Genomic DNA, 136,945 nt, shown 5'->3' with positions numbered 1-136,945 from the left:
AAAAAAAAAAAAAAAAAAAAAAAAAAAAAAAAAAAAAAAAAGCGGGACCCGCTCCTCGCCGGCGGCAGCGGCAGCGGCGGTGGCTGCGGGGCTGGGCCCCTCTCGGAGGCGGGCGCCGCGGGCTTCCCCTCCGCGCCTCCCCCCGGCCAGTCACAAGACCCGGGTCACGTGGCGCAGCTCCCGGCGGGGGGTGCGACGCGGGGCGGGGCCGACGCGGCGTCTTAAAGGGGCCGCGCCCGCCCCGGGCCACCCGCTAGGCCGCCTGCAGCCTTGACCCAGCGCTCTGCCCTGCGCCGCTTCCGCGGCCCCCAGACCTCCCACCGCGAGGAGACTGCCTCCCGCACAGGGGGCTGGGGGGAGGTGCCGCACTTGGGTCGCGACTTTTATGGCCCGCGGACCCCGCCCCTTCCAGAGCCGGGGTCGGCCCCACCCATCTCCTAGCGGAGACCCCCGTGGTAGGCGGGAGATCCGATGGCCCGAGCCCACTCACCACGGGGAAGGGCAGGGACCCGGGGCGGCCTGGAGGAGGGTCCAGGATGGGCGAGTCCCCCGGCTGTTATCTATCCTGGGCAAAGGAGCGGGGGGGAGGGGCTCCGCGTTCCGAGTGACCCCGGATCTCAATCAGGGCCGCTGCCGGGGTCAATGGAAGCTCAAACCCCTGCGGGAAGAAGCAGGGCGCGCATCTCAACGTTGGCTGCTCGCGCTCGGCTGATGCTCATTCCCTCGATTTTCGTCTTGACAAATTAGATCATTTCTAGGAGTTGCAGCCACTGATTACAAATAACTCCCCATTTGGGGACAAAACCCTAGCTATTGAGCACCTCCTACGTGACAAGCACTGTTCCGGTTGTTCCTCGGTTTCACTCATCGGCACAGCAACCCGAGAGGTACTTATTAGCCCTGGTTTACGGGCCCGGGCCGGGGACAGAGGCTCAGACAAGGGGAGTGGCCTAAACTCGGCGCAAAGACCAACCACTCGATTGGGTTCCCTCAAAGAAGCATTTTCCCCGTCACCTGCTAATGCTTAATGGGTTTGTAAAAAACTTTAAAAATAAAGATCTGAATTTGTAGCTCCTCTAGGCCTTTCCAGGGCCTTCTGTAGCATTTGGTGTTTCCCAGCCTCTTTTACGTGGCCTGCAGTTTGATCCAGCGCGAGGACAAAGGACTGCTGAGACCCCAGCCTATTTTGAATTTCTCCGAAGAGACCATCTTCTCTGTCACAAGTGTGACTCCTCAAAGCCCATCCCCACCTTTTATCTCCTGAACCGGTCACCATCATCCCAGCATCCTGTGGGGCGGAACGAGGGATGGGTCTGGCTAGCATCCGGGGAGGGCCAGGTCAAGAAAAGAGACTGCAGAGGGGCCAGGGCTCTGGGGCCAGCAGAGGTCCTGGCCTGTGGGAGAAATGGCTCCACAGGACAAGAGCCCCCACCAGGGAAAAACAGGGGTGCATCCCCAACCTCATCGACCAGTGAAAGTGGGCTTAGGTCAAGCCTGCTAACACTCTGTCAGCTGTGCACACCCATATGGGGTCCCCCGTCCTTCCCCAACACCCAACGGTGCCAATGTAGTAGCAGGTAGCTGGTGAGGTCATTTCTCATTGGACTGCAAGTAAATCGGCAGATGTCCCTGGCAGATGTCCCTTCAATTTCCCCGGTTAATTCTCCCTTCCTCACGTGCCTTTGTTTGCTAATCAAACTCCACAAAATCCTTAGCCTCTGGCTCCCTTTTCCTCCAATAATTGATTCCTCCTCCCCCCCCACCCCCAGCTTGGAAATCCATATTCGTGAATGAGAGGATGTGGCTTGGGATTTCCCAACATTACTCTGGTAAACATTGCTCACAGACACAAAACAGGTCCTGCTCCTTAATTCTTGAGCAAGTTGAGTGTGACCTGTTATCCCACAGGCCACAAAAGGCCTGGGGGTGGGGGGAGGGGCAAAGATGACAGGCCAGGGACACACAGAAGGAGCAGTCTGGCAGGGAGCCAGCCAGTAAACTCACAATGGCAGTGCAGTGAGAGGGTTAGAGGGGCCCAAGAGCCCTGGGTGCCCCAAGAGTACGAGGGCAGAAGTCCCGTCTAGAATGCCAGCGCTGACTTGGCCCTAGGGACCAGGAAAGGTGTGAGAGAGGTCAAGAGCCCATTGAGCTTTGGTCACCTCCTGGATGGTTGTGGAACACTCGTGATGCTCAGGTTTCTGGCTCAGGCGACAGTATCGCCCGAACACGGATGTGAATCAGACAAAGCCGTCTGCAGGCTCGCACAGGCTGACTTGTGCACGCAAATCCCAAAGAAACACCAAACCAAAGAAAGGCGAGGCAGGAAAGTAACTATAAAGCATTAGCCTTGTGATAAAGATCTGAGACGAACGTAGTGGCTGACGGCCGATCACCCACTCCTCAAGTATTCATGGAGCACACACCCTGCCCAGGATGCCACAAAACTGGCAGCATCCTGCCTTGTGGGCTACACTCCAATGGGGTGGGGGCAGTGTTAGAAAATGGGGAGTGCCATGGGGGGGAAATGAGCAGGGTCAAGGCCACGGGGGTGAGATGCGCAAGGTGGCCCAGCGGTGTTTGGAGTGGGCACGTCCGGGAGGTGAGCAGAGCCCGGACGGGGGTCAGAGTTAGCTGTGGGACCAGAAGGACCAGCTTGGTGTGTTTGCTTGTGTTCTGGGCGGAAGGAAAGTAACAGCATGTGTATAAAGTAGGAAGAGGGAGGATGTGGGAGAAAGAGGGGGGGCGGCGGAAGGAGCTGGGGTCCAGTGCCCGGTAGATGGCGGCGCAGCCCCTGCTGGGATCCCAGAGTCACCCACAGGAACGGGAGAAGGTAGAGCGCGTGGGTGCCCGTGCAGGTGGACGAAGGCGGGTGCTGTCTTCTGCCTGCTTCTGTTTTCCGTATGACACAGGAAGGAAGGGCAGCAGTGAGACCGAGGATAGGGGAGGGGTGTTGGGGTTCCAGGAGAGAAGAGAAAGTAGGGAAGTCACTGAGGAGAACGGGTGTGCGGCCAGGCTACGGAATCAGGGTCTGACCGCAAGGCAGCGGAAGAGCTGACCGAGGTCAGAGATGCTGACTTCAAAGGGAGACCAGGAATAAACTATGTGACAAAAACCAGGTAAAAAGGCCCCAAACGGAGTCACTTGTGCTCAGCCCCATGTCAGCAAACCAAGACTTAACTACCTAGCCAAACTGCAGTTTCAACCCTTGGCAGGAGTGCAGTTTTAAACCAGTCAATCTGGAACATCCTGGTCGGCAGTAGTGAGGTGATCCACGTGGCAGAATCCTTTTATCCCCCAAAGGGGAGGTAACCCACTCCCTCCCTGCCTTTCCCCCTCTGCCTGTAAAAGTCTCCCATTTTGTGCAGGTTCTCCCGAGCTCCTTTTTTATTTTTTAATGTTTTTTAAAAATTGTAATGTTTAGCACGAGCAAGGGACGGGCAGAGAGAGAGGGAGACACAGAACCCGAAGCAGGCTCTGGGCTCCGAGCTGTCAGCACAGAGCCCGATGTGGGGCTCGAACCCACAAGCCATGAGATCATGACCTGAGCTGAAGTCGGACACTTAATCGACTGAGCCACCCGGGGGCCCTATTTCTTTAATGCTTTATTTTATTTTTGAGGGGGCAAAGAGGGGCAGAGAGAAAGGGGGACAGAGGATCTGAAGTGGGCTCTGTGCCAACAGCAGTGAGCTGGATGCGGGGCTCAAACTCACGAACTGTGAGATCATGACCTGAGCCGAGGTTGGTCGCTTAACCAACTGAGCCACGTGGGTGCCCCTCCCGAGCTCCCTTCTATGTGCCGGATGGGATGCTGCCCGACTCACAAGTCACAAAATAAAGTCAAATTGATCTTTACATATACTCAGGTTTTTGTTTTTTTTTTTTTCCTGAGAGAGAGAGAGAGAGAGAGAGAGAGAGAGAGAGTGTGTGTAAGCACATGGGGGAGGGGCAGAGAAAGAGAGAGAGGGAGGGAGGGAGAATCCCTAGCAGGCTCCACGTCCACGGCACAGCCCAATGTGGGGCTTGATCCCACCACCGTGAGATCATGACCTGAGCCGAAATCAAGAGTCGGATGCTTAACCGACCGAGCCACCCAGGAGCCCCACTTGGTTGAATTTTTAAACACCTACAATACAGTTGATATCTCAGTTCATCCTCGGGGCCATCCCATGAAGTAGACTTGGACAGCCCCCAACTGCTTGATGAGAAAACCAAGGCACAGAGAGGTCCCGTAACTTTTCCAAGGTCGCCAAGCCCACATCAGCACTCAGGCCACTAACAATCACTGTGCACAGCTCTCGTGCAAAGTGCACAAGAAAAGCCAGCAGCCGCTGATGTTAACACGAATACGTTCCTGTGCAAGAAGACTTGGAACGTCACTTCCTCTGTGCCCATCTTACAGATGGCTGAAATCCGGCACGTCCATGTGTGTACGTCAAAAAAACTTCTTTAGTATTGCCATTTCCATAAAAGTAACTGCTCACTTAACTGCTATGTGTACACGTCTTAACCAGGAGCGCTCTGCAGGGGACCCGGTCGGGCCGGGGAGGTGCCGCCGTCCTCCAGACCTTGACAGTCACCGAGGACTCTCCCCAGCTGTACCCAGAGGAAACCAAAACAAGGATCATGCCCTTTTTCGCAGACTTTGAAAAGTGCTGATAACCCATCACGTGAGTGTCTTGCACATTCAGGAAACTAGCATCTCACATGGCTGGGATTGTGGTATAAAAAAAAAAAAAGCAGCAAATATCATTTCAAAACCCAAGGCTGTAACCAATTACAAGTGCCTGGCTCAGAGAAGGCTCTCACCAAATATTTGCTAAATGTTTATCTTAGATAAACACTGAGTTTTAAGTTTTCTGGTAAGCCTGTGATAAGCCTTACAATTCTGGTAGGCAAATATTTCTAAATATTTTATAAATTAAGCACGTGTTTCTATGCAACACGGATGACAATTTCTTGCTGGGTCACACAGTAAATCTCATCATAAGTGACATGTATCCATAGATTTAAATCCATACTACACCCTTCCTTCTCTAAGAGGTGGCCCTCGCTCCATAGGCGGACCTGAGAGAACACATTCATACACTGAAACAGGAAATGTCTTTGGGTCAACATTTTCTAGCAATTCTCATAAGAACAAAGAGCAAATTCTGGAGAGCAGGTCTCTAGCTAAATAAATTTCCAAGTAGCTGTTCTCAATACCCCTGAAAAGCAGTTCAGTATTAATGGCTATAACTGATGGGCTAGACCAGTAACAGGAGAAAACTCAGAAGTCAGACCCATCTGTGGTGACCACATGCAAAACTGATTTAACGCCTTTTATCACCACCATGTTCAGAGTGCTTTTACAAACGGGTTTTTTTTTTAATGTTTATTTATTTTTGAGAGAGAGACAGAGACAGAGCATAAGTGGGGGAGAGGCAGAGAGAGAGGGAGACACAGAATCGGAAGCAGGCTCCAGGCTCCGAGCTGTCAGCACAGAGCCTGATGCGGGGCTCGAACCCACAAACCACAAGATCATGACCTCAGGTGAAGTCGGATGGTTAACTGACTAAGCCCCGCCCAGGTCTTCTTGGTTGGGGGTAGGGGAAAGTCCCAAGAAAACGGCAGCCAAGTTTGGATGTTGAGGGCGGCACACGAGGAAGTGGGCTGAGGCTGGAACAGCTAGTGCCCACCCAGATTTCCACACAGAGAACAGCTCTCAAGCCTAAACTGGTCACTTAGCCTTCGTAAGCCAGGCTTTCTTAGACTAAGACTTCAAGCATTCTTCCAGAACTATTACAATGGCTCCTCAGTGGGGGCCACGTTTACCTCATCACCTTCCACAATGATAGAATCCCCATTTCTCAACAGGACTCACAGGGAGAAACCCAACCTTTGTCACGTTGTTCTGTGCCGGGTGCTAGGTTGTGATTCATGTTACCCACATCAGGGCCACGATCCTCAGATTTTATTATCTCAGTTTACATATAAGGAAAGAGCCAATCTCTCCACTAAGTTGGGCCCACAGAAGGGGGGGGCGCCCCCCCGTGCGCCGGGATAGTGTCTTATCCCTGTATCTCCAGTGCCTGGAACAGTAGGTGCTCCATTAACTGTTGACCTTAAGGTCACTTGTCAAGATCATGTGCCCAGTAATGATTCAAACCAGATCCCCCCGCCTCCGGATCTGCACTCTGGCCCATAGGCCATGAAGTGCGTCCCCCTTCAGGCTAGGAATGGGTCTGGATCATTCCAGAAAGACATTCCTGGTTTTAAAAAGTCAAGAGTGCCCAGAACACAGGGAAGACGTCCATGAAGAAGATTCATGCCTTTTGGGATCTCACGCAGTGTGATTACAGGGCATCATTCAGGGAAAACAGTGTACCTCCCAGACTCTTCTACCCTCTCCCAGAGGTCAATCACAATTATTCAGATTTACAGAAGGGATTTCCCTTGGACATCTGTCACTGTTTAATTTGCGACAGTAAAGAGAAACCAAGGTAAGCTTGTTACCATTTACCAGAGCACTGAATTTATGACAACTGGGTATCTTCTTTGGCTGGGGGGAAGCAAATGGCCATTTCCAAGTGGAGATGACAGGCCACCTTGTTAGGTCGGGGGGACCTCCATAAGCTGCCCCAGCCGGTGAGTTTTACAGCCCCCTGCAGGGCCTCCGAGGGTTCTGGCCTCCCTTCTCTGTCCTTATTCTGTTTTGCCAGTGACACCCAGAGCTTGCTTCTCCTGCAGGTCACAGAGGAAAGCAGAAGGGACCAAGGCTTTGACATTGTGTCGGTAAGGAGCTCTGTGAAACCAGGAGGCCTGGGAGGGCTGAGTGGGCAGGGGTCCCCAAGGAGAGGGGCCACCTCTGCTGCAAAGACCCGCCCATCCTCATCCCCTCTCCTCCTCCAGCCCCTCCACCCTCTCCTCTGGCCAGCCCGCCCTGTCCAGTGGCCCCTACCTGCCGCTTGCACCGTGGTCATGGCTAGCTTCGGCGAGCTGCCCCTGGGCGTGGGGAGGGAACCTGAGGACGGAGCCGGAGACAGCCCCCTTGTGCTCCAGCAGAAGACAGGCAGTGGCTGACATGAAGCAGTCATGGAGAAGGCCACGGGGGAGGAGCCATCGTGGGGCAGGGAAGCCCGGGAGGAACCGCGTGGGGGACAGAATGCAGTCTCACAATCCTGCCCTGTTCCAAGATTCTCAGGTTCTGAGAATGGAGTCCCGCCATTAGGGAGAGGCTGGAGGTGCCACCCACCAGATTTTGCCTCTGGGAGGTAGGACGAAGCCCATCTAATACCACTGCCAAGGGCATCTTTGATCAAATCCGTGACTTAGGAGAGGTAGGAACTGTAGGGCTGGCCAGGTAAGGACCAAATGTGACAGACGCCAAAGACAAACGGCCAGGGTCCGGTTTTGTCCTGTGTCCTGCAAAGTGTCAGTAGGGACAGGTGGAGCAAGGATTGTAGCCATATCCATCTGGCAAGAGTGGCCCCCTTTAAATTCCAGGAACTGAGCGCCCTTCACATGAGACCGTCATTGCTTCCTTCCTGTGGGTTATTTTCCTGACTTTCCTTGGTCAAATTTCTTCTGGGGATCCAGTGTAGACCTAAGAGAAAGGGGGTGCCCGGGGGCTGTGCAAAAGCCGGTGTCGGGATCCAGAAAAGCAAGGGCTGGTGGGAGGAGCAGACAGGGTCCACTCCGCCCAGGGCACGTCCCGCCCATGCTATCAGCACTTCAGCTGGCCACTGCGGGTCAGAGGTCATAATGGGCGTGTGACATGCGGACCAGCTCCTCGCTGCTGGCCACATACCACATCGCCTAAAGAATCCTTTTTCCAATCTGAGCTCTAATCTGAAGTTCACATCACTAGAGTGAGCAAAACTGGATATTGTAGAATAATTTTTGGCCTTTGGCACTTTCTATAATGCAACCTTTGGTCTTCTCTGGTGTCAGAGAAGCCGCCTGCGGAACAGACACGTCCCCTTCCTGTACGCCTATGTATACGAACAAGGACCTACAGCCTGTCCTTTTTATAAAAACAAAAACCCCCAGCCTGAGATGTAATTGTGAGGTCTTTCTTTTAAAGGCTACATAACCTGGGGCATCTGGGTGGCCTGGTCGGTTAAGCATCCGATTCTTGATTTTGGCTCAGGTCATGATATCACGGTTGGTGAGCTCGAGCCCCACATCAGGCTCTGCACAGACAGAGTGCAGTGTGGAGCCTGCATGGATTCTCTCTCTCCCTCTCTCTTTCCTTCTCTCTCTGCCCCTCCCCTGCTCACTCTCTGTCTACACACACACACAAAGGCTACACAACCTTCTTGTCCAGCTCATGGTTACTGGTCCTGGCCTCTGTCACCTGGAAGCCTCCCTAGGGTGTCCCGGCCTCTACTGCCTCTGCACCCCTCATACCAAGCACAGAAGAATCACCCTTGGGAGCCACTGTGCTCAGCAGCATGTAATAGCTCCCCTTGCTTAAAACCTTCAATGGCTCCCCACCACCTGCAGCATAAAACCCCAGCTCTTCGGTGTATCGTCCGAGACCTCATGGCCCTGTGGGAAGCACTCCCCACATGGGGTCTTTCCTCCCTCCTCCGAGCCCCCACTTCACCCATTTGGCATGTTTTCCTGGGAACCTGAGCTGACTGGTATTGTTTCCTATGGGTCGTCCCATAGGATCAGGGAGGCAGGGCGCTCTCCTGCGGTTTTCTGATTGAGCACACAGGCTCCGGGCGGTCAAGCGGTCCGGATTCTAGGCCTCCATTTCCTTGACCTACTAACTAGGAGCCCACCTATGACTCAGCTTCCTCACCTGTAAAATGGGGTAATAATGACTTCATCAGGTTTTTGTGAGAGGTGACTGAGGCGGCGTGCGGCACCGGGGGAGCGTCCAGCAGCAGAATGTGGCCACTGGCCCTGAGCACCAGGTGCTACCCGGGACCCTGCATGGGCATCTGCACATCAAGCACTGACATCAGGTGAAGAAAAGGACAGTCCCTCTGCCCCCACAGGCATCACATGGAGGGCTTAGGGCGAATCTCATCATCCCTTCCCTTCCCACTAGTTACACGCATATGTGATTCACTAGGGTTGACTTTTCCCTCTCGTGGACACTCAATGTTTTGTTGTGCAATTTGCTTTTTTCACTTGGAGATCTTTGCATCTCCACGGAGATGCCCGTGATTGATCTCCATCCTCTTACTACAAGAGAATAAACGTCCCTGTGTGTTGGAAGGCCAGGCTCCACACTCAGATTCCGGAACCTAGATCCCTTCCCTTGTTGACGAGGTTCCTGTCCCAGAGCGCCTGGCACGAGACGACACCCACACCCCCTGTACTTTTAATGCTCAAATTTAAGCTCTTATGAATGAAATTTTACAAATCTTTCTCTTTTTTTCTATATCTAAAAAGCAATTACAAGGGTGCCTGGATGGCTCGGTTGGTTAAGCGTCTCTTATCTCCACTCAGGTCATGATCTCATGGTTCAGGAGTTCGAGCCCCACATCGGGCTCTAGGCTGGCAGCGTAGAGCCTGCTTGGGATTCTCTCTCTCTCTCTCTCTCTCTCTCTCTCTCTGCCCCTCCCCTACTTGCACGCGCGTGCTCTCTTTCAAAATAAATAAAAAATAAACCTTTAAAAAATCAATAAATAATAAATTTCAAATTTATATTTGAATTTCAATTTCAAAACAAATAAAAAATCAATATCATCTTCATGATTTCCTTTATTTTAAAAAAAATATATCATTCTAGGGTTACAGCTATATTTATTTTGATATCTTACCAGGGTTAAAGGCCCCAGAGAAAAACAATTCCATCTCAAACCAGCTGAGTTAAGGCATTTTGGTTACAGATGGATTCTTGTCGAGGGCTGGAACTAGGCCATCAGCTAAAGTTGCTTTACAGAAATGTCATTTGTTGTGTTGGCCAGATTCAGATAACCCACACCCTTCACATGGGTTTTAGTCCTTTGTAACCTTATGCCTCCCCTAAAACAATGCATTTTTATTTTATTTTTAATTATTATTTTTTTAGAGAGAATCTTATGCTCAGAGCAAAGCCCAATGCGAGGCTTGATCCCATGACCCTTGGGATCATGACCTGAGCCAAAATCAAAAATTAAGAGTCAGATGCTCAACTGACTAAGCCACCCAGGGCCCCCCCCCCACTTTTTTTAAATTTTATTTTTAGAGAGAGTGTGAGTAGGAGAGGGAGAGGGAGAGGGAGAGGGAGAGGGAGAGGGAGAGGGAGAGAATCCCAAGCAGGTTATCAGCAGCCAGCACAGAGCCCGATGTGGGGCTCGAACCAATGAACTGCGAGATCATGACCTGAGCCAAAATCAAGAGTCAGACACTCAACTGACTGAGCCGCCCACACGCCCCAAAACAATGCATTCTTAAAGTCTTGCTGGGTGGTATCCCAAAACCCACCTTTGGCTTTTTATGATTCATTAAGCTAATCCTGTCACTACAAAATAGTGACTTCATCTGTTAGCATTATTAACAATTTACGTTTGCCTTATTTGCATCGTATTAAAATTAGCAAGGCCCCTAGAAATTTTACTGTCCAGAAATGAAGGATCAAATCCTCACGTGATGTCTTCAGGGCACTCGGGTGATGGATTACCTCCCCAGGAGCACTCTGCGAAGCCTGCTCACTGCCAGCTTTTGTGAGCGAGCTCTGGGGCACGCACCTGCCCTTTCTTGCGAATAGTCACCAGCACCAATGTTTCCTGCTTTTTCTGGGGCTTTGTTCCTCGGTCCCCAGCATTTACCTGTTTCTACTTACACTGACAGAAACGAGTACCAAGGGTTGCTTTATAATCAGGGGGAAAACAACACACATATATATGTAATGTTAAGAATCTCCTACTGTACTCGTGTGCTATGCTACACGACAAAGCACCACAGATTTAGCCGCTTAAAACAACACACATTTATCATCTCACGGTGTCCTGGTCAGGAGCTCGGGACGGGCTCAGCCAGGTCTTCTGCTCAGGGTCTCACAAGCCCACAACCAAGGTGTCACCAGGCTGTATCCTCCCCTCAAAGTTGAGGGGAAGAATTCATTGCCCGGCCCACTCAAACTGTTAGCTAGATTCATTTCCTTGCAGATGGTGACTGAGGACCCCAACTTCTTCTTTATTTTTTAATGTTCATTTACTTTTGGGCGAGAGAGACAAGACACAAGAAGGGGAGGGGCAGAGACACACAGAATCCAAAGCAGGCTCCAGGCTCTGAACTGTCAGCACAGAGCCCAACCCGGGACTTGAACTCACGAACCCTGAGATCATACCTGAGCTGGAGTCGGATGCTTAACCTGCTGAGCCACCCAGGCGCCCCTGAGAGACCCGGCTTCTTGCTGGCTGTTGGCCGCCCTCAGACCCTAAAGGCTGCCTGAGGTCCGCTGGCACGCGGCCCTCCCCAGAGGTCATTCACAACATGGCTGTTTGCATCTGCAAGGGCAGCAGGAGAGAGTTTCTAGCCTCAGAAAAGACCAAGTCCCTCTTAAAAAGGCTTTTATCTAATTAACCCAAGCTCACTCAGGATAATCTCCTTTCCAATTCACTCAAAATCAACTGACTCGGGACTTTAATCCCATCTGCCAATCCCCACATCTACAAGGTATCCTACTAGCCAGAAGAGTCACAGGCCAGCCCACATTCAAGGTGGTGGGGGGGGGGGAACGGGGGACTCTAGAGGGGGCAGAGGTCAGACGGCCACTCTGGGGTCTGTCTGCCACACCTACTTAATGAAAGCAGTGGACGTGAGACAGAATCGATCACCGGTCTGCTGCACTTACAACCCTCGCCTCATGGTAACCTTCCAGAGGTGTTTCATCGCAGGCGCCTGGCCGCTCCGTAACCCCAAAGGCCCTCTCCTCCTAGGCTCCCCCAGCTCACTGTTACTCAGCCTCACGTCTCCCTGGGCTCCGGCCACCCTGCCTCCCTGCTGGTCCTGAGTTGTTGCACTTGACGTTCCCACCGTGCGATGGACTCACGTCCTCACTCCTTTCCTCAGGACTCTAAGATGCCTCCCCAGGAGAGAAGTCCGAAAACTGCTGAGAGGCAGTAGAGAGCAGGGATGAAGAACACAGGCCCTGGGGCCAAGTGCCTGAGGGGTGAATCCCCACTGGCTCTGGGCAGTGTGACCTCCCCAGGCCTCAGGGTCATGCTTGGTCACGGAAAGACAGAGCTCTGGGCCCTTACAGCGGCCTGTCTCAGGCACACAACTGTCCACCTCACTCCTTTCCACCCGGGCTGAGACGTCACGCACGGTTTCAGGGCCAGCTTGCCTTCCTTTTTGGCTGTCCAGAGGCCCTGGTCCGGGATCCTGCCCTGCTCCGGTCTCTTCCCTGGTCCTTTGTGGTTTCTGGAGAAATCTCCCTTTATAAAATTGTTCTTGATTTCATTTCAGGAGACATACTAGGTGCCTTATGGAGGCCCCTCCATACCTAAATCAAATTCATTCTCGTTCTCTCTCATTTCTCCAAATCACTTCCACTACCTGCCCCACCCCCAACCACTCTCCAGCATGTACTGAGCACTTACAATGCCTGAAGAACTATGCCAGGCAGCGAAGGAGCTTGTCAAACAACCCAAAGTTCACACTCTAAAGCTTCGTTTAACTGACGATCTTCATCTTTTAGGAATAAAGAGTGACAATAACTGCAAAATATAAACTGGGAAGAGATCATAGATCACTTCACCCTTAAAACATATACTTGAAAATACAATAGGGGACCAGAGAGAGGAATTCAGGAATTCTGTATTAAGGATCTTACATTAAAGGCAGCAGTAACATACAGCTGATGTTTTACAAGATTAGACTACAGGTTCTTTAGAGCAGGAGCCTAGAGTATTTCTTTTTTAAAAAAAGTTTTAAATGTTTATTTATTTCTTAGAGAGAGAGCATGAGCAGGGGAGGGGCAGAGAGAGACGGAGACACAGAATCTGAAGCAGGCTCCAGGCTCCGAGCTGTCAGCACAGAGCCCGATGTGGGGCTCAAACCCACGAAGTGTGAGATCATGACCTGAGCCAAAGTCGGATGCTTAACTGAATGAGACACCCAGACGCCCCTGGAGTGTTTCTTTTTGTACCTGTACCCACATTGTCCAAGCCGGTAAACAGGCTTGAAAGTCACTGAAGATGCTGTTGGAACTGACTCGTGTGGGTGACCTCGGCAGGTTCCCACCTGCAGCCCCCACTCCAGCACAGCCGGGAGAGCCTTCTGTTCACCTGGGATCCGATGCCAGCAGCTGCACAAGGGGGTGAGGACACTGCTGCTGGTGAGTGGTGTTTTCCACCTGTCTCAACCCCTGGGTCCAAAGCAACACAGAAGGGACAGTGGAAATTCATGTAGTCCTGGGCACCAGGCTGAGCCCTGCTACTGATTGCCTCTAAAAGTGACAATTTTTGACTGCGTGAATTCCCCTCTGTTGCCTGGAAGATCTGGAAATCAATAGGGACACTAAAAGGTGTGATCCTTGCTCCCTCAAAAGCCAACTCCCTAAGACACAAAGGACTTTTTGGTGCTGGCTAACTGAATGCTTGAGCCTGGGACTTTGGGTCTGTGTGAGTGACAAAAAGGACAGACGGACTGGAATGCATTCCACCTGTGGCGGCAGCGGCACCAGCATCCAGGATCCAGAGCTCAATGGAGGCGGGCGGCGCTGGGGCAACGGCCAACAGAATCGACGCCCCCACCCTTGTCAGGCTGTCGCTGCGGCAAGACGTGCACGGTGATCTGGGCTCTCAGGGGCCTTGTTCCTGCTGTTCGCTGAACCTGTCTTCCCAGCCTGCTGGTGCACAGGATACCCACTGCAGCAGACTCCCTTCCACTTTTTCTCTGCAGCCCAAGAATGCTGAGAATTAGCTGCGTGAACGCTGGCAAATTACTTGATCTCCATGCCTTCACGCTCTGTCCGATGGGGCCGGTAACAGCTACCGGGACTGTCCCAACACAGACTGTGCTCTCCTTTCCCCCAGGGAAGCTCCCACAAAAGGCGCAGCTGGGGGCGCCTGGATGGCTCAGTCGCTTAAGTGTCGGACTCTTGATCTTGACTCGGGGCATGGTCTCACGGTTCGTGGAATCAAGCCCTGGGTTGGGCTGTGCACTGACAGTGCAGAGCCTGCTTGGGATTCTCTCTCTCCCTGTTTCTCTCTGCTCCTCCCCCCTTCTAAATAAATAAATAAATAAACAAACTATTAAAAAAAAAAGATGTGGCTGACTTGGGCTCAACTTTTTGAGAAGAAAAATGAAATGGATGTCAATTTACAACATTTATTAAGCTGTTTTTCTTTTTTTTTTTTTTTTTTTTTTTTGTCTATATTTACTTTGAGACCAAGAGCACAAGCCAGGGAGGGGCAGAGAGAGAGGACAAGAGAGAATCCCAGCATGGAGCCTGACTTGGGGCTTGATCCCACAGTGAGATCATACCTGAGCTGAAATCAAGAGTTGGACGCTTAACAGACTGAGCCACCCAGGCACCCCTTAACTTGATTTTATGTACACGTTTCAAATCCCAGATGCACGTAAGAAATATTTTTTAAAATGTTTTTTACTCTTACTTTTCTGGAGGTGACTCAAACTTCTTTTCATGCTGCTATCACCACAGTGTCACCATCATGCCAGGGCTCACTCTGAGCTCTCGGACAGATTTCCAGGGCACATCATCTTGTCTTTTTTTCTGGACCGTTCAAACTATGACATTTAAAAACATCCTGCGTGATGCTGTCACTGGTAAGTTATCTCATTCATATAAAGCTAGCACAGTTGCTTTTACCATACGTCCTTTTAAAAAAACCTCTTTATATTGTAAAATATAACAGAGAAGACTGAGGCATATGTGTTGTGCATTATCATAAAGCAAAACTTGTGTAACCACGGCCCAGAACTGAAACACTGGCAGGATTCCGAAAGCCTCAGCAGGTCCCTGTGGTGCTCCAAAGGCATCCACATCCTGGTTTTTATGGTAACGTTATGGTAACCGCTTATCTTTGTATTTTTACCATGAACATATATCCTCAAACATTATAATTAAATTCTTGCCAATTTCTGAACTTCACATATAAAAAAGATCGTATGTACTCCTCTGGGTCTGAGTCTGGCTTTTTTTTATTCACCATATGTTCAAGACTCATCCACGCTGTTGCATCTGGCTGTACTTCATTCATTCTTTGTTACTAGTGATATTCCACTGTAGGACTATGTCACATTCATTTATCTGTCCTACTGCTGATGGATACCGCGGGCCGTGAGAAACGGTGCTGCTGAGAACGTTCTCGTATGTGCTGCTGGTGTGGGTATTAGCAAAGGCACTACTGACCACAGGGCATGCCTATCTTCAGGTTTGCTAGACAATGTCAGACCGACCTCCCCAGTGACGGCACCAACCTATACTTCCACCTGGCCTATGTGGTAGGCGTCTCCTTGTGGGTTCAATTTGTATTCCCCTGCTCAGTACTTTTTCCTAAGCTTATTAGCCGTTTGTATTTCCTCTTTTAAGTGCCTTTTCAGGTCCCTTACCTTTTCCCAATTTAGACGTTTGTCTTTTTCTTGCTGGTTGGCAGGAGTTCTTTCTATATTCTGGATCCTAGCCCTCTGTTGGTTACACATTTGCAAATACCTTCTGCTCTGGGACATGCTTTTTGACCCCTTTAATGGTGTCTTGATAAAGGGAAGTTCTTGACTTGAGAGTAGTTGAATGTATCAATATTTTCCTTTACAGTTGGTGCTTTTTATATCTTTTTTGTAGAAATCCTTCCTTAGATCAAGATCATTAATATTTTCTTGTATGATCTTCAATAAGTTCTGTTTTTCACAATAGATCTGTAATTAGAGTGGCCGTATGTCTAGGTTTATGACTCCTGTCCTAGCATCTCCTCCAGTGAGCATCCCCCTTACTCTCAAAAAATGTCTGGGGGCACCTGGGTAGCACAGTCAATTAAGCATCTGAGTTCGGCTCAGGTCATGATCTCACCATTCATGGGTTTGAGCCCCATGTTGGGCTCTGTGCTGACAGTTCGGAGCATGGAACCTGCTTTGGATTCTGTGTCTCCTTCTCTCTCAGAAAATAAATAAACATTTAAAAAAAATTTTTTTTAAGTGTCTGAAAATTTTCTTAAGCTTTTCTTCTCGGAGTCAGTTAGCAACAGATAATTCTACTTCTAGCCAGTAGGGACTACTGGCCCTTGGAGAGGTACAGAGAAGCACATGAGAATGCCTCAGAAGAGCAGATCTGGGTCTGGCTTTCACACCTGGTGGCTGGGTGGCCCCCAACCTTGGGGACTGCCCTCCTGGGAAAGCTGGGCGGAGCTGAGGCCGGGAGGTGCGTCGTCAGTCCCCACCCAGAGCAGATCCCACCTGTGGCAGCAGTCAGCAGAGCTCCACTTCTGTGCTGGAAAGAGAGCTGATGGGTTTGAGACAGGAAACATCACTCCAGGGAAGGTTAATAATAAACCCCATTTGTGTAGATGATTGTAAAACACAATGAAAGGCATTTTAGGCACAAGTGGCTTATTTGACACATATTTCTGGACTCAAAAATACAGTAGGTTTCTTTTATGTACAAGTGTAACACAGATTATGGTTTGGTTTTGAACATTCTGTGTGAGTTTACTGCCATCAGAAGTTCCTGGGGCACCCAGCTGGCTCAGATGGTGCAGCACGCAGCTCGAGACCTTGGGGTTGTGAGTTTGAGCCCCAAGTTGGGTGTAGAGATTACTTAAAAATAAAAATTAAAAAAAAAAAAAAAGTTCTTCAAACAACTGTCAACCAGTAGCCATCACATGGTCCAGCGCAGAATGATGCATAAAGGAAGTACAAAGTAAGTCCTACGTGAGAAGCTTCTGGCCCACGAGATAAAACAGAGACCTGTATGCCTATTGGTCTTAAAGGTGTGAGCCCAAGCCTTATTTTGCTTCCTGGAGCATAGTTAATCTTAAGCAAATGAACCCGAGTTTTCTTTGTCTACTCCTGACCCTTGTACTTTACCACTGACCTTATCTTTAATTAACTGCCTTTATATACACAATTCAAATACACCCCTATGGCTTATAGTCCTTCCTGCCTTCTAACGTAGTTCCCTCTCCCCCAGTGGACCTTTTCAGCTCTGGGGGAAAAGGTTTCTTGGCGAATTTGGATCCCCAAGAGTGCTGGCACTAACTTAACACATAGTAAGCACTCCGAAGACGGCTGTCAAATGAACGTTTGACTCGGCCATGTCTGCCTGAGTCTGTATAACCAGGCGGAGATCAGACAGCTGAGACAGTGACTAACACTGGCTTCCAGGGTGAGCTCACTGTTTGTTTGCTTGTGTTTTAGATTTTAGAGGTGCTGTGGGTTTCCTCTTAGAAACAAAAACATGACTTCCTCACTTTAAGGCACGGTTGCCTACATTTAAACATGTGAATCAGGACATGCCCTTTTCTACAGATGGTTTCTGCAAGTTTTCCTCTGTCAGAGCTGGAGGAAACACCACGTTTAACTGCTTCCTCTAGCATCGTAAGGATCACAAGGAAAAGCGAAAGTGTTGAAATTAACTTAATTAGCAGATACAAAGAAAGCGCTGTGTACAGTGTGGGTCCTGCTGGCTAAGCAGGGAGAAGGCTGCCCAGGGTCCCGCCTTATGAATACCGGGCTCAGTGCCGGACATTTGACTCCTTGGCTCTACAAAAGGAGGGATGGCAATAAGCAGAATTAAAGTTAAAGCACCATGAACCCCTTGTGATTAAGAGCTTACTCCAAGCAAATGAGTTTCCACAGAGAAAGGAAAAATCAAACAGTAGTTCGCAAAAGGATATGGCATCAGAAGGATCCTAGGAACAACCTAACCACCCCCATTCAACACATAGGGAGCTTCCTGGAAGCCGTGTTAAGAAAGGGCCAAGGCAGCCACATTCGTTGTTGGTGCAGGTGGGGGGCGAAATGGATTGAGGAACGGCATGTGCGGGCCCGTTCTAGCTAATCTGTGCCCTTTTTGCTCAGGCTCTTCCAACATTTTTCAGTGCATGACTTACATGTTATCTGGGTAACTGGGGGAGGGATATTCATTCCTTTAATAAAAATTGAATACCTACTATGTGTTAGGCAATCACTAAGCCCTGGAAATTCCAATATGAGTAAGAAAGTCCCTCCCTCAAACATATCACGGTGTCCCAAATATCAGAGATAGACACAGTCATGTCCTCATCCTGAAAGGAGCCCTCCATCAATCATCTGGGATGCTGCCGAGCCCAGTGTTGTTTGTAAAGTGTTTCTGGAACTCTAAGACGCGAGACATGATGCAAATGGCCAAGTGCCTCAGACCCAAACATGCAGAGACTTCGACAATAATACCAATAACATGTGAGTGCTCGCTGGGTGCCGGGCCCCACCGTAAGCACTTTACGTGCACCTTCTCACGTCATCCTCCCTCCAACCCAAACAGACAGGTGCTGTTATTCCCATTTTACAGATAAGGACACAGGCTCAGAGGTCCAGTGACTCCTACGGTAAAGTGATGGAGCCAGGATACGGGAGAGAAGGGGCAAGGTCAGGATAGAGAAGTCACAGGAAACGAAGGTTAAATCGAGAAGACGCGGGAACGAGGATTAGCAGTCGGTCTCCTGTCATAAGGGAAGACAGCTCCGCAAAGGACTGAAAGGGCTGGAGGGGGAAGGGGCCAATATGGGTCCCCAGAAGGTCCACTGTGTCAGATCCTGAACTCAGGAAAACTGGTACTGGACCCTGTCATGGCACAGGAGCTCTGTGAGGCCCATAGAGTGCGCAATGCCTCTCAATGTGGAAACTGAGGCCAGATAGGAGAAATGGCTCCAAAATGTCAGACAGAAGAGAGCACAAGTCTCCCTACACCCAGACTACTGTTTCAGCTGCCTAGCAGCCACGCATCCTCCTGCTAACAGGACCCTAATTTTCCTCTCTGGAACCCCCAGCCGTACCTCGTGTCTCACCCAGGCTCCTGCTGCGGCTGCCATCGCACAGATCCCACAGACTGGGGGGGGGGGGGGGGCTTAAACAACAAACGTTTCTTTCTCATAGTTCTGGGAGCTGCAAGTCCACGACCAAGGCAGCAGCAGATCTCGCGTCTGGTGACAACCTGCTTCCCCGCCTGCAGTGCCACCCTCTCACGGTGTCCTCACAAGGGGAAGGGGCCTGAACTCTTCTGTGTCTCTTCTTCTAACGGCGCTATCTTCTTCAGGGGGGCTCCCTGCTCCTGACCCAATGACACCCCCGAAGGCCTCATTCCCAAATACCATCCCACCGGGGATGAGGGCTTTAAGGTCTGAATTTTACGGGGACCAAAGCATACGGTTCATAATAACCCCCATCTCCAGACTAAGCAAGGGTGAAGGTTACACGCCAGACCACACAACCATCCGGCATGAATCAAAGGCTTTTCGGCCTTTAGAGCTGGCGGCCGTGGGGCTTCCCCAGCCATCACCGGCAGGAAGAAAGCTGGTGTGCATCCTCCGAAAGGAGCAGGAATCAGAGGGGAGGGAAACTAGGTCCAAGGGATGTGGTTTCAGCCTGTATGTCGCGCTGTGCTTGGCCTTTCATCAGTCACGGCTCCTTTTTTGTTTTTGTTTTGTTTTTCACCTCTGTCCTAACGGCAGGGATACCTCCCGGCTGCTGAGCGGCCCAGAGGAGGGCCCTGCGCACCGCCTCCACCGGCGCCCGGCGCCCGGCCAGCGCTCACATCGGAGCCGCTACTAGGTTGGCTACACCTGCAGCCGGCTTTTCTGTCACTGGCCACAGCAGAGTCTGAACAAAGCAGTGGCCTGTTACCGCTACCACACCACGGACTCACAAAATCGCATGTTTGGCGGACTTCTCCTGAGCAGGTCTGCGTGCTCAAGGGGACGTTTCACCTAGACACCGGTCTCCACGACCCAGGCCCAGGCGGACACGCGGCTCTCCGGCCGCCTCGGGTCACCACAGTGCCGCCCCCCGCCCCAGGGCCCCTCCTGACCGCCCCCTCCTCGCCTGACGTCCTGAGAACGCGCGGCTGGCGGGCAGGTCCTGGGGAAGGCGGGCCGGAGTCTGAGGTACCACCGGCCGGGTCCTAAAGAGCGACGGGCCGGGTCCTGGGGGGCTGCAGGCAGGTCCTCAGGGGCGGCGGGCGGGAGCCTGAGGTACGACGGGCTGGGTCCTAAAGAGCGAGGGACCGGGTCCTGGGGAGCGCCGGGGGTCTCGGGGAGCGGCGGTGGGGGTGGGGGTCCTGGGGGCGACTGAGGTCTGCGGGTCTGCGCGGTTCGCTCCCAGGAGCGCGCAGAAACCTCGTCGCACCCGACAGCCGCCTCACCTACTCCACCGCGACCCCGGAAGTGGGTGGGCGCGCGACCCCCAGGCGGGCCTGTGATGTGGTGCGCCGCAGCCAATCGCGTGCGCCCGGCCTTGCGTCACGGCGAAGCCGGCCAATGGGCGCGGGCCTGACTGCCGCTTCCTGCCAGCCGGCTCTCCCAGCAGCCGGGGGAGGGCCGGCCCGCTAGCCCGGCAGCGGAGAAGTGATCGCCGCCACCCCGCCCGCCGGGCGCCAGCCCAGGTGAGTGCGGCGGCTGGTCGGGCCGGTGGGATGGGCACCCCGGCCTCTCCGGACAGGTTGAGGCGGCGGAGGGCAGCGGCGCCTCCTCCCCCGCGGCTGCGTTTGCCCCTGACACCCGAAGGGTGGGAGAGGTTGTGCAGGTGCGCCTTCCTGCACACCGTGCCGGGCGCCGTCGCCGTCCCCCGGAACACCCGCTGACGCTTCCACCCCAGTCTCTGCGCTGGAGTGATTCCTGGAGCCTGCGGGTTTAGGGGGTCGAGCTGCAAAGAGACCGTCTGTCCCTCCTGTAGGCAGCGGTAGGAGCAAATCAGCTTGTCGTGGGATTAGCAAGGGCAGATGGTGAGGGCCGGGCGCTCCGACTGTGCTACTGGTGGCTGGACAGGGGGCCCACCTGTCGCCTAAGTGCATACAGCCGAATGAAACCAAGGCTGACCTGCCCGCGATCATCGCGGGGGGCCGGGGGGGGGGTGGGGGTGGTGGTAGAGGAATGGGGTGGGGTTCATCCCGAAACTGCAGGCTCAGGGCATCTCCTGGCCAGTGCGACCGGTGGACCCTAATCCAGGAAGGACTCAACTACCGTGCATGTCCTGCTATTTTCTCCCGCGTCTTTGGACCCTGTTGTCGCTTTCCAACAGCCCCTGCAAGTGGCTGGCAGTAAGCAACCTCAGTAGCCAGACTCCCTGTGTTTGTACAGAGGGTGGGAGTGACAGGATGTAATAGAATAACCAACAGGAAACCTTTCAGGAAGGAGTCCTAAGGCAGAGTCAGGGACATAGATGCTTCAAGAGCTCTCTTGGTCCCTTGTGTCCCTCCTTCTACCATACCCTCGCCCTACTCCCCCCACCCCCACCTTCCCTTGGGGACCTTTTGGCCTCCGAAGGGATCTATTAATAAACCTGTTCAGAAAGGCAGGTGGCTCTGAGGGTGGTGAGCAGGTCTTCTTAGTGGAATGACTGAAGGTCCAACTGGAATTCATTGTGCAAAAGTTCTTGGTGAATCTGAAGTTGCTTTCTTGGATAGTGTTCTCTCTACCCCTACAAAACAAAGGAGTCCCAGGATCCCAGAATCAAGAGACTTAATGCTCAAACCTGCTTTTCCTTTCAAGAGTCCTCTGACCCAGTGACCCAGTGTCCCTGGATTGGTTACATGGTTACCTCACAGCCAGGAAGTGGTATATGAGGAGTTGGGGTAGCATCCTGGCAAGAGCAGAAAGGGGGTGAGGCTGGCCAAGGATATTCACCGCTGTCATCTTTGGCTGGAAAATAATGGTGCCTGGGTGTCCACTCTGAAGGGAGTCTACAAACATAACCCCCATTCCTGTCCTTTCTCTGCAGCAGAGTCTTTTGTTAGCTGCCCGGAAGGTTCAATTATGTCTGTGTGGAAATTACTGCTTAGTCATTTCTCTGAAGGGAAGTGTATCAAATACAAGTCAAAGTCACTATTCTTTGAGCTCAACCCACAGGTAGCCTGACTTCACTGGTTTCTTATAATGTGGACTGTCAGCTGAGAGATAGCTTTGAAGAGTGGCTATATATTAAACTGACATCATAAGAACCAAATTCCCTTCACCTCCAAAATTCTTACTTTTCCCCCCAACAATTTATGATGAGGATATTCAGACACACAGCCAAGTTTAACGCGTTAGACAGTAAGCACCCCTCCACCCACCATCTTTTCTACTCCTGGTCTTTAGTTTTATCACCAACCTTGCCACCTATTATGACCTTACTTTAAACCTTAAGTAATCGATGGCATTCGGCTTACCTGAAGCAGTATTTCCATCCTAGCCTAGGAAGATGGCAATCTAGCGGATGTAGGTGGCCGTGATAATCCGTAAACTTTGGTTGAACAGCCACTATGTGCAGATCGCTGTTAAGTGCTAAGGAAATGAAGAGACTAAAGGCTCAGGTTGAAGAGAAAGGGCTTTGATTTTGTCGGCTTTCTATGAGATAGGAGATAAGTCGGAGTTTGTGGTCACAAATGCCAAGTAGTAAAACAATGCCAATAATGCCCATTGAGTTCTGGCTGAGTACTGAGCATGATCTATTACAGGCTCTACACCTGTATGATTTCACGTAAATCTCACAACAACTTTGTAAGTAGGTCGGTGTTCCCTTCCGCCTTTTACAAGATTAAGAAACTGAGGCATGGAGAGGTTAGTCGACTCTGGGTGGTGCCAGAAAGTGATGGAGCCAGGACCCAGATTCCAACAGTCGGGGTCCAGGGTGTGGCTCCGTGCACTTTTAGTCACAGCGTAGATGCCAGAGGCAGGTAGTGGACCCTCAGGCTGGGCCAGGCAGGGGTCAAGAGGGGGTGCCTTGCAGCTCTTCCACCTGGACACAGATACCAGTTTTCAAATGGCTCCAGAAGGCTGGTGTCATGACTGCCCATACGTTTGGCTGAGCCTTGGTGCCAGGGCAGAAAGGTCGGGATTCTGGGATGTTTCATAAAGCTTGGCTCCTGTTCCCTCTTTTTTATTTTTTTATTTTTTTAATATTTATTTATTTTTGAGAGAGAGCTGGGGAGGGGCAGAGAGAGAAAGAGGGAGACCCAGAATCCGAAGCAGGCTCCAGGCTCCAAGCTGTCAGCACACAACCCGACGCGGGGCTTGAACTCTCAAACCACAGGATCATGATCTGAGCCCAAGTAGGATGCTTAACCGACTGAGCCACCCAGGCACCCCTCTTGTTCCTTCTGCTTCCCTTCTTCCTCATCCCTTGGCTTCTTCCTTCTCAGCCCGCACTTTCTTCTTGGTGTTCGTAAGACACGCTTTGTTCCAAAAGAGCCTATTTGCCTGTAGCAGATGCTCTTGTTCTCAGACGCTTTGCATCTGTGTCATCGAGTTGTGCTGTCTGAAGCGCCCACAGCCTCGGGTGTGCTGGCAGGAGCGGAACAGCCTGGCCTAGCAGCCTCCCGTGAGGGTGGGATGCTGTCTCCTAGTAGCTCTTGCCTCCTTCCTGGCCTTGGGGTGGTGTCAGGCCGAGCTTCCCGCTGCCACTCCCCAGGCCTGTAGTCATCCCAGACCTTGTGGCCCTGCCCTGGTCGGAGGCTTTCCCTACCGGAAGCCAGGCTCCGGGAGTTACCGGAAGCCAGGCTCCGGGAGTCAGGCCCCAGGAGCACCAGCACGGTCCGCCCTGGAGGTGTGGGGGTGGCCACAGAGCTTACCAGTCACCTTGCCCACCGCCTACGGAGCAGAAAGAGGACAGAAAAAGGCGGCAGGAGTGGAGGATGGCAGATGGAGAGGGCTCGGTCAGGAGAGGGTGGTCACACAGGGGGTCGTAGACAGGACCCTCACATCCCCATCACACAGCCGTAGGCCTCCCGCAGGACTGTGGCTGTGGGGATGCTTTCACCACCCCCACATAGGATTGTCACTGTGGGACCCACATAAACGAGGGGACCTGCCCACCGTGGGGCAGAGGCTTCCTGGGGAGGCAGCCATGGGCGTAAGACTGAACTAAATCTGTAACTTTTCACTTATTCTTTATTATTATTATTATTAAATGTTTATTTATTTTTGAGAGAAAGAGAGCACAAGCAGGGAGGGGCAGAGAGAGAGGGAGACACAGAATCTGAAGCAGGCTCCAGGCTCTGAGCTGTCAGCACAGAGCCCGATGCGGGGCTCGAACCCACGAGCCGTGAGATTATGACCTGAGCCGAAGTCCGACACTTAACCGACTGGGCAACCCAGGCGCCCCTTCACTTATTCTTTTAGAGACAAGAAAGGTGTGGAGGAAATATGATCAAATGATAATACTCGTTAAATTTGGGGAAATAGATAACTTGAATGTTACATTTTTTTTTTCCTCTGTGTATTTTTTGTATGTTTGAAAATAATCCCCATAATTAGAGGGAAAGAAAGAACAAAGAACAAATACGGGTCCTGGGGGCACCTGGGTGGCTCAGTTGGTTAAAGCTTCAGGCTCTTGATTTCAGCTCAGGTCATGCTCTCACAGTTCGTGAGTTCGAGCCCTGTGTTGGGCTCTGTGCTGACAGCACGGAGCCTGCTCAAGATTCTCTCTCTCCCTCTTTCTCTCTCTAAATAAATAAACATTAAAAAAAAAAAAAAAAAAGAAGGGCCCTAGACTGGAAGCCAGGACTGGCTGCCCACACTGACCTTGGCCTCCTGCCACCAGTTCTCCCTCGGTTACCCGCTGCCATGCCCAACTCGGCGCTGTGGGCGGTGGATCTCTTCGGGAAGGTGCACACACTCTCCACGGCTGGGCAGTACTGGGAGCCCTGCAAGGACAGCCAGCTGGAGTTCAAGCGCGTCAGCGCGGCCACGCAGTGCTGCTGGGGCATCGCCTGTGACAACCAGGTCTACGTGTACGTGTGCGCCAGCGACGTCCCCATCCGCCGCCGGGAGGAGGCCTATGAGAACCAGGTGGAGTCGCATGGGTTTGGGCGGCTCAGTTGGTTGGTCTGCCGGGAAGGAGATCGCCCTGCCCCACGCTCGTGGCCAAGCCCCACATTCGTTTCCTTCATTCTGCTTAACATCTGAGTTGTCCAGCATCCAGGGCCTTTGGGGCCAGACCCCCTGTTCTGTCCTTATCAAGGCAGGCTGGCCAGGTCTGCACAAGGTGGGCTCCGGGTAGTTTCCGGGAGCCTGGGACAGGGCCATGACCCCTACCGGCTGCCCCTCGGGGCCCTGTGTCCCACGGCAGGTTGTTTGCCCTTTGGGGAGCTGCTGACGTGCTGGCGCTTGGTGATGAGCCGTGGGAGGCTCTGATCCCTGAGCTCCAGGCAGACCCCCTGCTCACTTCCCATCCTGGAGATCTCTGCAGGGGGGCCCTGCCGGCAGGGTCCTGCTCGTCACGGAGAGGTCCCCGCCACCCCAGGCCGGCAGCAGGCCTAAGGCCTTGTGTCTGCTTCCCGGCCCTCAGCGCTGGAACCCCGTGGGCGGCTTCTGTGAGAAGCTCCTGCCCAGCGACCGCTGGCAGTGGAGTGACGTGAGTGGGCTCCAGCACCGGCCGCTGGACGGGGTGGCGCTGCCCTCGCCGCACTGGGTGTGGGAGTCGGACTGGTACGTGGACGAGAATTTTGGAGGGGAACCCACCGAGAAAGGGGTAGGTGAATTCCATTCCTGCCGCGGCTCCCCTGTGGGGAAGGACCCCGTGCCCCCCGGTGCTGTCCCCGGTGCCCCAGCGTCCACCCTCAGCTGGTGCCCTGCATGTTCCTGCTCGGGATACGAGGGGCTGGGCACTCGGGGCCCTACCACTGTCCCCCTCCCTCTCTTCTACCCCGCTCCCCCCCAACCCCATCCCCAGCTGTTTCCTTCCTTCCCCAGGAGCCTGACAGAGCCACCCCCTGCTTGGTATTTCAGGGGTGGACGTACGCCATCGACTTCCCCGCCACTTACACGAGAGACAAAAAGTGGAATTCTTGTGTGCGGCGGCGCAGGTGGATCCGGTACAGGAGATACGAGTCCCGGGACGCCTGGGCCAAGGTCGATGCCTGAGTGTGGCCGGGGCGGGGGGCAGGGTTGGACAGCAGTCCCACGGTTGGGAGGGTCCCGTGGGACCCTCATCCCCGCCCACCCCTCTCTGGGCAGGGCGTACCATGCCACCCTGGGACCTGGCCTTTGACTCACCTCCTGTCCCAAGAACACTGTGGTGCTGAGTGCGCTCTTGGCTGGGAGTTGGCCACAGAGGAAGCCGGACTAGACTGTGGCCTGGGACAGCACAGAACTTGACCTGACCCTGGTCCCCAGGCTCTCCTGCCCCAGACTGAGGCACAGTCTGTGCCCTTCTTCCTCCCCCAACCCCCACAGGAGCCACTCTGGCTCTTGGGTTGTTCCCGTGACCCCAGAAATCTCCCAGTTCAGGGATGTGAGGCCTGGATTGGGGTCCTATGTGGCCTTGAATGAGAGGAGGGCCTTGGGCCCTCGCCAGACCTTTCTGGAGGGATCCTGCTTTGAGGTGGGGCCGCTAGTCCAGCCTGCCATCCCCTTGCCTTGGGAGCAGCCACCCAGAGAACAGGGTAACGGCTCACACCCAGGGCCAGGTTCTGCGATCGGCCCCCTTCTAGGTGGGGGTACAGGGTCACGGCAGTCAGGTCACTGCAAAGCACAGAGCCGAGACCTTGCCTGTACGTCTGCCTTCCACACTGGAGCAGCAGTGGGCCCTCGGGGGTAGCAGCCCCAGGCCTAGTGGCCGACAGAGGGAGGCCTGGGCAGAGGGGACCCAGGGCCAGGAGCTCGCTGTCCTGATGCTGGCTTGCTGGCTTCTCTGTGGAGTCAGGCAGTTGTGGGCGGGCTGAGCTGGAGAACAGAGGGCAGCGTGCTGGGGGAAGGTAGCGGGGAGTGTTGGAGGGGGGCCCAGCACTCGGGTGTCCACCAGGAGGGGAACACTGCCATCTCCTGGCCCGGGTGCCCACGGGTCGTGACCGCCTCTGCCACATGCCTGCTCGTTTCAGATCCCTTCGAAGGATGACCCCGAGCAACTGCCCGACCCCTTCAATGACCTCTCTGTGGGGGGGTGGGAAATCACAGACGAGCCTGTGGGCCGCCTGTCCGTATGGGCCGTGTCTCTGCAGGGAAAGGTAAGGCCCGTGTCCCCCTGTGTCCTAGGATGGGAGGTGGCTGGGGGAGGCCAGCCACCGGAAGGAGCAGGCAGGAGACAAACTGGCCTTCCGGGCCAAAGGTGGAAGCTAGGGGCGGGGGCTGCCCCTGAGCCCTTCTCCGCTCCTCGCCGCCTGTCCCTACAGCTGGGACCTCCCTGAGCAGGCGAGGAGCCATGTTAGTAGGGTCCCCACAGTAACCCCTCCTGTGAATCCTGCGGTTCTGTGGACCCACTTGGTCCTCCTCCTCCTCCTCAAAGCTTCTGACCTCCCACCCCGTGCCTGGCCCTGGCCTATCCCTTCTCTGTGCCCCCAGAGCATTGATCAGTGCCCACCCTGAGCTCAGATGTCCTCAGTGTTGTCTCCTCAGATTCTGAGTTCCCTGCCAACTCCCTTCGGGTGCTTCCCGCACAGCAGTCTCCAATAGTATCGTGAATGGGGGTCAGGTGGTTATGTGGAGAGGTGAATGGACAGGTGGATAAATGGGTGTGTGGAGAGTAGATGGCTGTATGGATGGCTGAGTGGGTAGGTGGATGGATGATGGGTAGGTGGGTGCATGGGTGGGTGGATAGATGGGTGAGTAGGTAGACGGGTAGGTGGGGAGGTCAGAGGCTGGGTGGCTGGATATTTAGAGAGAAGAGGAGATTCTTCTCTCAGGAAGTTTATGAACCAAGGAGTAAGGCCAGCTCCCACTGGCAGTAGTGACATAGGTGGTCCTTCATGCAGGTGACTCAGCACTTTAGCTGTGGTTTTAGAGCAGACTTTGTCCAGTCCGTACCCTTTACCACAAGTTCACCACGATTTTCTGGTTGGCCTTGGAATAATCACAGTAGGTTTTTATCAGGCTTACTTACCTCTGGACTCTTGTTTGGCCTGGGCATAGCTCAACCCACAGTTGTTTGTTTTCTGAGCCATGCTGAAAGGTGGTAGGGAGCTGGCTGGGACAGAGCCCCCGTTGAGGGTCCATGAGCACCTGGATGCAGAGAGAGGAGAGAACAGGGGCGTGAGAGCAGCGCTTGTGGTCGCTCTGTGCTGGCTGTCAGCCACAGCCCTGCTGCACTCCTGAGGGCCATAAAGGTCTGACTAGGACCCTGGGCTCCAGGAGAAGCTAGAGAGACTGAGGGGCCCCCAAACCAGCAGGTAGCAGAATGGAGGCTGCCCAGGGGTGGGCTGTGAGGGAGAGGCGTAAGGGTTGGGAGGCCGTGGTCCCCAGTGTGGAGACAGCCTGGGAGGGGTCCCCACCCTCCTGGACCACTTGGCACCGTGAAGCCCCTTCCAGATGAAGAGAGCCAAACGGTTTGGACAATATGAACAGGTGGCTCAGTCTTAAATATTTTGTTACACCCGTTGTCTCCAGGTTAAAGGAAAAAAGAAGTGGATATTTTACACATTCCTATGAAAGGGATTTAGGGGTTTTCCCGGTTCACCACCAGGGACCCCCCACCCCCCAGATTCAGTGTACTGAGAGTGCATCGCCACTAGGGGGCACAAGACCCCTGGGGCTGGATGGGGCCAGAGGTCTCCCTGGGACCCTAGGTGAATGGGGAAGGGGTTCTTGAAAGCAGATGTTCCAAAGCCAGGATGGCCGAAACCCCGGGTGGCATTTTTTTTAGCAGCGGTCGGGGGCCATCTAATCTGGCATGAGGATTCCGATGGCAGTGGGGCCAGGGAGAGCGAGTCTGGACAGTCAGGGCCCCCTGGCTCCCAGAGACTCCACGCCTGGCCTGCGCACATACTCGTGCAAGCATAGTCAGGCTTGGGCTGTTAGCCTGACCCGGAGCCCTGGCGGGGCCCCGCCTGACCCTGCCGTGGGTTTCTCCGCCACTCAGGTGTGGTACAGAGAGGATGTCAGCCACCCCAACCCTGAAGGCTCATCGTGGTCCCTCATGGACACCCCAGGGGAGGCGGTACAGATCAGCTGTGGGCCCCACGACCTCCTGTGGGTCACGCTCTGGGAGGGGCAGGCCTTGGTCCGGGAAGGAATCAACAGGAACAATCCCAAAGGTGGGCAGCCCTACGCCCCATACAGGGAGAGGCAGGGGGATGCCCACTCTTCTCCCCACCGCTCTTGCTGATGAGGGCCGCCTGCTCTTTCTTCTGGGGCCGGGTAGGAAGTTCCTGGTCCATAGTGGAGCCTCCCACATCTGAAAATGGGATCATGCACGTCTCCGTGGGAGTCAGCGTGGTCTGGGCCATCACCAAGGACCGGAAAGTAAGACAGGGTTGCTGGGGGCTGGGGCCGAGGGCTCTGTTTAATTTCTTTATTTTCTTTCTTCCTTTATTTTTAAAGGCATCACTGGCCCATATGGGAATCGAATCGAGGGCCCACCTAATGTTGAGGGCTATGTGGTTACTCTTGCTAGTGTGGTCTAAACCCTTTAGAACAAATCCAGCCAAGCAGCGTGCGTTTTCTGGGGTTGAAGGCCGTGGTGAGCTCCACGATACACCCATGCCCCCATACCGGCTGCAGAACAACTGTATTTATCATTCAGTACTCTGTAACGTTTCACATAGTCCAGTGCCAATTTTCTGGAACCCTCTGCCATTTGAATCCTTTTGATCCCATCCAGTGCTCGTTTTTGTCATCAGAGACAAGTCCAGTGAAATGAGATTTCAGATTGCTTCTGTGGTGTTTCCGACCCCACCTCCCAGGCATCGGTAGCATTGTCCAAGGGGGCAGAACCCCCACATGTCTGAGTCTGTGTCCATGCAGAAGGTCCCTGAGCCTCAGGCCATCCCCCAGCCTGAGAAAGTACAGATCACCCAAAGCATCCACTTCCCAGAGACCGCAACTTACTAAGCCACTCTGAGAACAATGAATTCAATGAGCAGGAAATTGTATTTATATCCGCAATTTGCTCAGTCTTCAGACAAATATTTGTGCACTTTCTTTGGGTCAAGGAGACGTTTTAGACATCCTAGAATTTTTTATAAAAGCAATTTTAGGGTTTCTCATTTAACCGGTCACCTCCCCCCATCCCACCTCAGGAATTGTGTGGTTCATTACATAGGGGCAAACTTGACCAGACAAAATGGTATTTTCCAAGGGTCGGGCATGAGGATTACACCGCGGTCCATGGGGGTGAGATGTCTCTAGTCAGGCTCACGGGTCAGTGTCTGCATTCGAGATGTGGTGCGTGCCACCCCCACCAGATGCCGCCCAGGAGAAGTCCCACCCCCCAGCTCTGTGCACAGTGAAACAGCGGGCACCTGCTGCTTCTGCCTGGTGCCAAGAGGTGCTGAGCTGGTAGAGAGAAGGTTCTTGAAAGATTCAGGCAGCCTTGTCTCCCGGAGGGGCAATGCCCTCTGCCAGAGAATAGACAGGAAGCCGCTAGGACAGGTGTGGCTGGGGGCAGGTGACCCTCAGCCCTGTGGGACAGTGCCACGCTCAGAAGGAGGTGCAGCGGGAGGTATGGGGAAGAGGGACACAGATGACATCTCTCTCAGTGATGTGCTGTGCTCATTTGTGGCCACGAGCCAGAGACCAGAGGACCAAATTACTCATTGGTCCTTCCAGAACCTTTAAAAATTAATCTCGTTCAGCGGCCCTCCAAGGGGGTGTGTTTGGTTCTGACCTTCCCAGGTGTGGTTCCGAAGAGGCATCAACTCGCACAACCCCTGTGGCACCAGCTGGATCGAGATGGTCGGAGAAATGACGATGGTGAACGTGGGGCTGAATGACCAGGTGTGCGTGTGACGCCGAGCTGTGGGTCCCAACGGCCAGGGTCAGCAGTTCGTACACAGCAGGGGTCTGTCTCAGAGCAGGGGCTCCTGATGCTTCCTGCCACCCCTTCCAGCCAGGCCTGCTCGTGATGCCTGCATGGGTGGGGGGAGGGGTGCCAGCACCTCCTGAGGCTTCCTGCCTGCAGGGGCACCCGGGGGGGGGGGGGGGGTTGCTCTGCCCAGGGTCCCAGAGCCCCTGCTCATCCCAGGTCCCTCCGCAGAGCAGTCGTGGGGAGCACATCCTGGAGACTTGAGGGGTTTTGCCGAGAAGTATTTGGGCAAAATCCACTCAGTAAGTGAAGAGTGAAAGTGATCTTCCCGAGTTGATGGGTGCGGCATCTCCTAAACGTCCCCGCAGAGTGTGTTTCCTGGTAGAGAAGGAGGCTTGGCTGCTTTTCAGACTCCCTGTGTCCCAACGCACCGCCCTAGAAGCTCTTCCCAGGGCAGGGGTGCTGGCCTCCCCTGGGCCCCCTCGCTGTCCTCCCCCCCACCCCAGTCAGCTGGGCACACAGCGGCCAGGGGCCAGACGGGCTCCAGCTAGTGCACGTGGGGGCTGAGGACGGAGGCCAGCCTGGAGACACCGCAGCCCTCCCAGCAAGGCCACTGGGACCACCCTGGGTGGATGCAGCCCCGTAGACACTCCCGTAGGCACCCCTGCAGGCCAGGGCCCAAAACGGGCTGCTCCCCGGGCCCCCCAGCCGCTCGGCACGCCCTCCTTCGTGCCTGCCGGTGGAGAGCAGGAGGATGCCTGCCCAGCTTCCTTTCTCATTGAAAAGGAGGTCAGAGTCAAGGAGGTTGTTTTGCATCTTTAATTTTTTTTCAGTTTATTTATTTTGAGAGAGACAGCCCGAGCGGGGGAGGGGCAGAGAGAGAGAATTCCACGCAGGTTCCACACTGTCCACACGGAGCCTGACGCAGGGCTCGAATTCACGGAACCATGAGATCATGACGTGAGCGGAAGTCAGGAGTCAGACACTTGAACCACTGAGTCACCCGGGCGCTCCTATTTTGCATCTTTAAAAAGACCCAGACCCTTCTCTGGGCGCACTTGGGGAACAGCTGTCCTCCCACCAGGGGCTACTCAGAAGCCGGGGGCCTGGGTGGACGCTGTGTGCCGGCACAGCACCCAGTGGCATCAGCACCTCACCTGGACTCTGTTGCCCGAAAGCCCAGGGTCTGCCTGAGGTTGGGGAGCCAGGACAGGGTCCCTGCTTCTCCTGAGCTTGGTGCCGTGCCCTCCCCGGTCCTCTCTGGCCTCTGCTCCCTGTGTCTGACTTGTGCACACACCCCACATCCACTCCATCGTCCTCCGGGCCCTAACACTCATGTGCACATGCGCACCCGACCGCGCATAAGGCCGGGGCTCCTGCCTGCATTTGCGGACATGTCCTCCAGCCTTAGGGTGCTGCCCCCTACTCCTTGCCCTCCCCTCACACCCCAGAAAGGGTCTGTGCTGGCCTCCCACCCAGCAGTCCCTCTCTCTGCCAGGTGTGGGGCATTGGCTGTGAGGACCGGGCCATATACTTCCGTCAGGGTGTCACCCAGAGCGAGCTCAGTGGGAAAACATGGAAGGCCATCGTCGCCAGCCGAGAGTGTGACCGGTCACACTCTGGTAGCTCGTCAAGTCTCCTCAGGTGATCCCAAGGGCAGCAGGGCATGGAGAGGTTGGGTCGGGAAGGGCCGCCGGTGGCCTCTCAGTGGGGTGCTGGGCCTTGTCCCAGGCAGGGAAGAACCAGGTTCGGCCCACAAGAGCCATGGCCTGTGAGGTCTCTCCCTTCCTGCTCCCAGTGCCCCTGCTCAGCCCGAGGGTGGCGCATGGGAGCAGGCTTGCGGGAGGTGGCAGGTGGGTGAGGTTGTCCATGTTGGAGCCAGGGGTCGGCCCTGAACAGGGCTGATCCACTGGTTCCAAAGTCTCAAGGTCTCGGACAGAAACGACTTCTTCGTGGGGTGCAGGCAAAGACCCCTCCGTCAGAGGACCACAGGGAAGAAGACTGGGGCTCTCTCCAGTCTACAGCAGGGCTCTCAAACTTGGGCGGGCACCAGAAATGCCTGGAGGCCTTGTTCCCACCCAGATGGCCAGGCCCCAGCCCCCGGGCTTCTGTTTCAGTAGATTTTGCATTAGACACAAGGTCCCAGGCTTGCCGCTGCTACAGTTTTGAGAGCCACGGGGGTAGAGAGGGGATGAGTCCCAGCTCTGGCCTCTGGCGTTCAGTGCCGGCAGATGACTTAGCAGCTCAGCTGGGGACGCCTTGGCTCCGTAACACGATTGCCCGCAGTGCTTACCTGCCTGGTCCTATGGCATGGGAACCCTTGCTACAGTGCTCCACAGCTGGCCACATTCCTGTCTGCAGCGTGGGCCCTGCCCAGGACCCTGGTCCACACCCCTTTGCTCCCCCAGCATGGCCGTCCTCACTCTGCTGAGAGGGCCGGGAGACCGGCCGGGCTGCGCCTTCCTCATTTACCTGAGGGTTTAGGCTCTCAGCTGGTAGCTCTTAAATATTGGAATCAGCTGAGAAGCTTTCAAAACTACAGACGCCCAACCTAGGGTCTGGCAATGGCTTCTTTAATGTGACCAGAAACCACAGAACCCAAAGGAAAAAAAAAAAAAAAATAGATCAACCAGAATTTCATCAAAATGAAAACCCTTTGTGCATCAAAGGATACTACCAGGAAAGGGAAGAGACCATCCACAGAGTGGGAGGAAATATTTGCAAATCATACATTTGACAAGAACCTAGCATCTAGAATATATAAAGAACTCTTAGAACTAACAACAAGACAACTCAGTTTAAAAAGGGCAAGGGACTCGAATAGGTGTTTCTCCAAAGCACACAGAAAAAGATGGCCCGGCGTCATTTGTCACCAGGGAAATGCAAATCAGAACCCAAAGTGAGATGCCCCTTCCCACCCACCAGGAGGGCTACAGTCAAAAAAGAAAGGGGTAACAGGTGTTGACAAGATGTGGAGAGAATGGTGTGGCTGCTTTGGAAAATAGTCTGGCAGTTGCTCAAGAAGTTAAAGCTAGAATTCCCGTGTGGCCCAGCACTCGCCCTCCTCGACATACACCCAGAAGAACTGGAAACGGTTCAAACAAGAATTTGGATGTGAATGTTTATAGAAGCGTTATTCGGGACAGCAGAAAGGTGAAAACAACTCCAAAGTCCATCCACGAATAAAGGAATAAGATGTGGCCTATCCCTACAGCAGGATATTTTTCAGCAGTAAGAGGGATGTGGTACTGATTTGTGCCGCGACACGGGTGAGCGGTGACATCATCGTGCTAAGCGAGAGAGGCCAGTCGCAAAAGATCGCATGTTGTATGATACCGTTTCTACCTAAACCTGGAGGTTTGGGCAGGGAAAGAGGAGTATGGAGTGTGGCTCCTTAATGGGTACGGGCCTTCCGTGTGGGGGTGGCGACAGAGTTCTGGCACTAGGTAGTCGTGGTCGCACGACATTGCACGTGGATTGCATGCCGCATCATTTGAGACGGTCAGTATTCTGTCACAGGTCCTTTGCCACAGTGAGAAAATAATAGGACTGCCAATGATTTGATCGACCTGGGATGTGACCTGGCTGCTCCAGTTCCGTGGGAGGTAGCTGTTCGTGTGTGGCGCGTGGTGGCGTGGCTGTGGCTCGCCCGGGGTCACGGCGAACGAGCCAGGCCTGCCCACGGCAGCGCGTGTTCCTCCCTCGAAGGGGTCACGGGTCTGCCCTTTTTGTTCCCAGTGCCGGCTGCTTCTTCGGCGACGAGGTGAGGGGCAGTGGTGAGTCCTGTGCACCGAGCGACACGGACGCCTCCTCAGAAGCCGAGAGACCAGGTCCAGACCGGCCTGGCCCTGCAGAGTCTGGAGACAGTCCCGGGAAGCCCAGGGACAGCTTGGCCCCAGGCTCAGGCACCGGCAGGACCACAGAGCCCAGCGAGGAGGAGGTCGCTGGCCCTGCCATTCAGACCCCGGGGCTTGAGCCTTGCCCTGGCCCGGCCTCCACCCTGGCCGAACTGCCCTGGACCAATATTGACCTGAAGGAGCCCAGGAGAGCACCCAGCCGCTCGGCTGCTGGCTTTCCAGAGACCACTGGCCTCTCCTCGCTGGGGCTCCTCCCGCTGGGCTTGGAGGAGCCCTACGGGGCTGACGACCACCCCCTCTGGGCCTGGGTGTCAGGAGGAGACTGCGCCGTGGAGGCCCACACCGTGCTCAAGTGGTTCACCGTCCAGTCGGGTGAGCACAGGTGTCCGGGGGCCGAGCGCCCCAGAGGGTGCTCTGTGCTGGGGGAGCCGACCCGATGTCCTGCCTGGACGCCCCCTCTGGTCCAGCCAGCCTGTCAGCAGCTTTCGGAGACCGGCAGGGTGGGGCGCCCCTTCCCCTCTCCCTGCCCTGGCAGTGGTGGCCTTTTACAGGCGGGGCTCGGTCCCACAACCCTGGGATCATGACCTGAGCCGAAATCAAGGGTGGGACGCCCAAGCGACCGAGCCCCCCCACACGCCCTTGTGGGGCATTTTACAGAGCTCATAGCTCTCCAGCCAGAAAAGGCTGGTTAAAAACAAAAACAGAAGCCCTGGCTCTGAGGCTCCGCTGGCCTGCAGGCCTGTCCCCCTCGATGCAGACGCTGTCCCTGCCCATCACGCCGGCGCAGACCGCCGCCTGGCGGAAGCAGATCTTCCAGCAGCTCACGGAAAGGACCAAGCGGGAGCTGGAGAACTTCCGGCACTACGAGCAGGCGGTGGAGCAGGTGAGCAGGTGGGCAGTCGGCAAGCTTTGTGACACTGGGTCAGGCACAGCACCTTCCCGAGCCTCAGCTTCCCCGTCTAGAGCGTGGGGTAACAGTGCCCGCTGCCACTGCCCCCCCCCCCCACAGGCTGTTTGAGAACGAGGAGGTTGTGCATAGACGACCCTGGCTTGTGGGCTCGGCACCTGTCAGGTGTACGAGAGCACCATCTCCGTCACTGCGGGAGGTCGGGGAGCTGGGTGCACGCGGGGCCCGCTTGTGACTCTGTCCCGTGCGCTGGGGGCCCGTGCCGCAGTCGGTGTGGGTGAAGACGGGGGCCCTGCAGTGGTGGTGTGACTGGAAGCCTCACAAGTGGGTGGACGTCCGCGTGGCCCTGGAGCAGTTCACGGGGCTCGACGGGGCTCGGGACAGCATCCTTTTCATCTACTATGTGGTCCACGAGGAGAAGAAGGTGCGTGGGGGGTCCCGTGAGAAGGGCACACCGGGGACCGGGACCCAGGCCCCCCAGGTGCTCGGCTGGGGGGGGGGGGGGCGTGTCCAGCCCGTGGTGACAGCAGCCCCGGCAGTGGGGGGCAGGCGTGGAGGCCCCCCCTGCTGCAGCCTCACTGAGCCGCCAGCAGCCCCTGGCATTTCAGAGGAGAAATCAGCCTCAGAGGTGGAGCCGCTCAGCCCTCCGAGGACTGGGGTTTGAACCCAGTCAGCCAGGGCCGAGGGTGGTCCTGTGAGCATGGAGAATGTAACTAATGTGGTTGCTCGTGAACTAGGCCTCCGTGCAGAACTTGCTTGGTCCCAGAGCCCACCGCTAAAACCCCACAGGCCCCGGGGGCCTCTGGGACCGGCTCTGTGGAATCAGGGGTGACCCGTGACCCAGACCACCCCGGTCCGTCCGCCGCGGCAGGGGCTCCGCCCGAAGGTCCGCTGTGCCCCCAGCCCCACGGGGCCACCGTGCCCTGGTGACAGCCCCGCCTTCCACCCTCTGTGAACAGTACATCCATGTGTTCCTCAATGAGGTGACCGTGTTGGTCCCCGTGCTCAATGAGACCAAGCACTCCTTCGCCCTTTACACCCCCGAGAGGACCCGGCAGAGGTGGCCTGTGCGTCTGGCTGCCGCCACCGAGCAGGACATGAACGACTGGGTGAGTGGTTCCACGGACGATGGTCCGGGCTCAGCGGGCAGCGGTCTCGGGGAAGCCTGGCCTCGGCCTGCCGGCCGCCCCCCTCCCAACAGTGACCCACCGTCTCCCCACACCAGCTTGCCCTGCTTAACCTGTCCTGCTGTGAGAGCCGGAGGGTCCACGGCCGCCCCTCCCCACAGGCCATCTGGTCCATCACCTGCAAGGGGGACATCTTCGTGAGCGAGCCCAGCCCGAACCTGGAGGCCCCCGAGCACGTGCTGCCCTGCGACCAGATGTGAGTCAGTCAGCTGCACCCTGGCCTCGCCTCCCACCGCCCACCGCCCACCGGGGCGGGAACCGCAGTCTGGCTTCCAGGTCTCCAGTCTTCCTGGGCCTGTTCGAGGACCCTGAGGGGGACTGGAAACTTGGCAGGGCTCAGGCAGGTGTTGGGGGCCGGGAGCGAGGTGGCTCTGTAGGTGGCATTCAAAACCAGGAGACGGAACCAGGTCGTCCACGGGGGGGGGGGGGGGGCGGTGGTGGCACCGTTCTGGGGCACCTGGAATTTGAGGTGGGGAAGCAGGGGGTACCTAGCTCCCCGCACTGACCTAGGGCCCCCTCTAGGTGGCCCCGAGCCCAATGTAGGTGAGGCCAGGAGGCCCTGCTCGAGAGGGGAGAGTGGACGAGTCTGTCCACCTTTGGTCCTCCGTTCTTAGAGGCCCTGTGTGTTGCACCCGGAGGAACAAGTCACACTGCCTCCAGTGACAGTAGCAGGACATGGACCCACAGGAGGGTGACCCAGGTAGCAGCCTGTACCTTGCCCACCCGGGAGGCTGCACTGTTACCTCAGTGTGCTGGCCCGTGTCGTGGCTCATCCTGATGAGATGACCCTGCTTTCTGCCGTGAGATGTCCGTCCCAGGCCCCCAGGGGGCATGTCACGTGAGGGCTGCTGGCTTGGTCCCCGCCCCACTGACTCGGGCTGAGTTACCTCTGATCGCTACCGAATGGAAACCAGGCAGGTGCCGTCGTCCCTCAGGAAGTCCACCACTTGGGGATTGAAGATGAATAAAAACGGGATATTCGAGGCAGGCGACCGAGCAAACAGCTGCAGGGGGAGGAGGCTGCCAAGGCCACCGGGACACGCTTCTCCCTGCCCTCTCCCCTCGCTCCCAGGTTCTGGCGTCAGATGGGAGGTCACCTACGGGTGGTGGAAGCCAACGGCCAGGGTGTGGTGTGGGGCATCGGCTACGACCACACGGCCTGGGTCTACACGGGCGGCGGCGGCTGCTTCCAAGGTGAGGGTGGCCAACTCCCCGGGCCTTCCCGGCCCGTCCCCTCCCCGCCCATCTGGCTTCCCCACCCCACACCGGAGCCACTGTCCCGGTGTTGACTCTCCGCTGGCGGCTGGCTGACGGGTGACCTTTACCACGGCCACCAGCTTCCACAAAGGATGGTCCCGTGGCCAACCCATGAGGTGTGAGAGCTGAAGACCAGACCTTGCCTCGGTCCTGCACCCACAGTTGAGCCGGGGTCCTTGAAGGTTCTAGAAAGGCAGCTACCTTCACCCCTCATTTCACAGACGAGGCCTCAGGGTACACTGGGGGCAGCCCTGGGGCCTGGGTCTCAGAATTCTAGCCCCTGAATGGGTGGGTCGTGCCTTAGGGCATGAGAGCTTGCTGAACTCCTATTGCCCGCCCCCACCCCAGTTCTGGGAAGCAAGGGCCTTGTGTCTGGTTCTGGGAGACGAGGCGGGTCGCAAACCCTCAGGTGGAAAATTCCATGCCACAGCCCGCATGCCCTGAAGTGAGAGGTGGCCAGTCCCGTAGAAGCAGCTGTGGTCCACTGAGACCACAGGAGTTTCACATTCCCAGGCTTAACAGCACCCTGATTTGTGAGGCAGAAATTCACGTTTGTCCCCACTTTTACAAATGAGGAAATTGGGGTTCGCAGACATTATGTGAGTCTTAGTAAAGAAGGAGCTGGTGGGGCCCCCCACCTGCCTGGTGCCTGGTTAAGTGGGAAGACAGGGAGAGAAGGGGGGGACCAAGACCAGAGCTAGAAGGTGGCATGGGCGGGAGGTTGAGTGCGCCTCACGCTGTTCTCCTGGAGGGTGTACAGCCCAGAATAATGGGGAGAGAAACCCAGGCCAGCCCCTGGGACATCCGCTCCGCAGCCCGGTGAGCCCCTCTCTGCTGGCCCTCCCCGTCCTTCCTCTGCCCCTTTCAGTGCTTCTGACGGAAGCCTGAGTCCCCATCCGTCAGCCTCCTCTCCCCCCAGGCCTGGCCAGCAGCACCAGCAACATCTACACACAGTCAGACGTGAAATGCGTCTACATCTACGAGAACCAGCGCTGGAACCCCGTCACCGGCTACTCCAGCAGGTAAGCCTCAGCCACAGTCTCGGCGGGAACGTAAAGACGGTGATGGCCCCACCGATCAATACCCAAGGGCGACCCAGCTCATCTACCCTCCGCTCGGCCTCGGACAGGTAGATCGTGCGTGACCTCACGGCGTTGTACAAGCGGCTCGAGGGATTTCCTTGTGTGTAAATACTTGGGAGTTTCTCTGTCCACCCCAGCAAACCGGGGCGTGAGCTTTTTCTAAGGCAGTTGATACCCGTGGCCCAAATACGTCCTGGAAACCTCCGCATGGGCTGTGGGTAGCGTCCCCCCTTCCTCCTCGGTCCTTAGGAAGCGGGACGGGGCGGCACCATGCGCACTGAGGGCCATGGCTCCCGCCCCCTGAGCCTCACGGCCAGCTGCCTGACACCACCGTGTGCCCTTGTCACTCTGTCTGGGTCGGCTCAGCTGCCGTCACCAAGCACGACACGCTGGGCAGTTTAAACAGTGGACGTTGACTCTCCCCCAGTTCTGGAGGCTGGCGGGGGCGGTCTGGAATCAAGGTGCGGGCAGGGCCACTTAATCCCGGGGGCCTCAAGGGAAGATCTGCTCCCAGCCTCCCAGCCTGGAGCCATGGGCATCCCTTGGTTTGTGGTAATGTCCCTGCTGTGTTCACATCACCTTCCCAATTCGGGAAGTTTGACCTCAGTAAGGACACTGTCATATTGGTTTAGGGCCCACCCTAGTGACCTCATGCCAACTTGATCACCTCTCGCTCACAGGTACTGGGGCTGTGACATCTCTTGGGGGAAGACGTGGGCTCCCAGACCACAGTGCACCGCAGCCCTCGGGCAGATCCTGCCCTGGGGCAGCCCTGTTTTTGCCCCTCACCCCTTCCGACGCAGATGTCCCAGGAGCTCCCATCTTGTCTGCCACCAGCTGGTGCTGGCCGTTCTCTCCTCTTCATGTGACCCCACCACGCCTGTTGTCCACACAGGGGTCTGCCCACTGACCGGTACATGTGGAGCGACGCCTCGGGGCTGCAGGAACGCACCAAGGCCAGCACGAAGCCCCCGTCCCTGCAGTGGAGCTGGGTGAGCTCCGGGCCGGGGCCGGGGCCGGGGCCGGGGCCAGGGCCAGGGGCCGCCTGTGCTGACCCGCCTCTCCCCTCAGGTTTCTGACTGGGCTGTGGACTTCAGCGTTCCTGGGGGCACCGACCAGGAGGGCTGGCAGTATGCCAGTGACTTCCCTGCGTAAGCGTCTCTCTGCCACGCAGCATCCCTGCCCTGCTGTCCTGGGTCACTCCGGCCCCCCACAAGCCCCAGGGCATGGCCGAGGAGCAGACCCCTGGATGCCCCCCTCAGCTGCCAGCAGGGTTTGGGGCCGGTCACTTGGTTCTGCAGATAGACTCAGAGAGGGCCGTCCTGGCTCCCTAAGCCCCCAGCTCGTCCGTTCCGGGAGGGCCAGCCAGGGACCCGGTGATGGGTGGGGGTGGCAGGAGGAAGGTATCGGGTGAAGGGGCAGCTTGAACAAAGGGTGGAGTGAGGCCAGTGCGGTCCTGAGAGGCAAAGGGAGATGTGGATGACAAGTCTGCAAAGCGGGGGCGTGGGGAGGGGGGTGCCTGGTGGCCGGTGGGTACATGGCACTGGTGGGCGGCAGGCCCTTTGCGGTGCCCAAGTCACATCCAAGTGGAAGGTGGAGCAGTGGGAGCCCAAGCCAGGGCTTCTGAGCGGGACCAGGCTCGGGGCCGACCAGGCAGGCATCAGGGGCAGGCGAACCCGCAGGCATCCCCTCCAGCCACATCTGAGCCTCCTGGACTGACCCTCCTCTTGGCCTCAGCTCGTCTGTTCCCCAGAAGGGCTCTGGTGGGCCCAGTGGTGAGGACTCAGAGCCCCCTGGTCCGGCAGGTGCCACATCCTGGCCCGTGGACCTTGACCCCAGGGAGACCTGAACCCCAGAGACCCCAGCCAAGCTGGAGGCGTCTGACGGATCAGCCTCGTGTCCTGTGATACCTGCTGCCTGTTGAGCTCACGCCGTGGCTCACAGGCTCCGCCCTTTAACTGGCGGAAAAAGAACGTGTGTGTGTGTGTGTGTGTGTGTGTGCGGTATTGTCACTTTCTGGAAACTTGCACAACGTGGTCTTGATTTGGGCTTCTTCCTCTTGCAGCTCGTACCACGGGTACAAAACCATGAAGGATTTTGTGAGGAGAAGGTGCTGGGCTAGGTAAAGTGGTAACTGGGAGGCGTGGCCTCGTCCCCGCCTACGGGTCCCCCCCTCAGTAGTCCCCTGGGAAGAAAAGCCGCGGCCAGGGAGAGAGAGGGTGGGAGGGAAACAGAATCAAAGTAAATGTCAGCCCAGGAAATGCCCTTGGGCTCCCAACTGCTCTCTGGTTTCTGAAGAGTTTGTTTTCAAGAACAAACAAGAGAAATGTCACTGGCAGATTCTGCGCCCAGCAGGACAGGCAGGTCGGGGATGGGAGGCCTGGCTGGGGGCAGGGCAGGGTGGGGCGGGGCCTCTCCAGGCCCCTCAATCCTGCCCAGCGGAAAGGGGTGCCCATGTGGGCCCTGGGGGTGGTCGCGGCCCTCCCCTCAGGGGCCCCAGAGGCCGGGCGGGCAGAAGGGGAGCTTCCTGCAGCATCAGACCCGGGGCTCTGACGTCTCCCACTGCAGAAAGTGCAAGCTGGTGACCAGTGGGCCTTGGCTGGAGGTGGGCCCTCTTGCCCTTGCGGATGTGTCCATCATCCCGGAGAGCCCAGGCACCAACAGAAGTGGGCACAGCATCGCCCTCTGGGCCATCAGTGACAAGGGGGATGTGCTGTGTCGTCTGGGTGTGTCTGAGCTCAACCCCGCGGTGAGCACCCTGCCTCACCTGCCAGCCCTTGGGCCCTTCTGGGGGTTCTGGCGGATTCTTCGCAAAATAGAACTCTGGACCAAAGTCCGGCTGGGCTCGGGCCTCCAGGGGCCTGCCCAGGACAGTCCCGGGGACCGGCGGCCCCAGGATGTGGCCCTAGGGGTCACTAGGTTCCCTGGGCAGTGGGAGCTGAGGCTGAGGTTGGCCTGAGGAGCTGCCAGTTCACCTGGGACCTTGGGCAGGGGGGAGGGGCAGAGGTTAGGCCCGGGCAGCCCTCAGTGTCCCCTCTGGCTCCCATCTCCAGGGCTCCTCCTGGCTGCACGTGGGCACTGACCAGCCTTTCACTTCTGTCTCCATCGGGGCCTGCCACCAGGTGTGGGCCGTGGCCAGGGATGGCTCCGCCTTCTACCGGGGCTCCGTGTCCCCTGCGCAGCCGGCCGGTGAGTGCTGTCCCCCTAGAATGATCCCCACCGGTTGTGCGTGGGGACGAGAGGCGGCCAGGGTTTGGTCGGGGTGAGGCCGCGTGTGCCTGCGATTCCGGGGGAAGAAAGATGGGTCCCCTAACGTTCAGTTCAACTGAGTGCTGCCTGGGGACCAGGTGCGGGGGCCAAGCCAGGACTGTCACCAGAGGCCATGCCCCCTCCTCCCAGGACAGATGGGGACTCTCGCCCAGGGGGTGGGACAGTCCCTCACAGCTGCCCTTCACCAGCCTCAGCCCCGTTCCCCGGCCATTGCTGGTTGTGGGCTCTTCACGCATCCTGCCCTTCAGGACAGCCCTGCATCCCCCTGCACAGGGGACTACTCAGGGGACCCCCTGGGAGCGCAGGCCAGGCTGGCTTGCTCTTGGCTGGCTGTCTAGACAGTGTCTGGCATGGAGGAAGCCGGCCCCGAGGCGGTCCTACAGAGGGGTGGCAACCTGCACGTTGCTGCCATCCACACGAGGACAGGGGGCCTGTGTGGTGGTTGTGCGTGGTGGCCCCGGGACAGGCTGGCCACCACATGCCAGGCTGGGCTCCTTGGTGTCCCTGCTCTGAGATGGGCCCCTTGGACCCCACGGTCTGGAAGCCGCCACAGGCTCCGAGGGCCCTGGGCGGAGTGGGATGCTGGGGCGCTCGCTCTATTGGCCCTCAGCTCACGCCAGGCCCGTCACACGTGTGTGACCTGGCTGGCCTGGGGACGGAGGCCAGCCACGCCTGCCTTGACCCTGTGAGCCGCAGGGGGTGGGGTCACACGGTCTATGAGCTCGTGGGCAGGATCGGAGTCTCCCAACTACATCCTGAGTCCGACCTCGCGCTCGCTGCAGGTGACTGCTGGTACCACATCCCGTCCCCCCCCAAGCAGAGACTGAAGCAGGTGTCTGTGGGGCAGACGTCAGTGTATGCCTTGGATGAAAACGGCAAGTTGTTTCTGATCCTCAGCGACCACCAGGGGAGATTAGGGGTTCCCTGAGCTACTGCAGTGGGATGAGACCCTCACCAGCCCCGGGTCCCTGACATAAGACCTCGCTAAGCCACCACGAAGGGCCATCAGCCTGAGATCAGCCTCCCAATGAGTCCGTCTCGCGAGCCACGCAGGCTGGTCAGGGCTGCCTGGGCCTTAGCAGAGGGCGTGGGGCTGAGGCCAGGCAATGCCGCGTGGCTGCTGGGAGCGTCTCCTAGAGGGTACCACTCGGGCCTGCCACGCGGGAGTCCCGCGGGCAGCTGGGGGCCGGCGGAGGTCACCTACCTGTGCCACCTCGGACAGGGATCTCACCAGTTCCTTTTTCTGCTCCGTGGCTGTTGTCGCAAAGCAAGGTGAAGAGAGGGCAGAGTCAGGACTGGAACCAGGGCTTTGTGCCCAGGCCCTGTTCTCTGTATTTGTTTAAAGAATTCCTTGTCCTCAGTTTCTCATGCGTAGAGAGAGCGCGATGGTGCCAGCCCGGCACAGCGGGACGATCATGCGGCTCAGGTGGAGGGCAGCGTGGAGAGGGCAGAGCCGGCTCCGGCCTGAGCTGCTTTCTCTCTGGGGACGCAGGAGCCCCCGGAAGTGTGGTCCGGCCCCCTCCGTCTCCGGCCCCATTCCAACGTTCTGGGCCTTTCTCTCCCCAGGAAACCTGTGGTATCGCCAGGGGGTGACGCCCAGCTACCCGCAGGGCTCCAGCTGGGAGCATGTGTCCAACAACGTGCGCCAAGTGTCCGTGGGGCCCCTGGACCAGGTCTGGGTGCCTGGGGTGGGGGTGGCGAGGCCCAGGGCAGGTTTGGGGTGCTCCGGGTCCTTGCTCTGCTCTCCCTGTTGCCATCCCCACAGTCCCACTGGAGCTGGGGGCCGGGCTTCAGCGGGTCTGCGTTCCAGGTCTGGGTTATCGCCAACAAGGTCCAGGGGAGCCATAGCCTGAGCCGGGGGACCGTATGCCATCGCACAGGGGTACAGCCTCGAGAGCCCAAGGGGCAAGGCTGGGACTACGGCATTGGGGTGAGCAAGGCTGGCCTGGGGCTGTGTGGTCACACCGTGTGCGCTGGAACCTGGCGCCGGGGCTGGTGGGAGGCCCCGGACCCAGCCCCTCCGGGGTCCTTGATCTCCTGGGCTCTCCCCTGGGCCCCCCGGCAGCGCGGGTGACGAGGCTCTCTCCTTCCAGGGGGGCTGGGATCACATCTCCGTCCGGGCCAATGCCACCAGAGCCCTCAGGGGCAGGTCCCAGGAGAGAGCTGCCGAATGCAGTGGGGAGCCGGGCCTCCCCGGCGCACCCTCGGGGGTGGCCGGCGTCCCGCAGGAGGCCCCCGGCCTGGTCCGCTGCTGAGGTTGTCTCCTCTCACCTGGAAGGAGGCTTCATGCAGGTGTGAAGGATCAAGGATGATAAGTGAGCCTTCCCGTCTGAGCCGTTCTTGGATGTGGATCCTTGAGGGAAGCTGGCCCGAGGTCACAGCCACCTCGGAGGCGCTGGCTGAACCAGCCCAGGAATGTGAAGCCTTATGGACGCTCCCTCGGTGTCCCTGTCTGCGAGGAGGGCCATGGAGTGGGGTGGGGGCCCCTTCATCCCTGCCTCTCCGGCCTGTCCCTCTCCCCCTCTGCCTCCTGTCTTTCCAGAAAGGGAACCTAGAGCCTGGAGCCTTCCAGGGAAGCTGAACCCGTGAGGCCCTGGGTGTCCCCAGACAGCACAGGGGCACTGCCCCTCACCCCAAGAAAATGGCTTATGGGTCTTGCGGCTACTTTGCCCCATTCTGTCATCTTTTCTCAAAGCCGGACTCACGGTTTAAGTTCAAAAGTTCAGCAAGAGTTGACAGCTTGCGAGTGAAGGCTGGGGAGGGGCATCTTTTTCCCGGGTGGGCACAGGCGCCTTGGCGTGCACGGGGGAAGCTGTCCACGTGCAGAGAACTGTGGGCATCTGCCCTCAGCCAGCCTTTCCCCCGCTGGCTTTGGGGGCAGCCCCCTTTGTGTCTGATCACACTGTGTAGGGGCCGCAGGGACATGGGGTGTGCAGGCCGCAGCCGCGAACCCAACACCCCAGGGCAAGAGTCTTCCCGGCCAGGCCAGTAGGAAAGCTCCTTGAATGAAAACCAGCTTTCCTGCTGCTTTTTATTCAATTATGACCCCACTGGCAAAGCCTCAAATTTGCCTCCTGCAACCCGACACTTTGCCTGGAGGCCGTTAGAAGCCCAAGCCCACCTCTGCTGGTTTGGGAACAGAACCAACGCCAGCCTTCCCTGGGATTCCATCAGGAGGGGCCAGCTGTGCATCGGATCCCATTTGGCCACGCAGGGCGTTGTCACCCAAAGGCTGACTTGGAGGAGGTCTCGGCTGAGGTCCCCTCCCCCGCGGGGGCCCTGGAGGGAGCTGATGGTCTCTGCGTTGCGGTGAATTCTGCATGTGGGACCAGGAGGTGTGAGCGTGGGCTGGGGGACGTGGTCCTGTCTGTTTACACGTCACCATCTGGTTGTCTGCGGATGGGCCTGGTGGATTTCTTCTACAGCAGCAAGCAGCGATCTGCCAACCTGCCCTCCGCTGACCTGCCCTCCGCTGTCGGCAGCCGCTTTCACCTTGCCCTTGCCCCAGGGCGACCGCATCCTGCTGAGTGCCCACTGTCTACCTGCTCGCCCCACCGAACCATCCTGATTCCTTGGATGCTCTTTATTCAATAAAAACTCACACCAGAGTGTAAACACATGCTATTTTTTTATTGCTACGTTGTGATCAAAATGCAGTCCCCTCTCCCCCATCCGGCCTGGGGCAAAAGTTAGCAGTCTCGGGGGTGGAATCTTTCTTTTGTTTTTTGTTTTAGGACACAGCATTGGTTTCATTAGTACTTTGAAGGGGACCATTAGGAGAAATCAAAGCAAATTTGGGTCATTTAAGGAACATTTTCACCACAATCACAGCGGGGGCACCGGCCACTCAGTTCCAGGCAGGGTTTCCCACACAGAGAAGTCACAGTTCTGGTTTCTCAGCTCCAGTCTGCGGGGATCTCAGCCTCCAGAGCTCATGCAGGTCTGTTCTGCAGGCAGATGCGAGGCCTGGGTGCAGGCCAGCTGGCAGGGCTCGGGGCCAGTGGGTTGCTGGCTTTGGGCGCCCTCCCCGGGCAGAAGGGTCTTACTGGGCTTGGGGTCCCAGACAAGGTCAAGGGAGCAGACTCAGCAGCAGGCCTCACTAGCCTATCACCAGAACCTTCCTCCACCTGCCCGCCATATTTAACACCCCAAAATGCAACTGGAACCTTTAAGGGTCCTTTGTGACGTGGCCACAGGGGAAGAAGGACTAGACATCTGGGCCCAGGTCACCCCCTCTGGGAAGCAGAGGGGATGCAGGTGCCAGTTTGGGACAGATGGAGCCCTGAAGGCTGTCATCTGCTAGGGGGTGACCCACACAGAGCCCCTCCAGCACCCTTGGTCATCGGGCATAGTCCCCCAGACGGAGTGTCCACAGGGCACCCCTCCCTGTGCTTTTGGCTCAGTCTGTTGGTTCATTCAGCAAGTTCAGGGGTGCATGGAGCCCCTGCTCTGGCCTCGGCTCTGCTGGAATAAGAACCACAAGGTTTGCAGACCACCCACAGGGAGTGTGGGGCCCGTCCGTCCCGATCTCGAAGTGGTCCTCAACCTCGGCTCCAGTCAGTGGGGTGTCCTGACCACTGACCTTCCAGAGCAGCCACCTCTGAGGGGCAAGCCAGGAGTACCGGGGGTCTTCACCTGATGGTGCTGCGGGATGGCTGGGGTGGTGGGGCTGGCATTGGACCAGGCCTCCCAGGGGGCCTGGCATGGGGCCTGATCTGGAAAGTCAGGACCAAAGCCCCAAACGGTTGTTCTGAGGGCTGCTGCCTGCTGATCTTGATGCTGACACCAAGCCAGGGAGGGGATTAAGCAGCTGGGGCCGGGACCCCCAGGGCTGGGGTGAGGTGGGGAGGGGTGAGGTGGCCCTGCCCCCAGGCGGCTCGGCCCCCTGAGGGCCTCTGGGACAGCTCTGGCTGCGAGGTCTGGCCTCCTATGCCAGGCCAGCTCTACCCTCACCACAGCCTTTGTCACTGGGGTTCCTGCCCGTGGCAGCCAAGGTTGCTCGTCCCCTCCCCATATTGGCCACGGGCACAGGGATGAGGGAGGAGAGACGCCAAAGCCTGTCGGGGCCAGAAGTGTCACAGAAGGAAGCTTGGCCCGGGACTGTGGGGAGTGGGGGGGGGGAGGAGCTGCCAAACTGCCCAGGCCCGCCTTTAAGGAGCAGCACTAGGCGGGGGAGGGGAGCTCCTGCCACCCCAGGATCCCTCCCCCAGAAAGCCCTGCAGGCCCCCAACTCCAGCCAGGACCCGAGAACACCCTGCAGTTTTGTCAAACGCCCTCTGCCAGTGACACAACCACAGCAGTGACAAATGCAACCACGAGCAGCAAACGCCAAGGGAGGGAGAGCCGGGCCGTTCTCCCAGATCTGTCTGTAAGCCCTTGAGAGCTGGGCTGCAGCCCCTGGGGCCTGACCCTCCACAGTCAGGAGCCCCACCCAGGAGGAGGAAGGAAAAGATCCCAGTCCTTCTTCCTGCCAACGTCCCTTTAGAATTAATTTGAGGTAATCGGATTAGGATTTGTGGGGTTTTGAGAGTTTCTATCTGACACACGCTGAACTACACGCTTCAATCATCTCGGCTTAGCCACACTCTGTGTCCGTGGCCTTTGCTTGCTCTGTGCCTCAGTTTACCCTGAACGAAGAGGCCACATTGCAGGTTGGAGGAGGACTGTTCCTGGGCCTGGGGCCTCAGCAGGAACTGTGGAAACTTACCCACATGGACCTTTTCCTGGAATCTCCCTCCCTCCCCCCCCCTTGTCTCAGGAAGGAGTTGGGACTGGAGAGAATTTAGTTACAAAGGCCTGTCAACTGCAGCCTGGTCAATTAAAAAGCAGGTCCTGGGACTTAGGTCAAGGTTCGGGCCTCCTGCTGCCCAGAGCCAGGGCCTCAAGCAGGCCACTCAACTGGTCTTGTCCCCTGGGGACCAGGCCATGCCCCAGGGAGGCAGCTGAGCGTTCGGGGAAAATGGAGCCGCTGGGGCCACGTCCACGTGGGGTGTCCCCACCAATCTGGGGCTCTCGGCACAGAGGCAGCAGGGCCGGGCCAGGCCGCGGACCCCAGGCCAGGCGCTAGGAGCCCTCCCGGAAGCTGTGGATCTGCGTGGAGTACCTCTGCAGGTGGCCTTCGGGCTGGGGCTCGGTGGCGCCCAGTGCACCCCCAGCCGCCGCCTGCTGCTGATAATGCTGGTAGAGCTTGGGGCCCGGGCCGTCCAGGCCCGGGAGGCGGCCGCTGGACATGGTCAGGATGGTGGAGGTCAGCGACTTGATGTAGTTCTTGGCCAGAGTGAGCGTCTCGATCTTGGAGAGCTTCTTGTCGGCTCGAACGTGCGGGATGACCTCTCGCAGCGCCTGGAAGGCGTTGTTCAGCTTGTGCATACGCTGCCGCTCTCGCTCATTGCTCTCCAGCCGCCGCTGGACGCTGTTCTCCCGCCGGCCACCAGGCCCCGAGGCCCCCGGCCGCCTGCGCCCACCCTCGGCCCGCGCCCCCTGTGCCCGCACCGTCCTGCTCCGCAGACCCTTGGCCAGCTCCAGCCCCGAACCCTGCTGGGGCCCGTCAGGGGTCCGTTCCCCTGCGGCGGCCTCTGGGTCCTGCGCTGGCACCCGGCGCCTGGGGGGCCGGTTCTTGGTCTTCATGGCTCCAGGCTGCTTGTCCCAGGGGGTGGCGGTTCTAAGGCAGGCCCTTGGAGCTGAAATCCAGAACACAGGCCACCCTGTGGTCACACGGCAGGCTGGTGGGCGCTTAGGACGCCCAGTGGACACTCAGGGCAGCCGTCCTGGGCGGCCCCCTCACTGCCCAATGGCAGCTGACCACTTGGGGCACCGTGACCCCAGGGTTCTTCCCATTCACCCATGGAGCCCTGAGCCAACCCCTCCCCCATTCCCGTTTGACCTCATGGCGACCCCTCAGACTTTATCTGGTGTCCCGCCCCCGCCCCCCCAACTCCACATGCACTGATTCCCTGGACCTTTCTCTGGCCCCCGGAGCCTCACTGCCCCCTGAATGCCTCCAGAGTTTGGGTGGCCTTTAACACTTTTCTCAGAGCAGGTGGATCAGGAGATGTGGCAGGACTCTAGCTGGTCATCTGCCTGTGGCTGTTGCGTCTGCCCTCATGGACAGGCACCCACTCCAGCCACCACACTGACCACCGGATGTCACACATGCAGGGAAGACACTGGGGCCAGAACCGCTGTGGACATGAGGCAGCTGTCTGCGGTCAGAGGTCGACAGTGGTCAGAGCCTGCCACAGCCCCCAGTCCCACGGCGTGGATGCCCCCCCCCCCAACCCAGGATTCCCGTCCCCACCCCCACCCGGTCCCGCCCCGGGTCCTCTCCCCTCAGTCCCGCCGGGATCCCCCACCCCTAGTTACCTGGAGATCCGCGGCTGCACGCGCTAGGGCTGCCCACGGGGGACAAGGACACGTCGCTTTAGCCGCCCCGGGCGGGGCCGCGGCCGCATGTAAATGAGCCCGCGGGGCGGGGCCGGGGCGGGGCCGGGGCCGGGGCGCGCGGGTCTCTGCCGGCGGCAGGGGGCGTCGGCGCACCTGCGGGCTGGGGGGCGGGGGGGGGGGGGGGGACGGGGGCCGGACACCGCCCCCACTCCCCCCGCCGCTGCAGCCTCCCGTCAGCAGCTGGGAGCCCGGGCCCAGAGCCCATTCGGCGGAGGGGGAGACTGAGGCCTCTGCGAGCACGCCGGCGCTGAGGGGAATTTTCGGGACGGCGCCTGGCCGCCGCACCTGGCCTTGGGGCGAAGGCTCAGAACAGAAGCCAAAGCCAGAAGAACTGGCAGAAAAGCCGTTATGCAACAATACTGATTTCTCAGACAGGTAGTGGCCGGTGTTTCAGCGGCCCCTGCAGCACCCGGGGGCTTCGTGAGCTCCCCCAGGGGCTTCGTGAGCTCCCCCACCACTCCGCAGGGCTCAGGCCCGCACGGCGCAGGTTCCGGGGCCGGGGGGGTGGGGGGGGGGGGCGGAGCCCTGCCCCGCGGAGGACCTGTTCCGGCCCCACAGCTGCTTGCAGGTCACGGGGAAATACCCTGGTTGGTCGGTCATCGGTTTTACGAGGTCTCCAGGGGGCGAGAGGTGGTCAGCTTGGGCTTAAACCCGGCTTCCACCCACCTGCTCTACTAAAACGCCTGCCTGCCTGCCTCAGTTTCCTCCCCTTTTACAGAAGCACTAAAAGGTGTTAAAATCAGCCTCTGGCTTCAGGGGTTCTTCTGGGCTGATGAGGCGCACCTGGAGTGCAGGGAGACGGCGTCTGGGCCTGGGTTCCGACCCCTTGTGACCAGCAGGTTCGGGGGTTAGGGGTCGGTGGGCGCCCATCTCGCACCTGTCGGAGGTGCCCAGAGGGATGCTCGTAGGTCTCCATCTACTCCCTGGGGGTCTCAAGGGAGTTGGTGTGACTGGGGTTGGGGCCAGGCCTGCTTGGTAGGAGGCTGTCCCTCGGCTCTGGGCAGCTGGCGAGGGGGGCGGAGCGAGGACGGGGTGATGGAGGAGGCCGAGGTCCACCACGGGACATAGAAAGGCTGGCGTTGAACTGATTAGCCTCTTGACTTTTACAGCTCATTAAAAGGCTTCTGAAATTCATCAAGAAGGACAAAGGCTTGGAATTACAGATACACCTTGAGGCAGCACAGTCACTGCATCAAAGTTGTTTTCCAGTGAGCACACGAATCTTCATGTTCTCACGCAAAAGGGCACACTATCTCTAGAGACCGGGGCACTGTGTGTCCCAGGGCCTGCGGCAGGGCGGGCGGTGCCTGGTCACACACCCTGGGCCTTGCAGAGCGGATAAAAACACGAAACAAACGCAGCAACAGAGTTTATAAATATATAACTATATTTATTTTGAATATTAAATAGTTTTTAAATTACAAGCAATTTATTGAATCACACTATGCATCAATATACAGTAAAAATCTTACAATTTAAAAATGTACACAATTTAAACTTAAAGTTCATTAGCGGTTATATTGCCGTGAACCTCTTACAACTGTGTTAAAGCCCGACAGGGAAGCCACGTGGGTGGACTGCCCCAAGGGGGTCCTCATCTGCGGCCGGAATTCAACAGTGGATACACACACCGGCCCCTCAGGAAGGTCTGCGTGCGCCTGCGTGAGCCTGAGCAACTCCATGTTTTCAAGCCGTTCCGGTAACAGGTTGTTGGTAATTCAATACTGTCCACACGTTTCAGAACTTAGGTACTGGAGAGAAGTTTCTTTGTTGACAGCCAACACTTGAGCCAACCCCGTTACTATTAGGAATGTTGTGCAGGAGACTGAAATGTGAAGTAACTGCGTTGCCCAATCTTATTTTAAGGCTCCTTCTCATAAGGCTACTATTCTGAAGCCCCCGTCACTGGAGCCCAACATTCGGAGCCCGACACTTGGGTTCACTCCCGGAGTTTTCAGATGATGGAGGGCTGGGTAGGGCAAAGCCGGGGGCTGCCTTCCTCGGGCCTCGGGCCCTCTGGACGGACATGCAGTTAAGTCACTAGCCCTCCAAGTACCCTACAGAAAAACTAATACAAGGGAGAGGTTCTGAAAGGTGTTTTTACGGCAGCAAGACATACAAAGACTTTTCTAAGATAAAACCCATTTCTATAGAAACAATCACCTGTACATTTAAAAATAGAACGGATGCTGTTTTCAATTCAGCTTCGTGGAGCTCCTTCACGGTGAAGAGAAATGGCTTCTTACCCACACACACAGTCCAAGTTCCAGAAGGATTTGGGGAGCGCTTTTTTTTTTTTACATTTCTTTTTGTGGCTTATGATGGGATCATTGGATTAACACAAATGAACATTTAGCTAGGAAGGAAATGAAGGTGAGATTCTTTTTATTCTGGGATTTGAAAAATGTAAACTCCACCAGAGTAACACTAACCAAAACCTGATAGACTCCAAAAGAGGCCAGGAAATGCCATTGTGGACCAGGCATTATAAACCTCAAACATATTATCTAGAGGATTCCACTGATTTATTTCATTGCATAACTTCTCAGGACCAGTTTGGTCTGAAAACCCACTACTGGTAACCAACAGAGTTAAAAACACAAAAAAACAAAAACAGAAACAAAAACGGGAATTGAACAACAAAGCACATGCTGATGCTTCAAAGATGGGCTGAAATTTTTAATCTACATCATTAGTTTCCTGTGTATTGCTTGAGATTTCAAAAGAACATGTTAACTCACATGTGTATTATAAATATAAAATCTTCCCCGCCATGCACCAACCACCACAGTAAGATTTACTACTCAGACCCACCCCCCCAACTCAGTGTATAAAATGCTTTCTTTTGGCAATTAATCATGACAGCAATATAGACCTAAATTAAATTAAAACGGGAATTAGGTTGTTAAAATCTCCTTAATCATAGTGAAAAAGATACAGCCCCCAAATATCTATAAATTTATCCCGGGCTGATTGTATAAGAAGACTATATATTCTATGGATCTGCTTGATTTCGGTCATTAAATCTGAACTCCTTAGAGTTTGAAAAAACTTGTATAATCATCACCTCTCATTTCTCTCTCCACAAAGACTGGTAGTTAGATGTAAAAACTCAGGAATCTCAGGAAGTCTCCATAGCAAGAAATTCAGAGTTATGACAATTTGGCAAAATCACCTTCTAATGCCCTGTGATGGTTTCCCGTCTGCGTATCACAGGCCCAGCTCTCCTGGCCGCACTCCCTGCTCACACCGCCCGGAGGGTAAAGGGGGCTCTCTCTCCATTCTGAGTTCTTGCTCGGGAAAGTTATTGCTAGGTATGCAAAGTTAGTGGAGTGAGCCAGAATTGATAATCAAGGTCATAATTTACTTTGTAAACTCCCGCCAGTACCCACAACTGCATCTCACGCCGGGACCAGAGCTGCTGGGGCTTCTGTCACACAGCCCAGTGGACCTGTGTCACGCTGGAGTCAGGCAAGCGAATCAGCACCGGAAAACATTCGGGGTGACGGGCCAGCGTGTGGGGACCACAGCCCCGAAGTCAGACCCCCAATACACACGGTTTCGTGGCGAGCACGCCAAGCCTCCCTCAGCACGTGGCCCTCTAGCCCCTGGAAACTTCCTGGTGTCAAAGCGGGACTCACGGACCGCAGAGTGAGGCCAGCTTTTTATCCCGAACACCCGATTCCTGCCAACGCTGGGGGGCTGTGCTGGATACACTCGGTCCCTTCCCAGGCGAGGGCGAGAACGAGGTGCTTAACGTGGAAGGGAAGGGTCAGTGCAGAGGAGTCCCAGGGCCACGCCTGGGTGTGATGGCCATCCGGGGCCGCCCAGGGTCCCAACCGGGAGGACGGGCTGGCTGCGCGGGCTCCGCCACTGTCCCTCGTCCCTCCTCCCGGCTGCAGGATGTAGCGTTACCTCCTTGGTGACAGAGACCGGCCGAGCCTGGCCCTAAGCGGGGTGGTTCTTGAGGGGAAACCCAACTCTATGGGTTACTTCGAAGCTCACCACCTGACGTGTACAAATGCAATGAACTCAAACTGTCCTCGGCAACGAGAGCCCTGCAGGGACAGCTCTTGCTCAGAGCTCTGGACCGTCTACGAGGACACGGAAGCCACGGCAGCAGCCCGCGGTTCCACACAATAAGGAGAAGAACCGGCTTTGAGAAGAGGCGCAGGGGCCACAGCAGAGCGCACACGGGGGGCGGGCACTCGGCTCCCCAGGGAGGGGGGCAGGAGACCCAGCCCTTAACCCGCAGCTGAGCCCTGGGGTGAACCGCCTGTCGAGTGTTACCGAAAGGGTTTACAAAACTGGGGAGCCAGGGGTGGTGGGCGGTGGGAGAACCACGAGGAGGGCTGCAAACCCCTCACCTCCTCAGGGAAGCCTCACTTGCTACAAGGAACCTGCGTTATAGAAAGAGACAAACGTGTGTTTCATTCGGTCAACAAAACAAAGCAGTCTTTTTGGACTCATCAAAAATATTTCCTATAAGAACAAAAAAACACTAACATTCGGAATCATTTATCATTTACAAAAAAGTACCATATGTACAATTCCAACAATTCTAGACAGCAGAACACTCAAAATATTTAAGCTTTACAAGTACCATGCAGAGCAAACAAACTATAAAACAAAGAAAAAAATCAAACTAGTGGATAGCACCAGCTTGACCTGCCTTATTTTCCTTGAATAATTTAAGATTCTGTACAATATCAGGTACTCTTAGAACATTTATCCACAGTGCAATTACAGAAAGCAGTTAGTGATTTCTTTAAAAATAATAAATATGGCTCACTGGTGCCCGTTCCCATCGTGCTCCTCCGGGCCCCCGTGCACAGAAGGGGTGTGCAGGTGTGGACATGGAGAACACCCACCGCCCCCCCCCCTCCCGCCGGGAAACCGGAAACAGCCCAGAACCTACAGTTCCCACACACCGGACCAGGGTCGGTGCTCCCCAAGGATGACCGGGGCGCGAGCGCTTCTGGTGGGTGAGAGCGGCCGCAGGGCCCACCCCCCCCGGCCAGGCTTCCCGCCGTGGGCACGGGGCCAGCGCGGCTCCCTCTGGGCCTCCCCAGTCTCTCTCCTGGCTGGACGCCGTTGAGGGGAGGTCACTGCTGGGCTGCGGCGCAGGAATGCTGCCCGGCGGGGGGAGCAGCCTGGGACCCGAGAGCACCTCGGGATCCACCTAATCCTTTTCTCCATCTTCGCTGCTTCCTGTTTAGGAGAGAACGAGCAAAGGTGGGTTTATGCCGTGATCGTCCTGGATGCAAACAGTCCGGACGGCATCTGACCTGTCCTACAGAAACAGGAACTGAAGCCGGGAGCGCGGCCACCCACCACCTGTCCAGCCGCGTGTTTTCTTCCTGTGACAGCGGCACCTGCCAGACCCTCGCACACTCTCGCACACACACCTGCTCCGCTCACACGCAGCTCGGTGTCAACGCTCAGGGTGGGAGAAAATCGCTCTGATCTCTGACAGATCGCTAGGGAATGGGCGTGATCTAACTGGCACAATTAAACAGAGCCCAAACACGAACACAAGCTCTTCACGGTTCGTGGCTGTTATCCGAACTTCGAACTTCAAATCGAAAAAAATGCACCTGTTGACATTCATCTCCCAATCTAGTTATGGGGAAAAAAGGATCCGTATGTCCAGATAACACCACTGCAAATGGGCCCTGCCCATGACCTCCCACCCAGGCCCCTGCTATCGCACAAGACCGAGGCTTAATGGTAAAGTCAATACTCCCGGGGGAGAACCAGAGCACATCTGGGCTCAATCCCAAAATCCTGGGCCAAGTGTTCTGAACAGAGTAAGCTTTCTGAAGAATGGCTTCCCTCTGGGGAAGGAGGCGGGAAGGCGGGGTTGTGGCCAAAAGGGGAAAAGAGAAGAAAAGAAGGTGGCAGACACCCTGGGCAAGTTTGGGGACCTGCAGCCAGGCCGTCACCCTGGGCCACCCGGCCCAACCGGGGCAGCGAGGGGACACCTCCAGTGGCACTCAGCTTGTGGAGTGACAGAGGCCTGCGGGTGGGGGCTGTGGCCCCGAGAGCGCGCTCTAGAACTGTGAGAGCTTTCGGGGGGTTTTTTTTTTTTTTTTTTAATCTACTCTGCAAACACCAGGAAAGCCCCAAATCAGCAAGCATTCAAGTCCCGTGGGGAAGGTCTCGAGGGCCGACGCCCGCCCAGCCCTGCTGGACACACAGCCCTCCTCTCACCTCCTTGCTCCATGTCCGAGTCAGTAAGGTGAGTGAGAGAAAAGCTGGCGATGTTGGCAGGCGAGATGGAGAACCGGGAATATGGCGGCGTGTGAGGCCAGCTCTGCTCTGCGCTCCGGGGCGGCGGAGGCGGCGAGAAGTACTTGGACGTCTGAAGGGAAGGCTTGGAACTGAGAAGGTTACTTGTTGTCTTCGCCATAAAAGGGTCCGGGGAGAAGTCATCATCCCATTCAAAGCCTCCGCCTAAAAGGGAAAAAAATACACCCCAGTTTTCCTTCTCTGATTCTGTTAGAAAGAGCAGAGGGCCGAGGGCAGCCACACAAGTGTGCCTGTAGACCAAGCAACACCGACTCGGCCCGACAGGGGGCAGAGCTGCTCCCCGGGGTCCTGACAATGTCCTTTACAGCAGTACGTGACGTCACCCTCCACAAAAGCCTCCCTCACTCACAGCCCACTACCTTTTAGTTTCTTTTTAAACCCACGAACGAAGGGAAATACCTTCTTCATCGGTCGAGCTTTCGGAATTTATGCACCTGCTCAGGTAGGGAGAACCCGAAGGCGGTGCTGGGCCGCGGCCGCTCAACTCGGGGTCGTGGGCATCTCCTCCGCAGTGCCCCAGCTCTTTGGTCGGGGTCTCCTGAAAGCCAAAGAGAAATTCCCGTCAGCAGAGGCCGGCTCGCGGGAGCCTCACCGATCGGCCGCGAAACGCTCCTCCTCAAACAGGGTGGGCTCGGGCCCGGGGAAGGTGCGTCGGAACACAGCCCCGGTTCACCCACCGAAGCAGCTCCGGGACCCGGGCGGCAAGCGTGAAGCGGCTGCCGGAGGCCTCCGGAAAGCAAGCAGTGGCAGGCAGGCCGGGGAAGAACTCTTCAACGGCGCGTACCGGAGCGGACACAGAGAGCTCCAGAAGCCCCTTGGTTCTGGTTCTGAAGCAGGAGGGAGGTCTTCTGACGCTGGGCAGGGGGCTTCCAGATGGCCGCCCTCCATCTCTTGCTCCCCAGCCCCAAGCAATCCTGGGGTGGCAGGCACCTAGAATTCTGAGGGGGAGTGACTCACTCTCCCCCTGGGGGAGCTGGGATCCTGAGACAGAAGCCCTACTGCTCGTCTTCCCCTCTGTCCACACGGCCGCATCCAGTGTGCAGTGTCATGCACTAACGAAAGCCCCAGATGTTCAGCTGCAGCAACCGAAAAGTGGGGTTCAAGACATCGGAAAGTACCAGGGACACCATGGACAGGGAGGAGCTCAGAAAAGCAACCCTATCAAGTCTGTGAGAACCTGCCTTACCTCCGAGCCGCGTGTGGTAGACCTGAATGTCAACAGCACCGAAGCTTTGAGAACTGAACCGCAGGCCAGACCACTGGCCAAGACCCACCCTGGCCAGTGGGGGGAATGTGCACAGGACAGGTTTGAACAGTATAGCAAAAGCTTTAAACGGGGACCCCCGGCCCACAGAAGGGTGGCTGGAACTTGAGACCTGAACCCCAGTGGGTCAATGCCTTCTAGGACAAAAATATCAGCATTCTCCTTAGAATCTTAAACAAGGACAGAATCATAAACACACTAAAGAATCAGTCAAAAAATCACTCTGCATACAAAGAATCAGGAAAACCTCAGTTCATGGCTGCCAATGCCATGATGACACAGATGCTGGGATTACCTTAAAGACTATTGTGAAAATGTTCCTACGAGCAAGAGCAAACGTTCTTGAAATGAATGCCAACCCAGAATAGTCCTGGCAAAAGAACAGATGATAAAAATAATAACAAAGTGCAAATTTCAAAACAGAAAAATACAGTAGCTAGAACTTAAAAAAATCTACTGGATGGACTCAGTAACAAGATGACAAAGAATGACTGAATTTGAAGGAGATCAACAGAAATGATTCAGTCTGAACAATGATGAAAACAGACACGGGAGAAAAAGCCAACGGGCCACAGACACACAAAAGTCTGATCCCGGAGCACCAGAGGAGGGGACCCGGAGTGCGGCGAAAGAAAGCATTTGGGGACATAATGGCTGAAAACTTCTTGAATTTGGTGAAAGACATAAAACGACAGATTCAAGATGCTCAGCAAATTTGAAACGGGGTAAATGCAAAGAAATCCACACTCACGATCAAACTGCTAAGAGGAAAAGTAAACTTTGCAAAGAAAAAAGTCCTGACAGCAAACAGACATAATAATACTGAGACAAGAGAGCTGTCAACTCTGAAGTGCGGATTCAGAGAAAATATCTTTAAGGAGTGAGGGAAACTAAGGTAATTTGTTGTCAGTAGATTTGATTAAAAAAAAAAAAAAAAAAAAGCCAAACTTCTTCAAACAGAAGGGAAATGATACCAGAAGGATCCTGGAACATCAAAAATGAAAAGAGAGGAACAGTAGAGCCCGCATGGATAAACAGAACCCAATTTGTCACCTCCTGAGTTGTTTGTTTTTTTTTTTAATTTTTTTTACATTTATTTATTTTTGAGACAGAGAGAGACAGAGCATGAACAGGGGAGGGGCAGAGAGAGAGAGGGAGACACAGAATCCGAAGCAGGCTGCAGGGTCTGAGCTGTCAGCACAGAGCCCGACACGGGGCTCGAACTCACGGACCGTGAGATCATGACCTGAGCCGAAGTCGGACGCTTAACCGACCGAGCCACCCAGGCGCCCCTCCTGAGTTTCTTAAAACGTGTTTGATTGCTGGAAACACTGATCACGCAGAGCACCGTCTGACGGGGCTTTCAGAGTAAGCGCGTGGAATAATATACCAGACAGCAGTAGTAAGTTTTCTGCTTTCCACTGGAAACGGTACAGTACTGATTCTAAGTAGATCGTGACAAGTATGTATATTTTAATCCCCCAAACCATGACAAAACCTAAGATACGTAGTAAAAAAAAAAAAAATGCAATGATAAATTAAAAGGTAATATTAAAAAAGGCCTAAATTACCACAAAGATGGGAAGAACGACCAAGTAAAAACAAACAGAAACAAAGAAAATGGTATGCCAAAATCCAAACAAGACTAATTCTATTAAATGTAAGTGGCCTAAAACCATCAATTAGAAGACAGGATTTTTCAGAAGAGATTTAAAAACTGATTTGCTACTCACAAGAAACTAAAGTCAAACATAATGATACACGTAGACTGAAAGGAGAAGGTTGAAGAAAGAGATCTCATGCAAATGCCGATCAAAAGAAAGCTGGAGCGGTTACATGAATTATCAGACAAGGGAATAAAAAAGGACATTCTGTCACGGTAAAAGGTCATGTCAACAACAAGATCTAATGGTCTTAAACGTGCATGCGGCTAACAACAGAGCCGCAAAACAGAGGAAGCACAGACTAACAAACCGAGAGAGACAAATCCAGAATTGCAGTCGGAGACTTCAACACCTCTCTCTCTTCTATCCGGCCACGGACGGAACTACCAGCACGCAGAAAAATCAGTACCTCAGCACCAGTGCAGAAGAACTGAACACCGCCCACCATCCAGATCCAACGGACATTCAGGCACGTTCTTTCAAGTACACGTGGAACGTTCACCAAGACAGACCGTAGCCCGGCTCCGAAACAAACCTTTTTAAGTTTAAAGGAACTGAAACCATATCAGACACGCTCTCTGACCATAACAGAATCAGACTAGAAATCAGTGACAGATACAAGAAAACCTTCCACCCTCCATTTTAAAAGCGGCTGAAGTCTGAGCTCGTGGAGCAGGGCCCAGCAGGCACGGGAGGCCTGGAGGGCCACGGATTCTGCCGCTGCCGCTCCCTGGTCCCGATCCACAGGGACCGCCGGTGGCCGGCAACTCCGGGGCTACCTGGGAGCCACAGACTGTTCCGGCTTGCACCTGCGTGCTGACCACCACTGCCAACTGCTGGGTTACGGAAATGCGGTGTGTAAAGCGCAGCCAACTTCAGCAGGCCTCTGCCGGCAGACCCAGAAAGGGCATCCGGGTCTCCTTCCCTTAACTCGACAGGACTTCCCTGTCCCACCTACACCTCTGCGTATTCTTGGGAACCGTAACCAACCCCCAATTCCCATCTTTGGGGAATCCTAACACACTCTGCGGCCTCAAAGCGGCCATCGGGAAAACAAAGCGCACCCGATTTCCTAACACGTTCTGGAATTCCCCGAGACGACAACGTGTGGAGGTTAACAGATACCTGGTCAAACAGATAGACTGTGACATCATCAAAAAACGTCACCGCCTTCTTTTCTTTCTTCCAGTCGTCCGGCAGCTGGTCGATGGCGACAGAGGCCGCAGGTTTCAACAGGCTGCGCAGATGCCTCCCGTCCTCGTTGCTGAGGACCACAGGCACCGGGTGCTCGGTCTCGTCCTCCGACTCGGAGCTCAGGCTGTGCAGGTGAAACGCCCGCAGGTCTTCGTCCGAGTCGTCGCTGTTTTCATCCTCCTCGTCGGCATCCATGCCGTCCTCGGAGAGGTCCAACATGCCCGACACTCCAAGTTTCCCCAGGTACTTCCCTTCGACGTCCGGCTCCTTCAGCTTGGGGCCCTCGGAGTGGCCGCACGACGACTTCTCCGCCGTCACGTCCGCCGCGCTGCTGGGGCGCAGGGTGGAACTCGCAAAGGCAAGGAGCTCGTTGGTGTTGGTTCCGGTGGAAGCGAGCGTGCAGGCGCGCTCCTCTGGTGCCTCGAAGTCATCGCTGCTGCTCAGCTCGGAGTTCCCCAAACTCAAGGGACTGCCGGCCTCGTCTTCGGGAGGCGGCGTCTGTTTGGAAACGTCAGGTGGTGCCGGTTCCGAAGTGTCTCTGGACGCCGGGTGACCGGAACTGTGCGAAGCGGGGAGACAGCTTTGGTCTGGCTGGCCGTGGCTGGTTTCCAGGCAACTGTCCTTGGCGCCAGGACTCTGCTCCGGCACGACCGGCTCAGGCAGCGGCTGGTCCGTTACCACCACCGAGGCCGAGGCCGAGGGTCCCGGGACGCCCTCGGACTTCTTGTCAGGCTCAGAGTCATTATCTGAGAAGTAGGCGGAGTCTCGGTACGAGCTCTGAGAGCCAGGCGTGAAAGTCTGCGAGGCCACTTCCGTACCCCTGTGGCCGTCGGCTGCGTCTGAGATGACGATGACCGGGTTGGGGGGCAGGGTGCCACGGCTGCCATCGCCCGCCGTGGCCGCCTCCGCGGCCGAGGCGCCGTCGGGGGCAGGGTGCAGGGTCCATTCAGGGGACTCCAGGTTCTCCGTCTCGTAGCCACTGTCTGCAGGCTTATCGGGGGGCACGAGTTTCTGAGGAGTGTGAGAGCCTAAGGATCCCAATAAAACGTCACGGACATCCACCGAATCCAGAGAGTCCGGGGTCTCCACGGACTGTTCCGAAGTCGGAATGGGTGTTGACAAGCTGTCTTCTAGGAGGCTGTCTTGACTGGTCGAGTCTGAGGACAGGGCGGACACCAGGCCCCCCTCCTTGGCAGCCGCTTTACAATGCAGCTCACTCAGAGCGTCCGCACCTTCCGAGCTTTTCTCCAGCGCACGGTCAGCGTGTCGGTCTTCTGAGAGCGGCTGATTTGGGAAGTTCTGTCTCAATTCTGGAACACTGCTTCCTATACTCACCTCATTGGCAAAAATGTCATCAGTAAGAACCGGGTCACTTTTGGTCAGTGTCAAGGCCTCTTCGCTTTGGCGGGTCAGGTCCCGGGACCGGTCACCAACACCGTGTGCTCTGGCAGCCGCTGCGGGAGTTTCTACCGTGATGGTCACAGGGTCCGGATTCGTTTCTTGGCAGAGACCGTCTTCGTGGCTACGGACATCCGAGCATGTGGGTTCTCCCTGCTTCGGGGACGTATCTGGAAGTAAGCGGGGAGATGTTCCTTCTGTCTCCAGCGAGGTAGGAGGTACCCGCGCTTCTGGGGAAGACTGTAACGAGGTGTTCAAAGTGCTGTCCTTGAACACGACACCTGCATCCTGACCCTTGGCGCTGAGGCTTTCCTGCAGCAAAGGAAAGCCTGGTTTGTTCTCGGCAAACTTCACTTCAGTACCTAAAGAGTTCCTATGTGGAGTTTCTAATATCGTTTCGGTGAAGCCAGCGCTTTTAAGTTCTGTTTCAAGATCATTTAGATGTTCTTTGTCAGACAGTGAGTCTTTTAGTAGGTTTTTCTCTTGAAGAAACAAAAAGTTTGCTGACAGCTCTTGAACGTTCAGTGGATCAAAATTATCTCGGTGCATGAGGGTTTCTGATAAGCAAAGAGGCTCGCCGTCAAAAAGCTTACGGGGCTTATCTTTCTCAGAGTGGCACGTTACAACGGACTCTCTGGAGTCGTCCGGACTTGAACCGAAAGCGGTCGGCTTCAAGTCGGTTTGAACTCCATTTAGTTCCATCAAGTCAAATATCTTTTGGTGACTGGGCAGATCCTCTGATTTGTCAAGATCACTAAATATACTGTTGAAAGGGCTTTCAGGGCCCCTGGGGACCTGCACGTCCTCGGGTACGCTGGAATCTTTGGGGTCTGCACCGCTTTGGAAGAAATCCTCATCTGTACTGGACTCCTCTAATTCAAGGTTCCGGAGTGTCAGGAGTTGGGGCGCCTCCTCGTGTATCCTTTCCGGGTTATCCATTTCAGTTGTGAGCAGTGCGGGTGGGTAATCAAGCTCCAAGTTGCTGCCGCCTTTTTCTTCCAACTGGATGTAATAGTCGCTTCCAACAGAAAGGTTGTGGGCATCAAACACAGGGACCACTCCGGGGGCCCCACGGGGCACATCCTGGCCACTGTCATCTTGTTTCCCCGGCCCGGGGTCTGAAAGTGAACTCTCAAAAACTTCAACTGGAAAGAAGATGCTCGTGTAGGACAAGGCTTCGTCCGGGGGGCCCCGACCGCGCTCGTCAAAGTGGTCGTGCTTGGCTGCCTCCCAGACATACTCAAAGCTCAGGCCCTGGCTGGTCTCGGTCACGGTGAGGACTTCCTCCACCTCACGACCCAGCCGGTCCCTGGCGAAGTGGTCGAGGATTGGGAATGCCGCATTACTTGAGGTGTCTCTGCTGTTTGTATTCGGTTTAAGGGCATTCCACTGCTGCTCAAAGTCGACTTCTGAGTCCCTTTGGCTTTGCATCCGCAGGTAGGTGAGCAACCTGTGCACGTCCTCAGCCGCTGGTCTCTTGTCCGGGGACAGCCAGCAGAACTGCAAAACTTCATACCTGGGCAACGATTCAGAGGTGATTAATGGAATGATGGTAAAACTGCTTTAAATTAAAACAAGAAAGGACTTCACGAGGACTCCCAAGCCAACTCGCACCTCAAAAGTTTCTATGCTATAATCACTGTCAGCCACATGAAGGATCTCGGTTCACGGTGAAACACATTGTGGCACAAGAGGAAATGAAGAAACATAAGCGTTGGGCCTACTAATTTTGTGTGTTCCCGGGACACGTCCCAGTATCAGTGTTTGTCATTTTCCTTCTGGTGTCTACCCAGTGACTTATCCCCTGAATTTAGAAACAGTTTTAACATGATCTCCTCTTTAAAAAATCGCCACAGGTGGTCTACGTAGTAAAGAATGCACTTGTCTTACGTTGTTTAGGTTGACTCGTTTTATTCTGTAAGAATTCTCAGAGACAAATGCGGTAGTGACTAATCTCTAACTCCTCCCCCCACTGAAAAGTAACACTACAATCTTACGTAGCACATGGTCTCCTTAGATCATAAAAGGGGCTGAAAGCGGAGGGAAACAGTAGAAAATGAAGTCCAAAGAAGAGAGCAAGGGGGAGCTGGGTCTTCGAAGGGTTGGCTGAATAGAGCCAACCTCCCACGACATAGCCACGAACAAAAGGGAAGACAAAGGCAACTTCAAAGTGTTAACTGTAGGCAGTATGTGTCAAGTTATTCCAGGGGAGACAGTTCAGAGCGGTGTGGGAGCTGAGCACTGCCTCAGGGCATGGGGTTGCCTCGCTTCACGGGCAGTGCCTACTGGGCAGGCAGTGGTGTAGACAGAGGCTTAGAAAGAGGTGAACGTGATCCTGAATGGAAACGGAGTAAGAACTGGTCTGAAGACTCGTAAGAAGTAAATTTGTTTTGCAAATGTCAATATGCACTATGCAAATTAGCTTCTGCCGCCAATTTAAATATTACCCTTCCTATGCTCTTTTCTCACATATTAGGTATCACTTACAAAAATAGCCTAATTTTTTTTTTTTTAAGTATATTTATTTTTGAGAGGGACAGAGCATGAACGGGGGAGAGGCAGAGAGAGAGGGAGACACAGAATCCAAACCAGGCTCCAGGCTCTGAGCTGGCAGCACAGAGCCTGACGTGGGGCTCAAACTCACGTGTGAGATCATGACCTGAGCTGAAGTTGGACGCTCAACCAACTGACTGAGCCACCCAGGCGCCCACAAATAGCTTCATTTTAAAACAATTCCACAATAGGAAACTCCCTAATGTTGACTTTTCTAATTGGTTCAGACTTCACATTTTTTCTTATTGCACAGAATACATAAACTCCTGCCTGTTGTACACTTTTTCCAAAACTAACATTACATTTTTAAAATATATGTTAATTCTAAAATCAGTTGTGGGGCGCCTGGGTGGCTCAGTCGGTTGAGCGTCCGACTTTGGCTCAGGTCATGATCTCACAGCTCGTGAGTTCAAGCCCCACGTCGGGCTCTGTGCTGACAGCTCGGAGCCTGGAGCCTGCTTCGGATTCCGTGCCTCCCTCTCTCTCTGCCCCTAACCCACTCACATTCTGTCTCTGTCTCTCTCAAAAATAAATAAATCATTAAAAAAAAAAAATTAAAATCAGTTGTGAATGATACACAAATCTTGGCTTTTCACAACATTTATGGTTTAAAAAAACAGGGAATAGGGGCGCCTGGGTGGCGCAGTCGGTTAAGCGTCCGACTTCAGCCAGGTCACGATCTTGCGGTCCGTGAGTTCGAGCCCCGCATCAGGCTCTGGGCTGATGGCTCGGAGCCTGGAGCCTGTTTCCGATTCTGTGTCTCCCTCTCTCTCTGCCCCTCCCCCGTTCATGCTGTCTCTCTCTGTCCCAAAAATAAATAAAAAACGTTGGAAAAAAAAAAAAAAAAAAAAAAAAAACAGGGAATAAATATACTGGGGTGCCTGGGTGGGTCGGTAGGTTGAGAGTCCGACTCTTTCTTTTGGCTCAGGTCACGATCCCAAGGTCATGGGATCCGGCCCTGTGTCAGGCTCCTCGATGAGAGCCTGCTTAAGATTCATATTCTCTGTCCCTCCCCTCCCCTGTGCCCCTTCCTCCACTGGTGCTCCCCACCCCCTCTAAGATAATCAATCAATCAATCAAAATGGGGAGTATACAACTAACAGCCACAGACAGAGGGTTTCCTTATCTTCTGAAGACAACAAAAAAGTAAAGTAGAGTTACCCACCATCTGTCAGAATAAGGCTGCTCCAGCTGGGGCTTAGGGAGTTTTGTGTCTCTCTCTCGAATGACCTGGTTGAGAACATCTAAGTTGGAGAGGTTGGAATAAGGCTGAGCAGCATTATCAAAGAGCTCCCAAAGTGTCACACCTAGGGACCTGTGGAAAAAAGGAAACAGTCATTTCCTCCTCCCTTTAGATGTCGAATTTTTAACACCCACATTTTTATTAGTGACTTTAAGAATAAAGTGTGTACTGAAAAGGTTATTAAAGATAGCTCTTTAACGTGATTTTTAAAAAAAGGCACCTTCAATATAATGAGGTCAAGTATGCCTCCTCACATTTGCTACAGAGTACTCTAGAAGCTTTGGCCGACGCAGAAAGGAAAACTTAAACAAGGAACGGGCATAATTATAGATAACAGCTAGTGTAACTGTCCACTTTGAAACTCAAGAAATTTTTTGGCACATCTTTAGAACGATGTAAGAGTTCAGTAGAACGGTGAGATACAAGAGGAACATCCTGAGGCAGACAAAGAAACCCCGCTCGCGACAGCTGTAAACAGTTGGGTTTGGCTGCTGTTTCGGAGGGGCTTCTTCCCGACATCCTGCCAGCTACCCGTGGGCCAGAAGAGGCCACCTGCCGGAGCCTCTCCATGCCCCCAGGCCCACGGCTGTTACCCCAGGCAGAAGGGAATGCCCCCTCCTGGGACCCATCCCCCTCCCTCACACCAAGTCCTCTGTCGCCACGGACACAGCCTCTGCGGCTCAGTCAGAGGGACACTTGCTCTCCACCTCCTCTAAGCAGTCTCTGCGTCTCCACCTGGGTCGCAGGTGGCATCTCCTGGCCACTGCAATGGCTCCCAAGCCTGGCTGACTATCTGTGTCATCTGGGAACCCCCCACCCCAAGGACTCTCACGTGATAATGTAGGTGTGGCCTAGGAAACTGCATTTAAAGGGGCGCCTGGGTGGCTCGGTCGGTTAAGCAGTTAAGCGTCTGACTTCGGCTCAGGTCACGATCTCGTGGTTCGTCAGTTCGAGCCCCACATCGGGCTCGGCGCTGACAGTGCAGAGCCTGCTTGGGATCCTCTCTCTTTCTCTCTCTCTCCCTCTCTCTCTGTCCTTTCCCCCACTCACGATTTCTCTTTCTCTCAAAATAAAAAAATAAACTTAAAAAAAAAAAAAAAGTTCCCTAGTGATTCTGACATCCATCCAGGTTTGGGTGTGGATGGTTTACATGACCTGGGATCGAGGCCTCCAGGTGTTTGTTTGAATAATAAACCGCATTAAATAAATACGTTTATTATCTGATACTGTACAGTACAACGTAACTTATGAGTTAATTTACGTTAACTTCACAAATCAGTGAAAGAAAGCACATTCAGAATCTAAGTTGAGAGATCACTTCTGTCAGAGGAAACAAAATAGACCCAAATCTCCCAACTCAATTCAAGAAGGAAAACACAGCTTCTCGCCGGCACAGACCTGCCAGAGGCAGAGGGTCGTTCTGGATACAAAACAAGTTTAAGACGCTATCGATGACTTTAGGGAGTCTACAATTTAAGTGAGGAAAATAAGAAATTCGCTGCCCCAGCCGGTGTGAGCTTGGGCACGTGACCCTACCCGTCGCAACTCTCCAAATGCCTGCTCTAAAGCTCCCTCTCTCGAGAAGGCCCGTTCCCAAACCAAAGCCCTCGCCGGCCCCTGGCTGACCCTGTTGTCCAGGAAGCATGAAGCATGGGCTTTCTCGACTCCCCACCCCCCACCCCTAACATCTCCGGTCTCCCTTTCTCATCTCCTCACACAGGCCACAGAGAAGAGCCGTGTCCCCTCATCAAGGTCCGTCCCTGCGCCGGGGCTCTCTGTGCTACGCTGTGCAGTCTCCTGCAGGACAGCCGCCGTCAGTCACGGCCCCTCACCCCTAGCTGCGGAATTCTTTACCTTGAACTGGCCCTTGCCTCCTCGAGTACCACTGGCCTCCTCCTTCTGGGCAGAAAAATGTCCTGGGGGTCTTACCCACTCTTCCAGCAAAACTCTGAGAGAGGTCCCTCCCGTCCCCCCTGGCACAGGGCAGCGCGGCCCCTGCCGCAGGCTGACGTCGGCAATGCTGCCCGCCCTACCGCTAGACTTGTCACGGTGTCAGAAACCAGGGGTGGGCTCTGTGTCCAGGAGCACAGGCTAAGCTCTCAGGTTAAACACCCTGCTAGGAATAGTAAAAATTTGGACAAAACATTAAAATTATCTTTTTAAAGGCATCACAGATGAGAGAAGACAGCATGGAATTACCAGGAAAAACCCTAGAACTTGAAGAGCTAAGGAGAATACTAAAACCACCTCTGAGGGGCCGCTGGGTGGATCAGTCCGTTGAGTGCCTGACCCTTGATTCTGGCTCAGGTCATGATCTCATGGTTTGTAGGATTGAGCCCCACACGCCAGGCTCCAAGCTGTCAGCACTTGGTATTCTCTCCCCCTCTCGCTGTCCCTCCCCCCACCAAAATAAATAAATAAACTTGGAAAAAAAAATAGAGGGGCACTTGGGTGGCTCAGTCTGTTAAGTGTCTGACTTCGGCTCAGGTCATGATCTCATGGTTCGTGAGTTTGGGCCCTGCATTGGACTCGGTGCTGACAGCTCAGAGCCTGGAGCCTGCTTCGGATTCTGTGTCTCCCTCTCTCTCTGTTCCTCCCTTGCTCGTGCTCTGTCTCTGTCTCTCTCAAAAATAAACAAACATTTCAAAAACAATAGAACCACCTTTGAGCTGGTGCATTTGCTGAATCACAGAACTTGGGCTTTTGGGGTCTTGGTTTACAAAGCTCAATGGGGGATGGTGGGGGTGGTGAACAGGCCAAAGCCCTGGGCCTGTCCAAAGTAAGGGGAATCACAGAGAGACCTCCTCACCATAAAAATACGCTTGGGGCGCCTGGGTGGCTCAGTTGGTTAAGCGGCCGACTTCGGCTCAGGTCATGATCTCGCGGTCCGTGAGTTCGAGCCCCGCATCAGGCTCTGTGCTGACAGCTCAGAGCCTGGAGCCTGTTTCAGATTCTGTGTCTCCCTCTCTCTGACCCTCCCCCATTCATGCTCTGTCTCTCTCTGTCTCAAAAATAAATAAACGTTAAAAAAAAATTAAAAAAAAAAATAAATATATAAAATAAGCCTGCCCCCACCCCCTCCAGGAGCCTGAAAGGCAAGATGACTTGGCACTGAGGGGCTCTAAGTGTTTGCGTGTGTGTGTGTGTGTGTGTGTGAGAGAGAGAGAGAGAGAGAGAGAGAGAGACTGTGTGTGTGTGTGTGTGTGTGTGTGTGTGTGTGTGTGTGTGTAAGGGGGGGGTTGGCCCCTAACAAGCTGTAACCACAGAGCTGCCCCTTGATTGGATCTGCAGCCCAAATTCACATCACCTGAGTGGTCAAAAAAACCCTCAAGCTGAATATGTAAGGCACAGTCCCCTTACACGGCAGGACAACCCCGGTATCCGACACACATAAGTAAGTGTAGATCCTCTTGGGAGGAATGCTCCTCGATTCTCGGTTTCCGAGATCCTCACCCCAAGGAAACGAGGCAGCATCAAGAACCAGCAAGATCAAATCCACAAAGACTTCAGATACTGGAATCACCTGACACAGATCACAACCCAACTGTTAAGAACACTGGGACAGGTTTTAAAAAATCCAGTCGACTTCCTCCAACTGAAAAGTCAATAGCTGAACCATAGAACTTAGTAGACAGATTTAACAGAAGAACAGACACACTTGAAGAGAGAGTTTTAAAGAGAGACAGAATTAGTGGCTGGAGCACAGGTCTCGAAAATTATCTAGAGTGTGGCACAGAGAGTCAGAGAGACAGAGTGTAAAAAGGAAGAGATTAAGAGACAGAAGGCCGAGCAGGAAGGCAAAAAACACACGTCTAATTAGACTTCCCAAAGGACAGAAATGGAGCAGAGGCAGTACTTGAAGGGTAAGGGCTGAGAACACCATCAAACTACAGATTTGAAAAAGCCAAATAAATCCCAAGCAGAAAAACATAAGAAATCCACACCCATACACATCAGAGTGAAACTACAAAAACAGAAGACAGAGAGAAGAGTTTAACAGCAGCCAGACAGCAGAAGTCACATTACCTTCAAAGGGCTTAGGGAGACTTACAGCTGACTTCTCAATAGCAACAATGGAAGCCAGAAGACAGTAGAATGATCTCTTCAATATGCTGAGAGAAAGTAACTGTCATCAAGTAAAAATATATTTCAAAAACGAGGACAAAATAAAGGTATGTTCAGACGCACAAAAACCCGAGGGTCTGTTACCAGCAAGCAGGCCCTCACTACGGGAAATTCTGAAGGACGTACTTCAGACAAAGGGCGAATGATCCCAGATGGAATGTCTGAGATTTAAAAGAAAAAAAGAAAAGAAAAGAGAACTTAGAGCAAAGGGATTTGATTACGTGGATCAACCTAAACAAAAAACCGCTAAAAAACAAAACAAAACAAAAAAAAACCCCAAAATCCAAAAACCAAAAAACCAAAAAAATAAGAAGAAGAACAATGCCTTGTGAGGGTAAAAGAAAAAAAAAAAACCCCACCAATTCCGTATTTGTTGGCCCCGGGCCCCCCCCGCGTGGGGGGGGGGGAGGTGTATAGTCAAACCAAGTTAAAGTCTGTTAAAGTATCCTGAGGGCCTTGCAATGTTCAGAGAGAGGGCCAAGACATGAACTGATATATTAGACTACAGTTAAGTGGAATACACGTTATAACTTCTAGGGTAACTTTTAATAAAAGTACAGGACTAGAGTATACAGCTCCCAAACTAACAGGAAAAAGAAGTTAAAAAAAAAACCAATCCAGATGAAGGCAGGAAGAGGAAAAGAAAATAGAAAAGGCAGGATAATAGTACAAAAAAATGTGTACACAAATTAAGAAAGCTGTAACAGAAATTGTTAGTCAAGGACGTAAACGCATTTCTTTTTCAACTTCCATTAAACTGATCTCCTACAAATCACAGTATTACATAATGGTCCAAACTTCTGTTTTTTCGTTCACTGCAGTCAATATTTAAAACGTCTATCATACTGTAGGCCCTACAGTCGACACAGAAAACAGACCCGGTTCCTACATTTATGGACCTTATTACTGTTGAACGGGTAAGAGAAAAGTTAATGATATCACAGTTGTGATAATTGCTAGGATGTCAATAAACTGTCTTTTTCACACCATCGGGCACTCCTACGTTCCTACATCTTATTCAACTATTTCTCCTTAAGCACTCAAGGAGAAAGAAGTTAAGTCTTGGCTACGCAAAAGTCGAACAGAATGGCAAATCAGTACGTACCAGATATTACTATATTTCGTTTGATCTGCAGTTAGTAGTCTGTCTTGAAAGCTGGTTACTAGTTCTGGAGCAGTCCATCGCAGAGGGAAAATTTTTTTATCATCTGCTTCAATATAATCCTCCTGTTTTATTAGAAAACATACAGAATTTTTAATTCTATTATGTTTTTTAGCGAAGTCAATGATTTAATACCAGGTCATTCTCAGAAAACAAATACTCAACCCAAAAGACACATCAGACAAAGAAGTGGGCGTCAAGAGAGATTTTCTGGGCAGGAGGTGGGTGAGGTTTTTCTCTGAAGCCTCCTGGGCTCCATGAGCTGCTTTCTGAGCCATGAACGCTCGCCCAGCCATGAACCTTCCTTCCTGGAAAAGGAAGGTACGCCACGTCGGATGCACAGAACACAGACTCTGAGCAAAACATCTTTTAAAACATGCTGGGCCTTATGCCCCAAGTACGACAGCAGTGCCTACCTTACTGAATAAAAGCACAGACTTGAGAATGACACAGACTGGGTTGTAAGTCCAGGCTCAACCGTTCACCCGCTGGCTGACCCTGGGCAGCCAACAAATATGCTAATAAGCCTTTTTCTTTATCTGTTAAATGGGGATCATACAATTCCCACCTCCCTTTATGGTGAGGATTAAATGAGATAATGCCCGCAATTACTTCATGGTGCCTGGTAGACAGCAAGGGCTCAAGACACTAGAGGTACTGTGTAGACAAATAACCAACTTATATTTGCATAATGTACTTCAGTTACAAAATACTATGAAAATATGACCCCGGGGTCCTCACAAGAACCCCGTAAGACAGAACAGACACGACCCTCATGTCACTGCTGCTGGCGTGGAGCCAGGACAGTCACATTCTTTGCCCCACGTCACACTACCTCATGCAGTTGGGCTACACAAAAACAAGTGAAAATCTCAACTACCTCTTATCTTCTTTGGGGATACAGTTATGGCAGAGTTTAAAAATCTAAACCTCTAAGCTTACTCAATTTGGGCCAAAACTCTACTGGAGAAATATTGATATGACATGCACGGTATTATTTTTTGATACAGGTGGTCATGAATTATTGCCCATTGGTTCATGCTAAAATTTATTATGCACCATCAAATTACATCAATTACACAGTGTAAAAGTCTTTTTACCCAAAGTCTTTGGAAAGCGGTCACAAAACCTCAGCACAGAGCCACTCATCTCGACAAACTGCTCGTCAGAAGCCAACACTACTGTTAAAATGAACAAACCGCTCTCCAGAAAGGCAAAGTAGCCAAGATCTTACCCTCCTTTGACGAACAGGGTGGCATTTGTGATATGACCACCTCGGGACTATGAAATCAAATCAGCTTCAGGAGAGAATCTTTAAACCTTGGCTTACCTTGTACCTGCTGAGTCCTATCCCATAATCTCCCACTTTCACATTTAGATCCGAGGTAAGGAAACAATTCCGCAGGGCTAAATCACTGAAAACAGAAAGAGGGATGTGAGCATGAGGACAACGGGAACCCGCAAACAGCACAATGTGACCTCAGATTTGCTACAAAGCAGAGTGGTGTGCTGGGCTCCCTGGCTCCATAACGTTTTAGATTCTTTTTTAACGGGAAAGGGATTATATGTCACGTTCTTTGTTACTTAAGTCCCTGGTGACGATCAGATGGTTTTACAAACAACTGCTAAGGTTAAACGCTGACCACGTCTTTACCTTGTGCTGTGTCAATACCAGATCAATGGCTCATTTCCCAATGTTTTAAGAGTGACCAAGAATTCTAAAATACTAAATTGTCTGAATAGTTTTTTACAGTAACTTGCATTACTTGAGTAACAGTCTAGTGGTAGTCTGTTTATCAGGAGTATAGATGAATAAAGTTACAGCCTCAAGCACCTAAAGTTAATCTACATTATTAAAAATGTTTGCTTTTTAACTTTTTTTCTCAAAGACATGTGAGCATTCTAAGGAGGCCCTTTCCAAATTACTTCTTGCAAACCTCACCTCTCCACAGGTAGGTAAAGAACACATTTTCAGGACTTGCTTAAAACAGTTCGTTTGTATCGTTTATTTAAGAACATGTTAATTCTCAAAAACATACCCAGTGAAAAGTAAAAACTGCTTTTTCGGAAGGAACTTTCCATACAGACAACAGAGTCAACACTTCGGATTTTGGTATAAGCCCTTTATCATCTTTTAATCTTTTTTATCTTTTTAATCATCATTCGGCATAGGAATTAAAAAGTCCACTAAGTCAAGACAGAAAAGCATACTGAATTTAGTTTCAAATCATAAAGTTATCAAAAACTGGCTTTCTGTGGTCCAAAACTCCACATGTCTGTCTTCCTCTGATCGTAGAAGACAATCCTATAGTGATTCCATTCTTATCTTCAAAGATTTTACTCTTCAAAGCTTCCACGTGGGGAACAGGACGCTAATGAGGCTGGTGACGGCAGCACTGATTCAGGCACACATCAGTGGCTGTTATTTGCAAAGCACTCACTCTACACGGGCACTTCTCTGAGCTCTAGCCACGTATTAACACATATACTCTTCACAACGAACCTTTGAGGCAGATGCTATCATGCTCCTTATTTACAGGTGAGGAAGCAGGCCTAGGAGCAAAGGAACTCCACTAGGGTGGCAGAGCCAGCGAGAGGCCGTCCCCACCAGTAACTGCCAGCGACAACACGTCAGGCCAGCAAGCAGAGGGCTGTTTCATGCGTACGGCTGGTCCTCGATGAACAGGTGCGGACTGAGACCTCCAACGGGTTATGTTCAACTCTTCTCTACGCTATGTTTGCTAGTGGTAATTTTCAGTGTCCATTCAGAAGCTTTCGGGCCTGTGGTGTCTGGGAGCAACAGAGAAACTCCCAATCTTTTTTTTTTTTTTTTTTTTTTTTAGTATTTATTTATTTTGAAGGTGAGAGAGCGCGTGCACATACGTGGGTGAGGGGCAGAGAGAGAGAGGAGATAGAGAATCCCAAGTGGGCTCTGTGTTGTCAGCACAGAGTCTGACGCAGGGCTCGATCCCATGAACTGTGAGATCATGACCTGAGCCAAAATCAAAAGGTGGACATTTAACCGACTGGGCTAACCAGGTGCTCCAAGAAACTTCCCATCTTGTTTTTCAATGTTCATTTGTTTTTGAGAGAGAGAGAGAGAGAGAGAGAGAGAGAGAGGCACAGAGAGAGGGAGACTGAGGGTCTGAAGTGGGCTATGAGCTGACAGCAGAGAACCTGACACGGGGCTTGAACTCACAAAGATCGAGAGATCACGACCTGAGCTGAAGCTGGGCATCCAACCGACTGAGCCACCCAGGTGCCCCAAAACTTCCAATCTTAAGAAAATTAGTCTCCTTGTTGGGAACGAAGGAGGCAGGAGGGAGGAAGAATCAATACACCATTTGAGAGCAGGGAAGCGGACACACTTCCAGGCAGGTAGCACCGTGCGCGGGACCGGCAGCCGCAACAGGACAGGGCCGCGGGTTCCGCCAGCAGAGGTTCGGTGTCGAGCACCCCTGACAGGCATTTCCGCAGTCTCCATTGACAGATCCTTCTTAACCTTCCCCACGTCCCCCTCCTCGGGCCGGAGTTAAAAGCCTCATTCCACCGGGGCCCCACGCGTGCCGCCTGACGCTGGCGGGGGCACCTGCAGAGGCCTCGGCGCTTTCCCCGCAGGCCGTCCATCCAGGCCGTCCGCCTGAGCGGCTCCTGGGCCACTCCGCTTCCCCGCTCCTCACGCCCGCTCAGTGCAGGTCCTGACACACATCGGACGCGAGGGCTACGGAAAAGACGAAAAGTTAAAGAAGCGAAAGGCCACGGCTCTCACTGTAAAAGGCATCCTAACACTCGAATACGACCCGGCCGGTGTTCTCAGGGAAACGCTCCTGGTCGCCTGGAAACCGAAGCGATGAGGCCAAAAACGGGGGTGCGGCTGGGGGGGCTTGCACACCTGCCCCCTGCCTCCACCCCACACAGACCCAGAGCCACACACGGCCCAGGGGGAAAAGCGGCAGACAAAGGCGACCCGGGGCAGGTCACTTAACACATCAGAGCCTCGGTTTCCGCAGGAACAAACAGGGACGCACACTCACAAGCTTTCACAGGGGTAAAATAAAGCTACATACGAAAGGTCTCTAATCTGACGCAAAATTGCTACAAACCTTCTCTGAAGCCCAACAGTACGCAAAGCAAAAGACCAGAAAAACACAAAGGCGTAACTTAACGGCACAGGTAATTCTTGACGTCAATGGCTGCTTTGGGTCGGGGAATACAAACATATGCAGCATATTCTCCTTCAAGTTGAAAAACAGGTCTGGTGGTGAGGGTGCCAGACGATCTCGCCCCGACAGGCTCCGTCTGGCTCGGTCCCCACGGCCGTCGCCTCCGCTGTGTGAGTGCAGCAGGCCGACACGGGAGGCGGGAACCGACAGATCTGAGGAGTTCCCCACCCGGGGTTCACCAGGAAGCATCGCTGCTTGCTCTCAGCTCACACCAGAGCTAGTGTTAACCCATCTCCAGAAGGACTGCTCGACTGGAAACAGCTCGGCGGGGCCAGAGCCATTTTCAAAATGGCTCTATTTATGTTACCTACACTCTCCTGAGACGGCCCAACTCCTGACAAAAAGAGTTAACAGACGGGAAGCAAAGTTACTGAAACTTTGCACTGAATATTCTTCTAGGGCGTGACGTACATTATCTTAAGTCATCTTGACAAAGCACTTCAGGAAAAAGATTATCCCTTCACAGAAGAGACACGGTTGGAAGGATTAAAGGTCGGCGCGTATCTTCTGACGAGCACGCTGAATTAACAACTTGAGCCCCAAACCCCTGCTTTGCTCGCAGCGCTCTGCCTCTGGCAGCCGTGAAAGTGTTAAAATAATCATTCCGTGGTTCTGAAGAAACTGCAGGATGTGGCTCAGAAAGGTGCGAGCACAAGACGAAAGCAAACGGGTTCTGAAACGGCACCCAGGACACGGTCTTGACCGCTTTTGCTCCTGTTTACTAGGTAAGTCCTTGCTAGCTGAACCACGCTGCATTTAGTGAGCGCCCGCTGCATGCCAGGCACCCGCCAGGCTCTGCGTGTACACAGAACACCTGCACCGTGAAACGCTGGGTGGGCCCTGAGGAAAAGGTTTGGCCAGGATGCCGTCCACCACCGACGGCCTGGGCTTTGAGGCCCGGGGATCATACCAAGCCTTCAGTTCTCCGCTCTCCCCAGGGCTGGGCCACAGCTGACACTGAGGTGGATGGTCAGGCTGCTAGGGGTCTCCACCCCTGGTTATGGCTCATCTCCTCACCGGAAACAATGACCAGACTGCACAAAATACATAAGGAAGCGGTTTTCAGGTCCCGCACAGCGGACAGCCCAGGGCTCCGACCCTGAAGAGAAACCAAATACCAGAGGTGAGCTCCACATGCGCTCCAGCTTTCCGTTGAGGGTCCTTCCCAAACCACGGCACAGATGCAGAGCCCAGAGAGCAACAGCCTCCTTGGACGGCGGAAGCAGAGGCTGCCGGGGAGGCTGAACTGTAGGGCAAGGTGTAAGGAGAGGAGGGGTAGGCGGAGAGAGCACGCGAGGGCCCCTCTGAGTCTTGTCTGCGGCCACCTCCTGAGCTGCGGTGCCCTGGAAGAGAACGAGGGGCTGACAGAGGACACTCCCCAGAGCCAGCAAGACGGTCAGCGTGCAGCGACTGCCCTCAACACCCTGGTGACGCCCCTCAAAGTCCTTAAGCAGGAGGGGACTCTGACATAAGGCAGTCCCCTGGGCCTGTCCTGAAGACATCCAAACCAGGGCGGGGCCAAGCTGCCAACGAACTGCCCTCCTGACACAACCGCGTCACACTCGGCGTGCGTCGGGATCACGAAGAAGGTGAGTGAAAACGCAGTAGGCCTGCGGTGGGGCCGGTACTCCCCATCACACAACTCCCAGAATCCAAGCCGGGGCTAAAAGGCCACATCAGATCAGGGTCAGAGAAGGTCGGCGTGTTTCAGGTGTGCACGTTTTAGCAAATGACAAACCAGCGGACTTAAGAACACAGCACTACACCACGGGTCCCAGAACACTGACTTTCCCAAAAGGCCCAGGACCATCTAGAAAAAAATGGAACATTCAATACATTACTTAGCACCGATGATTTTAAACTGACACCTGGGGTCCCAAGGCAAAGCGGCCCTTCCCTCGAAGACACCCACTTTCACCTTCCCTCTGCTTCTCACACACGCTCCTCCTGCGGTGCGCATCCCTTCCCTGGCGTGGCCGGCCCCCACCTTCAGCTCTGTCCTCCCTAATCCTCTCTGCACAGCATACCTGCATTTTGCATTAACTGGGTTATTGGAATACTAGGCTTTTTCTAAGGCTTCCTGAAGCACAGTTTTTTAATTTTCTTTTTTTAATTAAAAAAAATTTTGGGGGGGGGGGCGCTTGGGTGGCTTGGTCGGTTAAACGTCCAACTTCGGCTCAGGTCTGATCTCACCGTTTGTGAGTTCGAGCCCCGCATCAGGCTCTGTGCTGACAGCTCAGAGCCTGGAGCCTGCTTCAGATTCTGTGTCTCCCTCTCTCTCTGCCCCTCTCCCGCGCTCTTAAAAATAAATAAACGTTAAAAAATGTTCCTCCCCCAGCTCCACCCTCCAGGTAACATGTTTTGACAGACTGGTAGCTATAATCTTTTTGTACTTTTCCCATACACATAGTATTCACACAAGAAGGCATTTGCTCTATGCGACATTACGCCCACCTCTCTACATCCTCGCTTTTTTTCATTTTTTACTCAACAACATCACACAATGCGGAAAGCCCTCGGAATCACCAGCACAGCAGCTGTCCCTCCGGTAGCCGTGTGGTACTTCCACAGTGCCGGATGGACTGAGATGGGTTCTCGCTCCCCACAATGAACCTTGCTTTGTTGTGGTGTTTTTGTTTTGTTCTGTTTTGCTGCCCCTTCAGACGACACGGTGCAGTAACAGATCGTTCTCATCCATGTCCTTAAGTTCCAGGGCTTCCATGTCCTAGGGAAGTGAGTCTAGCAGGGGGTAAAGGGAACGTGGATTTCTAATTATACAGCTCCCGCCCTGAAAGCTCTTCAAAATTTGTAATGATTTACACGAAATTCAGGAAACTCCCCCACATCCCCACCAGCAACAGACGCAGGGGCTCCTTTAGTTCTGAGGTTCTGTGACTTTGACCTGCGTGTCCCTAGCTACTGAATGTGATCATCCTCCCGTCCGCTGGCCCGGCCCTGTCTCTGCCCGTCTTTCTAGGGGTCGATGTTCTCTCGCCAATTCTGAGGCCCGCTGTGTATCGTGAACATTTGCCCCCCGGGGCCGCTCCTTGCGTTGGCAGCTACATCTTCGCAGGTGTGTCGTCCACGGACTTTGTCACGGTGTCTGTTGCCACACAAAATATTTCATTTGCAGAGAACAGTCAGCCTCTGATGTAGTATCTACCCTTTATTTTACAACTCCCGGGCTTCCTACCTCAGGAAAGGAAGACCTTCCCAGACAGGAGGTCTTGCTCATCCCTCGGTAACACATACACACAACCTTCCGGAATTTTGCCGGAATCACCTTTATTTCTTAACGTCTTTATTTTTATATACAGGGTGGTGCAGAGGTCCAGTACTTTCACCGATGGGTAACGAACTATGCCCACATCGGATAGGGCATAGCCACCTTTTCCCCAGTGACAGGAACATCACTTTGCCATACATGAACTTGCTCCTCATACTGGCCACTGGCCACTTACCTGTTTCTCCATCGAAACCGTCCTGATCTCTAGCTCAGTGGCTGACTTTGAGTTCTGATACCTCGTAAAGCAAGCCTCCCTTGCTGCCCCAATTCAACTCTTTTTCATACTTCACTGGCTCTTCTAGACATTTATTTTTCCATATAAAGCTGAAGATAATTTCACTCCCCCTCCAAAATCGTGTGAGGATTCTTACTGGAATTGTTTGTGAAGCTTACTTCTCAATTTTGAGTTAACGGACATCTTTGTGCTGCCTGCCTTCCCACCATAAAACGGGGCACATCTCTCCATCTGCTCGCGTATTTTACGTCCTTCAGTAAGACTGCATAGCTGTCTCCACGCAGTCCTGTGTCTTTCTCACATAAATTATTCCCAAGTAATTTATAATGAATTATAACAAATAATTTTGTGGCGCTGGTAAAAATGGGATGGGTTTTCTGGCCTCACTTCCAGGTATACTTTAGTATATCTATAAGCAAGCTACAGTAAATTCTCATTGATTTTGTTTTTTAAAGAAACTAGTATCTTGCTGTTTCTCGATATACAGTATCATGCCACCAGTAAAAAAGGGTGCCTAGTGAGTGCTTAGGGTAGTTTACTGGCTCAGAGTGTGGGCCTCGGAGCTCCCAGCTCTGGTTTTGAACCCCAGCTCTGCTCTATGACCAGGATCTTATGAGTGAAGAACACGAGGCTAGAAGAGGTGAGGCCCTGTGCCTGGGGCCCTCATTCTTTCATGTCACATATACTGGTCAAGGGCCTGCAGACTCTAGCTCAAGCCAGATTCCACAGCCGGTATAAGGAAAATCCTTAGATTTGCATCATAAAAGCAAAGTGACAGTACAATCGTGTCTTCTTTTCATTTAACACCACTAAGGGCCAGACGCTACAGGTGGCTTTGATACAAGACTATCAATTAGGGAGAGCCCCCCCCTTGACTTGCTGGATGGGGGCTGCCCAATTCATGAATAATTTAATAAAGCCAATTAGATCTTCAAAAGTAAAATAAAATAATCAAAAGAATTACAGCAATCATATTTATTGCCACACAAATTTTTTTTTCCTTAAAGACTAATCTTTAGAACACGAAACATTAGAAGGAATTTGAAAAGATAAAATTTGAAGATTTACATGCACACAAATTAATGAAATCTCCTAATAACACACCAGCTGAAAGATCTGCTCATGCCAGCTGTGCAGCACAAGCCGATTAGTAACCAGACTTTCTAATCTTTACCAGTGTGAACACCCACAGTACAATTTAAGAAAAACTAATGTAAAACAGAACCTAACCCTAGTGTTTATCTATCATGCTCCTGCAACCCTGGATACCCACACTCTGAGAGCCGGAGAACCTCAGTGTTTCTCAGCAGAAGATAACCTTAACTTTAAAACAGGGAAAATCCTGGGGTGTCTGGGGGGCTCAGTCAGTTAAGCGTCCGACTCTTGGTTTCGGCTCAGGTCGTGATCTCACACTCGGGAGTTTGAACCCCATTGCCCTATCAGCACTATCCCTGTTTGAGATTCTCGCTCTCTCTCTCTCTCTCTCTCTCTCTCTCAAAATAAATAAATAAATAAACTTCAAAAAATATAAATAAATCAGGAAAATCCTAAGGAGGCTCACGAACGATCCAGGTACTCCATCCCTCAGCTACCTGAGGCACCATGAGGCCCAGGCTACTCACTAGAACCTCTGTGCACTCAGCTCATGGTGGTGACCTGTGGCATCTCACTGGAGCGGCTCAGGAAGCCTGACGGGCAGGGGACGGGAAGTCCCAGGCTCTCGGCCAGAGTGGCGGAATGGTGTGGAACGTAACCCGCTGGCAGCTTCTGCTGTTGACATGGCCTTCACGGATGTCACATGTAAGCTTCGGAGATGGAGGCTACCTAAGACCCAGGCATAAGTCTCCTCTTAAACAATAAGCAAAAATAAAATTTAATTGCGGGTGCTTCACTAGATCAGTTTCCAAACATAGCTGACGGCTTTTAGTTGGACATGTGGGCTATTCTATTTTCAACCAGCACAGAAACCTGACTTTAAGTCAGCCAATGAATATTCTGAATTCCAATTTAAAAATATGCTATACAGTTTGCTACCACCAAAAACATAATAATAATAAATTAATTAAAATATGGCTACTCGAGAGGGGGGGGAGGGGTGCTAACAATTTAAATATTCTTCACCTTGAGTTTTTGTGCCTGGATGACATGCAAACATAAATGTGATTTAATTCGTCACCTGTATTTGTGCTGAAGTTCACAAAAGCCTAAATCAAGTAGGACTTCAACCTATAGGGTATCACAGGAAGGGGCACCTGGGTGGCCCAGTGGGTTAAGCATCCAACTCTGGATTTCGGCTCAGGTCACGAGCTCACGGTTGTGAGATGAGGCCCAAGTTGAGCTCCGTGCAGAGTGTGGAGCCTGTTTGGGATTCTCTCTCCTTCTCTTTGCCTTCCCCTTCTCATACGTGTGCATGTTCTGTCTCTCAAAATAAATCAACATTAAAAAAATAAAACCTCAACTCATGGGTTGCCAATTTTTTGAGGTCTTTGCCAATTTTTAATATACAGCAGTAGGAACGTACTTGGACTTTAATGCCATTTCTAGCTGCCTCTGAGACCTTTGTGCTGCTGACTCTGACATGATACTCTCTCCAAACGCTCCATCTTCCAAGATCTAAAAATTCCTAAACCAGCTTTTAGGGATTAATCTGCTGTGACTTACAAAAGATTAACAATACAAATATGCTGGGTATTAACCTGCTATAAGATATTAAAGATACGAAATATAAGATTTCTCTGTCATGAAGCAAATAGGCCATTTACATTTCGAAGTTTTGTATAAGGGATTCTGCCTTGGGCTTGAAGAAACCCATAATCTCTGGGGTCTTTTATAAAGCCCTTTATCAGAATGATTCACTCACTATGCATGCCAAATAAGATATAGATGTATGAGAAAAATGTTAATAATTTTCTTTCTTTCCTACCCTGAATAATGTTGAGAATGTGACAGGGTACTTTTCCATGTCTGTTCTCACACACGCATGCATACACAGCTCTAAACATACAAGCAGGTGTTTTCTTATTTAAAAAAAAAATGGCATCATACTATAAATATATTCCTATGAAACCTACCTCTTAAAAAATAGAATACTTCATAGCCCTTAAAGTCAAAACACACAGGTGTGCCTTTTCAGGGCTTTGGATTGTTAAGTGTTAAATTATCTAATTAAAGTCAACTGAAGAGCGGCGCCTGGGTGGCTCAGTTGGTTAAGCATCCGACGTCGGCTCAGGTCATGATCTCACGGTTTGTGAGTTCAAGCCCCACATCAGGCTCTGTGCTGACAGCTCAGAGACTGGAGCCTGCTTCGGATTCTATGTCTCCCTCTCTCTCTCTCTGCCTCTCCCCCATTTGTGCTCTGTCTCTCTCTCGCTCAAAAATAAATAAAATGTAAAAAAAAAAAAAAAAAAAAAACTAAAGAGAAGCTGGTTTCCCTGGAGACCTGAGAAATAATTTCAAACATATTTTTATTTTTTATTTATATATTCAAAGTTTATTTATTTTGAAAGAGAGCCAGGGAAAGGCAGAGAGAGAAAGAGAGAGGGACAGAGAATCCCAAGCAGGCTCCACACTATCAGCGTGGAGCCCAATGTGGGGCTTGAACTCACGAACCTCGAGATCATGACCTGAGCCGCAATCAAGAGTCGGACACCAGGGGTGCCTGGGTGGCTCAGTCGGCTACGCGACCAACTTCGGCGCAGGTCATGATCTCACCGTTCATGAGCTCGAGCCCCACATGGGGCTCTGTGCTGACAGCTCAGAGCCTGGAGCCTGCTTCGGATTCTGGGTCTTTCTTTCTGTCCCTCCCCTGTTGTGCTCTGTCTCTCTTTCAAAAATAAGTAAACATTTTTAAAAAAAAGTTAAAAAAAAAAAAAAAAAAAAGAGCTGGACACTCAACCAACTGGGCCACTCAGGTGCCCCTCAAACATATTTTAAACGTAAATCAGAGCTCAGAAGGCTAGAGAAGAATAAGCAGCAATCTCCTTTTGGGTTCACAGAACCATCATCTCCGATAGGACTCAAAGCCCTTTTTTACAAAACATTAATTACAAAAATTACATCAATGGTCTGAGCCAAACACAATGTGCTCCAAAGAGCTGCGGCTATTCAAGTGGGACCAGGAAGGTTTCGGCACAGATACGTTATAGTGACTGCTGCTCACGCACACCCCGACCACCTATAACCCAGCCCGGGGGTGGGGGGCTGAGGTGGGAGGGCAGGCCTCTCAGAGCACTGGCACCCCTGTTGTGACCCTCTACAAACAGACGATGCTGGCCTAGCAGACCCTCCCCTCCCCTCCCAGGGATGGGCAGCGGGACCCACCCTGAAATCGCACAATCAGGACCACAGCCCGAAGCTGACGTGACAGGGGAGCACAGAGAGACGTCAGCGGGGAGACGGACGCCGTCTGCCCCCGGCTGAGCGATGTGCAATTTTTTACATTCTCTGAAATTCTGGAAATGGTCTCCGGACCTCAGGCTGTATGCAGACATCCTGTTCCCCGGTTCCGGTCTGACCGAAGCCCAGCTCTACCCTCGCTCTGACCCGGGGCGTCCCGGACAGCTTCTGCTTACACACCCTCCAAGTACTCTCCGGAACCGTCACGCGGACGGCGCAGCCCGGGCGGTGAGTGGGGCGCCGACGGACGGACCCACCTGTGCAGGAAGTGCAGCTTGTGCATGGCGGCCAGGCCCGCCGCGATCTCGCAGGCCATCCGCTGCAGCAGCATGGTCTGCGAGTCCCCCCTCACGTGCTCTTGCTCGTTGCGCAGGTAAGCTTTTAGGTCACCCTGCAAAAGGCAGCGCAGGTCAGTTTCCAGAGGGGACGAGGCGAACACGCTGGCGACCACACACGTGCCTCTGCCCGTGTCCACTATTATTTATTAGAACTCACTAAGATTGGACCTTACTAAAGAGCAAGTTCCAAGTTACAAAGAGTAATTCCACCCAAATACTTTATAAGTATAGAAAACACTATCATCTTTTAGGATCGTTCTAACCAAACGTTAGTTTATCTTTAAATAAACTATCAGTTTAGATGAACATACGTAAAACCAAACAGTAAAACTCAGATAATTTCTCAGTGATGCACAATCTAAACTAAGTGCAGAGGTACAGAAATTTCCAGGTAACTGAGACGATATGGAGAGTAGAATAAATGGTGCCATGTGCACTGCCTGAAAGGATTCTAGGACACACACGGCCAGACAATAGGTCACGAAGGCTACTGCCAGAGCACTCGAGAGCGACGGAGAGGGACAGAAAGAAGACCGGCCGGGGGGCGGGGCCAAGCATTCTGAGTGCTGGCCGAGTCTCTGCCAGCTCCCCCAGGGCCCGGTGTGGCCCCGAGACCGCTCGGAGAAAGAACATTCCGGGCCCTCCAGAAAAATGCATAAAGTTACTAAGCCTATTCACAATCTGGCAGCGCGGACAGGAAAATGAACAAACTCACACCGGACGCCTCCTGAGGCACATCCACCGCAACGCCAGGCCCTCCGGGTATCCCTGCCGGACTGCCCCGTGTTACTCTGCCTCTTTTTCAGGACTTTATTATTAAAAAAAATTTTTTAATGTTTATTTTTGAGAGAGACAGACAGAGAGAGACAAGAGTATGACCAAGGGAGGGGCAGAAAGAGAGACACACAGAGAATCTGAAACAGGCTCCAGGCTCTGAGGTGTCAGCACAGAGCCCGACGTGGGGCTCGAACTCACAAACTGCCAGGTCATGACCTGAACCAAAGTCAGACACTTAACAGACTGAGCCCCCAGGCAGGCATCCCTCTTTCAGGACTTAAATTTAGGACTGTATGTTTTGGGGAATACACGTTTAAGGAAATAAAATCTTCCACATTCTCCTTATCACCACGAGGAAATATTTATTGATCGGACTTAATTCCCAACTAAAGCTTTATATAAACAGTTAACAAAATTTAGAAAGCAAGCCAATAGCTTTCGATTGTCATTATACCTGGGTCAAGTAACGACTCCTGAGGAAGGTAACCAACTAAAGAACAGAATGCATTTCTTGCAACTGTCAGGAAAGAGCAAATTTATCCGATTCTACCCAGAATCAAACCTTAGAACACAATATTCCATGACAAACGTTTGCCTACCTTTAACTGCCCGCCGCAATGTAAATTCTAGGCCCGCTGCAACATCTAAAGGCTTTCGTTCCCAGTCTCAGTGGTTTTTATGTGAATGATAATGCTGAAATTAATAATTACTGCCACCGGAACTTCTGAGCAGCGTGCCAAGCACCGTGCTGGGAGTGTCTACACCTGCTGCCTCGAATAATTCCTGCAATTTGAAACATTTCCTGGCTGTGGAACTGAGGCTCAAGGAGGTTAAGAAATCTCGACGAGGCCACAGCCAATAAACGGTGGGGCCGTAGCTCTACTGTTTAGTTTTACCAACCTGTCAAGAAAACCCACTTAGGGTTGCAGATCAAATCAATTTACTTTATAAGAACGAATGTACAATAACTTCGTGTCAGCCACATGCATTTGTCGGATCCCCCCAAACTTAACGGGACTGCTCTGCCAGGGAAGCAGTTTCGTGCCCTCGGGACCCGTATGTCCTACCTCTTATTTCCTCCCAGACGTGATGCTGGAATCACAAGCCGCTCCAAGGAGAGAAAGAGACCCTTCTTGCCTTTGAATAACACATGTCCCAGACAGAGAGCCTGGGAGACTAGATCGGTTAAGGATTCGACTTCGGCTGAGGTCACGATCTCGTGATTTGCGGGTTCGAGGCCCGCGTCGGGCGTTGCACTGACAGCATGGAGCCTGCTTCGGATTCTGTCTCCCTCTCTCTCTGTCCCTCCTCCATTTGTGCATGCTCTCTCTCAAAAATAAAAATACATGCCCCTTCCCACCCCCACCCCACCTTCCCCCAGGCTAGGCTCTACCCGGTGTTGGAGTGGGTGGGAATAAAGACGGAGTCTCATGACAAATACATTAATCCAGACTAAGACCAGCAAAAAGCTCCAGGCCTACAGGCTAATGAGATTTTCATAAGGTGGCCCACATGGAAACTAAATATGAAAATGAACAGCTTTTTATTTACATTACCAGTGAAATGGCAACTTAAATCCATTTGTCCAACCCCTTTCCTGCAATATCCATCTAAGAAAAAATCACCCTCACACAAAAGTAGCATTATGCTGTGCTGTATCTGGCCAATTCTCAAAACAAACAGAAGCTGCTGGCAAACAGTGAACACTTCACAAGTGACTCTGGCCATGAAGGGAGAATGGCAGAGTGGGTGGAGTTATTTTTCAAGGTTATCTAAAGTGCAGTTCAGCCCTGAACAATGACGGGGTTGGGGCACTGACCCCCGAGCGGTGGAAAATCCACACAGAACTTCAGACTCTCCAAAAACTCAACCACTAGCAACCTGTGGTTGACCAGAAGCCTTACTGATAACAAAGAGAGTTGCTTAACACATATTTTTATGTGGCATATATTATAGACTATATTCTTATAATAAAGTAGGCCAGAAAAAAGAAAGTGTGGAGAAAATGATAAGGAAGAGAAAATGTATTTACAGCACTGGCCTGTATTTGTCGGGAAAACTCTACGTGTGGGAACTGCCCGGCTCAAACCCATGTTGTTCAAGCGGCAGCTGGATATTCATCACCATCCACTGTGCTCAAGGTGTCTTCTCTCCGCAGTAATTCACTCCCCAAATCTCACCAGAAGATGCATAACAAGCACACGGGGATTTTGCTTAAGAATGTTACCGCCCCTAATGTTTCCAGCTTGGCCTCTCCCGACCCCAACCCCCACCCCGGGGGACAAAGTCAGCAGTCAGCAAAACGCTGGCAAACACGCCTCTAAGCTGGGTGAGGAGCTGACACCAATGATTACGGAGGAGCCCGATGGGACTCGCGGTGGTTTGTGCAGGACCCAGGGTTGGTTCTACGTTCTAGAAAGACCGTCGGCTCTCCTGGTGCCACCATTGAGAAGAAAAATCAGCGTAAAATCTTTAATTACGGTAAAAATGTTTCTATTAAATAAATACCAAAACTGGATTCATTCTATCCAAAACAGACAAAACCGTATTGAGACGCCAGGTTTACTTTATTTATGTTTGCGTGGTACTTGGTGAGCAGACAGGGATTATTACTTGGGTCCCTTATTTAAAGAAAAACCCACCAAGAACAGCAATATATTCTGAATTAAAATTGTTCCCTTTATCCAAGTCTTAAAAATTTCTCAGATCCTCCCCCAAGCCCTCCCAGAAAGCCTGGAAAAGAAGGACGTGTGACACTAGGTGGCAGCAAAGTGCCGCACTCAGGACTGCGCGGAGCCAGGGCCGGGAAGGACTTCACGCACCACACCGAGCGGCCCGCAGACCTTCAGACAGAGGCGCACTAGTGTCCTCTTAAGTTCCAGCCCGGGCCACCAGGAGGGCGTACGCAGCTTTCTTCAGGGCACCGGGAACGATGAATTCATTTCATCACAATGTGAAAACGCAACCAGCGAGGAGTTCTAGGAGTGGAAAATTACAGTCTCTTATACTTTTAACAGGAGGACTCTGGGGGAGAATTTGTGATTTTTAAACAAAACTGGAATGAAAGGGTGCAAGACCGGCATAAACAGCCACATACTCGGCCCCCGCTGACGGAAGGAAATGTCCACACGAAGCCAACGCCCCAGTACCCGTCCGGCCGTGTCCCCGCCCGCCGGAGGCTGCTTCCTCGGCCCCGAGCCCTCACCTGCCAGCGTCCATCCCCTGACGCACCAAGTACCGTTGTTACGGATTACTCACCCCTGTGCTCACACGCTCAGACACCCCTCAGGTCAGTCCAACCAGGAACCAAACAAGCCTCCCTCTGCCTCCACACTCCTCCTGCCCCGGCCGTCCCATTCCCTCTTCTCCCCTTCTCCCCTTCCCCCTTCGCACGTGCATTCTGAAGCCTGGTCTGCACCGGCTGGCCCACCTCCCGGGATCCCACTCCCTCATGACCCCGTCCCCACGTCCCCACGCCTCCCCCCCGCGCCGCCGCGGCGGGGGGCCCCCCCCCCCCCCCTCCCCCGCCCCCCCCCCCGCCCCCCCCCTGCCGCCCCCCCCCCCCCAGCCCCTCACCAGCACTGCCAGGGTAGAGCCATCCCTCCCCCCTCCTCCCGGTCTCCTCCTAGCTCACTGGCATGCCTTTTCCAGGCCCCTGTGCTGGCCCCTCCTCCCCTCGCTCATCAGCAAGTGTTGGCACAGCCCAGGGCTCCATCCATCCTGCCGCTGCAGACACTCATTCTCGGGCGACTCTACCCACCCCAAGGCTTTAAAAATCCTCTCTAATGCACTTCTCAGGCTCAAAGCCCTCCTGAGGCTTTCCTCCCGAGCCCCAGACTCATCTTCCCAACTGCTGACTTGACGCCCTCTCCTGGATGCCTTTCGAGGCACCTCGAGTCAAGCTGGTCTGATGCAGACCTCGGACAACCTGCTCCGTCTCGGGAAATGGCATCGCCATCCTCCCGGTGGGTGAGACCAAAACCGAAGGCCTCGTCCTCGAGTCTGCTCTGTCTCTAGACGTCCAACCCATCGCCAAGTCCCGGGCAAGGCCTACTTTCCCCAAAGCCCAGGGCGGCAGCCAGGCGTGAGGAAGGGAGAGGCCACCAGCAGGGCCCGGGGACACCCTCGCTGTCAAGCCTGATCACGCTGCATCGTCGTCCTCTCTGCTGCCTCTGGCCAGGGACCCTGTCACACGCGCCTCTGTTCCACTGTTACTCCACACCCTCTCTTCTTCATGAGCTCTGTGGGGGCAGGGACATGTCATTCATCTTTGTGTGCCCGGCACCTAGAAGGCTCCCCGTGCATGGGCTTACTTGACGAACACATTTGTAACTAAGACATTAGACTAAGCCCATTAACTAGGCATCTTCTGTACGAAAGGACAGTTCTCAAGTGCAGGTTCCCCTCTGGTGGAAAAAACATGTACAACCTTTAAACCACGTGGTATAGAAACACACAGAATAACGTTAAGCCATAAATTAAAATCCCTACTTTGCCACTGGTAATCATGTGACCTGAGGCAAGCCAATTAACCAGACAAATAAAGAAGAACAAACAGAAAGCCTGGTGCTGAAGCCTGGGTTTGGCGCTTCAATGAGCACCTTCATCTCCCTCAGCCTCAGTTTCTGTATCTGTAAAATGGAGCTCCTGCCACCCCACCTCACAAGGGCTCTCAACACCCACAAAGTGAGTAACGGATACCCCGTCCCCAGCACAAGGTCCGGCACAGACCGGCTAGAGCTATCCCTTCCTTAGGCCTCTTGGTGGGCATGGCCAAGGTTCCTTCAGCTCTAAGAGCCCGTGACTCTAAGCGGCCCTGACTCCTGACAAGAGGAGGACTAAAGCAAGCCCCACAGAGGAACATGCAGCACATCGAGAACCCCAAACGGACTTTTTCCCATTGTCATGTGGCTACTGCTAATTCCTTTCAGAAACTCGTCCTCTGCTTTATCGGCGATCAGAATGCCAAAAAGAACGCTCCCTCGCAAAGAAAATACTGTCTCTTGCTTCGGAGTCAGGTGACAAGAGTCAAAGAAACGGATGAATCTTCAGAAAGATTAAGACAGAGCAACGTGTAACCTGCACTCCTCTCTCTGCCACCTCGGCCCTCGGTCTGGGCTCCAGAGTGGCCTGTCTCTGCTTTTCACCCTTTCAGCTCATCTTTTCCAGCAGACGTCGGCCTGCCTCTCTCACCAGGACGTGCGTGTCCCCCTCCCGCCCCCCCCCCCCGGCTCCCCAGGGGGACACTGGCTGAGGGGCTGTTCCCGCTAGGAGGTCTATCCAACTGCTCTTGCGTGCTGAGCAAACTCCTTCTCCAAAGTTAGCCTTCTCCAATGATCCCAGTTAGAACTGCTATACTTCTCCCCCCCACCTTTGTTTTTTTTATTTTTGTAAAAGTAATCTCTACACCCAATGTGGGGTTTGAACTCATGGCCCTGAGATCAGGAGTTGCATGCTCTCCCGACTGAGCCAGCCAGGTGCCCAGAACTGCCATACTTCAATACACACTACTCAGACTTTACTCAGTCACTAACTGCGATCAATTTAAGTAACTAAATATGAATAGAAATAGCTCCTATGTCTTGAGTACTTACCATGTGCTCCAAAACTTACTTTACCAGCTTATTAATGGTCAGGGTAGTCTACAGGGTAGGTGGCATTATCCCCATTTTACAGAGGCCTAAACTGGGACTTAAAGAGGTCAGGTAACTTTCCAGAGTGACACACGAGTGGCAGGATGAGCATCTGAAGGCGGGCCAGCCTGGCTCTCCAGGCAGGAAACACAGGGACCCGGGTGACCCGCCTGTGTTCCCCAGGGCGCCGGGCACAGCTCCTCGTACCCAGCTGGTGCCTGGTACGCTTCTGTTCAATGAGCGGTCCCTACCCAAAAGCAATCTCCTTGCCTGGACACTCACGAGCGAGCGGTGTGCACCTTCCATGGCAGAAAGCCGGAGACGGCACCCCGCAATCATCGCTCCGAGCTTCCCTGAGCACGGCACCATGAGCGTTCCAAACTGGTGGCTAAGTCCAGCTACCAGACTCGCTCTCTCTTCGTTTTCTTTCATAAAAAGTCTAAGATAAAGTGCTTTTTCAACAACAGACCGGTAATTCCACATCACCAGAATGACTTAAGTGCAAAAATATCCTCTCCTTTCTATTTAAAAGATGTTATCGTTGCGTATGATCACCGCCCGATGACGACTGAAAGGCCAATGTTCATTCAATAGCTCTTGACCTACTAAGAACATGTGAAGATAGTGGCTCCTTTCACTGTGGCCGCAGCTGCTTATGACCAAGCCCAAGCTATTACCCTCTGTCCTCTGGATCCTTGCCAGTGGGCGGTTTTGCTTCAGGTGACGCCCCTCTGCTCTGGATGGCCTATTTCTGGGAGGGCTGTGGGGCATCCAGGCCGGGAGCAGGGCTCAGTACTGAAGCGAGGCTTTGGTGTGTCGGTGGGACATCCCCGCAGGTGGGTGCCCTCTCTGGTTCACTGGGATGATGCTACCTGACCATTCCTGCCACGGAGCCACTGCACACACTGAGCCTGGGCAAGCGGACTTCAGAGCTGGTGACCCCGCTCCCTCTGAAGCTTAGCAGGGCCCAGAGGTGATGAGCCCGAAACTGCCCAATGACACAAACGTGACCCTCGCTGCTAGGCAAGGTGGAGGGTTCCCTGGGTCAACAGCCTCTACTGGGACAGGAGACTGGGCACTCGGAGCACTTCCTAGCATCCTGCTAGCACAGGGACCAGCTGGGATGGCACCTTAAATAACAGTAAGGAGTCATCGATTTGCACGTGTGTGGTAAAAACTGGTAACGTAACACTACCATCTTAACCACTGGTAAGTGCACAGTTCAGGGGCATTAAGAGCATTCATGCTGCGGTGCCACCGTCACCACCGTCCTTCTCCAGAACTCTTCATCTTCCCAACCTGAGACTGTGTCCCCATTAAGCACACTCCCCATCTCTCCCAACTCAGTCCCCGGCAACCACCATCCCACTCTCGGTCCCTGTGAGTCTGACTGCTGTAGATGCTTCGTAGGTGGAGCCACGCAGGATCCTCTTCCAGTGGTTTGGCTTATCTCACTGATCATGCCCTCAAGGTTCATCCATGTTGGAGGCGTTAGCATTTCCTTCCTTTTTAAGACTCAGTAATACTCCACGGTATACACTCGATTTTGTTTACTTACTCATCCACCAATGGACTCTTGAACTGCTTCTACCTTTTGGCTACTGCGAATCATGCCGCTATAAACAGGGGCATGTGAACATCTCTTTGAGATGCTGCTTTCCATGATTTTGGATATATGTCCCTCCAAGTGAAACTGCTGGGTCGTATGGTAACTCTTGTAATTTTTTGAGAAACAATGACTGCTTTTAAGGTTTTGTTGTTGATCAATGTACCGCTGGGCAGTGCACTTAAATTAAAAATAGCTATTAGCTCTGCACCACCAATGAAAGCTGTTGGTGGGGGTGAGGAGCTCTTTCCAAACATCTAGCTACAGGAGTGAACATTCTCCCATGACGACTTAGGAGGGTCACATAAAATGTTTCAAGGAGTCGTATTTGTTGAATGGGTGTACAAAATTAAAAAAAAAAAAAAAAGTTTTATTTGTTAATTGTGGAGGGCTATATGCATAATCCTCATCCCAAAATATGGAAACCAGTACAACTTTAGGTAAGTTAATATTCTCTGCATACTCAGTCTAATAAGTACTTGGAGAATATGCATTGAAATGTGAGACCTAAATGTCCTGGGTAAAAACCATATAAAAAGAATGTTAACAAAAAGCATGTATTTATTATATTTACATAAGGGGCACCTGGGTGGCTCAGTCGATTCAGCGTCCGACTTTGGCTCAGGCCATGATCTCACAGTTCATGGGTATGAGCCCCGCGTCAGGCTCTGTGCTGACAGCTTGGAGCCTGGAGCCTGCTTCAGATTCTGTGTCTCCTCTCTCTCTCTTTCCCTCCCCTGCTCATGCTCGCTCACGCTCTCTCTCTCTCTCTCTCTCAAAAATAAACATTTTAAAAAATGTATAATGACAAAGATACAAAGAATACTCTTGAATCTTGTCAATTCTGACTTTTTTATAGTAATTGTAAAGGAGCTGTTTGTGTGCTTTGTAATGTTTCAGTTTCTTTATAAAGTAGGTTAAACTACTACTCCCAAAAAGAACAAGCAGCTTTGTGAAAAAATGAATTAGAATAGCACTAAAACTAAACCCATCGCCTGAACCATTTAGAAGACAACAAAAGGTGAGCATCCAGAAGCTTTTACCATTCCAGGAAAAACAATAATGTCTAATAAAACTTCTAGGAATAGACAGGGCAGAGAGGGAGAGAGAGAAAACCCCAAGCAGGCTCCACACTGTCAGCACAGAGCCTGATGGGGGGCTCGAACCCACAATCCGCAAGATCATGACCTGAGCCAAAAACCAAGGGACAGACACTTAATCGACTGAGCCACCCAGGCGCCCTGAGATAGTTTTATAATTACGAGAATTGTGGTATTTCAAGTAGATATGCTCCCTGCCACATATTTGTTGTTTGATCAGGAAGAGTGTTTTGATTGTTATTTAGAAAAAATATCAAGAGCTTAGGGACCCAGAAGAGCCACCACAGAGTGTCTCAGAAAACTACAACTCTGACTGCAGACTTGTCTCCTCACACAGAGACACTAGACCATAGCGCTTCTCAAACGCTGTCCGCACAAGAATCACCTGTCACATCAGTTAGCCTGAGCCAGACTAAAAGGAGCAGTTCTCATGTTGTAATCACCGAGGGTCATAAACATTATGACTGATAACGTTGAGATAAAACAAAACGTAAATGCAATAAAATAATCAGGAATGTCATCGAGTACGTCGTCTTCTTAGTTCTCATGCCTCCATTCAAAGGTTTATCGGGCTAAATAACCACGGTCACATGTCTGCTCTCACTACCAAGGAGGCCTAGAGGACAGTGACCGAACTCTCCCTCCGGATCCATGGATCCATGTGGGAATTCGTCTTCCAATAGCAGGTGTTCAACAAAGAAGCACCCTTGATGTTCGGAGAAAATGTGGGCTTGGGACAAAAAAGCAAATGGGATTTCAGTTTTCCTCACATGGAGGGAAAGCTCTAGGAGGTCCCAGCTTCTTTGGGGGAGGGTTAAAATATTAATTTTAGACTTAGTCAAATTACATACGCATATTGTAACTTCCAGTGTCATCGTACCAAAAACTAAGAACAGTATGTAAAATCCAAACTAGTAGGTGCGAAAAACTGAACCAACCACCACCCCCACCCCCCCCCAAAAAACCCACCAAGAATCCAGAAGAAGGCTAGCAGAAAAGCAAAACAGAAAAATTGAAACAGGTAGGAAAAATAATACAAGATAGGTACATAAAAATTCCAACTATCTCATAAATGCAATAAACATAAACAGACCACATGTTCCATGGTAAGTGATCAAGACTGACAGATTAACAAAATTTTAACGACAAGCTATTTTCAGGTGATGTAAACCAAAGGACTTAGACACACCAGGCAAATTCTAACCAAAAAAGGCTGGGATAACTATATTAATATCAGTAAAGCACAGACTTAATCCTCAGTAATGCTTTTAATCTTATGAAGAGTCCCTTCATAATAATGAAAGCTTAAAATTACAAGACATTGCATCAATTCTAAATTTGTATCCTTGACACAACATTCAAAGCAAATACAACTAGAATTATAAGGAAAATCTGTAATCAGAGCAGATTCTACTATGCCTCTTAATAACTGATAGAAAACAGACTCAGACTCCTCTATCAATGCCCTCCCAAATCAGAAGGATGCAGGAGATTTGAATCACCTCATATGCTTGACCCAGAAGACCTATACAGATACACTTGCACAGAATGTACCAGAATATACATCCTCCCCCTCCCAGCACCTACAGAGAATATAAAATACACTGATCCTAGAGTGAAGCTGAACACAGCCTGGAACAGAGCTGACGTACAAGATCAGTGAGAACCACTCTGCTCTCAGCAGTCGCTGAGATTGGGGGCTACTCTGATATAATCCAATGAAAGCTAATATATCAAGTTTATTAATTTTTCTTTGTAATTAACTACCACTGCTAACAAGAGGAATATTCACATCACACTTTGGAATTAGAACAAAAGTCCACAATGGTTACTGCCCGTTTTGATTTCGCCGGCTGAAAATACTATCTGAACGAACTGGGGGTTTATCTCGATGTACTCCCACCTTTCCGTGCACGATCTTAATGTTTTCACGTTCTGAAAACTGAGACGATGCAAAGAAATCAATCAAAACCCAGTTTTTAAAAAAAAAACACGTTTACAGGAACTTTTCACATAAAAATTAGTATTCATAAAAACCGTGTTTGTGCAGCTTTTATGCACAAACTGCACAAACACAGTTTTTCCAACTTATAAATCTCAGAAATACTGTCATGCGAAGAGGTGAGGCTATTAATTTTGGGTTAAAAAAATCATCTATTTAAAAATCTAAACGGCACGTACATTCACTATTTTAAAAGCATGACAGGTCACGGGTACTCTACAGGTACGACGATTACCTCACCGGGGAAAAGTGTTTCAAACTGCCTAGCTGAGGTCAAGACCTCAAGCTCTCGGGAAGGGGATGCTGGAGATCCAAACTCTGGCTCTGGCATATCTTTGATGAATAACATTTTCTCAATCTCCGTGAGCCTTAATCATATAGAAAGTGTGGACAAATATGATTAGATGAAATGCATGTGAACAGCTCAGCATAGGGATGGAGTGTGAAAACAACGCTGACGTAAGTGTCCGTCAGGACTGTTTTCAAAAGGTAATGACTTAGCACATTGTAAAGTTTTTAAAACGGGGGACAGAAGTGAAAGTAGTCCCTCATCCGGCATTTCTATCTGTCAAAAACACTTGGGTGTCACGTTTTGAACGCTTAACCTTGAATTTCCACTAAAAACTTACCAGGTCACAGAACTCAAACACCAGGAGATAGGGAATTGCTTCTACACATTGTCCAACACACTGAAGAATATTTGGATGCTGAAGAACACTGGGGAAAAGAAAAGTCACGTGTCATTCATCAGGGAGCACACCAGTACACCTGTTCAGACAGTGATCTAAATTTTAACATTCATCACAATTTAAATACGATACACTGCAAAGTCATTTTAAACACCTGGTCCTCAACAGACCCCGGACTATGTTTACAAAACACATCTTAAGGTACTTACTAGTAAGGCTCGCCATTTTTCAAAAAAGTATCTTGTTCCTTTGGGCTCGCGCTCGCTTTCAACTCCTTCACTATTACTCTCGCTACACTAGTGCCTGTGTAAATCTCTCCCAGGAGGACCTAAAACAAAGAACAGGTTTTCATCTCACTTCCATCGAAATGGTAAAGAAGCAGGTCTCATTCATCAGGAAATGGAATCCAGGAAAATAAATTAAGGAACAATCAGAAGGTCCTCTATTATGAAAATACTACCTCAGAAAAAGCTTGTGAAATGAAAATGTTTTCCTTGTTTTAAGCTGTTTGCTGGATATGGACAGCATTCATCTAAGTATCCGTGTTTCTTTTCTATTTATTTTAAAAATGTACTATACTTTCACAAATATTACCGGTGACATCACAGAAGAGTTATTTACAAGTTCAGTTCAAACAGAACTCAAATGTTTCTCAAAACACTTCAGCTGGGTTTTGTTATTTTGTCTCCTTCACATAAGAGAAAGTAAAGGGACAAACAGCAGCGTACAAACATATTATCACAGCATTGTGACTTTAAAAATCTACGGCATCGCAATTATTCCAGACGTTTATCTTATACCGAAACCTCAGTTAAAACACAAGGAAAAAATATGCCACCGAAAGCAACAGAATACAAAATGAATGAAAACGAGCACAAGACGAGCAAAATACCAAATACAACATTGGGCAATACAGAGGTGTTCCAAAAATACAATATTTAAGATGAAAATGACGATGAAGTGAAAGTTTTCATTTAATTCAAGAATGGCCAAAACTAAAAGCCTTCTTTTTGAAATAGTTTTTAATATTTTATCGAGTAGATTCACTTTAAGGCCCTGGAAATTGAGAATAAGTGAACAGCATGTATTGTGTTTATTAAAGAATGTAAGGGCAGAAAAAGAAACAGACAAGAAATTCTGATAACCTTGTCATATTCCTGGTTTCAAATAACTAGCCTGCACATCTACCATAAGCCTAACACTGATCAGATATCAATTCCAGAAAAGATCAGGATAATCTCACTCTCTCTACCACCGCTGCCATCATCCTTGGTCTTCAATGTCAGCAGGGACAATTCAGTCAACATCTTGACCTCTTAGGTTTTCTACCTCACTTCCAATACTCTTTTCTATGACCCAATCTTGGCAAAAAAACTCCCACAGGTCTAGACCTAGCTAATAATTGGATCATGTCCCAAACCCTGAATTTTAAATGTTTTTATTTTTGGGAAAGAGAGAGAGAGACAGAGACAGAGACAGAGAAAGAGAGAGAGACAGCGAGAGAACGAACACAAGTGAGGGAGGGGCAGAGAGGGAGAGGGACATAGGATCCAAAGCAGGCTCCATGCTGTAAGCACAGAGCCCAACATGGGGCTTGAACTCATGACCCGTGAGATCATGACCTGAGCTGAAGGCAGACACAATTGACTAAGCCACCCAGATGCCCCCCTAACCTTGAATTTTAACTTCTCCTTCTCTACCAGTCCTCTGATTTCCAGCTCACTTGAACCGTCTAACCCAAGAAGTGCACAACCTGGCCTCCAGATCCATTCACGACAGCAGCCCTCTACCACCTGCCCTACCACAGGGCCCCCTCCCCTCCCTGGCAGCTTAGGGCCCATGATCCTCCACTACCACCACCCCCTTCTCACCACTCTTGCTGAGGCCTAGGAGCTCAGCCAAACCCCGGTGCCGCTAACACTCAACTACCTGCCTACAGTAACACCGAATGTAGACAAAACACGCGCACACACGACCACGGCGACCGGCCTCGTTTCAAATCTGTGAGGGTCCTCAGCATTCCCATCCTCCCGCTGCGTTCCCCACCGGATGGATTTCCCGGGAGGACTCTTTCACACCCTCTCCTCCTGTTCAAGCCCCAACATGTCTTTTGACTCCTCCCTTTCAAACTGGCCTCTGTTCATTGAATAAAGTAGCCAGACGTGGACTTCCCCATTTTATACCAGCACCTGTACCCACACGCTGCTCTTATTCCCGTTTCAAGAGAACTCTGACAGCATCCCCCCCTTGCCCTCTCCTGCACTATCACTTCCTCCCCTACTGCATAAAGTGGCTAAAATAGCTACACAGCCTATAAAAAGCAAAGCAAACCAAAACAACCTTCCCTTGGCCCTGGGACGGCCCCAAACGGCTCGTACTCCACGTCTCTGCTCCCTTTACGGTAAAACTCCTCAACGGGGTCGTCGACACGAGCCGTCTCCACCTTCTCCCTTGCGCCTACATGTGACGACGTGACCCCCCAAAAACAGCCTCTTTTGACAATACCACGGACCTCACGTGGCCGAGTCCCACTTTTCCCAGCCTTCTCTTAGTCTGCCAGCAGCAGTCACTACCATTTATCTTCTTGGGTCTCCTTCTTCGCCGACCCTTAGAACACCCCGCTATCCTGCGCCCCCTCCTCCTCAGTGGCCAATTACCTCAGTCTCCGTCACCAGCTCTCCCTGACTGCGCTGACCCCTCCCAACCAGACCCTCGGGGCTCAGTCCCCCTGCCTCCCCTTCCCCTCCACGTTCAGGGTCTCGGTGATTCCATCTGGCCTCTTACCTTTGACTTCCGGCTATACACTGAGTTCTCCCAAATGTCTATCTTTGGCCTGGACCCTCGCCCTTGAACTCTAGGTGTGTATTTCCAACGGCCTACTCCTCTCTCCATCTGGATGCCCACGAGCCATCGCACACCTAACCTACCCAAAAGCGAACTCCCGACCTCCTCCTCCTCCACGCCTGCTTCTCCTTAATCTTTCCGTTTCGCTTGACAGTAATTCTCTGCTTCCCACCAACCGGGCCACAGCAGCCATCCTTGACCCCCCCTCTTCCGGACTCCACATCTGACCCGTCCCCAGTCCCGCACGCTCTTATCGCAAACTCCATCTCGACTCGCACCACTTGTCACCACTCCGTGCTATCATCCAAGCATGCCTGCACCTCGCCCGTATGGCTGCAGTAGCCTTCTAAGCAATCTCCCCACTTTCCCCTTGGCCTTCCACAACATAATTGCCCGCCTGGTCCTTGTGAAGGGAAGCCAGACTGCATCCCTCGGGTCTCAGACGCCCGAGTCCTCTCCTACTTCACTCTGAGTAAAAGTCTCTGGATGCATATGCTGTCTCCCGTCACCTGGCTCCCCCACACCCCTCTGGGCCCGTCTCCTCCTCCTGAATGTTTACTGTCTGATCTTCCCCCACACACACTCTCTCCGCAGCTAGAGATTTAGCCTTTGTCGGGGCAGTGTTCTCTCGTTTGCTGCTACATTCGTAGACTCCACGCAGGTCAGGACTTCACCCATCGTCCCCCACGCTATACCCTCCACGTTGAGAACAATGTGATATGTAATAGGTTTTGCTATATGGCTTAGAAGATTCAGTGACTAATAAAGGCTGCATGACATCAAAGATACAGGACTGACAAACGACTCTGAATGGAAAGCAAGGTGCGTAACACGGCTGACCACTGAGCACATACATCTTGTCTTGACCACCCTGCTTACGATGCAATCGCTGCTCAGTTAGGAACCTTTTACCCAGAATGACTGCTAGCTACATCACGGAACTAGCTGTTGTAATAAAATGATTCCTTCTGAACACCCCGTGGTAAAAGGATCAACAAAGCACTGTTACCATTCGTCCCTTGACAGGCCAGGAGAAAGAGAGAACAGGTCTTTGTCGTGGTTTTCATTACAATACTACGATGCATCAAGAATTCTTTTTTTTTTTTTTCAACTTTTATTTATTTTTGGGACAGAGAGAGACAGAGCATGAACGGGGGAGGGGCAGAGAGAGAGAGAGGGAGACACAGAATCGGAAACAGGCTCCAGGCTCCAAGCCATCAGCCCAGAGCCTGACGCGGGGCTCGAACTCACGGACCGCGAGATCGTGACCTGGCTGAAGTCGGACGCTTAACCGACTGCGCCACCCAGGCGCCCCGATGCATCAAGAATTCTAAAGTGGTTTCAGTATCACAAGGGAGGGACGGAGGGAGAAGGGGAGAAGAATGAAAAGAATAATAAAAATATAAAAATAAATAATAAATAAATAAATAAAATAATAGTTTAACTTGAGGAGGATAAAAAGCTTCCAAAATTCCAGGCTCTTTTCCCTGCTTACTGTTCTTGCACCAACAATTAGAAAAGCATCTGCTAGGGCGCCTGGGTGGCGCAGTCGGTTGAGCGTCTGACTTCAGCCAGGTCACAATCTCGCGGTCCGTGAGTTCGAGCCCCGCGTCGGGCTCTGGGCTGATGGCTCGGAGCCTGGAGCCTGTTTCCGATTCTGTGTCTCCCTCTCTCTCTGCCCCTCCCCCGTTCAGGCTCTGTCTCTCTCTGTCCCAAAAATAAATAAACGTTGAAAAAAAAAAATTAAAAAAAAAAAAAAAAAAAAAAAGAAAAGCATCTGCTATATAAATAAAAGGCCTTCTTGGAAAAACGTATCCACCTGGACCCCCCCCCCCCCCTTTCGGGGGGGGGGGGGGGGGGGTTCAGGCATAATGAGGAGAATCAATCCGTACCACAGCATCCAAAGAGAATGTGGAATGTCACACACAACAATTCTTAATTAGCTTCAAAATCTAAACACTAGTACTAGGAAGGAAAAAAAGTAAATGTGAACATCTTACCTTTCCAAACCAGCCATTTCCAATTTCCTGTATATAGTTCAGACTGTGGCGGGCAACTTGGGACTTCAAACCTTCTGTAGGAAGAAGAACATAAAAACTAAATATGGACATTTACCTGACATACAATAAATATTAGAGACAAAATCTAAAGTATAAACATGAACATAAAGTTACAGCATGTCAGCACAAAGGTAGAAAATAAAGGTAGATATAAATTCATACATACATATATACATATATATACATATATATATATACATATATATATATCATCACTTTCAAACCAATACTGCCAAAATGGTTTCGAGTTTTAAGACTGACAAAATCTTTTTGAATGAGTTTCCTACTGATTCTTAAATGCTTTGCACTGTTTTTTTGTTTGTTTGAAAGAGAGAGAGAGAACATCCATGTGAGCAGAGGAGGGGCAGAGAGAGGGAGAATCCCAAGCAGGCTCCACACTGTCAGTGCAGAGCCCAACGTGGGGGCTTGAACTGACGAACCACAAGATCGTGACCCCAGCTGCAATCAAGAGTGGATGCTTAACCGATGGAGCCACCCACACACCCAGACACTGTGTTTTCTGATCTAACCTACTCGACCCTAACTACTGATCACCATTCCACTGGCTTTTACTTAGTCCTGAGTTCCAGTGTAGAAGTGAGTATCTTGTCAAAAACCATCAGTGTCCGTGCATGGAACTAGAGGGTGTTATGCTAAGTGAAATCAGTCAGAGAAAGACAAAAATCATATGACTTCACTCATATGAGGACTTTAAGAGACAAAAAGGATGAACCTAAGGGAAGGGAAATAAAAATAATATAAAAACAGGGAGGGGGACAAAACAGAAGAGACTCATAAATATGGAGAACAAACTGAGGGTTCCTGGAGGGGTTGTGGGAGGGGGGATGGGCTAAATGGGGAAGGGGCACGAAGGAATCTACTCCTGAAATCACTATTAAGCTATATGCTAACTTGGATGTAAATTAAAAAATTAAATAGAAGAAAAAAAAAACATAAGTGTCAACTTTATCAGAATTCTGGAAGACAAAGATTTATAGCAGCCAAATCAAACCAGGAGAAAGGCCACTGAAACAGGGTACAATTTCTTTGGGTCTTTTAATTTATCAGAACCCCACCCAACAGCGGTCTTAATGACAACACATGTTCCAGTGAGAGCACAGTGGACCTTATCATTCCCCAGGCACTGTGTTTCTTTTCACCAGAGGTTTCCCTCAAGGACTGCCTCAAGCGGCTTCCCTTGGTTTCACAAACTCAGAACTCTATCAGGATGGAGTGTTCCTCAAAAACAGTGAAAGCCAAATGGACAAGACACTTCCACTTGGGGCAAATAAATAAATAAATAAGTAAGTAACAACTGAGGCAAACAACAGACACACTGAAAGCTTTAGCAGAAAAGCTGGGGAGTGAGATTTGCGGGGGGGTGGGAGGGGGAGGTCTTTGAAAAGCTATTGCAACATATGAAGAAAACTTGAACCTTCACGTTCAGGGAAGGGCACGCCCACAAAAGACTTGACAAGAATATAACTTTCACCTCTGGCTAGGCTCTCTGCCCCGCAAAGGCAGGAGGTGAGGACTCCAGCAGAGCTGTAAGTGGCCTGGGTAAGGAGTGTCCCAACGCAGAGCTAATCGGCAAAGACCCACAGAATACTTTTTTCCTTTCTTTTCTTTCTTCTTCTGTGCACATTCATATCATTCAACATGTCCAATTTTCAACAAGAGAAGTACAAAACATGCAAAGAAACAAAGTATAGCCCACCCACATGTACAAAGGAAATGTAAAAGAAAGTGCCCCTGAGAAAACAGATGGTGGCCTTACTAGACAAGACTTTAAATCAATGGTCTTAAACATGCTCAAAGAGCTAAAGGAAATCATGGACAAAGAACTAAAGGAAACCAGGAGAACGATGTTCTGGTAAGTGAAGATCAACAGAGATACAAATTAGTAAAAGGAGCCAAATATAAATCTGGAGCTGAAAAGTGTAATAACTGAAACAAAAAAAATTCACTAGAGGGGTTCCACGACAGATGTTAGCAGACAGAAGAATCAGTGAACTTAGAGAGAGTTCAAATAAAACTATCCAGGCTGAGAGGTGGAAAGAAAAAAGAATGAAAAAAGATATCGATGAACAAAGGCTAAGGGACTTATGGGACACCACCAAGTGGACCAATCCACACACATAACTAGAGTCCCAGGAAAAGAGGGGAAAGGGGTCAGAAAGGATATTTGAAGATGCGGTGGTTAAAAATGTCCCAATCTGATAAAAGGCATGAATCTACACATCCAACAAGTTCAACAAAGTCCAACTAAGACAAACTCAAGGAAACCCACACTGAGATGCATCATAATCAAACTGTGAAATGCAAAGATGGAGAACCTTGAAAGCAGCAAAAGGGACCAACTCATCACATACGAATGATCTTCAATACGATTAACAACTGATTTCTCATCAGAAACCATGGAGGCCAGAAGGCAGCGGGATGACGCATATAAAGAGCCAATGGAGAATAACCATTAACCAAGAGTTCTACACCTGGAAAAGTGGTCTTTCAAAATGAAGGAGAAATTGAGACATCTCCAGATAAACACAAGTTTAGGGAGACTGCTGCCACTATACCTAACAAGAAGGTTAAAGGGAGTCCTTCAGGCTGAAACAAAAAGACGCTAAAGTGTGACTGGAAGACATAAGAACAAATAAATATCACTGGTAAATATAAAAGCCAGCATTATTGTATTTTTCGTGTATATATCCTCTTTGTATTTCCTACATGATTTAAAAGATGAACACATAAAAAATTATAAATCTATGTTAGTGGACACACAATGTATGCAGATGTAATTTTTGGTAACATAAAATGACGGGACTGCGTTGCAGAGTTTTTATATGGTAACGAAGTCAAGTTGGTATCAGATGAAATACAATTGTTATACATTTAAGATAACTGTAATCCCCAAGAAAATATCTACAAAATATAAACAAAAGGGAATGAGAAGGGAATCGAAATGGTACACACATGCACATACAAATCCCAACGGTCTATTTTGCAGAAATGGAAAAACTGATCCTAAAATTCATATGGAATTGCAAGGGACTCTGAATAGCCAAAACAATCCCGAGAAACAAAAATAAAGTTGGAAGACTCACAAACTTCTCCATTCCAAAACTTACCACAAAGCTACAATAATCAAAACAGTGTGGTACCGGCGTAAGGCTAGACGAGACCATAGACCGATGGAATTAATCGAGAGTCCCCAGATAAACCCACACAAATGTGATAAACTGACTTTCAACAAGGTCCCAAGACAGTTCAATGGGGGAAGAAAAGTCTCTTCAAAAATTACTGCTGGGGCAACTAGCTGTCTGCCTGTAAAAGAATGAACCTGGACCCTCACTCACCTCACACCATATGCAAATATTAATGCAAATTCCAAAGCTAAAACTATAGAAGTCATAGAAGATAACACTGGTGTAAATCTTCATGATCTTGAGTTTGACAAAGATTTCTTAAGGATGACACTGAAAGCACAAGCAACAAAAGAAAAAAAAAGATCCACTGGACTTCATCAAAATTAAAACCTTCTGTGTATCAGAGGACACTACTGAAAGAGTGAAAAACCGACAGGGAGCAAAATGTGCAAATCACATCATTTATTATGAAGCTATTATAATTACAACAGTGTGGTACTAGAACAAGGAGTTGACACATTAGTGAAATAGAACAGAAAGCCCACAACAGACCCATACACATATGGAACTAAAAAGCAGGAGGAACGGAAGAGCCACTCAGGGAATGAAGCTGAGAAAAACACAGTAATCTGTAAAAACAAACAAACAAACAAACAAACCACCTCATGGATTCCCTAACACCATACCCAAAAATCAATTCAGGATGGGCTATGGATTTAAATTAACTGTCAAAGCAAAACCTTAAAACATTGTAGAAAAAAAAGTAGTTAAGTTATTGTTTTGACCACAGCATGGAAAAAGATTTCTTAAGACATGAAAAGCTCTAACTCGGGGCGCCTGGGTGGCGCAGTCGGTTAAGCGGCCGACTTCAGCCAGGTCACGATCTCGCGGTCCGTGAGTTCGAGCCCTGCGTCGGGCTCTGGGCTGATGGCTCGGAGCCTGGAGCCTGTTTCCGATTCTGTGTCTTCCTCTCTCTCTGCCCCTCCCCTGTTCATGCTCTGTCTCTCTCTGTCCCAAAAATAAATAAACGTTGAAAAAAAAATTTTAAAAAAAAAAAAAAGCTCTAACTCAAAAAAAAAAAAAAATTTAGAAGTTAAAAAAAGAGACTGCAAAATTTCCAGCTTAAAAGGCTGTTAAATTTGGCTATATTAAAATCAGGAAACATCAAAAAATTCTTTTTTGTGTATATTTAATTTTTGGTATACATTTTGATTTTTTCATTTTCTGTTTCCATATTTACTAGTTATTTTCTTAGTGGTTACCATGGAGATTACAGTTCTCACCCTAAATTTACAACAATCTAACTTGAACTGATACCACCTGAGCTTCAGCAACAGCACAGACCAAGTGAAACCCACAAGCAGGAACATAAATGAGCACAACTCCTTGTGGAGGGGGAGCTGGCAACAGCCCTCAAAATTACAAACACATGCACTCTTCGGCCACTTTTGAAAATTTATTCTACAAATACACTAGCCCAACATCAGTGTGCAGACCAACATAGGTGAAACCTTTGTTTCTAATGGCATAAGATTAGTAACAACCGAAATATCCATCACTAGGAGACTGGTTAAATAAACTGTGCTTGGTCCATACAATTTCAATAGTACAGACTTTTTTTTAAGTTTATTTATTTTGAGAGAGAGAGAACGAGCAGGGGAAGGGCAGAGAGAGAGGAGGAGAGAGAATCTGAAGGGGGCTCTGTGCTGACAGCAAAAAACCTGTTGCGGGGCTCGAACTCACAAACCGTGAGATCAATGACCTGAACTGAAGTCAGGCACTTAACGGACTGAGCCTCCCAGGCACCCCTCAATAGTATAAACTTGTAAGCAGGAATAAATAAGCTCTTTTTATGCAAATGGAAATATCTCTAAGGTTTATCTAAGTGGAAAAAAAAGCAAGAAGCATATTTTATGATGCCACCTATGAGTAAAAAAAAAAGTGGGGGGGGGAGGGGCAGCAGGTAAATGGGAATATTTACATCAAGAAAGTCCGGAAAGAGGTATAAGAAACCAAGAAGAATGGTTATGTACAGACGCTGGGGGTAGAAGCTGAGGTCAGGTTCAAAGATTAGAGGCTTTTCACTATATATACCTTTTTACATTTTGGTTTTTGAACCAAATGTATCACTATATTATCTATTCAAAAAATAAAATAAATTTTAAAAGGAAAAAGGGTAGAGTTTCTAATAGACTTGCTTTTGAATATGCGGTGTACTTTTTTCACTTAATACATCACCAGTACCTTTCATCCTTTTATAGGACTACATAATACTCCAACGTATGGACTTACCATCATTTAATGAGTTCCATACGAACATTTAATGTTTCCACTCTTACACTGCCAAACAATGCTGCAATAAACTCCTTTGCAGATACTTACTTGCCTACTGACCTCAAAAAGCTACTAAGAGTGGAACTGCGGGATCAAGTGTAAACACATTCTACACTTGGATACATACTATCAGACTACCCTACGGAAAGAATGTCTCTATCAATTTACAGTCCAGCTAACAGTGAGTGTCCAAGTGCCTGTTTCCCACACATATCCCTCCCCGTCACCAACCAGTGTCCTTTCTTCTCTTTGTTGAACTGTTATCTTTTTTTTTTTAATGTTTATTTATTTGAGACAGAGAGAGAGAGAGAGAGAGAGAGAGAGCGAGCGAGAATACACGAACAGGAGCAGGGGAGGGGCAGAAAGGCAGGGAGACACAGAATCCGAAGCAGGCTCCAGGCTCCAAGCTGTTGGCACAGAGCCTGACGCGGGGCTGGAACCCACGAAATGAGAGATCATGACCTGAGCCAGAGTCGGACGCTTAACCAACTGAGCCACGCAGGCGCCCCAATCTGTTATTTAAGTTTGTATTTCTTTAATTAATACTTTAAGTATTAATTAAAGTTTGTATTTCCTACTTTAAGTTTGTATTTCTTTAATTAATAGTGAAGTTCCTTTTTTATTGGCCACTTAAATTTCTTTTCATGAACTTCTTCTTTTACATCCTTGACTTATTTTTGCCTATTGAACTGTTAGTCGTCGTCTTATGCATTTGTTTGTAATCTTAATATATATTAATATATAACAGGGTTTTTTTAGACATTTTTTGTAGCTTACAAATATTCTGGCTACTATGTCAAATTTGTTTATGGTGTCTTTTACCATACAGAATATTCCATTTTATGCATCAAATTTGTCAATATTTTCCTTTATGGTTTCTGCATTTAGTGCCAAGCTTGGCTAGGCCTCTTATATCCCAAGATCATAAAAATATTCTGTGACTATTCTACGCAGAATAGTCTCTATGCAGAGAAATCAAAAGTAATTTCTTCCTATTAAGAAGGAATTTAGGGGCGCCTGGGCGACTCAGTCAATTAAAACATTCAACTCTTAATTTTGGCTCAGGTCATGATCTCGCGGTTCATGAGTTCGAGCCCCACATCAGGCTCCTGCTGACAGTGTGGAGCCTGCTTGGGATTCTAGGTCTCCGTCTCTCTCTGCCCCTCCCCCGTTTGCACAGTCTCTCTCACTCTCTCAAAATAAATAAACTTAAAAAAAAAAAAAAAGAAGGAATTTAGAATAGAGGGCTTCAGAAACTAGAAAGGTGTATGAACATAATGCGGATGGCTGTACGGGTCACTACCATTTCCGCTGTGTTCGCTACAGGGCTCTGGTCCATCCCCACTATGCCTCGGACAGAAGTCGTAAGGCTCTTCTCTGCCGCGCCTTCTTGCCCACAGTGAGGGGTCAACATCATCAGACTTGGGGGAAGCCAACCGGGATGCCTCTCCGGAGGGTCTTCCGAGGAGAGGGAAGCTCCTTTCTTCTGGTAGTAAAGCTACAAGGACACGAACCCGGCAGTGGCAGCAGCCACGCTCCGAGCTGGCGAAAGAAGCCGGTGTGCGGGATCTAAGCCGACACACACAGAGGAGAGAAATCAAAGATGGACGAGAAGCGCGATGGCATCCAAGTTCCCAGCGCCAGTTGTCTCCACGGTCAGCCTCACCCCTACCCTTCCCCATCGCCTGGTTCCAAGTGTCCGAAGAATCCCCTTTCTATGTACACTGATCTGAGTTAAGATTCTATTACTTGAAATCGATTCATGGGTGTTAAGACTCCAGGATGGTAAAGGCCCTAGAGAATTCTCTCAGGCCTTCCCTTACATGTAAAGGAAAGCCTATTATCGAGTAAGCAAAGATAGGAGAAAATCTTTCCATTTGCGGATACGTGCACTCAGGTTACTTAGGTTATCCCCAGGATATCCCAATCCTTTTGAATTTTACTATTTTACTTTTAAATTTCACTATTTTGGTCAAAGCAAGGGTATTACTATTTACAAAAATTGAAGGTAGATACTACATGTTAGCTTTTTAGTGTTGCAAAAACCACCAATACTAAAATTTACCAACTTTACAAATGTTTCATATGAAATGCACCAGCTGTGTCATGTCTCACCTGACTTTTCCCTTCAGTCACGCATGCCTCCAGCAGCACAATCCACTGCGGGGTGCGCACGGCCCCACGCCCGCACCACTGGGCGCAGCACCACGAGGGGCAGGAATGGCCCCTCACAGAGAGAAGAGCCTCTCCCAAGTGGTCTCAGAAATCCCTGACTCTTGAATTGCTAGTATTTCTGTTCTACAACAAGAAGCCAATCGATCTCTAACCAAACCTCTATCTTAGGATGAAAAATCAATCCGATTAGCATATCCAAATAAACCCCTCCTCCCCAAACACAGGACATCCCCGGAAAGACGGCAGCATTCTACTCAGCAAGGCAAGCTGCGTCAAGAACTAGGAGAGAAGCCTCTCAACCCAAGGGAAGGCCAGGAGCTCCGTGGGAGAGTTCCACTTCAATGATCGGAGGCGACCAGTTTTATTCCTACACCAGATCTAGGGTCCAGAAGGAAAGGACTCAGCTTGTGCAGGCATGCAGTGGGCCCGACCACTACCTACAATTCGGCTTCCCCAGAGAGCAGAAAAAGAAAGAAGCAAGCAGACGAGACAGGCGACCCAAGTATTTGGAAAACATGACGCCAGATGCAAGGCCTTACCTATGGAAGGCTGGAGCCGCGACGGAGCTGGTAGGGAGATATTTGGTACTGAAAGTGTGAAAACTTCTGCTGGGGACTGGACAGACGGAGTGTCTTCTGCTGGTGGTGTGAAATCTATCTCATCATCAAAATTATCTTCAAATTCCTAAAATAAGAGACGATCAATGTTATATCTTATATAAACCAACGTGAGAACAAATATTAAGAATACGTATGCTAACATCGGACATGAGAACATTGACTCACTCACTCATTTGAAACATGCCGCCTTGGGTTTTTTTCCCCCAATTTGCACCTACTTGAGTAAAAAGCATATGTAATTGTGCTCTCCAACACCAAACGGCAGAATAAATAAGGTTTAATAAGTTATACATACTTTGTATTAAACTTTTTCAACTGAAAGCTTGAGGTTAAATGCAAAATTGTCTAAAATGACCACGGAACTTCAAGTGGAAACACTCTTCTGGTCTGAAATTTTGCTTTTAAGTTACCAGAGCTTAGGCTAATCTTTTTTCTTTATTATTCATTTTCACAGATCCCTTTGCACACGGAATCAAAACAGATTCGTTTTATTATAAAACTACATGCTCATTTCTAATTGCATTAGAATTGTATTCTGCTATGATTTCAATCAAAATAGGGACAGTTAAAGACCCAAAAACGGTATTTTTGAGGAAGTCCTGTTTCTCTGCAAAGAGTAACGATGGGAAAATTACTAAACTGTGTAGAAAAACCATCAAGACGTGAACGACGGTCAGTATGACACTGTGTAGCACATAAGTACCTTCAACACACTAAGAACATCTGGTTTTCTGAAGATGGCAACTTTAACACCGAGGCTGCGCCCATACAGGTGTGAAAATCTTTTCAGTGACTCAGTCAGCAGAGAGCTGTCCTGACTCTTGCTGTTATCATTCCAGTGAGCTCAGTCCACCCTGGTGTCCATGTTAATTCCACGTTCATACAGATGACAATCAAGGTCATTCACTCAGATAATTAATGAATATCACCCCACCAAGCACTGCAACAGAAGCTGAGAATAATCTGCGAACAAGACCGTTGTCCTTTCCTCTAGAGAATATCCTTCTTTTCCTTTTCCTTTTCTGCCACCTCCCCTTGCTACCCCCACTAAGCCCCGGGAAGTTATAAGGGTCGATCTGTCTGATGGGACATGTATGATCTCACACGCGTGTGGGAGGACACTATTCTCACATATGTCACCTATGCTGTCAAATGCATTAGGACGTTACCACTGTTTTTAACGGGAGGGCGTAGGACCAGCGAGGTGCTGAAACTTCAATCTCTGAGGCACCTCTCAATGGAAGAGCTTTGCTCAATTTCCCCTCTGGACATTCCTAAAGCTTCTCTCGTTAAAAAAGACTTTTTATCCATTGCGTCTACTTAAAAACAATGCCACTCAAAAGTCTGGCAGCAGCATGATAGACCATTAGGCAGCCGATGATTCTAGAGACGCAGAGAGGTAAAACAGCGTAATAATAAAAATGAGGCTGGTGAGAAGACTGGGTCGCTTTTCTAGTTATGCCAGCAGCTGCCCAGATGCACTCAGGAAGTCGCTTCCTTTATCAGGCAGTAGCCTCCTGGTCTGTAGCGTGACTTCCAAGGGTCGAAGGTCTCTAACGCTGCAGTTCTAAATCTAAAGGCGTGGACACTTGTCTTCGGTCGTGGCTTACACAGCTGGAGAGGATCCTGTACACACTGTGGCCTGTGGTACTGTGGCCTGTACCAGGACCACCTGGGGAAGCGGAAAAAAACACTGCTTCGCAGAATCTACGCCACAATGAACTCCCTGGGTCAATACTGAGACCCAGTTGGGTCAGAAAAATCTAAGGCAAGAATGAGGCATTGTGACACGTGAGAGTGACTGGATTTTAGTTTCAGCAACGCTGATCAGACTTTATCTTTGTCCCCAAAAGACAAGGCGTCTGTACACAGTCCCTCGGCAAGAATGATGGTCAAGGGACAGGTTCTCTGCCCACCACTGTGCACCTCCGCCCCCAACCATGTGGTAGTCGGCAAGTTCCCACGGAGGTGTCTATAGTGATTCCAGGACCTGGGGGCTAAAGCTGTGGATTACTGAAGCCCACACGTTTGGGGTAGAATCTTCTAAGAAAAATGGCCCGTGCTAGTCTTTTCCTGCAGCCTTCCTGGTGTGTAATGTTAGCATCAAACCAAAAGGATAACACGTCTCCTCCTCTCTCGGGGCTGCCACCAGACTCAAGGTAAAGAAAACACAGAAACAGGGGTGAGGCTCTAGAAATAAGGCTGATGTGTCCACTAGCAGGAAGGTTTTAGCTAGAAGACAGCCCCCCCTCCGCCCCCAATTTGAACCAGTGGCCCTCAGGGCCCCTGGGGACAGCCCCAGGACAACCAGCAGGGCTCCAGAGAAAGATCATTTTCTCTCATGCATTCCTTTTGTTTCTCAAGTCTTCCTCTTTATCAAGTATTCCCCAGGCCCTAATGTACACCAGCAGGCACGTGGTAAGTTCCAGAGCAGGATATCCCAGCTGGTTTCTGGCAGATTCCACCCATCTGCAGCTACAACACCAGCCCTTCTATAGTGTCTCCCCACCCCCCGCCACACACACACCACCCCCCCCCCACACCAGAATTTCTAATTGGTAGGATTCTTCTTTCTTCCCCTCAAAGAACTCGAGGGTTCAGGTAAAATGAAAGATGCGGTTTCTCATACACAAAACACACTGGGGCGTCCTTTGGCCTCAATAATCTTAACCACCACAAACTCACCAGCATGCTAAAGTTCAGGGGGAAAAAAAAATCAGCCTGCTCTTCCTTATAGGCTTTATAGCTAGTGAATTCAATCATACTTTATTCCTCACCTAGCGAAAATTAAACAGGCAAGTGGTTATTGTCAATGATGCTCTAAAGCAGGGTCAGCAAACTACAGCTGCTGGACCAAATCCAAACCACTTATTTTTGTAAATAAAGTTTTACTGGCACACAGCCACAACCGTTTGGTTTCACCTTTCATATCTGTATCAATGTAGCGCTACAATGGCAGAGCTGAGAGCTGAGGAGCCTTGACAGAGGCTGTATGGTCCACAGTATTTACTATTTACAATGGCAGGATATATTTACTATACAGCCCTTACAGAAAAAATTGGCCAGCCCTTGCTCCCAAGGGACTCCAATGATCAAGGTATCAGCAGATGATTTTTAAATGTCCCCACCATCTGTGCTCACCTTGAAGTCTATTTCCGGGTCCTTACAGCAGGATACACAGTTTGCAATTAACACTATTAATATCATTAAACTGCACACAGACAGGATCACAAAAGAGGAGGAAACTTCTGCAGCAGGTGCCTCCCCTGGAAAGAGAAATAACTAATATTAACAAGACGGACATTCCAAGATCAACTTTACTTTGCAAACTTTACTTTGCAAATCAACTTTACTTTACATATTTTCCACCCAATGAAAATGGGACCAAGAGTTAATAAAATAATGCCTAGATGCTCAAGATAAGGGGGATGATCAATCCAGGATAAGGAGTCAGGGTTTAAAAAAAAAAAAAAAAAACTGAATATGGAAATAACCTTAGATTTACGGAAGAGCTGCAGAGACCCTCTGAGCCCCACCACACACAGCTTCCTCGGACATCAACACCTTGTGCCCCACAGCAGTCACCAAAGCGAAGCCGGTAACCTGGGGCCATACTACTAACTGAACTTTCAGCTTCATCCAGGTTTCACAGCTTCTGCCGTTTCCTCTTTTTTCCCAGGCTCCAGCCCAGGCTCCCAGGGCTGTGCTTACTCATCTCACCCCCTCCGTGGTTCCTCAGTCTTCCCCCGGGTGTCATAGCCTGGACACCAGGGAAGAGCGTCGGTCAGCATTTTGTACAATGTTCCTCAGCCCGGGTGGCCTGATCCCTTCTGCCTGACTGACTAGAATGAGGTCACGGATACGTGGGAAGAATCTAGAATATCACAGGGCACACTGCCCTTCTCGTCACATCACGTCACGAGCACACAGCACAACTTGCTCCCAGTGACATGAACCCTCATCAAGCCACTTGGCCCACGTGGCTTCTGCCAGGTGTCACCACTGAGAAGTTACCACTTTCCCCCTTTACATATTCCTTAAAAGCGGGTCACAAAGTCCACGGCACACTCACAGAGAAGAGGATTTAAGCTGTGCTCCTTGAAGGGAGGAACACTATAGAACCTACAGACATATGTCACCACTACCAAGGTAATTAATATTTGGGAGACACTTTGAGGCTGTGCAAACATCCTGTGTCTCCCTGAAGTTTTACACACTCATTTTCACACTTGCCATTGCGTCTTAACCTGCAGCAATCACCATTACAATGCTCTAATGGGTGATCGTCTATGGCCCTCATTCCTTCTACATTTACTACGTGGGATTCTTCCATAAGGAAGATGGGTCTCTGCTCCCTTAATTATTTGTCTGGTCCTTTATTTAGTTACGGACTCACAGATATTTATTTTCTATTCTTTGGGTTATAATCCATCATTAACATTATTTCATAGCTGGAAACATTGCAGCTTTGGCCCCTGGCAGCTTTTTCAAGTTGACTACTGGGTCTTTTGGACATGCCCCATCTTTTCTCCAACACCTCCTCATGGAAAGCTCCAGGCTTTTCTTCTATTTTCCCTACTCTCCAGCTTTAGAATCAGCCACTTCTCCAAGGAGCCTTGGTCATAATAAGAGCTTTCTACTAGAGCAGAGGTCTGCAAACTACAGCCTGGGGCCTGTTTTTTGCATGGGGGGGGGGGGTAGAATTCCAGCGTAGAATGACTTTTACATCTTTAAAGGAGTGTTTTTCAAAACAAAACAAAATGCAACTTTACTTTCGGCCAAGAATTATCTGGAAAACATCCTATTCAACCAGAGCTATTCTGAAGCTCTTCTTTTGCCCAGTGGTGTTCGAATAAGAAATAAACTACCCCCGCTCCGCCCACTTTTTGGAGCTATAACTGACATACAACACGTAAGTTCAATGTCCCAGTGCACCGAGGGGAAAGCAGGGACACAAGTTAAGGAACAATGTCACCATTTTCCTGAAGTGAACCTGGAGCACCTGAAGAAAACAAAAACTAACCCAAACTCCTATGTGAGCAAAACACGTTCTTGAATATGAAAATGACCTCGGCGAAGAGCAGAGGAGTCTGAAATCAACTGCAAACAGAACCCAATGCCTTGCCAGTAACAAGAGGTCCCTCTGTGAAGGGACAAGGCTGAAACCCACATTGTTCCACGTGGGGCTCAGGCTGGCTGAAGCCTTGCTCAAGTCTGCACTTAAAAATCACAGTTAACCAAAGATTGCTAAGGATCTGCAAGTTCTAAACCAATACAAATCTAGAAGAGGAAAATCCACTCTTCAGACACGGAAAGTAAATTGGAGATTCCTCTCGAAGTCCAGTGTCACGAAGGGCAAGAACTCCCTAAGCAGACACCTGTGCGCGTGTGGACAGCTAAGTGCGGGGCAGACCCCGAGAGCCAGCTCTCTGTGAACGGCGACCTGGAAGGAGGGGACTTCCTCTCTCTCTCTCCTGGCAGCTACCTGCTCTCTCATCCCGCCGGGCCTCGGCTTCCCACTGGTATTTATTCTTCTTACAACCTTGTTGCACTCCCCTGACTCATATAATAACGATTAAATATGACTCCTGAGGCTTATACAGCAAAGCACTTTCATATACACTGCATCTTATTGATTTTTTTTTAAGATGCAGTTTTTGTCCAACCACATCTTAACATGGGGCATCTTGCACAGGAAAGCAAGCTGGTTTACACTGGCATTTCTGGTTTCTTAATGGCCTAAAAATAAGGGTGTGTCATAACCCAACGTTATCTGAGATGTGATGACATATAACACAATTCCACTCAATCGTCACAACATCTCTGAGGGAATTTCACCAGCTCCACATCGTACACGAGGACAATGACAAGGCCAAAACACTCAGTGGGAAAGCGGCAGGGCCAGGCTCTGGGTTCAGGGGTGCTGAGAATAAGTCCCCCTTGCTTCCCTGGCTACCACATTGTTTTGCCTCAAGGAGGCTGACTTTTAATTCTTGAAAACAGCCTAACCTAAGTACTGTGAACCAAAAGTCCATCGTTGCTGATTAAAAGTTCATACTTCTGGGACTCTCCTCCAAACTCCCCAAGTGGATACTAGTTTTCTCCTCTTTTTTCACCCACAATTTTTTATGATCACATACCATCTATTTATTGTACAATGTGATCAGAACTTCCTGAAGGCCAGCTCAATTATCTGATTCACAAAACTGTCTTCTGTGAGTCACCAGGTAGGCATGAAAAGCCAGACTCCTGCTAAAAATAGCTAGTTACGAGTTTTGCCCTACCTCGATAACGATAACATACTTATTTCTGCTAAGACACTGCAGGGGTGTCTGCTCCCCAGTACTCAGATTTCTTCCATTTACGTGAGGTCTATTCAACCGCAGTGTCCACCAGAGCCACGGAAAGGCCTCTACAAATTACTGCTCAAGAGGAAATGTTTGCAGCTGTACCACTTTTAAAAAGTACTTTATTTACTGAATTTTTAATTAGTCCAAAGAATTGTGCTAAAAAAAAAAACAAAACAAAACAAAACAAAAAAAACCCTCTACATACCAACGAAGGAAACACTTCCATAAAATGAAGAAATCAAACCAACCTGTGACAGGCTGGAAGGTGAGGTGGGTTTGCACAAACCACAGAGAGGAAGTAAATTCTGGGTGTAGGGAACTACGAGTAAAATCCCCGAGCCCCAGCGGTTCAAACTACAAACTGAGCCCCGGAAGGTTCCTGATTGCAACTGCTGTATTAGGCAACTACGAAGAAAGATGGCTTTCCTTCAATAGTCCAGGTCTGCAGCGTTCAGAAACGCATAAAGCAAACCGATATCCTACTACAGCAAATGGATAACCACAGGAGTGTCTCCCCACTTTTAGGCTAGGCTGCTTTCCCAATCACAAACCGAGAACAAGGATAATTAGAGGTTTGGAGTAGTATGCTTCCCCAAGACACTGATTAAAAAAATAACTGGCATCTCTAAAGCACGTTCTGTGAGTTATCCTTGTACAGTTTTTAGACCATTTTAATAGATATCTGGTCCTTGATTTAATAAAGCAGAAAACTGGAGAAACTCTAAGAAGTAGGTACACATTATCTGTTTTTTTTGTTTTTTGTGTTTTTTTTATTTTTTTTTTCAACGTTTATTTATTTTTGGGACAGAGAGAGACAGAGCATGAATGGGGGAGGGGCAGAGAGAGAGGGAGACACAGAATCGGAAACAGGCTCCAGGCTCTGAGCCATCAGCCCAGAGCCTGACGCGGGGCTCGAACTCACGGACCGCGAGATCGTGACCTGGCTGAAGTCGGACGCTTAACCGACTGCGCCACCCAGGCGCCCCCACATTATCTGTTTTATAGACAGGTAATTTGGAGAATGCAATTTCTCGGCAATGACTACGAGGTAAGTCAGGAGGATTACCTGATTATTAATTCAACTATTATAAATCCCTGCCCAGAACCTCGATCAGAACTTGAACACACATGTAATTAATGGAAGAGTTACTTGTGACTCCATTTTTGGATTAAATAAAAAAATGTTTAAGGTCCACAGATAAAAACAAGTGATGATACGTGCAAATCCATTAGGGACTGAAAATGCTGATATTTTAATTTTGTTATTCCTTCTTCAGGCACTAGCTGACACACTTTTACAGAGAAATTTCCTCGTTATTTACTAGTTTGCTTATCCAAAGGTAAATTCAAACCCTCTAATCCCAGGACTGGTTCCTTTGGCCACCACTCCCCATTCTGAGGCTATGTAAGAATGGTGTTTACATTTTTAAATAGTTGTTAAAGAAAAAAAAAAAAGAATATTTCATGAATGTGACATTTTAGACCAATAGCTAAATGCAAAGAGAGACAACAACCAGATATTATGCACCTTCTGATGGGAATATACCAGCCTATATCCGACCAACCCTCTAGACCTAAAACCAATTTATAGGAAATAAAGAGAATCATGGAACATACACACAATACCACCACCAGAATTTAATCAGCGAAGCAAGGGTACAAGAAACGCTAAAGACAAAGAACTGTGTTGAGAGAGATGGTGAAGAGACCGAAAGAGATTTGAAAAGACGTAGCAACCAACTGCACTGTATGGGTGACATCTGAATCATGATTCACACTCAAAAAAATCATGACACTTGAGACAACTGGAAATGTGAACACTGGTAATTGACCATATTAAGGAAGTATGACTCATTTCTCCTAGGAGTGATAATAATAATGTGATTATGTTTTTAAAAGGAGTCCTTACCTTTTACAGATAGTGACCTAGTTAAAGATGTCCGGAACTTGCTTCCAAACAGGAACAGTACGAGGGGAGTGAAAGCGATGGGGGTAGCATGGAAAAGACAGCCAGGAGCCTGAGTGAAAGCCCTGGGGAAGTCAGTATGGCAATGTCTGTCTAGTCTTGCACAGATCTGTATGTCTGAAGTCTTCCATTTATTAAGCAATTTCTTCACATCCACTAAAATATGAAGTTTACGCAGAGGGGCGAACTAGATACAACAGCTTGCAATCTGTACTCCTGTGTATCAGCTTGCTAGAGCTGCTGTAACAAAGTATCACAAACTAGGGGGATTAACCAATCCTGGAGGCTACAAGTGCAACATCAAGGTGCCAGCAGGTCTGGTCCCTCCTGTGGGCTATGTGGAAGGATGCGCTCCGACCACTCTCCGGCCTTCTGGGAGACGGCCGTCTTCCCCCTGCATCTCCTCCCATGGTCTTCCCTCTGGATCCGTCCCCGTGTCCAAATTTCCCTTCTTTATAAAGACGCGGTCATGTGGGATTAGGGCCTAATAACCTAATTTTAACTCGATTACCTCTGTAAAAGCCCGATCCCCAAATAGGGTCACACTGAGGTAACGGGGGTTAGGATGTCAACATATGAATTTGAGTCGGGGTGGGGAGGGGGGAATACAATTCAAAACCAATTCTATGATCCACGTTTGAATGAAAACAAGAAAAAAACAAAAACCAACAGCTCAGAACAGCGTGTACACAATGCTGCCCCTGGGGAACAGTGGTCACCAACAGGGAAGGAAACCGGGTGGCTGGGGGACGAGGAGGCGCCCTTATATCCCTTTACATTCTTGAATTTTGTACTGGGTTTTCCTAGTTTTCTTTAGCCTGCTGTCCAAACTCCTTAACAGGTCCCAATACCACTCATGGTCGGCGACCACCTGCCCTCCACACTGGGCTCTCATCACCTCTAACTCCCACCTTGCACCTTGTTTCATCTGCCATGAGCCTCTCCCAGTCCTTCCAGGCAGGCCCTCTGCCCCTTTGGAGTCTGCAAATTCACATTCTCCCGGACCAGGAAGCTCCCGCACTGACAGCACGGACAGCCTCCCTCCACTGGTTCATCGTCACCACTCAGATCTCAACTTGGAAACCGCCCCAAGGCCCCACGGGTTAGAGTGCCCGCCTCTGGAGCCCCCAGCACGCTGTTCGGTCCACCGCAGGGTTTATCACACTGTGTATTTTAAATGCCCAAACGTCCTCCCCACGAGACCGCAAGTTAAACGGGGTCAGTGACCAGGACTGGACACTCCAGCAAGGACTCCAGGGCCCAGGACAGAGAGCCTGGCACTCAGTCAGAAGGGGGAGGGGGTGGGAGTCAGAAAGATGGCAACTGAGGGGCCGGAGAAAAGGAGGGAAGACGGAGAGAGAAATCCACAATTCGTCTACTGGTTACCAGAAGAAACATGCTTTCAGGGTCAAACAAGGAAGATTATGAAAGCAGCATCCCTTCGACAATTTTATGCTCTTAACTGGCAAAGATTTTCCTCCCATTACTAGTCACACTCCAACTGACACCGACACCATGTTGGGGTGGTTCTGACCCTTCCCACTATTAACAGTTTACCACTTACTGCCCAGGTCACAGAGAACTCCCACATGCTTTATTTACGCGTTTTGCAACTCATGTTTAGGAGTATAACTATTTTCTTTAAGGAGTAAGTTTTCTCAAAAAGTGGATTTCCCCCTACTTACATTCTCCTGTGATAACGAGTATTTATTCACACCTGTGCCCTCCACACAGTTCATTTTGCTGGAAGCTGTCCGAGCAGAGTCACTCTGCCAGCAAGACAGGAATTGAAAGGTGCCCTCTCCTCCCTCCACAGGAGCCCCCGGGGGGAGGTGCTGGCCTGGCGGTGGGGGGGTGAGGGGGTGGGGAGCCCAGCGCATGAGCAGGGCTCCACTTCCAAACTGGTGAGAGAAGGAGGAAAAGAAAAAAAAAAAAAAAAAAGGAATCCTGACAGATGCCTTCCTAAGATAGGACACTAAATTTGCTTTTGGGGCACCTGGGTGGCTCAGTCGGTTGAGCATCCGACTTCGGCTCAGGTCACGATCTCACAGTCCGTGAGTTTGAGCCGCGCGTTGGGCTCTGTGCTGACAGCTCAGAGCCTGGAGACTGCTTTGGATTCTGTGTCTCCCTCTCTCTCTGCCCCTCCCCCGCTCATGCTCTGTCTCTCTTTCTCTCTCTCTCTCCTTCAAAAATAAATAAAAACATTTTTAAAAATTTTTAAAACACTGTGTATTCATGTGCCCAGGCCACCATTACAAGCCACCGCACCCCCGGCGATTTAAACAACAGAAATCCACGGTTCCGGAGGCTGCAAGTCCAAGATCAAGATGTGGCAGGGTTGGTCTCTTCTGAGGCCTTTCTCCTTGGCTTGCAGATGACAGCTGCCTTCTCTGTGCCTTCACGTGGTCTTTCTGTTTGTGCACCCTTGGTACCTCTGCCTGTGTTCAAATTTCCTCCTCTTATGAGGACACCAGTTGTCCTGGATTAGCAACTAAGGAGCTAATGGCCTCGTTTTAACCTATTCACTTCTTTAAAGACTTGACCTCCAAACACCATCACCTTCCGAGGGACTGGAGGTGGGCTGGGTTTGAACCAGGACTCAACGTGGCCCATAACGCTGTACGTTTACTAATTTAGGAACAGCATCCCCAATGGCAGGGGACCCATCTTGGGCAGCACATGCTGCCTTCCTCCCTGGGTCCCAGGACCGGGGAAGCAAGCGCCACATGTGTATGTCACTGTGCTGTTTTCTCTTTCCTCTACCCTCTGGCCTCTGGAAATTCACGAGAGATTTTAGCGGCTACTTAACAATGAAAACCGCTGGCCACTGGGCTGACTAGACAAAGGGAGCTCAGTACAACTCAGGGAAGCTAAGGACCAGCCATCTTCCAAACTGGTCCTGACACAAAGTCCACTTCTAAACACATAGTTTTGGCTTTTTTTTTTTTTTCCTTTTTTCTGTAAGGGTAGGACCAATAATTGGACCTTGTCCAGGATTCTGACAAGTAGCTTCACATCCTGGAGACCTAGGAAAATGAACCATCATCATACCACTTGGGGGAAAAAATTCAGACGATCACCGCAGATCACGTATTTCTACTTAACGCCTCAAAATGACAAACCCATCTATCATAAAGGTTTCCTTGCACAGAATCTTGAGTCACTAAATGTTTTCCTTGCCTCCTGGTATAACACTACATCTATTTATAATAACATTAAATAATCTAGAACCTCCCTAATGTAATCTAATATTAGGAGAAAACAAACCATAGCGCTAAATACACTCAACCACACGGAACAGTAAAGAGTGCATTGATCTAGTTGATGAATCAGAAATTCCACAAAGACCCCGAAGCCAGTATATCAACAGCCTAGAAAAACATATCGTGCTGTGTCCTAATCACAGACAGTGAAGTGTTCTTTTTGTTTGAAGATGATTTTTTTAAAAAAAATTTTTTTTCAACGTTTTTAAATTTATTTTTGGGACAGAGAGAGACAGAGCATGAATGGGGGAGGGGCAGACAGAGAGGGAGACACAGAATCGGAAGCAGGCTCCAGGCTCTGAGCCATCAGCCCAGAGCCTGACACGGGGCTCGAACTCACGGACCGCGAGATCGTGACCTGGCTGAAGTCGGACGCTTAACCGACTGCGCCACCCAGGCGCCCCCGAAGATGATTTTCAAGGTCAGCCAACCCAACCGTTCTCTCGTACTTGCAGAAAGGTTACATAATTTGAGTGCTGACTGAATACCTGTGAACATGATCATTTTATGTAACTGCTGTTTCTCTTTGCCTATTCCATCAGACGGTTATCAAAGATTTATTCCATTCCAATTTTTTTTTAATTTTTTTTTTAATGTTTATTCATTTTAGAGACAGAGAGAGACAGAGCATGAATGGGGGAAGGTCAGAGAGAGAGGGAGACACAGAATCTGAAACAGGCCCCAGGCTCTGAGCTGTCAGCACAGAGCCCGACGCGGGGCTCGAACTCATGGACCGCGAGATCGTGACCTGAGCCGAAGTCGGTCACCCAACTGACTGAGCCACCCAGGTGCCCCAATTCCATTCCAATTTTAAAAACACTAACTAGGACGGAGACTACCACAGAAGAGCTAATCTAACATGGTAACAGCCCAGCCAAAGCAATGTCAGGTTTACAGAACTCTGTCAGACTACAGTGCTCCTATCCCCAGGGAAAAAATGGCAGGGATGATATTTTATGAACTACAATCTTAACTAAGTTGATGGCACAGTTCGGTCGTGGAGCAATCCACAGTGCTCAGATGTCTGTAAAGCACTGAATCAGGATCTTTCTGCAGTCCAGGAAGGCAGCTCAGGAACAGGCAGCATCTGGTTCCACAAGTAGAAACTCAAGGCCAGCTTCCCAGGGCTTCTTCCCCCATAAGTGATCACTTCAGCGTACCACTAATATCCAGGGGAAAGAACATTGTGTCTTTCCATAGGCCTTCCCTCTGAAATCTGTAGAAATGCACAGGTAGTCAATGGCAGTACTGGATTCACAGCACTCAGCCAATACAATTTCTGCACGATAGGATCCACGGACGGGAGAGAACCCTAAACACCCTAGAAAAACACGTCTACCTTTTTCTTTAAGTTTTCCTATAGGACTTTGATATAGAGTCTATGGTCTCAGAAACTTTCTAGCTTCCTATGGTCTCAGTGAAACTCTTGCTAATATGATTGAATTGTATTCTTACTTAGGCAATGTGTCTTTCTTTCTCTTACTTTCTCTCTTTCCTTCTGTATGTATGTATGTATTTAGAGGCCACAAGTGGGGGAGAGGGACAGAGGGAGAATGAATTTGAAGAAACTTAGGGGCACCCGGGTGGCTCAGTCGGTTAAGCGTCCGACTTCGGCTCAGGTCATGATCTCGTGGTCCATGAGTTCAAGCCCCACATCGGGGTCTGTTCTGACAGCTCAGAGCCTGGAGCCTGGTTTGGATTCTGTGTCTCCCACTCTCTCTGACCCTCCCCATTCATTCTCTGTCTCAAAAATAAATAAACGTTAAAAAAATTTTTTCAAACAAAAATCTTTTTAAGCCAAAAATATTTTTATCACCTTTAATTAAACAGTACAACTTCATTTCATAGGTGGAAACTAAATTGTTATTCTTACAAATTGTTTTTTAAAAAGTTAAACATGTGGGCGCCTGGGTGGCGCAGTCGGTTAAGCGTCCGACTTCAGCCAGGTCACGATCTCGCGGTCCGTGAGTTCGAGCCCCGCGTCAGGCTCTGGGCTGATGGCTCGGAGCCTGGAGCCTATTTCCGATTCTGTGTCTCCCTCTCTCTCTGCCCCTCCCCCGTTCATGCTCTGTCTCTCTCTGTACCAAAAATAAAATTTAAAACGTTGAAAAAAAATAATAATAAAAAGTTAAACATGAATGTGGATACTGAGCCTCATTATATACAAGTCAGAACTTGAGTTTCCTAATTTTCAATAAGGAATTATCTTCAGTAGTTCAAGGATCTTCTATATGACAACTATGGTTATTAAGTTTCATCTCCGCATTTTCAGACAGCGAACAGAAATGGATATCCAGAGGAGAAACGATCGGAAATAGTCTCTGCATGCACACCACACAAAGCAGTGTTCCAAGGGTACAAAGCAGAGCACTTGGTGAACAGGGTGGTCTGGCGGGTAGGGTCCCTCATCAGGATTAGGTCTGCCACCGAGTGGCTGCTGGCACTGAACTCACCACACGGGATGGCCCTGAGCCTCAGCGCCTTCACCTGTAAAGTGGCCGGTCAGCTTTAAAATTCTCTGTACGAGGATTGATCATTCTAAAATTGTATGAGTCTACCAAGTGCCTGTATGGTTAATACTGGAAATCAGATCTTTTATTAAAGTTAACTGTACTTTTCTTAAAGAAAATGAAGTTCAATTACAGGTTTCGGGACCGTACCCAGGCAGCAGGCTTCTGATGCAGCAGTCCCGGGGGACTATTTTGGTTAAGTTTGTTGTTTTTCAGCGTCTCACTAGCAATCAGTGTCCTGGTGTTGCGTTTTAATAATAGTCTGAAGTCAGAGTCAAGTGGGGTTCTGCGCTGTGACGGGCAGGCTGCATCCTTGGAAAGTAACCGTTGCTGCTGACACAGAACCATCCTATGTAGGCACACTGCCAGGTGGAACCAGGAAGAGGCATTTTTTTTTTCCTTGTGAAAGGAACACAGGCTGAATTTACCGGGGATTTGGGGAAGAAACTGCAACATGAAAAATACTTCAAACTTAGTGGCTTATCTGAGAGGCAACCAATAGACCACAAGACTGGTTTTGCAATAAAAAGCTGAAACTACAAAATTTTACAATTGCTCACTGGTTAAAGTAGCAATTGTAAATGTGCAAAATAATTGCACAACTCATCCTCCTCTACCTTCTAAGTCCAAGATGCCTTAGAGATTTACTTCCTATAATTAAAGGTTGCAATGTTATCATGTCAAACCCAAGTCTCCCATGCACTAGAGCAAGCAAGAGAAAAGGCCGTTTTCGGGATGGACTTTAAACATGGGCCTCAAGAAGGAAAAAAAACCATGAGCCTTTAAAAAATTAAATAATAGTGTTTTCACTATGGGATAACAGCAGCTTCCCTCCCAAAAATCACTATGGCAGGGGCGCCTGGGCGGCTCAGTCGGTTAAGCATCTGGCTCTTGATTTCAGCTCAGGTCACTATCTCACAGTTCGTGAGATCGAGCCCCACGTTGGGCTCCAGGCTGAGTGTGGAGCCTGCTTGGGATTCTCTCTCTCCCTCTGCCCCTACCCTGCTCTCTCTCAAAATAAATAAACTTAAAAAAAAAAAAAATCACTATGGTAGATGTCTGTAACTAAATTCTTTTCTCCCATCCAAGGCATACACGTGTTGCCAAAAACAAGTCCTGAATTATCTGCACTAGTATGTGAGCCTAGGATGTTCTTAATCAAACTGCACCCATTATACAATCATTACAATGTAGCAGTTTCAGAGATTAAACAGCGTACTTTCTTTAGCTCATCATAAGACTATTCTGTACATGCCAATACATCCACAGCAAATATACAAAAATATATCAACGGGCTTAAGAAAAAGTACTTGTGGGAAGATATGAAATAGGCTACAAATCCCAGGCTATTCTAAAATAAGCCAGCTTAGAAAAATAAACTTTTTGAAAGCAAAACGTTAATGACATGACATTATCCTGGAAAGAAACAGCCCTGTGAGTTACTGAATAGGTCATGAATCCGGGGCGCTCACACTGCCGTGTGCACGTCTCACCTGGGGAATCAGGGATGTCCCTGCGTTACGCCTGCTCTCGCTTCATTTCCTTGCTAATCTGAGCTCGGGCGGGAAGAACCCTGGGCAGTCCAGGGCTGGCATGTTTACACCACGAGGCTCTCGGCTCACAACACTGGCATCTGACTGTCAGGCTTCCAGCTCGCAGTTTTTACTCGTTATTTATACAAGATATTTATAAAATGTAAAGAGGCTATTATTTATACTGACTTCCAGAGAGGGACTGAAATTAAAAAAAAAAAAAAAAAAAAAGCCATTTAGAGCTGTGACTGTGTTCTGCCCTGCAGTGTTTAAATTCCTTTGTGGTTATCGCATACCTACTTTTCACAGGAAGCTTCTTCAGAACAATATTCATGTGCTGTGGTCAGGAGCAGAAGTCTCTTCAGAATTCGGGTGTTGACATTAATTTTTAAAATTTAAATTGTTCTTCCTTCCTTGAATCTCACTAGTCACCCAAGCCAACAGATTTCCATCAAATAAGTGATTGGCTCGGCGGGTTGAGCGTCCAACTCTTGATTTTGGCTCGGGCTGTGATCTCGAGGTTCATGAGACTGAGCCCCACATCAGGCTCTATACTGACAGCGCAGAGCCTATTTGGGATTCTCTCTCCCCCGCCCCCGCCCCTCCCCTGCTCATGTGGAGACTGGAAGAAAAAGGAACTTCAAAGTGGAGAAAGTTGACAACGGGTGATCACAGTCAGGTGGTGAAGTGACCGGTCATGCTGAAAGCATGTACCCTTGACAGGACATGATTAGAACGGCACTTTATCTCTGTGGTCTTCCTCCCAAAAACAGCTGACCCCAGTCTAACCAACGAGAAAAACATCAAACTCCTCCAGAACTGTCAAGATCACTGAAACAGCGGAACATACCAAAGAAGCCCGAGGAGACAGGACATTAAATGGAATGTGGTATCCCGAACCGAAAAGGGACATCAGGGAAACGCTACAGAAACATGAGCAAAGTATGCACTTCAGTTGATACTAATGAATTATTAGTAGTGGCTCCTTAGCTGTGACAAGTGTACCACACTGATGTAAGACGTTACCAAGAGGGAAAACCCTGCCTATGCAGGAACTCTTTGTACTGTCTTTGCAACTTTTCTGTAAACCTAAAATTGTTCTAGGGGCGCCTGGGTGGCTCAGTGTGTTGAGCATCCAACTTCGGCTGAGATCATGATCCCGTGGCTCGGGAGTTCGAGCCCCACATCAGGCTTGCTGCTGTCAGCACAGAGCCCCCTGGGACCCTTTCTCCCTCTCTCTCTGTGCCTCCCCCACTTGCGCTCTCTCAAAAATAAATTTAAAAAGTCTTAAAATATACTAAAAAAAAAAAAAAATAGGGGCGCCTGGGTGGCGCAGTCGGTTAAGCGTCCGACTTCAGCCAGGTCACAATCTCGCGCTCCGTGAGTTCGAGCCCCGCGTCGGGCTCTGGGCTGACGGCTCAGAGCCTGGAGCCTGCTTCCGATTCTGTGTCTCCCTCTCTCTCTGCCCCTCCCCCGTTCATGCTCTGTCTCTCTCTGTCCCAAAAATAAATAAATGTTGAAAAAAAAATTAAAAAAAAAATATACTAAAAAAATAAAATTGTTCTAAAAGATAAGGTTTATTATTAAAAATAAGGCCACTATAAATGGCCTTGTTCCAGGCAACGGGCTGTGGGCTGTGGCCGGATGAAAAGCAAAGTTTGCGGGAGCGTGCGAGGCTCTAGGCTGACATGCTCTCCTTCTGGCTCCCACACTCTCTGGAGTACTGGTCTGCAAGCTTCGTTCCCCAGCACCGTCTTCACCAACCTCACACACAACCTTTGAGCGTCCACGGCCTGTGATCATGCAGATACTAGAAACACCGAGGATGCAGGACACAGTCCTTGCAGTCCTGGTAAAGAGACGGGACTTGAAGAAACAGGTGGCAGCTGCTAAATGCAAACGGGAGACTGGGACAGGCAACCCAAACCTCTTGCGATCACAGAGCCTGTCGGTGAAGTTTCTTCACATTCCTTCCACTTCATGTGCATTGATTCACAAACCATAAAACGTGTTAGTGTACCGATATACTCTGTACCTTTAAAAGTCACGTAAGTCAACATTTTTAAAGGATGAAACGAAAACTAAAGGCTGAAGCTCCAAAGTTTCCGTCCCGCACCCCATGGAACATCACGTCCCACAAGTAAACGCTTCTAGTGGGAGGTCACTGGTGGAAGAAAGCTCTGGGGTCTGGGCGAGGTCTTGGTAGGGCACTGGGGCTGCCAAGAAGTGAAAAGAACTGAAGGAAAAAGACGACAGCACACAGAGGTGCTAGGAAGAGCCAGCCTACCGCAGACAGAATATATATGGTGAGCTGGGAGAGAGGAATTCGCACAGAATAACCTGCAAACGAAAGCAGACTAACTTAGCTCTTAAAGTGCCATGAAAGCCAGCGTGGGGACAGGCAGGGACCGCCGATGCCCCGCCAGGCGCATGACCTTTCCTGACCGACGCTTCCCAAACTGGGGTCAGATGCTGCAGGCCAGGGGCTACCCTAGCCACACCACAGCACAGGGTTTCAGCACACCTGAAATCGATGGTAATTTAAGCCTTTTCCACAAACATATACTACACAGTGAAATGCAAAATCCGCCAAATTGTCAAAAACAAAAGGTGTCACCACCATGCCCCAAGCCCCAGGAGGGTGGAAGTGTACAAAGTCACTCTTTGCAGTCGGGGGGACTGCAGAGCACTGGTCTGGATGAGGATGAGCCCAGGGAGACCTTGAGAGGTGAGGCACTCCCCATGTTGTGGTTTTGGGCACCTGGCGCATTTGGTGTTAACAATTCTAATTTCTCCCATTTGAATCACAATAAAGTCAAATGAAATTTGGAATCTCTGCCTTATACTAACCATTGGGGGAAAAAACACCTTTTTAAAAAAATACTGAGGTTATTTTTCTGATAGGCCTGTTCTTTGTGGCAAATAACTGTAATGCCGAGGCATGGTTCCAAATTAGTCACTTGTTAACAATTTAAAAATACTTCACTCCAATATTTTGCTGTGACACGCTGATTTTACCATATTTCCTCAGCTTTCTCTTACAGCGTCTTCATATGAAGATTTACAGAAAAGTTGAGAATCTAATCTAAAAAAGACCCTAGATGTAGCAATCTGTTTTAGACCAGGAGTGTTTGTACAACTTTTCCTCTAATCTTTCCTTCCTCGTCCCTGAGTAATAAATAAACCTTTTAAGGGGCACCTTGGCTGGCTCAGTTGAGGGAGTGTGAAGCTCTGGGTCTCAGGGTCATGGGCTTGAGCCCCACGTTAGGTGCGGATTCCTTTAATAAACTTTAAAAAAATAAAATAAACTTTTTTAAGTAAAACACAGCTAGAAGGCTACAAAAATACAGGGTGCCTGGATGGCTCAGTCAGGTAAGCACCTGACTTCAGCTCAGGTCGTGATCTCCCGGTTTGTGAGTTCAAGCCTCGAATCATGCTGACTGTGCAGAGCCTGCTTGGGATTCTCTCTCTCTCTCTCTCTCTCTCTTCGTCTTCTCTCTCTCTTGAAATAAATAAACTTAAAAAAAAAAAAGGCTACAAAAATACATGATTTTAAAAGACAGAGAGGAAGCAAGTCAGTCACAGTCATCTCTCCAAATGACATTTTCTAAGGGAAGGTCTCAGCCCTGTGGTGGTTCCACCACAGCCCAGCTTAACGGGCTGTCTTCAGGAACGCTTTGTGGGAGTATACATTTTGTTTGGGACCAACTCAACCTCCACTGCCTGCAGTTCCTTTAAGTACATTAAAACCAGAAACTGTTCACGTGCAAGAGCTTTAATTATCTTGACATTTAAAAACGGGTTTATTACATAAAAGTGGGCTAATCCAGATCATCTTAAATAAGTCAGACTTCTCTGTAAAGGATCTCTTCCTCACCCATCACACAGCAAATTATTTTAAGTAACAAAGGTTTTTAAATTCAGTAAATTCTGGGCATGCCATAAGCAGCTACCACTTTGAGTTCCTTCTTGGAACCATACCACTCACCATTAGCTGATGCCACGGTAACCCACCAATTTTACAAGGAAATCTGAAGCAACGAAGACACCTAACGTGGCCGACATGGCGCACCAGCATGATGCGACCTCACCCTCCCCAAACCCTTTAGGTAAATATCATCATCCCTTTATTTTTTAATTTTTAAAAAATGTTTATTTATTTATGGGGGGGGGGGGAGAGAGAGAGAGAGGGACAGAGAGAGAGAGAGAGAGAAAGAGAGAGAATCCCAAGCAGGCTCCGCACTGTCAGCACAGAGCCCAACGCAGGGCTCAATCTCACAAACCATGAGACCATGACCTGAGCCGAAATCAGGAGTCAGGTGCTTAACCAACTGAGCCACCCAGGCACCCCTTAATTTTATTTTAGAGAGAGCGCGCACGCGTGAGGTGGGGAAAGGGGCAGAGGGAAATGGAAAGAGAGAGAAAAAAATCTCAAGCAGGCTCCACACTCAGTGCAAAGCCTGATGCAGGGCTCACTCCCATGACTCTGGGATCATGACCTGAGCTAAAATCAAGACTCGGACGCTCAACCGAGGCACACAGGTGCCCCTCATCATTTTTTTTTGAGTTGAGTTTTGAGAAGCTTGGAGAGGTCAAGTAACTGGCCCAAGATCTCAATGCTATTGAAGCGGCAAAGGAAGGCCTCCCACCCAGACTACCTCCAAAGTCCAAGTTCTGTCCGTAACACCCGCTCCTCCTGTGACTGGTTCACGACTTACACTCTCAACAGGACTGAAAGGTTGGATTCTTTTTATACGTCCATCTATAAGGACTTTTTTGAGGACTCACTTGTTTGCTTCAGAACCCTGGCCACCCCTTACATTACATTTCATTTATGTTACAAATCTTTTTTATTACATGTACAGCTGTTATCTGACACAGCAGACCCAAGGACTCTCTAAATTTCAAGACAATTGCATGAACAGTCAGCACATTGATATCAGCAAACCTGTAGAGATTTGATAACTTCAATGCTCATCAGCTACAAAATTGTTGGACAGACTTCCTATTACTGTGCAAATGAACATACTTAGTTACCCCAAAAATACCACCAACTGAGAGCAAATACCAACACTCCCAACCTAAATGAAATCTTGAGCCTCACAGCCATAAATCCTGAGATAATCAGCACGAAAAGCCTGTTGAAAATAATTTTTATTTCTCAGATGCCATTGAAATAAACACAAAAACTCACACTTAGAATTCACTTTAGAAAGCACTTCCTTTACTGCAGAATCTTTCTCAAGATCCAAGGCTGTTTGTTTAATCTAAAATGAGAGCCCCGGTTTCACTAGCTGCTGTTTAATAAGTAGCTGAGTCCCACTGGCTTCACAGACTTGCGTGAGCTCCTTTATCTGGAACTGCTAACAGCTTCCTCTGTACTCTGTGACCTAATATGCCACAGGACAACAGAAGTGGGCTTCCCGGTCTAACCACTATCCTGGTATTAATAACAAACAGGGGACTTAGGGGAATGCATACAAATATACTATCTCTTTCTATGATGTGACTGAGAATCTCACAAAAGGTACATAAGTGTTTTCTAAGACAAGAATGACCTCGTCACTAGGAATGGAGAAAAGAATTTCTCAACTGTAACCTTAGTCTGGTCGTTTAACAGTGTGTGAAAACAGTGGACTTTCTCCCTTTATGTAAGCTTTCCAGTGAGGACGGACACGATCTCCGTCTACACAGCCAGCAACGGCCCTTGCAGAAATACACATTCTCAGGAAAAGGATCCCAAAGAGGGCAGGAGCGACTCCCAGAGCAATAAAGACAGGCCCAAAATAAAGTTCAAGCAAAAAATGCTTTTCTTGTACACCTGAAACTAATATAACACTGTATATCAACAAACTGAAAGAAAGAAAGAAAGAAAGAAAGAAAGAAAGAAAGAAAGAAAGAAAGAAAGAAAGAAAGAGGGGTGCCTGGGTGGCTCAGTCGGTTGAGTGTCCAACTTCGGCTCAGGTCACGATCACACGGTTCATGAGTTCGGGCCCCGCGTTGGGCTCTGTGTGAACAGCTCAGACCCTGGAGCCTGCTTCAGATTCTGTGTCTCCCTCTCTCTCTGCCCCTCCCCCACTTGTGCTCTGTCTCTCTCTCTCTCTCTCTCTCTCTTTGCCTCTCAAAAATAAAAAAAAAATAATTAAAAAAAATTGTTAAATATATTTAAAAAAAAGAAAGAGCCTTCTTGCCTGATAGGCAAAGGCAATCCACGTATTTACAAAGCTTAATTATGACTGAATGGGTAAATACCCTTTTCAACTTCCGAAACCTAGAAATGAATTTTGGATGAATTTTGGCTGAATTTTAGTTAACTGCCTCATCTCTTTCCCCCCATGCAAATGGGCTGGCAAAGGAGAACATTCAAGTATTTTTTCCAACCTATTTTTGATAAGCCACGCTTTCTCCAAGGCACTATCAAGCAGTTTGGAATTTAAGTGGAAAGAACAAAGCCGAGGAGGCAAAAGACTACATGCGAGGCATGTATCCTGAATTTGGAAATGGCCAGCCCTACTTCTGTGTGGAGCGCAGTCCCCACAGAATCAGAGGCCTGAGGGTTACAACGCTTCCAACATTTAACTGCTCTTTTAGCTCACATACATGTTCAAGACGGGCTCCTCTCTCTTAACCAGTGAGCTCACTTATCAGGATCAGCTCAAAGGTTTCTTTATTCTTCTTGGTCACACACATCTTCATCAAGAATCCGTCTCCATTACCAGGATTACTAATCTCTTTTGGATGGAAACACAAACCCACAAATCTATGTGTGACTGAGCACCTCTTCCACAGAATTTAACCCCAGGGACCTGTCACTCATATGCCACATGTCTAATTGTATTCCTTCTGAGCAACAGAATACGAAGGGAAAATCTGCAAAAGCTGCTGTAAGTCACCACATATTTCTTTATGCTTTATTCATGCCAAAATTTGGTATTTCTATTTGTGGATGACTTTTCCTGATTGTCTTGTTTTACAATGCTCCCCCCAAAACCTCCAATATTCTGATCTGTACCTCCGTAAAAATGGAGGTGAAAGTGAAAGAACGGAATAAAAATCATGTTAAGAGGTTTATAAGGAGGGGCACCTGGGTGGCTCAGTTAGTTAAGCATCAACTTCAGCTCAGGTCATGATCTGGTGGTTTGTGGGTTTGAGTCCTGCATCGGGCTCTGTGCTGACAGCTCGGAGCCTGGAGCTTGCTTCGGATTCTGTGTCTCCCTCTCTCTTTGCCCCTCCCATGCTTATGCTCTGTCTTTCTCTCTCAATAAATAAACGTTAAAAAAATTTTTCCTTTTTAAAAAGAGGTTTATAAGGAGACACATTCCCATAGGTTCCCACATAGAGTCTGTTTTTCAAAATATATAAAAATTTAAGTGCAAAGTCATCTGGAAACTTCTTGAATCCCTTTCACATAAATACTCTTTACACACTATCTTACTCTGGTGCTAATTTTCAATTTCACCATCAGTTTCAATACCACCATCCACGTTCTTCTGTATTGTCTTTTACAACTTTGTCACTTTCTGTGACTCATACCTGGGCTGCATACACTTCTCATAACACTCACTTTTCTTGTCTATCAGATCAGAAAACAGAATTCACCTAACAAATATTTGATCTAAGGCAGTGGCAAAAATTTCGCGATACATTACGTGGTACAATGATAACAGTTAATACCCAACTAAAGGGCACTCAATGACAGAACTTGGTGTAGCTCTGGAAACATTATTTATAACTTGCATAGTGGATGTGTTTGTCTTTACTGGGGAAGGGAACTTCCACATCGTGTACCCAGTTAACATCGTATTAAAATAACTCTTAACCTCAAGAGTATTCCGAAACACTTACAAGACCTAAGGTGGGGAAATGGAAAAATCACACAACTAGGGAAATTTCAGACATGGGTTTTAGATGTGGCTCCGCCTACAATTTAGCTGTGTCACCTTGGGTAGGTCATTTGACCCCCCCCCCCCCCAGGGCCTCAGTATCTTCAACTGAGAAACAAAGATATCAGGCTAAATTTTCTTTAAGGACTCTTTCAATTCCAAAATTTCATGAATCTATGAAATTTCAGTCTCTCCTTACTTCAAAGACAAGCACTAGATCTTAACCCAGATTTTTTTTTTTTTTTAAAAAAAAAAAAAAAAATGACTCAACTTGGGATGCTTTCCTCGGGTAAAGTTTTATCTGGGAAAATAAACCACAACTGAAGAGGATGTCGAGAAAATGGGGAGGAAAAAAAGAAAAAGAAAAGAAAACCACACACTGACGTAGCTAAAATAGAAACTTCAATCACCCTTGGGCCATTCTGTCAATAGTTACTCAAAGACTGCTACTCTAATCACTGGCTTCCTAAAATAGAAATATTTACAGAGTTGTTTCCTTTTCATTCCTTGAAATTCAATCCGAAAAAAAGCACAGCGTCTAAAATCAATTTACAACTTCAGAACAAGTTGCAGGGAGCGAATGAAACTCCGCACAGTTCATTAAGTCATTTGCATTCAAGTACAATTAGGGCTAAGAAACGGTTCTTAATAGAAGATGTGAGAAACGCACAGAAGGCAGGTGACATCTGAAAGGGAAGCAGAACTGCCAGAAAGGGATGTAGGCTGAGGACCTCCGGGCAACAGGTTCAGAGCAGGTACCGCAGCCTACGCCGGGAGGGGTCGATCGCTGCCGCCCGGCTCGCCGCCCTCCCCGGGCCCAACCGCATCGCCTCGCCCCCGCTTCGGCCCTGGAGAGGCTGCCCGCTCCCCCACCCCACGCCCCTGCGGCAGAAACCTCCCTAATCGCTTGCTTCCCCGGGCCTCCCGCCCTGGCAGGCCCTCCGATTCCTCGGCGTCGCCGGACGGGGCCCGCCGCCTCCTCCCCTGCCACCGCCGTCGCAGCGGCCCCGCAGCCTGGGTTCCCGCAGCCGCGTCCCCGCAGCGGGCCCGCTCACCTGCACCTGTTTGCGGAAGTGGCGCGGCCCCGGCACTGCCGGCGGCCAGGAGCAGCGGCAGTAGCAGCAACGCCGGCGGCCCCGGCATCTCGCCCACTGCACGGCCCCCAGGGCCGGCTCTCGGGTCTCCTTCCGTCGGTCCGTCCGTCAGTCGGTCCTGCCTGCCTCAGCGGCACCCGCGCCAGCTGCTCCTGAGCACACGTCGCTTCGGCCAAACCTCAGCCCGGCTCCTAGTCCGCACCCGCCGCCCCGGCCACAGAAACACCATCCTTCCCGCCCGCCCGTCTGTGCCGCCGCCGCCGCCTCTCAACAGCAGCAACGGCAGCAGCCCTGCGGAGCCGCGGGCCAGGGCAGCCGCGCTCCTGCCGCCATGATGGGCTGCGTCATGTGACGTAGGGTGGGGGCGGGATGCCGTGACAAACAGCCCAGCCAGCCAATCGTCCCTTCCACACCGGCCCCAAAGGCCCCGCCCACCACCCTGAAAGAGGGAGGGTGGCCGCCGGTGCGCCCCCTGCAGACCGAGGAGTGCGTGGGCAGCAGGTAAGGCCGACAATTATTTTAAATTTTAAAATACAGGGAAGTATAAAGAAGACAATAAAAAGCATTCAGAATCCATCTCATTTTTTTTCAGTATTTTAAAACGAGCAAAACTAGGCCTGTTTTGTCTTCTGCCTTTTTTACTTGGCATAGCCGTTTTAGGCTCTTCTCTCCTTAGGTTGACCTATACATCTTAGCAGCCATCAAGAATACTTGGGCTTTTATTTCAGTCCAACAAGAATAGGATGGCTCTCCCCTCACACTCACTGACTCAGCTCCTGAGCTCAAGATGTTCCCTTCACCAAGAGTGCCCTTCCTGTCCTCTCTTGGCCACCTGGCACACTCTCTGTCATCTGTCAAGAGTCACCTAAAGGATGACGTCATCTAAGAAAACCCCTCCCAGCCCCGGGAGAAATGACTAGCATCTCCTAGTGCCTCGCCCTGGCCCTGGACAGACTGCTATCCCAGCTGCCATATTTTATTGTTCCTGTGACTGTAAGCTCCCTGAGGACAGGCACTGCGCTTGTGTCAATGGGAGTCCCCCTGGGGGCTGGCACAGGGCCTGGCCCTGAGTAGTTGTGTCCTATGGAACGGCGCCCTGTCCTGGTGCTGGGCACTCCCAGGTGCCGGCCTCTTCCCACCAAGAGACAAGGTCCAGCCAACAGGGGAGGAGAGACCATAGTCCTGCAGAAAGGGTAGAGAAAGCACCTTCCAGGCAGAAGTAACATAGTAGTGAGAGACCTGAAGGTTGGGAAAAGGCCAGGCCTTTCTGGCACTCGCACCAGTTTGTGCATGAGAGGGACTTATTTGAATCTTATCAGATGGAGCTCTGTGGACTGCCAGCAGGGGAGCCCAGTTCTCCAAACTCCTCAAATGTCCATCCTAAATGTCAGCTCTTGCGGTGCTAGCCCAGCATTGGACCTACAGGCGATGCCCCAGGGAATATTTGTTCAATGATTAAAGCAAGCCAATAAACACCTAAGTAAACACAGAGCTGGAATGTGAAATACTGAGTTAAGCGTCCCTGCCTGTCTGCTGATCTCTGTTTGGGAAAGGGGAGGCAGACAGATCTCTGTCTGGGAAAGGGATGCAATCACTCTGTGGTCTTTCTACTTCCCTCAGGAAGCTCCAGACTTTGAGTTTGAGGAAGCCAGGGAATGCTCATGCTCTGTATGGAGGGGAGTCACCATGCTTATCTGCAGCGGGGCTGGCCCAAGCGAGGCCCTGCCTCATAAACCTTGTGGTTGTCAATCTTTAATTAAAGTGCACCCCAACAGCAACATGTCAGACCACAATCCCAAAGCGGGTTTCATTATTATTTGAGCAAGCCCCCCAAATCTTAAAAAAATTTTTTTAATGTTTATTTATTCTTTGAAAGAGAGCGAGCGAGAGCACGAGCAGAGGAGGGGCAGAGAGAGAGGGAGACACAGAATCCAAAGCAGGCTCCCGGCTCTGTGCTGACAGCTCAGACGTGGGGCTCGAATTCACGAACTGCGAGATCGTGACCTGAGCCGAAGCCCGATGCTTAACCGACTGAGCCACCCAGGCGCCCCAAGCCCCGAAATTTTTTAAAAACTTCTTTTTCTCACTTCACAGAGCAGGAGTTAAGGTACACATTCCTCAGAGGGTGTCTAATGGAAACCTTTACCACCCACCTCACCACTCATACCTCTGCCCAGTGCTTCTCTTGAAGATTCGGTCGAGAACTTATAAAACAATTGAACACCGACCGGTTTGCTTTGTTTCGTTTCACCTGGCAATCAGAAAACAGCCTTAGGCGCAATTTGGGATTAGATCCCTAAAGCTTAGAAGCAATATCTTGGGGTGTGTTCCTATAGCTGTTCTCACCTGTGCTCAGCCTTTTCCAGTTTTTCTTCCATGCCAAGACATCAATTGGACAACCCTACTGGCATTGTTGTCCTGCCAGCAGTGACTGAGGGCTAGGTGCTGAGAGATACGGAGTTAGTTTAGTACTAAATGAGCATGCACCCCTGAGGGTCTGGCATCCAGCAGATACCCTAAGTGTTTGCAGGGCTGAGCTGGATCGCATGGGTGCATCCATGAGGGTTCTGCCAGTGGTATTGTGAACCCTTCAGGAATTTTGCATGCCAGTTGTTAGACACAGCCATTGTTACAAATTAAATTATAGTGGCACCTGGATGGCTCGGTCGGTTAAGCATCCTACTCTCAATTTTGGCTCAGGTCATGATCTCACGGTTCAGGGGATCGAGCCCTGCATTGGGCTCCGTGCTGGCAGCACAGACCCTGCTTGGGATTCTCTCTCTCTCTCTCTCTCTCTCTCTCTCTCTCTCTCTGCCCCTCACTCAGGTGCATGCACGCACGTTATCTCTCTCACAAAATAAATAAATAAAACAAAGGTGATGAGAAGCATTCCAGAATGAAAAGCAATGAGAACACTGACAAAAATGGTCAAAATTGACTTCTGCAGGACTCTAGAAATTAGCCAAAGGCTTGCAACGACACAAGGAGTAGTTACTAAAGAAAAACAGCCGAATCTCAGTAAAAACTTTGAGCTTTGTGGCATTTTCACTTGCTGTATTCCCACTCTTCTCTACCTGCCCCCCAACCTCCATGGGAGCCTTAAAAACCAGTGGCCTCACAACCAGAGTAGCTGTGAAAACGAGCAGCCTAAAAGCTGCAGGAGGGAACAGGTGTGAAGGTCCCCCCAAAACTGCATCTCCAGAGAACTGACAGTGTTGGACCCATCAGACAGCTCCCTAGAAAGACACCATTCTCAAGAATGGTCTTTATTTGCTATGACTCAGGACTCCCTTAGTGCAAACACCCCTTTCCCCAGTTTGTTGAAAATAATCAATAGTAACTGTTGAGCATCGAGCTTCCTGAGCCGATGATACCTGTTGGCTGATCAAAAACTTGAAAATTTAGAGAACGAGGTATCACTGGGGGCTTCTAAAAGCTCTGATATATTCCTGGAAATCTAGAAAGTTATGTGCATATGCAAAGGCTGTGCACACGCCCAGGAAAGACATGAGAAGGCCTGAATCTCTCCCTGGCTGATCTTGAGGCTCTGTGCAAGCAGGAAGTGGAGGCTGGGGTGGAATTTCAAGCTGGAGAGCATTGAAGTCATGGCTTAATACACACACAGAGGCTCTTAGCATAATGGAGGAGACATATTCGTTCAGGGCATCTAAGGAAATCTTCAGGTAATCACTAGCTGACCGTGAAGCTAGCTGAACAGAGACTTCAGTGGCCACACACAAAAAATACAGACTACAGAATCAGTCCAGGAAAGTCACGAAACAAACAGATGGTGGCAGCAGCAGTTGTTGAAACAAAAACAAACAGCGACAACAAAACAAATTCTGGGGAAGGGAGGTATTAGGTAAAACGGGTTTCCAGAGTCGCCATATTACGTGATTTTCAAGGTCCAGTTAAAAAGAAAGAAAGAGACAAAGGAACAATGGCAAGACACAGAAGGGGACAGGAAAGTATGCTCCATACCCAAGATGAAAAAGCAATAAGTAAAAACTTCCCATGAGGAGGCTGAGAAGGTGGACTTGACAGACAAAACATATAAAACAAGAAAAACCTATTAAAATTAATTTTGAAATAAATCAGCTGTCACAAATATGTTCAAGGAACTAAAGGAAGCCGTGTCTAAGTAATTAAAAGTTGATTGAAAGACGTTAAAGAAGAC

The 136,945-nt window shown here is 50.6% G+C and overlaps 4 protein-coding genes across 5 annotated transcripts in view; 1 reads left to right on the top strand and 3 right to left on the bottom strand.

The window, feature by feature from the left end:
* BRI3 (brain protein I3) overlaps positions 1-7,077 on the bottom strand; it is a 16,821-nt gene extending 9,744 nt beyond the window's left edge. Inside the window, 2 exon segments of the mRNA XM_040455876.1 lie at positions 6,938-7,016; positions 7,018-7,077. Coding sequence (XP_040311810.1) covers positions 6,938-7,016; positions 7,018-7,062 — 124 coding nt within the window. The 5' untranslated portion in view covers positions 7,063-7,077.
* Positions 7,078-20,413: 13,336 nt separating this feature from the next.
* TECPR1 (tectonin beta-propeller repeat containing 1) lies at positions 20,414-45,964 on the top strand. Its single transcript, XM_040455870.1, has 25 exons — positions 20,414-20,518; positions 24,655-24,902; positions 25,402-25,584; positions 25,842-25,964; positions 26,933-27,058; positions 28,906-29,080; positions 29,188-29,288; positions 30,660-30,761; positions 32,288-32,433; positions 34,528-35,018; positions 35,384-35,529; positions 35,822-35,977; positions 36,513-36,662; positions 36,779-36,936; positions 37,813-37,934; positions 38,917-39,019; positions 39,975-40,071; positions 40,151-40,230; positions 41,145-41,201; positions 41,648-41,828; positions 42,133-42,268; positions 43,132-43,224; positions 43,916-44,022; positions 44,160-44,279; positions 44,443-45,964. Exons 2-25 carry the CDS (start codon positions 24,678-24,680, stop codon positions 44,602-44,604), a joined length of 3,540 nt encoding a protein of 1,179 aa, XP_040311804.1. The 5' UTR covers positions 20,414-20,518; positions 24,655-24,677; the 3' UTR covers positions 44,605-45,964.
* BHLHA15 (basic helix-loop-helix family member a15) lies at positions 45,959-49,786 on the bottom strand. The gene is made up of 2 exons (XM_040455871.1): positions 49,712-49,786; positions 45,959-49,029 (listed from the first exon to the last, which is right to left on the bottom strand). Exon 2 carries the CDS (start codon positions 48,974-48,976, stop codon positions 48,413-48,415), a length of 564 nt encoding a protein of 187 aa, XP_040311805.1. The 5' UTR covers positions 48,977-49,029; positions 49,712-49,786; the 3' UTR covers positions 45,959-48,412.
* Positions 49,787-51,158: 1,372 nt separating this feature from the next.
* LMTK2 (lemur tyrosine kinase 2) lies at positions 51,159-133,109 on the bottom strand. Of its 2 annotated transcripts, none has more exons than XM_040455867.1 (14): positions 132,730-133,109; positions 111,312-111,436; positions 108,090-108,234; positions 99,836-99,909; positions 95,201-95,319; positions 94,932-95,019; positions 83,104-83,237; positions 72,038-72,122; positions 70,651-70,772; positions 65,343-65,492; positions 60,158-63,140; positions 56,504-56,642; positions 56,006-56,248; positions 51,159-55,003 (listed from the first exon to the last, which is right to left on the bottom strand). In XM_040455867.1, the coding sequence occupies exons 1-14, from the start codon at positions 132,815-132,817 to the stop codon at positions 54,975-54,977; spliced, it is 4,524 nt and encodes a 1,507-aa protein (XP_040311801.1). In that variant the 5' UTR covers positions 132,818-133,109; the 3' UTR covers positions 51,159-54,974. The 2 variants fall into 2 exon arrangements, with proteins under 2 accessions (XP_040311801.1, XP_040311802.1); XM_040455868.1 differs by having other exon boundaries at positions 132,736-133,109.
* Positions 133,110-136,945: the final 3,836 nt, after the last annotated feature.

The sequence above is a fragment of the Herpailurus yagouaroundi genome, unplaced genomic scaffold (assembly GCF_014898765.1).
Source record: "Herpailurus yagouaroundi ecotype Mexico unplaced genomic scaffold, PumYag 216, whole genome shotgun sequence".
Taxonomy (NCBI): Eukaryota; Metazoa; Chordata; class Mammalia; order Carnivora; family Felidae; genus Herpailurus; species Herpailurus yagouaroundi.
The sequence above is the reverse complement of the archived record's forward strand: the minus strand, read 5'-3'. Positions and strand labels throughout refer to the sequence as shown.

Bases quoted from the DNA above. Each gene is read 5' to 3' on its own strand.
- TECPR1 (XM_040455870.1), top strand. From the start codon at position 24,678: ATGCCCAACTCGGCGCTGTGGGCGGTGGATCTCTTCGGGAAGGTGCAC. The intron at 24,903-25,401 runs GTGGAGTCGCAT...CCCGGCCCTCAG, and splicing joins AGGAGGCCTATGAGAACCAG to CGCTGGAACCCCGTGGGCGG. The intron at 43,225-43,915 runs GCAAGTTGTTTC...TTCTCTCCCCAG, and splicing joins GTATGCCTTGGATGAAAACG to GAAACCTGTGGTATCGCCAG.
- BHLHA15 (XM_040455871.1), bottom strand. From the start codon at position 48,976: ATGAAGACCAAGAACCGGCCCCCCAGGCGCCGGGTGCCAGCGCAGGAC.
- LMTK2 (XM_040455867.1), bottom strand. From the start codon at position 132,817: ATGCCGGGGCCGCCGGCGTTGCTGCTACTGCCGCTGCTCCTGGCCGCC. The intron at 95,020-95,200 runs GTAAGTACCTTA...TCTTTTCCCCAG, and splicing joins AAAAATGGCGAGCCTTACTA to TGTTCTTCAGCATCCAAATA. The intron at 56,249-56,503 runs GTATTTCCCTTC...TTTCCCTTTTAG, and splicing joins AAGCTCGACCGATGAAGAAG to GCGGAGGCTTTGAATGGGAT.